General features: G+C 40.0%; 2 protein-coding genes and 1 non-coding gene across 6 annotated transcripts; 1 reads left to right on the top strand and 2 right to left on the bottom strand.

Annotated features, from left to right (window-relative positions):
- Positions 1 to 58,796: 58,796 nt before the first annotated feature.
- On the bottom strand, positions 58,797 to 58,870 carry Trnaa-ugc (transfer RNA alanine (anticodon UGC)). The gene has a single exon. It is a non-coding gene; the product is annotated as a tRNA-Ala (tRNA).
- A 1,442-nt stretch (positions 58,871 to 60,312) lies between these two features.
- Positions 60,313 to 96,158, bottom strand: Riok1 (RIO kinase 1). 4 transcript variants are annotated; one of them, XM_005327486.5, is made up of 17 exons: positions 95,643 to 95,974; positions 91,697 to 91,904; positions 86,382 to 86,472; positions 85,168 to 85,237; positions 84,050 to 84,092; positions 82,433 to 82,525; positions 81,141 to 81,253; positions 80,956 to 81,036; positions 79,310 to 79,396; positions 78,812 to 78,949; positions 78,220 to 78,323; positions 77,900 to 78,006; positions 75,424 to 75,489; positions 73,002 to 73,121; positions 72,122 to 72,175; positions 67,014 to 67,166; positions 60,313 to 66,528 (listed from the first exon to the last, which is right to left on the bottom strand). In XM_005327486.5, exons 1-17 carry the CDS (start codon positions 95,711 to 95,713, stop codon positions 66,418 to 66,420), a joined length of 1,710 nt encoding a protein of 569 aa, XP_005327543.2. In that variant the 5' UTR covers positions 95,714 to 95,974; the 3' UTR covers positions 60,313 to 66,417. The 4 variants fall into 4 exon arrangements, 3 of the variants coding, with proteins under 3 accessions (XP_005327543.2, XP_077876638.1, XP_077876639.1); XR_013425408.1 differs by lacking the exon at positions 60,313 to 66,528 and adding an exon at positions 71,387 to 71,493 and having other exon boundaries at positions 67,013 to 67,166; positions 95,643 to 96,157; XM_078020512.1 differs by lacking the exon at positions 60,313 to 66,528 and adding an exon at positions 67,491 to 67,512 and having other exon boundaries at positions 67,013 to 67,166; positions 95,643 to 96,158.
- Positions 96,159 to 96,162: 4 nt separating this feature from the next.
- On the top strand, positions 96,163 to 135,021 carry Cage1 (cancer antigen 1). The gene is made up of 13 exons (XM_078020514.1): positions 96,163 to 96,603; positions 97,967 to 98,221; positions 101,477 to 101,561; positions 104,308 to 104,831; positions 108,119 to 109,159; positions 111,500 to 111,646; positions 112,174 to 112,284; positions 115,593 to 115,673; positions 115,909 to 116,016; positions 117,937 to 118,041; positions 119,133 to 119,203; positions 128,854 to 128,922; positions 133,650 to 135,021. The coding sequence occupies exons 2-13, from the start codon at positions 98,114 to 98,116 to the stop codon at positions 133,750 to 133,752; spliced, it is 2,553 nt and encodes an 850-aa protein (XP_077876640.1). The 5' UTR covers positions 96,163 to 96,603; positions 97,967 to 98,113; the 3' UTR covers positions 133,753 to 135,021.
- Positions 135,022 to 144,179: the final 9,158 nt, after the last annotated feature.

Here is a 144,179-nt window from a genome sequence, read left to right as displayed (position 1 = left end):
GCACTCCGGGGTTCAATCCCTGGTACCAAAAAAAGAAAAAGAAGAATGGGAGTCTTCAAGTCACATGGAAGTCAAAGAGATTGTCCCCGGACCTGTGAAGGCATAAGGAAGACGGTGGGCTGGGAGGCTCCTTCGTGATCTCTATTGCTGATAGTGGGGTGGGGGCAAGTTAGTGGGAAGTGGGACTGGGCATGTAGGACTGAGAGAGAATGAGCAGTCATAGGAGCCGCTGAACCACAGATCCTTTTTCTTTTTCTTTTTTGGTACCAGGGATTGAACTCAGGGCACTCAACCACTGAGCCACATCCTCAGCCCTAGTTTGTGTTTTACTTAGAGACAAGGAGGTCTCTCCAAGTTGCTTAGCGCCTTGCTTTTGCTGAGGCTGGCTTTGAACTTGTGATCCTCCTGCCTCAGCCTCCGGAGCCGCTGGGATTACGGGCGTGCGGCACCGCGCCTGGCATGGTCCCCATTCCTTACGAATGGACACTGCTGGCAATTCTCACTCCATACCTGGCCACTTCCACTGCCTGTGGATCTATTTCTCTTCTGATACCTTCTACCAGGTGTCCGCCGCTCAAGCCCTGAAGTGATGACTTCACATAAAACCGCCTCGTGTGTATCAGGAGCCACGTGGGAGCCCTGCGGCTCATTCCCTGTGTCCTCTCACATCCCCATAATCTCAGACACTCCCTTAAATCAAGGCATGACAGAGTGTGCATCTGCATATTCAACAGATCATTATTTTTGTAAAGTCAATTTCATTTAGTAAATGATCACAGCATCCAATTGGGGAAAAGGATGAGGATGGAAGATGGTGTTTGCAAACTCAAGAGCCGACCCCGTGCTGGGAGCTCGAAATACCTGAACGCATTGAATCCTCCCAGCATCCCCTCCAGGTGGGTGTCAAACCCCAGGGGTTCCTCTGCTTTTCGAGACTGTCGTGAATACCTGAGATTATCGACTTATAAAGTCAAGAGGTTTATTTTGTCTAACATTTAGAGCTTTCAATGCATGATCGATCGGGTGGCTCTATTGCTTTGCAAAACCGCTCACTTCCTGGACAGAAAGAGAAAGGAGGAAAGTAAAAGATAATACCCAGTATTCATTATGTATTTGGTCATCTCAATAGCTGCAGACTCGGGGTCTCACGAGTCCCTTAAGGGCATACATCCATGACTTGGAAACCTCCCGGTAGGTCCCACCTCTCAATGTTTTCACCCCCACATCCCAATAGCTCCAAGCTGAGAAGCAAGCCTTTAACCACAGGAGCCGTGGGGAACATTCCAGATCTAAACCATCGCAACCATGTTCCAGACAGGACGATCACCCCAAAGTCCCCGTGTTACCAGGATGGAACTCTAGCATCCCAGCCTAAGTATCCAGCACACCTGGTGTCTGAAGAGTGACGTGTGGGCTCCAGCTGGATTCGAGCCTCGGATCAAGTTGACCAAGGTTTGCCTAGTTTTTCCTGACCTCTCACTCCTAGTGGGTTTCCAACCCTTGTTTCAGTACTCAAAGTACGTTGTAAAGAACAGGAAGTTCTGCACACTCTTAGGCTCTCCAAAAGGAAAGTCAAAGCCTTGTATGCTTTCACTGAAATCCCACTCTTTCCCACAAGGGATTTTAAGTGATTTATCACAGAATTACATATAATCACAGGACTAAGTGTAAATGAGAATAAAACAATAGAATTATGGATAACCATCATATAAGTGATTAAAATAAAGCTTATATTAGAAGAGAGGGGGAAAAAAAGCATGAACATACAAGCTATAGAACTTACATAGCTACTTAAGTCAGCCTGAATTTTTACTTTTTGCTTACTAGCAACCAATCTGTACAGGAAAACATCCCATACGTATCTTCGATTGTTAGAAAGGAAAAGAAAATTCTCCTCCAGAGAGGCTGAACTTTTCTAAGAATTTACTTTTGACACCTAGAAAACATGCACAGTTTCATACTAGTTCCCACCCTCTGCCCTCATGGTAAAATCGACACTATTCCTATCCCACATTCCTATAGCAAGATGGAGACATAAGGTCAAACCTTCCAGTAAAGGTTAACGGGGGGCTGGGGATACAGCTCAGCGGTAGGGCAACGGCTTAGCACGCAGGAGGTTCCCCAGGTCTGATCCTCAGGACCAAATTGATACAATTGTTCTCACTCTGGGATACACATTTCATAGCAGTTTTCACTTGCTGGGTAACAAGTCACCCAATACTTTAACGTCATTTTATTTGTTTATGATCCGGAGAGCCAGCAAATATAAGAACCGTTGATATATACAGAACCCTAACACACAACTGCTCAACGAAGGCCATTCTTCCCAGGTGAAGTCAAGTTGAAAGGGACTTTAAGAAATAGGAGATCCAGATTCACCAAAGCAATCTTGACAAAGAAGGTCAAAGACAGATGATTTATACTCCCTGATTTCAGAATTTATTACTAATTTGTTACGGTAATCAATACAGTGTTCGGGGTATTGTTGAATAGAAAAAGTAGCTTCTAATTAATGTTCTGTAGCATAATAGGATAATTACAGTTGACAACAATTAATTATATATTTCAAAATAGCTTGTAGAGAGGGGTTTGAATGTTCCCAACACAAAGAAATAATAAGTGTTTGAGAAAAGGGATATATATGCCAAATTACATAGATTTGATCATTACACATAATATTCATGTATTGAAGTGCCATACTGCACCCAATAGATATGTCTAATTACCATGTCAATTAAAAATTTTAAATATATATTTTCAAAAGACAGTGGTCTAAGGAAGACATGTGCATTCTTGGAAGAGAATTGAGAGCCCAGAAATAAACCCTTTAATTTATAGTCAGTTGATTTTCAACAAGAGCACCAATGTCATTCAATGGGGAATGAATAGTCTTTCCAAAAAAATGGTTCTGAGACAACCAAATATCCACATAGAAAGGAATGATCGTGGACCCTTCCTTACTTGTATGTAAAAAGTAATTCAAAATGGATTATAGGTTATGTAAGAGCTAAAACTATATATAGTAACCCGGAAAAAATTCATAGGTACACCATGATCAGGTGGGATTTATCCCAGGAATGTAAGATGGTTTTAATACCCAATATTCATTATGTATTTGGTCATCTCAATAGCTGCAGAAGACTCATCTCTCAAATTCAATTATATTTATGACACAATCAATCAGTCATCTAGGAATAAAAAGAATCTCATTTTGATAGAGGATGTCTATGAACACCTGATAGCTAACATGATACTTAATATGTTCAGTGAAAGGTTGAGCATACAATGGAATATTGCTGAGCCTTGAAAAGGAAATTCTGACACATGCTACAATGTGGATGAAACTTGAAGCCACTATACTAAGTGAAATAAACACAATGATAAAAATTGTCATTCCACTTATATGAGGTGCCTAGAATGGTCTAACGCAGAGAGACAGAAAGAAGAGTGGTTTCTAGGGGCTAAGAGTTGGGTCAATGGGACGTTAGGGTTTTAATGGGTAGAGTTTCAGTTTGGGAACATGAAGAATTCTGGAGTTGAGTGGCGGTGACGGCTGCACAGCAACGTGAATGTACTTAACACCACTGAACTGTGAGCTTAGAAATGGTTAGGATGCTCGAGTTTATGTTATACATACTTTGCCACAATTTTGAAAATTAAAAAAAAAATAAGTAAATAAAATAGCTTTTCCCCACAAAGGGGGGGAAAGCAAAAATATCTGCTCTTACTGCTTCTATTTGGCATTGTATTAGAGACCCTAAACTTTGATACTGCAAGAAAAACAAATTAAAAGAAGATAGATTGGGAAACAAGAAGGAAAACTGCTGCCTTATTAAGAGACAACATAATCCTGTATATACATGATCCTCATGATTGTCTATTACCAGAATTAATAAACCAGATCAGCAAGGTCACAGGACATCAGGCCAATACATGAAAATTAACAGCACTTTGATATACTAACAATGATAATTAAAAATGAGAATAGTGCTGGGGTAGCTCAATAGCAGCATGTGCTTAGTGTTTATGAGTCCCGGGTTTAATCCTATGTCTAGCTCTTTCCTGCCATTCCACCCCGTGCGCACACACACACACACACACACACACACACACACACACACACACACACAAAAGAAGGAACGAAAGAAGGAAGAAAAAAAAAGTTCTTTAAAAAAAAATTCCAATTCCGTTCCACTTACACTAGTGTCAAAAAGCATGAAATATTTGAGAATAAATTTATCAATAAAAAAAAGTGCACTGTCCACTAAAACCACCAAACAGGACTGAGATATTTACCTGAAGGTCTAAATGAACCAAGAAGCACCCCAGGCGTGTTGATCTATTAGAAGCCTCAAGAAGAGAACAGAGCCCCCTACGTCTGCAGATTCCACACATCACGATCAAAGCTTGGCAGACTTCCTTGTAGAATTGGATCAGCAGATCCCACATGTCATATGGAAATTTAAAAAAAAAAAAGCTGGTTGATCCAGATAATTTTGAAAAAGAACCAAGTTAGAGGATTTATATAATCTGATTTCAAAACTCACTTTAAAGCGACAGGAATCAAGGCCGTCTTGCATCCACATAAACACAGGTGTAGGATCAGTGCAATAGAATAGAATGTCCAGAGGTAAGCCTTTACTTTCTGACAAGTGGTATTCAACAAAGATGCCAAAGCAAAAAAAAAAAAGACTAAGTAGCTAAATTTAGGTTAAACACCCGGAATAGCCTTATCTACTATTTTGTTCACCTTGACCAATATTTTTCTCTCTCAGGTTTGTCAGTCCCTTGGGAAAAGCCCATCATAATACCCTGATAGACATTTTATTGGGAAAAATGGGGGTGCAATTTTTAAGGAGACCCTCATGGGAGCTGAAAAATATTAGGAGAGTCCTGAACTTTTTATAGAAGAAAAATTTTGTTTCCCATTTTGGAGAATTTCATTGAGAGCTGTGCCAGTAATTTCTCAAACGCGGCTGTGGTCGTTCATCCTCTTTCATTTGGGCTTTTCACTGCCAGCTCTCTGTGGCCCTAAAGGACTGGGGGGGGGGGTGTCTATAAACTCATGGTCAGCAGCTGCCTAAGTGGGTCTCTCTCCAGCAGCAGCTGCTGTCACAGATCAGGACCCAGCCTGCCCCAGTGACCTGCCTCCGGGGAAGCCAGCCCACAGCTCCTCTCCCCAAGTCTTTGGCAGACCTCAGAAGCGAGCGGACACGCCTCTGTCTCTCTGTGGGTTTGCTCATGTATTTTGGACTGGGTCCAGCTTGGAGGTAGGTTTTCTCTCTGGCAGTTCAGGAATGGGTGTGGACCCCATCAGCTCCCCTGCCCACCAGCGGGGGTGGCATATGAGGTCAGGTGCCTGCCCGGTAGTAACTTGCAGGACCCAGGCTACACTTCTTTTGTTTAGAGATTTGGTATGAAGCAAAATAGGCCCCCTCCCAGGAGGCTCATAAAAGGGAAGTGTCCTTCAAACAAGGATGTATACCCAAACATGCGGCTCCATCCATCTCCTGACCCACAAACACTCATTAAAACTGAATTTTAGAAAAGCCAGAAGACCTCTTTTTTATTTTTTTTAAATGACATTAAGTTCCCTCCTGCCACATGAAATAAACTTGAAAATCTCTATTTTGGTTCGTTGTGAACTTTTATTTCAGAGTCTGTGCATGCTTTTATCAGAGGTATCAAAATATATTCTTTGCATCAATAAAAATGTCACGAAGAAGGAATTATAACTTGATATTTATTTGCTCTCCTACTTTATCAGGGGTCTACTTTCATGCTTTGAGTATAAACCTTGCTACTCGACGTGACTTATTTTTAAAACTGATACATTTCAAGCGGGGTGAGGTGAGACACACCTGTAATCCCAGCTCATCAGGAGGCTGAGGCAGGAGAATCACAAGTTTCAAGCCAACCCGGGCAATCTAGCAAAACCCTGTCTCAAAATTTAAAAAATAAATAAACAAAAAGGACTGGGATGCAGCTCAATGGTAGAGAACCCGTGGGTTCAAGCCCCAGTATATTATAGTAAGTAAATAAATAAATAAAACATATCTTCCCCCTTCACGTTCTCCTTAGCCTCCTTAACCTCAGGGAAAGCAAGATTGTCCTTCTTCTGATCCTGGGCCAAGTTAACTGTCCTTCCTCTCAGGAACCACACAGGAACGAAGGAACCCAGACTTGGGAACTGGTACCAGCAGATCTAAGAAATGTGTATCCCTCAAGGTCAACACTTGAATGTGAATTATGACTCCGTACCATTCTATCCCTCTTTTAAAAGCCGCAGTCCCCCGCTAGCAGTTAGAATCTCAGCCTCGGGGACATGCGTCCACTGTGGGTACTCTTTGCTAGCAAACCAATATGACTTCTTTCCTTTCTATCAAAACCGCGTTGCTGAACGTGGTGGCGTATACCTGTAAACTCAGTGACCCGGGAGACCTGGGCGGGAGGATCTCAAATTCAAGGCCAGCCTCAGCAATTTAGTGAGGCCCTAAGCGACTTAGTCAGATCCTGTCTCAAAATAAGAAATAAAAAGGACTGGGGATGCGGTTCAGTGGTAAAAAAGAAAACCCTCCTAGATTCAATCCCTCATGCCCAAAACAACAACAAACAAACAAACAAACAAACAAAAAACAGAAATCTTGTCCCTGTCACTGGGTGGGCAATGGAGACAAGGACCAAGCTTCTGTATGGACACTCCACTTTTTACCTCAAGGCAGATTACATAACAGGGAATAAAGGAGATAATAACTAAGCAAAGCATTTCATCTTCTAGAGAGAATCCGTGGGGTTAGCAGACATTTCAGATCTGTCATTCCCCAGTTTGACAATGAACAAGTTAAAGGAAATGACAGTACCATCCTCAGTTTGTGACAAGATTAGCCTGGCTCGTGATTCCTCAGTCACACAGGGTGATATCTGAGTACTTCTCCCGCCAGGACTCCAACTTCTACTGTTGGTTTGTTGAATAAAGAAATGTTATAACAGCTCCCTTTTTATATTTTTCTGCATGTTTAAAAAATATTTTTTAGATTTTAAAATTAGTATTATTTGTTGCAAAAATAAAATTAGTATTATTCATGACAGATATTTAAAATATGAAAGGTTATAGAGACAGAATCAAATCCCTCCCACAGAGAGGCAATCACAGGTAATATATGTAGTCTATTTTCTCTTCTGTATTTTTATGTATAAGATCACTGTTTCCTCCCAAAAAATTATAAAACAAATGAATCAGAAATAGTTTCACATAGACCCCGGGTACAGTGCCACAGGCCTGTAATCCCAGTAGCTTGGGAGGCTGATGCTGGAGATGGTGAGTTCAAAGCCAGCCTCAGCAAAAGCGAGGCGCTAAGCAATGCAGTGATCCTGTCTCTAAATAAAATACAAAATAGGGCTGGGGGTGTGGCTCAGTGGTCGAGTGCCCCTGAGTTCAATTCCCAGTACCAAAAAAAAAGAGTAATTTCACATTCTGATTTTGCAGGGGAGGGTTTTATTGTTGTTGTTTTGTGCTGGGGATGGAACCCAGGGCCTCAGACATGCTAAACAAGGGCTCCACCACTGAGGTTCACCTCCAGCCCCACAATTTTCCTGTTCTTAACTGATATGCATTTGGAATAAGCTGTGTTAATTGGGTCTTGAGTGGTCTCAAGAGTCCCAACGGTCTTGCTGTCCGTTTCTTCTCACCCTGACCCCAAGTTCCAGTCACATGGAACTGCAGGTTTGGGTCTTCAGGATCGGCCTTCACTTCTGTTAGACCCTGCTGTGGTGTGCACTCTCCTACCAAATGCAGGTTGAAACGTAACTGCCACTATACAGTGTCAAGAGGTGCGACCTCCAAGGGGTGATTGGGTCTTCAGGGCTTTGCCTGCTGCGTGGATTAATGTCATTATCGCAGGAGTGGGTTCCTGATAAAAAGGTGTCACCTGGTTTTCTGCTTCTCCACTCTCTTGCTATGAGGTGCTTACCAAGGCCCTTGCCAGATGCAGCCTATCTTGGACTTCCAGAACCGTAAGTCAGACAAACTTCTCTCCTCATAGCCTACACGAGATAGTTCCCGTGTGGACTATTGTGTTATAGCAGCAGAAAATGCACTACCCCATGCATCCTTAGGAATATAAAATATAGTGATAAGTTCACACGGCTAATTTTTCACGGCACCCAATATAACTGAAAGCAAGTAAGACTTTATCAAAATCGAAATTCTTTGTTGTTTTTGATGTTTATGAACTAAGCTAGAATTGTACACTGCCTGTTGATTATTTATCCAATGCAGTACTAGGGATTCAATCCAGGGGTACTCTACCACCAAGCTACACCCGCACTCCACCCTACACTTTGATCTTTTAAGACAGGGTCTCACTAAGTTACCAAGGCAGCCTTGAATTTGAGATCCTGTGCGTCAGCTGGCATTACAGGTGTGTACCAACATGCCCAGTTAGGCTGCCTTTTCAAAACACGGAGATATTAAAAAGAGAGAGAGAGAGAGAGAGAGATCCCGAAAGCGCAGATCCCTATTTATATGTATATATTTAGCACAGGTCCCGCAGTACAAAGCTCAAAATTAATAAGAGCTACAGTAATTAATGTGGTTAGTGGCCCAGAACCCTTTACTAGCCAGAGTCACTGACCTTTGACCCCTTAAACATCTCTCCTCTCCTCTGCCTGAACCTTAGATGCTGGGATTCCCCAGGATTCCTCCTCAGCTCCCTTCCGACCCTGAAGACTCACTGCTGTGGTTTAAGTGTGGTTTTTTTTTTTCCTCCCACCAAAACTCATGTTGAAGCTTCATACCCCAGTGGGACGGTCTTTTTATTGTAAAATTTATTCACATCACAGACAACGAGATGAATAAAACAACGGGCAATGACATCTGTCTCTGAATTCGATTGATAAAAATATCAATGACTCAATCTTCCGGGTTTTTTTTTTTTCCATTTCATTTTGGAATTGATGAAGAGTCTTTGGTTCATGGTCATACAACCTCAGACTGCGATATCGTTTTTCGCAACATCATCTGGAAGGCTGCAACTGTTCCGTCAGCGGGGATCGGGGCCCTTCTGGACTTGACCTGTGATAGAAGTTAGGTAAGGGAATACCGTAGAGATCTCTTTTTTCTTCTATAGCCTGTCATTCAAGGCCTAGAGTTTATCTGCAATGTCACTGTCCACTAAAACAGAAAACAGGCAGGAGGTGTCAAGAGGCCAAGCAAAGAGCAAGTATAATTTCTTTCTCCCCCAAGACATGTGGACAATGAGTTTTTGCTGCAAAAAAAAAAAGTCTTCCTCTTGAGTATCTGTGAATCCAACTTGGGCGAATCCAGGAACTGCCAGGGGAAAATGTAATGCAGAAATTCACCATCCATCGCTCTGGAGGCGAATGTGGTGATGGTTGTACAACTGTGGATGTGCCCAACGAAGTGCATACTTAAAAATAGTCTGGATGGTCACTGTTTATGGCAGCTCCATTCACATTAGCTCATACCAGCAAGATGACCAATGAGTCCTTGAGCCTCTCGCTTTCAGATCTTGCAGACTGGCTCACGGGTGGAAGGCTCGGTCCCCAATGCAGCACGGTTCAGAGGTGGACTTTTAGGAAATGATTGGATCGTGGGGCTCTGACCTCATCCATGAATTAATCCATTAACGGGTTCAGGATTGAAGGGACCCCTGGGAGGTGGTGGAGGCTCCAGGAGGTGGGATCTTGTGGAAGAGAGTGGGTCCCTCGGGATGTGCCCTTGGAGACTGCATCTTGTCCCCAGCCTTGACTTGTCTCTCCCCTTTCCAACTTCCACGATGACCAGCTTGGCTGCCCATGGCCCTTCTGCCTCCCCTCTGTCCCGGAGCAATGGAACCAGAGGACCAGGACTGAAAACGCTAAAACCATGAGCCAGAGTCCATCGTTGCTCCTCCGAGTTGATTTTCTCAGATATTTTTTGGTTGCCATGACAAAAGGCTGACGCCCTGGGTGTTCATCGGTGACGTTAACTTGAGTTTCTTTCAATGGCTGCTCCCTTTGGGGTGGACTTCAGATGAGAGCGGAGGCAGCTGTGAAGGGCTCAGCCTTTCCACCATGGGTTTGGCTCCGTCTCCACAACACCAGGGGACGCCTGGACACGCGCTGGTGGCCATGAAGGGTTTGGTGCCGATGGATCTCGAGACACTACGAATCCCCTACTAACTGTGCTCAGTTCCTCTGGGTTCCTGATTCAGATGTAGCCCACAGATATTTTGCGAGTTTCCCTCCTTCCCTGTGCTGCCCGGAGTTGGACTTCCAGAGCCAAAAGCCAAACAAACTTCTGGAGGGAGGGAGTGGGTCCCTCTAAGAGCTCAGCTGACTGGCAGGAAGCCCCCAGCTCCCACCTTGCAGGTGCCTCACTGCCTACAGCAGCGGTCCCCTCCTCACAGCCAGGGGCACCAGGCCTGCAGCCCACCCCAGAGTGGCACAACCAAGGAAACCGTGTGGAGTGAGTCGGGGCTTTGAGGTCAACAATCAGGTCACTCAGCACCATCCTCAGAAGGGATTAATGTAGTTCTTGCAGGGTGGGTTAGACCCCAAAGAGCAGTTTGTTATAAGAGAGCAAGCTTGGTTCCTTTCTTGCTTCATCTGGTGTCCCTTCTGCACATAGCACTTCCCTTGTCACAATAAACCTTGCAACAGTTAACCCCTTTTCTTTATAAATGACCTAGTCTCAAACATTCTGTTATAGCAACACAACATGGACTAAACCATTCACTTGTCTGATCTCAGTCGGTCTCCTGGTTTCTACACCAGGTAGCTTCTACATGCCAATGGCTGCTGTACCTGTGAGTGGAATATGTATTCAACTATCCACAGAATAACTACTCTTAAAGTACCTCAACCCAACAGGAGCAAAAATGAAACATGTCTTCTCTCCCTCACTGTTTCAGACTTTAGGGAATTATTGTTCTTGCCTGCATGACCAGCTTGGCTTCCCATGGCCCTTCTGCCTCCCCTCTGTTCCGAAGCAATGGAACCAGAGGACCAGGACTGAAAACTCTAAAACCATGAGCCAAGTCAATCGTTTGTCCTCCGAGTTGATTTTCTCAGATATTTTTTGCTGAGAAAAAACTTTTTAGTTTGAGTAAGTCCCATTTGTTGATTCTAGTTATTAACTCTTGTGCTATGGGTGTCCTATTGAGGAATTTGGAGCCCAACACCACAGTATGTAGATCGTAGCCAACTTTTTCTTCTATCAGACGCCGTGTCTCTGATTTGATATCAAGCTCCTTGATCCATTTTGAGTTAACTTTTGTGCCTGGCGAGAGAAAGGGATTCAGTTTCATTTTGTTGCATATGGATTTCCAGTTTTCCCAGCACTATTTGTTGAAGATGCTATCCTTCCTCCATTGCATGCTTTTAGCCCCTTTATCAAATATAAGATAGTTGTAGTTTTGTGGATTGGTTTCTGTGTCCTCTATTCTGTACCATTGGTCCACCCGCCTGTTTTGGTACCAGTACCATGCTGTTTTTGTTACTATTGCTCTGTAGTATAGTTTGAAGTCTGGTATCGCTATACCACCTGATTCACACTTCCTGCTTAGCATTGTTTTTGCTATTCTGGGTCTTTTATTTTTCCATATGAATTTCATGATTGCTTTCTCTATTTCTACAAGAAATGCCATTGGGATTTTGATTGGCATTGCATTAAACCTATAGAGAACTTTTGGTAATATCGCCATTTTGATGATGTTAGTTCTGCCTATCCATGAACAGGGTATATTTTTCCATCTTCTAAGATCTTCTTCTATTTCTCTCTTTAGGGTTCTGTAGTTTTCATTGTATAAGTCTTTCACCTCTTTTGTTAGGTTGATTCCCAAGTATTTTATTTTTTTTGAGGATATTGTGAATGGAGTGGTTGTCCTCATTTCCATTTCAGAGGATTTGTCGCTGATATACAGGAATGCCTTTGATTTATGCGTGTTGATTTTATATCCTGCCACTTTGCAGAATTCATTTATTAGCTCTAATAGTTTCTTTGTAGACCCTTTTGGGTCTGCTAGGTATAGAATCATGTCATCTGCAAATAGTGATAATTTAAGTTCTTCTTTTCCTATTTTTATGCCTTTAATTTCTTTCGTCTGTCTAATTGCTCTGGCCAGTGTTTCGAGAACTATGTTGAACAGAAGTGGTGAGAGAGGGCATCCCTGTCTTGTTCCAGATTTTAGAGGGAATGCCTTCAATTTTTCTCCATTCAGAATGATGCTAGCCTGAGGCTTAGCATAGATTGCTTTTACAATATTGAGGTATGTTCCTGTTATTCCTAGTTTTTCTAGAGTTTTGAACATAAAGGGATGCTGTATTTTGTCGAATGCTTTTTCTGCATCTATCGAGATGATCATATGGTTCTTATTTTTAAGTCTATTGATGTGGTGAATAACATTTATTGATTTCCATATACTGAACCAGCCTTGCATCCCAGGGATGAATCCTACTTGATCATGGTGCACAATTTTTTTGATATGTTTTTGTATCCGATTCGCCAGAATTTTATTGAGGATTTTTGCATCTAGGTTCATTAGAGATATTGGTCTGTAGTTTTCTTTCTTTGAAGTGTCTTTGTCTGCTTTAGGAATCAGGGTGATGTTGGCCTCGTAGAATGAATTTGGAAGTTCTCCCTCTTTTTCTGTTTCCTGAAATAGCTTGAAAAGTATTGGTATTAGTTCCTCTTTAAAGGTTTTGTAAAACTCTGCTGTATACCCATCCAGTCCTGGGCTTTTCTTAGTTGGTAGTCTTTTGATGGTTTCTTCTATTTCCTCCATTGATATTGGTCTGTTTAGGTTGTCTATATTGAGTTTCCTTAAGCCAACGATAAGCTGTGCTCCGGGAGCTGCTTGTTTGCAATCACCTTCTCAAGGAGATTCTGAAAGAGTCATTCATTTAAAAAAAAAAAAAAAAAAAGTTCTTCATTTACGTTTATCTCACGCTTGTGTCTAAAAATCACTTTGAGAGTCATAGCCATGTCCTCGGCTCCATCGCTGTGTGTTGTCCCGTCGCAGCTAATCTGCTGTTTCATGATGTCATGCTGTAATTGCCTTTCCCAGGGAGGCTGGGGACTTGGATCCATGCCTCCCCCCACCACACGCATCACAACGGCAACATGAGAAACTCCAGGTCTTTACAGCCATTGGTGGAGGGCGGGGCCCTGGTGAGCCATGGATGTGCCAGTCATAAATTAGGCTTCCTCTGACTCACCCCTGGCCTGAAGAGGCTTTATCTCCTTCTCCTCTGCCCTTGCACCCTCCTATAGAAACCAGGAACTGAGATAAAAATGGGCCAGCTGGCTGCCGAATCAGGAGCCCACCTGGCGGCAGAGCACGGCCCTGAGAACACCTCAAGCCTGGGCCATGACTTTTGTCCCAAGATCCCTCACCCCTTTGGAAGCATTGCTTATGAATCCTCGGACAGGCTCAGGAAGTTATCTATGTCCAAGCCAAGAACACTCAGGCACAATGAGGGCCTTGAACGTGCTGCACATCATACAAAGAGATGCTCCAGAAAGAACGGAGGACTTCCATTATTTCTGTGTTTTTTTTTTTTTTTTTTTTTTTTTGGTTGGTTGGTTTTGGGCTTTGGAGCTGGGTTTGGAACCCAGAGCCTACATGCTACACACCCACTCTACCACCGAGCTACACCCCCGGCCACCCCCTCATCATTTTTAACCTTCCATTCCCATCCTTTTTCTTGCTATTTCCTAGAATCCGGCTCATAGTTTCAATGAATGGGGAAGAGGGAATAATAATTTTGTACAAAAAGTAATCCACAAATAGAGATAGCCCAGAGAATCCACATGTGCGTGAGTTTTTAAAAACTTTCCTTCCCAAACCCTCCCAGAAGTATCTGATCTTTCTTTATTTCTTACCAAATCAGCATCCTTTTCCAACACAGTGACTGGCTCAGGTTGTAAGACTCTGTGTTTCTCAAACTTAAATGTACATGAAAATCGCCTGGGGGTCTTTTGGAGCCGCAGAATCTGATCCAATACTGAGTGGGACCCAAGATTCTGGATTTGTAATATACATTCAGGAATTGCCTCTGATCCACAGGCCACACTTTGAGTAGTGAGTAATCAGGCTGAGAAAGACAAGACCCCACCTTGGAAAATGATGGCTGAAGCCTGCCCATTCCTTCCCTCACCTCCAGCTTTCTGCAAGCTTAATTATTCTGAACCTTTAATCATTCTGCATTTAATTATTCTGACTCTTTGGAGTCTAATTTGCAAACCACGCTAATGTTAGCACATCACAGCACTGTAGGGAGGTAGGAAAGTCGTGATTGTTTAAAAGCCTATGCAAGCTAGGGAGCAGGTATTATCTCTGATTGTACTTGAAGTTAATAGACATGCTTCTTTAAAGAGCAGGACCAGGCATAATTGTTTGCTAAGCAACATTCCAATCAACAGAAAAAAAAATAATAAAATTAATAGGAGGTCATTTGGGGGTGAGAAAAATTACCTTTCAATCCAGTCATTCAGTGTGCTTCAAGTACATAGTCCAGGCACCTAAGAAGTTTTGCAATCTACAGTTATCAGTGTCAGACGTGAACTTTCAACTTGCCATGTTATTCCTGTGCCCCGCGGTTGTCATGGCAACACTGATAGCCAACCCCAGGGCTTTTCTTTGGAATGCCAGACTCATAAAGACCATCTCATTTAAGTCTCCCAGCCTGTCACCCTATAAACTAAAAGGTGGTGAGTCTGAGGCACAATTTCTGAATAATCAGGTGCTTTACAAGATCTGGGTCCTTCCCAGACTGCAGAACTCAACCCAAGGCAGATCCAGAACCAGAGGCCATCACCACACCCAGGAGGAAATTTGCAGGTGGCCAGATGTCAATTATGTGCCCCAACTATGGGAACAAAGTTTGCATCTGGTAGCATGACTGCCCACCAGCACCTGCCCGGATGCATCTCTGTGGTAAGGACAGTGGAAACAGCACTGTCAATCATCCACCATATCTACCCCTGCATGAGTGGAGAGGGAGACCGGCTGGAAGGTGAGTGAGCAGCAACTGCTGTCTCAGACTTCCACTGAACAGCAGATTTTCAATCTCTGCACAAATTCCCAACAGAAAACTACACTTCATTTTCCCTTTAGTATTGGGAAATATTTCAACTGCACAGAAAAGTGCAGCTAATATTGTAAAAATGCCTATACCAGCTTTATCAAACTTCAACATTAATTTTGTTTAAAAGAAACAAACATGAACAGAATATAGTTGATATTCTGGGTTACTCCTTCTATCCTTTCTCTTCCTCTACTTACTGTCTTGACTTCGATGTCTGTCATTCCTATGCATATTTTATGCACCTTATACATTTACATAAAATTAAAATATAATTGTTTATATGTATTTACATAAATGGCGTTCACTTGCAAACTTGATTTCTTTTTTTAAAAAATATTTTTATTTATTCTTTAGTTATAGGTGGACACAATTGCTTTATTTTATTTTATGTGGTGCTGAGGCTCCATCCCAGTGCCTCACGCATGCTAGGTGAGTAGTCTACCTCTGAGCCACAACCCCAGTCTGCAAACTTGATTTCTTTTACACTCAACATTATGTTTGGAAGACATATCCTTGGTGAGACATGCAACTTGAGTTTATTCCTTTTGCTTTGTTTTATTCCAATGTGGGACTTCAAACAGGTTACTTAGGCATGATTTCTTCAGGAGCACTTGGGGCACTTAACACTTTCAGTCTTGCAAAAAAGTTTTTCACGAACGTAGTTGTCAATGTCTTTGTGCACATGCCCCACGATGTTTACCCAGGAGTGGAACTGCTGGGACACAGAGTAGGCATATCTCTAAGTTTATTAGATTCTGCCAATTTATTGGTTTTTCCCAAGTGAACTAACTTACATCTCTACCAGCATTGAGAAGAGTTCCTATCTCTACACATTTTCATCAATGCTTAGAATAGTCAGACTTGAATTTCTGGTCATCTGGTGGGAAGGAAATAATACATATTCTCTCCCTCACTCCCTCCCTTTTCTTCCTTTTTTCTTTTAAAAATTTTCCAGCTCTACCCTGGTACCTTGGCACATACCTGTAATCCCAGTGGTTCAGGAGACTGAGGTAGGAGGATTGCAAGTTCAAAGCCAGACTCAGCAACGTAGCAAAGCCCTAAACAATTTAATGGGACCCTGTCTCAAAACTAAAAAAAAAAAAAAAAAAATTAAGATGGGGATGCTGTGGATGTGGCTCAGTGGTTAAGCTCTCTGGTGCCAAAATCAAAAAAATATTTATTCAGCTTTCTATCTTGTCCAAGTTTACTTGACAAGCAAGAATTGAATACACATTCAAGTTGAACAACACTATTAATATGTAATATATATATGTATATATATAAATGAGTCTCACCATCTAGCTATTTAACATATCCATTGTCTCACATAGTTGCAGTTTTCTTGTATGTGGGGAGAATACTGCACTCTCTTAACAAATTATTAACCATCAAGTAGTACATATAATCTCTATTTCACCCCTTTTTAAAAACAGCTTTATCAAGGGCTGGGGATAATGGCTTAGTGGTAGACACCTTGTCTAGCATGTGTGAGGCCCCGAGTTCCATCCTCAGCACCACAAAACACACACACACACACACACACACACACACACACACGCACATACACACAGCTTTACTGAGATATAATGCATATACTTTCTAGTTCACCCATTTAAAGTGTATAGTCAGCCAGGCATGACACACTCCTGTAATCCCAGTGACTTGGGAGTCTGAGGCAGGACAACCACAAGTTCAAAGCCAGCCTCAGCTATTTGGCAACGTCCTAAGCAACTTAACAAGACCCTGTCTCAAAAAATAAAAAGGGCTGGGGCTGGGGCTCAGTGGTAAAGCACACCTGTGTTCACTCCCCAGGACCAAAAAGAAAAACGATGGATAGCCCAGTGTTTCTTTGTATGTCCACAGTTGTGCACCCATCACTATAGTCCATTGGAGAATATTTTCATTACCCTCAAAAAAAAATCCTACTCAGCTGTCACTTTGCCCTTCTTGCCCAAGTCCCCACCATTTCCTTAGCCCTGGGCAAACACTGATCCACTGTCTGTCTTTATAGATTTGTCTCTTCTTGACATTTCATATAAGTACATCAGGCTGGGGGTACAGCTCAGTTGGTAGAGTGCTTGCCTTGCCTGCACAAGCCCACGCCCCCCCCCAAAAAAAAATCATATAAGTAGATCAAACTTGTAAATCCATTATAAATCCCTACAACCTGACCATGAAAGATTTTATTAGTTTTTTAGTTTGTGGTGGTTGGGATGGAACTCAGGGCCTCAGGCCTGCTAGGCAAGCCCTCCAACACTAAGCTACATCCCCAGCCTCCCAGCCGTATATTTTTTGTAATTTTTAAATTTTAGATAGGCTATTGCTAAGTAGCTCAAATTGGCCTTGAACTTAGGATCCTCCTGCCTCAGTCTCCCAAGTAGCTGGAGCGATGGATGAGAGCTACCACACCCAGCTATTTTTTTTTCTTTAATGTTGGCAAACACTTCAATACATGGTTGATACCTATTTTCATCTGCATTTCCCCGATTAATAGTAAGTCTGGCAATTGTCCAAATGCTTATTGGTCTTTGGGAGTACCTCATTTATAAATTGCCAGTTTACATTCTCTTATTTTAGATAAGATTATTTATCTTCATCTTGTTTGTTCATAAGAGTTTGCTAGAAAAATCACATACTAATCTCTCTCTCTCTCTCTCTCTCTCTCTCTCTCTCTCTCTCTCTCTCTCTCTTTTGGTATAACATGACAAACTTTGTTGGAGATCTATCTTCCCTGAAGCTTTTCTGGACTTTCCAAGCAAGAAATACTGACAGGCTACAAAGATAAAGAAAGCCTCCTCTCCCCCAGAGAGTGGTAAATCCAGAGCCATTTGCCTACATTCCAAAGGCTTGTAAAAACCCAGAGAAGAGAGCTTCTGCCTTTCCTGGCGGACTTGTGTTGACCAGTGTTTACCTTCCATCTCCAGAGCAGAAGGGAGGAGAAGATGTGCCGGAAGCATCTGTCTGCGCTCCACAGTTCTGGAGCTCTTCCCTGTGAAAGAGCATCTACCTGCCTCACCACCCGAGTCTTATTGTTCTGCCCCACGGGAAACTGACGTGTGGGAAATTGGTAACACGACTGCTGTCTGAGGAAAGGGTTCTGTTCCCTGGTCTATGTGCCTGGTGTTTCCAACCAGGATGAATAAATGCATACAGACCCCCAAACGCCAAGGTATCTTTTTCTAGTCTTAGTTTATTGGCAACTGATTTATTTCACTTCGCAAAATGTCCTCAAGTTCCCTCTGTGTAGTAACCTGTATCCGAATTTCTTTTCTTTTTTTAAAAAAAAAAATTGTGCCGAAATATGCATAATGTGAAATTTGCCATTTTGACCATTTTTAAGCATGCAGTTTATCGAGTGCACACGTGGCTGTGCAGCCATCACCCCTCCCATGCACAGATCTCTTTTCATTTGCAAAACTGAAACCCACTGAACCCACTGAACCATAATTCCCCATTCGGCTCTCCCCCAGCACATTCCTTCCTAAGGCTGAATAATGTTAAATCCACTGTATGTACACAGCCCATTTCATGTACATACAATGGATCATTCATCTGTCATAGACACTTGCCTGGCTTCCCCCTTTTAGATATTGTGAAAAATGTTGCTATGAATATGATCTATAGATATCAGTGAGTCCCTGCTTTATTTATGCTACCGTTTGACAGGAAAAAAAAAATTCTCAAACATTTTTTTATTTTGCCATGCTTTCTTTTCCTTAAATACTTAATCCATGCCCATTTTTGCTGCCATAGCCTCTATTTGTATTCCTAACCTTGCTTATTTGTACTTCAGCTCTAGAATTATTACCTAGTAAGCTGCTAGGTCGAAGATCCCTGTGGATTGACACAGCGGACGTGTGTTTTGCTCTTCCAAGTCCCATGTCGATTTCTCAAACATGCAGCTCCCTTAAATGGCATTTCTAGGATACAGATCTTTCTATCGGGTGGTTTCAGTTCCTCCCAGAATCCTTCAGGAATGTGGCGTTCTCCGCAGGGTCATCTGGCCAGAGGTTTCAGAGGTTCAGTTCGTGGTGGGCCAACTCCATAGCTCTGGCCCCGGGGTGGAGCTGAGCATCATGGCAGAAGGGCCTGGAAGATGACATCATCTTAGAACAAAGCCACCAGGAAGCAGAGAGCAGAAGATATATATTTTTTTTTCTTTAAATTTCAGCACATTCACTTTTATCCCCCTTTTCCTTTATGGTCTGTGTTTTTTGGTGTTTTTTTTTAATATCCTATATAACATTGTTTTAAATTTAGTATATGCTTGCTCTGTGGCCCTCCACGCTTCCGGTGTCTGGTTCTTCTGGTTACAAAGCTGCGCTGACTGAGGTTCCAGGCCTACACTGCCTGAGTGGGCAAGCACAGAGCTCACTGGCTGATGCCACTTTAGGGGACAGACATCTCCTCCAGTCCTTATGGGGGGTTCTTGGGGTGGATCTAGAAACCAAATGAATGCAAGAGGAAAGTACATTTTTTTTTAATTTTACATATATGCACGGATCTTTAAAAGTGAATGAAGTCTGAGGACATGAACAGAGCACGATGCTTATACACCTTTTTGTGAGCAACAACTATTTTTTCCTTGAATATATATTTTTAGTACTTTTCAATTATAATTTTAATGCATATTGATTATACAAATCCATGGAATTCATTTTGATGTTTTTATTAAGTAAAGCCCATATTTTACTGGTATGTTCTTCATTTTTACTGAATGTATTTTTTTTTTCTGCCTAGAATCCCCTCTAGCTTACCATGTTATATGTAGTCTTTATTTGTGACAGGTTCTCAGGCATCCCTTGTTTTTTGATGATCTTGACATCCTTCAAAAAAATTATTAAACAGACATGTTGTGCAATGCCCCACACTTTGTATTTGTCTGAGACTTTTATCTGGATTGCACTTGGGTTACAAGTGAGGGGGATGAACACAAAGGTAAAGTCCCATTTTCAACACATCCTGCCGGGCATATCGCTGATATCTTTACACATGCACATGTATTATATATTGATGGCGTCCATCCATCTTCTATTCTTCTACTCTCTCCCTCCCCTAGTCTCCTTCCTGTTCCTTCATAGTCTCTCTATCGATTTTTTTTTTCTTTTTTGGTTCCCACATACGAAAGAAAAAAATTTAAACAAAGAACAATAAATTTGCAAAGGAATGACAGGACAAATAGATATCTGAACTAGGGAAGCAGGTTCTAGGGATGTCACTAAGAGAGGTATGGGAGGTGGTCCAGAAGCTCCTGGGAGATCCCGTTCATTCAGGTTCATTGCAACCCTAATGACCAGTCTGTTTTCCAGCCGCCTCGGTATGTGAAGGACATCTGACCTAAAGAATCTTTATGACTTACTGCGTGGGGGAAAATACAGGGCAAACGGCCCTTCCTGAAGTTACAGTTCCTAAAATGACTTCAACTTGAAATAATCTCTGCACCAGTTTGGCATATTTTGCTTTAGTTCCTTCACACTCAAACCTATGCCACAGGTCCACTCGTGAACAAAGCACGATGCTTATTACACCTTTTTGTAAGCAACAACTATTTTTTTCTTAAATATATATATTTAGAACTTTTCAATCTTAACTGAATGCATATTAATTGTAAAAATTGGTGGAATTCATTTCGATATTTTTATTAAGCATCCCTTGGAGCCAGCCCCAGACTAGGGATGCCAGGTGCCGTGTCTGCCCCCATCAGTCTTTAGCAGGTGGGTCTTGCAGGGAACTCTGACCAGGCTCGGGGCTTGGTTACCTGCTGGCCTGTGCTGTGCACCCCTGCCAGAACTTTCTCCATGTGCTTGCTCCAGGATCTCTCCTAACCTTCCTCCTTGCACCAGGAGGTACAAGTGAGACTTAGATGACCAGAGTCCTGAGGGTCCCAGCCTCTTCCCAGCACTGTGTAGACTATAGCTAGAGTATCCTCGCTCCTCAAGTACACCAAGTGCAATATTGTGAAATATGTATTTGGTCTTCTCACCATTTCCAGGCACGTGACTTTGAATTCCCTGGAATTTTCAAAGTGATAAGTGTCTTTTGGTATGTCATGGAGTTGGCCAAAGGCTGGCGTCCCTGGGTAGCTTTAGAATGGGGTTGTTGATCCTAAAGACCAAGGTGGAGTTGGAGGGTTGGGGACTGCAGCCCCATCCCGTCCCCAACCTCTGAGGAAGGGGAAGTTGGCTGAAGGTTGAGTTGATCACCCATAACCAATGACTTCATTAATTATGCATATATAACGAAGCCTCCATAAAAACCTAAAGGACTGGGTTCCAGAAGCTTCCAGATAGCTGAACGTGTGGAAGTTCATGCAGAGCAGTGCCTCAGACAGGGCTTGGAAACTCCACGCCCCTTCCCACACCTCCCACAACACATTTCTTCATTTGGATCCTTTGTAATGTTCTTTATTAAAAAAAAAAAAAAGGTTGATTCACACTTGTCAGAAGCACAGTTTAAACTAGCTGCCCACTACTCCATGTGAAAACCCAGAGATACCTGATGTCAGGAGTATGTTATCAGCTGAGAGTGGAGAAACTGACTGAGGAGAAACTGATTGAACTTATTTGTTTGTTTGTTTGTTTTTTCCCCTTCTATAATTGTCAGACAACATGATCACAGTCATTCTCCCATTTTACTTACCACCCACTACGTGATATGCATGGATGGCTTGCATGCAGGTAGATGAGACCCTCATGCTGCTTATAACACGGTGCTAAAATAACTCCTTAGGAGGCCATTAACTGGAGCAGCCTCCAGCATCCTGGGAAAAGCAAGTCAATATAAATGGCCATATTCTGGGCCAACTGGAAACTCCCACTCACCTCCAGGAGGGATTTTCCGAAGAGTCATTTCTTTGCCTTGCTTCTACTTTCGCCCTCTGAAAGGCCTCATGCCTGCCCCTTCCCTGAATCCCCCAACTACTTGAGATCTGGCCCTGGCCAGATGCTCAAATGCTCTCTTTAATATTTCAACATGCCTCAGTTGACCTTTTAACCTTGGAGACTGGACCATAAGTAAGTAAACATGGACACACGTGAATCCGTTGCAGTCGGCTCTGAGGAGTGGAAACAGGCCTTACTCGGGACGGGAATGTGGCCGTGGGGCAGCAGGCTCGGAAGTGGTCAGGAAAGGGCCTCCCTGAGGAGGAGGAATGAGACCTGACATGGGGAGGTGAGGAGCTGGGGCAGAGCTTGCTGGGCCAAGGCCGAGTCAGCACGGCCTAGGACTGAACCTCAGCTCCCAGCTGGGCCCCTCATCTCAGCAGCCAGTCCTGCCACCACATACACCCATGGCTCTGCCCCTGTGCCTCATCCAGGACCTCAATATCTCTCCTCGGCCTCCAGAATCTGTCTCCCCGGTGGGTCTCAGCTGAGCTGCTGTGGCCATTCATGTTTCTGAGAGGCTTGTTCAACAATATTTGAAACAAGTTTCACTAAGGAGTTAATGTGTGCCTCCCCTGGAAAATGCTAAGGAACAGAAAGTAGGGGCTCCAAGAGATATTTACACCCTCCTGTTCACAGCAGCCGAGAGGCGAGAACAACTCAAGTGTTCACTGGTAGATGAACAGATAAAGAAAATCTGGTGGATCCGTACAGTGGAAAATTACTCAGTCATGAAAAGGAAAGAAATTCTGACACACGCTGCAACATGATGAACCTTGAGGGCATGGCGGTAAATAAGCCAGTCCTGTATGAGCCTACTTCTGTGAGGTGCCTGGAGTCATCAAATTCATAGATAAAGAAAGGAGAATAGTGGTTGCCAGGGACTGGAGAAGGGAAATAGGGAGTTGGCATTTAATGGGTACAGAATTCCAGTTTGGGAAGATGGGAAAGTTCTGGAGCTGCATGTTGGTGCTGGTTGCCTAACGTGTTCCTACTTAATGCCACCGAAGCCAGACTTAGACAGGCAGTCAGTGTAGATATGTAAATCAAGTCAGGTTGGATCCAGGAGGCCAATTTGGGTCCCGGAAAGTTAGAGACTTCCAGCTTTAAATCCCCTGAGGAATTGAAGTGCTAAAGCATTCAGAGCCCTTCCTCCACCCTGATCAAGATAATCTGCCCTTGCTCCAACCTGTTGCTAAGGTCACCTGTCCCAGGAATGTTCCTTCCCTACAGGAAGTTATAAAAGTTGTTAATCAATGTGTCCTAGGCTGCTCCATTTGCTCCGCCCCCCTTCTCACCCTGTGCACATCCCTGTGAACATCTCCTGGGCCTAGTCACAAATGTAAGCAGGAAGGAGAAAAGATAAGGGGAAGAGAGCAGGAGGACAAAGGAAGCCCAAGACATAAGAAGGCAGACCACCCTCACTTCTCCGGATACCAGGACACCAGCTGTGGTCCCCTTCTCCCTCCTGGGAAAAGTCTATGTCACCCCTTTTTAAATAAACCCTGCTTTCTATGCTTGCCTCTGCGTGCTTCTCTAAGGTTCCAACTTCAACGTGTGAGGGAGCAGGACTCGTCCCTGGTAACCCACCCTGGGAGATCTGAAAATCTCTCCAAACCCTGTCCTAGAGCCTGGGCCAGACTCTCGCATCTCTAGCCCGGCTTCCAGCAGCTGCTTCCAGCAGCCCACAGTTTCAGTGGCTGGGAAAACACAGACCCTCTTGAATTCCCTTCTGGAAACACTCAAGGCTGCCAAACTAACTTACTGTTTATTCCAGACAACACCTACAGATAGGCGGTGACCTCCCCCTTCTTGGTGCATTTACTTAAAAAACAAAAAAGCTGACAATTATAAATCTTTCCCCTGCCCCCTTTGAGGACACCTATAAAATCTGTTGCAACCCAGGGACGCCTTTCCCCATCCCGACCCGACCTGAAAGTCATTTCTTTTCAATGTTATCATCAGGAAGGACAGGGCCTGATCTCCCTCCCCCCCTCTGTGGGAGGGAAGAAACCTAACTCTAAATGCCTTCAGCACCACAGCTGGCCTAATAGCTGACCTGCCCTCCTGCCAGCTGCCTGTAGTGCCTCACTCTAACTCTGCTCCAGCCCCTGCTGGTTCCTGCTTCCCCTCCACCAGGATCCCTCTGAACAGCCCAGTCACTTCTGGAAAATCAAACGGAACTTAGCCCTTTCTCCTGTTTCAGCAGGAGAGGTAAAACGAGATTTTGTGTTTTAATAATGACAGCTTGGCTTATCTTTGATAATTGTACACTTAAAAATGGTCAGAGATACCACGCGTGGTGGTGCACGCCTGTAATGGAAGGTTAAGGAAGGCCAGAGGATCACAAGTTCAAAGGTTACTCTCAGCAATTTAGAAAGGTTCATCTCAAAAGAAAAGGGCCGGGGATGTAGATCAGTGGTAAAGCGCCCCTCTGTTCAATCCCTAGCATACACACACAGAGACACAAAACAAAAACCAAAAAAAATAAATAAACAAAACCACATTAGGATGGCAATCTTTTATTGGCTTTTACCACAATTAATAAAATTGGTTCATAATTTAAAATGTATGAATTACTTATTTCTGGAATTTTCCATTTAATATTTTCGGAACACAGTTGATCTCTGGGGTCTGAGCAAGTACCATTACCTACCATCAACTCTGATTAGAAAATATTAAGTGGAAAATTCCAGAAATAAACAATTCATAAAACTTTCTTTCTTTCTTTCTTTCTTTCTTTCTTTCTTTCTTTCTTTCTTTCTTTCTTTCTTTCTTTCTTTCTCTTTGTGTGTGTGTATTTGTTTGTTTGGTTTTTACTACTGGGAATTGAACCCAGAGCCTCACACACACTAGGCAAGTGCTTAGTGTTAATCTATATTCCCAGCCCTTATCGATCTATCAATCTATCTATCTATCTATCCATTTTTCAGGGGCGCTCTCTAAGTTGCCCAGGCTGGCTTCAAACTTGCCACCATCCTGCCTCAGCCTCCAGAGTAACTAGGATTACAGGCGTGTGCCCCATGCCGGGCTATAATTTATAAATTTTAAATAACTTTTTAATCATATATGGATACAATTATTCCATTTTAATATTAGTTGTTAACCTTTTACTGTTCCTCATTTATAAATTAAACTTTATCCTAGGTTTGTATGAGTTGGAAAAACAGAAGATTCACAGGGTTCGGTAAATCCATGGTTTCAGGCACCCAATAGGAGGCTCGGGACTGATCCCCCAAGGATAGGTTGTCTATGGTACTTTACTCCCGAGAGGACACAGGAGACTTGGGGGTGGGGGGGTGGATGCTGACAGTGCTGAGGGTAGAAGGACAAACAGCACTCAGCCCTCCCTCCAGACCACCAGGCCTATGGCAGAATGATGGCTTAGGCCATGTATGGTCAGGTACCTAGAGCCTTGATCCCAAGTTCAAGAGGGGATCAGAAATAAATTAAGAGGAGGTGCACAGCATAAGGCATTGTGGGACAGGGCTGTTGAACAAGGACACAGTGAAATGCTCCAGGGAGGTTCCCAGAGAGCCAATGTCACAGAATCACAAACACACACAGATTAAATTCTGGTTCAAATGGGAAAATAAAAAGGCAAGAAAGAAATTTGAGGCTGGACATTGTGGGTGCGCTTGTAATGCCAGCTACCCATGAGGCTGAGGTAGAAGTTTTAAACCCAAAGTTCAAGGTCAGCCTGGGCAACATAGTGAGACCCCCCCCCATCTTAAAAAAAAAAATTTTTTTGAGGAAAGCAATAAGGCAAACTAGCTCAACGAGTATTAAAATATATTGTAAAGTTAAAGTACCTTTTAAAAGTGTGGTGCTGGTGTATGATTATACAGATAATGGAAAGAATACAAAAATCCACAAAAAGATCCAATTTCAGGAATTTTGATATCTGCTAACGGTGGCATTTCAGATCTGTGCAGGAAAAATGGAACATTCAACAGATGGTATCAGGGAAACTAGAGAACCATCTGGAAAAAAAATAAAGTGGGATTTCTGCCTCATACCAAAAATAGATGTCTCATCAATCAAAGATTTAAATTTTAAAAGTACAATAAAACCATAAAAGTGCTGTCTAATAATTAGAACAAAACATAAGAAAAAAACATTTTACTATCTTCTAACAGTTATTACCAGGAATGGAACCCAAGGGCACTTAATCACAGAGCCACATCCCCAGTCCTTTTTATAATTTATTTAGAGACAGGGTCTCACTCACTAAGTTGCCGAGGTTGGCTTTGAACTCAGGATCCTCCTGCCTCAGCCTCCTGAGCTGCTGGCGTTACAGGTGTGCGCCACGGTGCCTGGCTCAGTTTTCTTAATCACTATAACTGAGAAAGGGTCCAGTTCTCCTGCTGCTGGGTAAAGCCAAGGAATGGGGAGAAGAGAAAGAGCTCTGAGCAGAAATCTGACCTAAGGGTGAGGTAACAAAGGAGACAGACATGAAGGCACAGGTGCTGAGCCTTCCTAGCTCCTTCCAGTCACCCATAGGACACCTGCAGGCCCAATCCAAGAGTCAGCATTTTCAGCAAAAGTGGCCTTCAAGTCCCTGAAAAGTAACCAAGGCAACTTGACAGGTGATCGCCGTAACCCACATGTCAGAGGTGTTATCGACAGCAAAGCTAGTGGGAGACCAATCCTACATTCCTCCACCTGCATCATCTCCAAAATTAGTGATTTATGAAGTCAACTAAAAGCAAGGGAGCCAGGAACAGTGTCACACGCCTGTGATCCCATTGACGAGGGAGGTCGAGGCAGGAGAATGGCAGATTTGAGGCCAGCCGTGGCAACTCAACAAGAACCTCAGCAACGCTGCAAGACCCCAGCTCAAAAATAAATAAGTAAATAAGCAGAGTGAGTGAGGCTGAAGGGTTTATTTAGGTTTTCCCTCAGTTACAGCACGATTCCCAGAAACTGTAGAAGAAAAGATCAATCAATTCAACCTCATTAAAAAATCCTAATAGTAGGTCCTTGTGGAAATACCTATTGTAACCAAGTGCACTTAAGTTTTCATAAATGTATTAAAATTTAATCTCTATTAATTAATATTAACAGCTATTAATATGCTTATTATGAATGGATCCAAAAGTTAATTTAATAAATTTAAAGTTGACATATATTTAAATATTAAAATAGAATATTTTTTTCTTTTTTCCTGACCCCATGGATTGAACCCAGGAGCATTTTACCACTGAGCTTCAACCCCGGCTTTTTTTACATTTTATTTTGAGACAGGTTCTTGGTAAGTTGCTGAGGCTGGCCTCGAACTTGTGTTTCTCCTGCCTTAGCCTCCTGAATAGCTAGGGTTACAGGCATGCAGCACCGTGCCCTGCTAGTGAAGTACTATTAAAGTACAAACTGGGTAAAAAAATTTTCAACTCATATGGCAGACAAAGATATAAATGAGTGCTCCTGAAGATTAATAAGAAACAAGGCCAGGCATGGTGGCACACATCTGTAATCCCAGCAATTTGGAAGACTAAGCAGGAAAATTACAGATTCAAGAGCAGCCTGGAAAACTTAGGGAGCACCTGTCTCAAGATAAAAAATAAAAAGGACTGGGCATGTGGCTCAGTGGTAGAGCACCCTGGCATTCAATCCCTAATTCTGCCAAAGAAAAATAAATAAACAAAACAAACTCAGTTTTAAAAAAGGGTGGCTGGGCTCAATGGCACACACCTGTAATCCCAGGAGGCTGAGACAGGAGGATCTCAAGTTCAAAGCCAGCCTCAGCAAAAGCAAGGCCCTAAGCAACTCAGCGAGACTCTGTCTCTAAATAAAATACAAAATAGGGCTGGGGATGTGACACAGTGGTTGAGTAACCCTGAGTTCAATCCCTGGGATCCCCCCACCCACCGCCCACCGCCAAAAGGGTAAAGGCAATTCATAGAAAAGGCTCTTCCTATTAGAAAAACGGCCAGCCTCTCTAATTATAAGTAAAAAAAAAAAAAAAAAAAAAAAGCTAAACCCACAGTGAGAGCAGAGCATGGTGGTGCAAGTCTGTAATTGCAGCAATGTGGGAGGCTGAGTCAGGAGGATAGCAAATTCCAAGCCAGCCTCAGCAACTTAGTTAAAAAAAAAAAATTTACATAAAATGGTCAGAGGATATAACTCAGTAATAGAGTGTCCCCCAGGTTCAATCCCTAGTGCTGGGGGAAAAAAAAGAAAGGAAAGAAGGGAGGGGAGAGAGAGAGAGAGAGAGAGAGAGAGAGAGAGAGAGAGAGAGAGAGAGAGAGAGAGAGAGAGAGAGAGAAAGAAAATTTAAACATGGGGAGAGGAGCTGGGTATGTAGCTCAGTGGTAGAGCACTTGCCTAGCATGCATGAGGCCCTGGATTCAATTCCCAATACTGTAAAAGAAAAAAGAAAAAATTCACACTTTGAAACCTTTATTCACCATATAGTTTAATCAGAACAGAACATAGGGAGCACCCGTCTCAAGATAAAAAATAAAAAGTGCTGGGCAGTGTGTTGGCAGTACCCGGGGACAGGCACTTTAACACATTACTAGTGAAAGAATAAACTCATGTCCTTGTAGATGTAGAGATTCTGGATGCTGGGAAATATGTACCTCTCTATTTCTAAGAAACTAATCTACAGATATCCTCCCTGTGGATCACATATAAAGGAAATCATTCACTGAAGTTACAAAGGATCATAAAGGACCAAAGCAGGGACTTGTCATAACCAAGTCAGGTCCTAAGCATAGAGCAGATCCCCCAATGTCAGAATTTATTGAGTAACAATAGAGTCACACACTACAGCACTTTCATTGGCTTTTTTTTTTTTTGTAACAGGGATTGAACCCAGGGGCACTTAACCACTGAGCCCCATTCCCAGCCCTTTTTATATTTTATTTAGATGCAGGGCCTTGCTAAGTTGCTTAGAGTCTCACTACGTTGGTGAGGCTGGCTTTGAACTTATGATCCTCTGGCCTCGGTCTCCCGAGGCACCAGGATCACGGCCACTGTGCCCAGCTTCATCAGCTCTGATTCATTGAAAATACTCACAGTTCACTTGGTGTCCTGATTGAGGCAATCGCGTGATCTTTTCTTCCATTCCAGGCTTAATTATTAATATCTACAACACTCAAAAGTCACACATCACACTTTGCGCAATGGTATATATATATATAAACATATATGTTACAAAAAAGGCTGAGAAAGGGTTAAGGGGCCAAAGGGTTCCCAGAGGCTGTGAGTGATGGTGGAGAGGGGACACAAATGCACAGAGCCACTGCAGGTGGTCACTAAGGAACTGGTTCTGCAGAGTGGAGGCGAGGGTCCAGGGACTGGCAGTTTCGAAGTGACAGCCTGAGGGGCCAGCTTCAAGTGGGCAGTGTTCCTTGTTGTGGGCAGGGAGGAACTGAGCCGCGCTGAACCCCAGAGACAGACTCAGAAGTTCGTCACCCTGGCAGATTTTCCTGGGCAAGGCTCATGATGAGTGACCAGGTGACCAGGTCATTGTACAGCTGTGTTCAGTCGTGGGGTGCTCTTCCTTTTATGGGTTTTAGATGAAGAGTTTACCTCTGCTGACGTTGATAAACTCCAGTGTCGGGTGTTTCTGATATGATTTGAGATGCCCGTGTATTCAGGTGCCCTGATTCAATTTGATAAGTTGGCTCAAACAAATTATGTATGAATCTGTGCCTTATGGCTGTGCTGGGCAGATAGTGGATATCTACTTGTAGAAACAAAGTGTAGAGTCATCCTACCTTGACCCTTAGACTTCAAATGGAATAACTCATGGCTGACAACTGCTTTATAAAATGAAGCAACTCATTCATAGCTAGGCACAGTCTGAAAACTGCTATTCTCTACATCACAGAGTAACTCAGCAGGACAGCGCTGGCTCTCCACAGGCTAAGTAATATTCATACGTCTAGAAGAATGGCAGAGATTTCAATGCACTAATACTGAAGTGGTAATTCCTTTCTCCACTAAAAAATCTTAACTGGGCCTCTCCAGAAATCTTCACCATGGCTGATTTTAGGACTGTCAGCAAAACAGTCTCTGCAAAAGAGTCCATTGTAGACAAACTTCCTATTTTTGTGTCGCCCTGTTTACTTGGCCACTGGCCGAGAAGATACTAGCACTCCAGGTGCTGGACACCCCCTTACTAGTTTTTCACAAATGTATCCAGTATAGTACTTTGAAGAAATGTGCAAACAAGGCCTCTGGCCTTGAGCTGGGCTTCACAGAGATGTCTACATTTTTAAGATAAGTTACAAACTAGGCTCCATGGTAACAGCTGGCAGGGGGAGGAAAGAAAGGGGAGAAGAAGCTCTCCCCTTCTCAGGTGTTGTCCTTGAAGAGTTAACTTGCTCAAAACTTAGTGAAAGAAGAAGCTGCTTTTATGTGAACTTCTGCAGACTGTGAACTTCTGAGCCCCTCCCCTTACATGCTGGGTATAAAATTCTGAAACTCCCTGAACTCGGGGTTCAGGGGATTGATTGATTACAGCAAAAGCTGTGCCCTCTGAACCTGGCTGCAGCCAAATAAAACTGTTTCCTGCTGTCTTTGATGCCTTGCCTCGTCTGTCCCTACAATATTTTAGGCAAGATTTTAACAAATATAGGTTGATGGGGATACTGGGTTGCTAAGTGATTTGGTCATTGTGTGAGCTTCAAACTTAGACAAACTAAGACAGCTACAGCGTTGTCAGGTAATGTACTCTTAAGGGAGGACCATCCTAGTTAGGCCTATTGTTAAATGAAATGTGATGGCGCTGTACATAAATGTGCATTGTGTTGTGAAGTAAGTTCAGAACCATGTGTCACTATTTGTCCTATGGAGGGGGCAGGTGTTTATATCTATTTATTTGCTTATGTACAAAAAATTTATGAACATCACACAAGACACTGGCAGTGTTTCTGACTTTCAGAGTGAGAAACTGAGGAGCTGGAGGATAGAGGAGAGGGAGAGAAAGAATTTTCACTTTATATCCTCTTACATATTTTGACTTTGTAATTTCATTTCTGTTATACTATTTAAGGGTTGGGGTTGTGGTTCAGCAGTAGAGCGCTCACCTAGCACATGTGAGGCACTAGGTTTGATCCTCATCACCACGTAAAAATGAAATAAAGATGTTGTGTGTCCACCTATAACTAAAAAGTAAATATTAAAAAATACTATTTAATACTATTTAATAAAATAAAATGAGGCCCAAGGGCAAGAAGCAGAGTCATAGAAATGCAAATATGTAATTCACATGCCATAATATAATTCACATGCCATAAATGTACCCTTGAAATCTACAGGTCAGTGACTTTTAGTATACACACAAAGTTGTACCGCCATCACCCCAGTTCCAGAACACTTTTATGACCCCAGAGGGAAACCTATTAGCCGTCACTCCCCATCTCCCTTTAGTCCCTGGCAACCACCTATCTGCTTTTCTCTACCTATGGAATTGGCCACTCTAGACATTTCATAAAAATGGAATCACACAATATGTGATGGTTTGTGACTGGCTTCTTTCACTTACTGAAGTGTCCTCGAGATTCATCTATGATGTTGCATGTTGCAAAAGAACATCATGCATGTTTAGGACTGAGTAATATTCTGTTGAGTGGACGTACCACATTTTATTTATCTACTCGCCAGGTGATGGGCATTTGGGGTTGTTTCCACTTTTTGGCTATTGGGAAATAATGCTACAGAAATGCAGATTTTGGATCCCTACTGATTCCAAGATAGCCTAATACTCAAAGCATGCTGAGCCTCTTTGGCACACAGGTGCGAACACATTTAACATGTCTTCTCCAAATGTGAAAAGAATCAAAAATCTCATTAAAGTCACCTTTTCCTTCCCATACCACGCACTTCTCACCCATCTTCATTGTGTCTTCATGATCTTTTCCTTTCTCTTTCGCTTTTCTTGGGGGAGTGGGGAGGGAGCAGGGGATGGAACCCTGGATCTCAGTGAACTCTAAGTGCTTGCCCTGCCTGGGAGCTGCACCCAGGGCCCTCTCCTTTCTACTTTCTCTGCTGTTTTTTCTTGCATTCCTAGTCTGTCTCTCCTCTCCCTCCAATACACCTTTCTTCCTTCCTTCCTTTACTATGTATTTTTTTTTCAGTTTCCCCTATTTGCCAAGCTATATAATCATCATCACCGAATTAACTCACCCTGGAAAAAATTATAAAGCCGGCACACCCAAGCTTTACTTGAACAGTCATTTTTACCATTAGCTCCTTGCCTGCAAGGCAAGAGGTTTGTTAAAACCAGCCCTGCCCCTCCGTCTGGGGTATTTTTCAAATCCAGGCTTACTGAGGCCCCTAGAGACTGTCTTAACAGAGATTATGATCCATCAGGCAGCTACTGGACAATGTTTAGCTCCAGATAAGATCTGGGGAGACAGGGGGTCCGGAGAAGTCGCTGGCGGGCGCGCACACACAAGCACACACGCACGCATACCACGCACATTCCTTTCTGTGTCCCCAGAAATGTCTCTTTGTAGGGAGTCTCCCGAGAGTAAACTAGAGCCGATCATTAACCTGACAGATTAGAGCTCAGCCTCTGCAGACCATCTCCAGAGAGAATTCCACCCACGCTGGACAGCAGGCCTGAGAGCAGCATCCCGAGATGTGAAGGGTCCAAAATACAGACCAATTCTTGTGCAGAAGCCCAGGTCATTCTGCGCTAACCGGAATGAAACTTGTTTGGATTTTTAAATTTTGCATGTCAAAATTTGAACTGGGGTCATGGTGGTACAACTGTGTGTGTATACTAAAAGTCACTGAATTGTAGACTTCCAGGGTACATTTATGGCATGTGAATTATATCTCAATAAAATAAGAAACATATTTGCATTTTTGCATTGCTCTCTCATTTGGCCAGAATGTTCTTTAATGGCATAAAGACTTTCCTGCTTATGTTCCCACTCTGGGATAGCAGCATCAGCCCTCACCTTACCTATTTCCCTCTCTGATCTTGCCCTGGTCCAACCCATGTTCCATGGTGGCACAGCTTGACCTTCTTCCCTCCCTGTCCTGGTAGCCCCTGCTCCATTCCTTTGCAGCAACAGGACAAAGTCTGATTTTTTTTCTTTTTTTTTTTTTTTTTTGGTACTGGGGATTGAATCTGGGGTTGCTCTACCATTGAGCTACATCCCCAGCCCTTTTTATTTTTTTTATTTTGAGATGAGATCTCGCTAAATTGCCAAGGCTGACCTCAAACTTGCGACCCTCCTGTCTCAGCCTCTCAGGTCACTGTGATTACCGGCATGTGCCACCCTACCAGGCTCAAAGTCCGTTCTGAGCCTGGTTTGTGGACATACAGGACGCATCGTGATTGGGTCCTCGTCTGTACCCTCTCAGTTCTCCCACACACTGCTTGACTCCAACCCGGGGAGGCTGACTCACTCTCCTCCAAACACCCCAAGCGCATTTGGTCTCACTCCCTACTCTATGTCTAGAGAGCACTTCATTTCCTCATCCCACAGATTTTTACAAAGTCCAAAGATTTTTACAAAGTGCAAAGAGGTAGGGCTTCACAGAGACACACGAGGGAGGGACATGGACAGGAAAGTTCTAACCCAATACGGGAGTGGTGTGGGGCTGGGGAGCAGAGTTGTGGAGTGGGGGAGCAGAGAGCCAGTGTTCTGGGGACAGGCAGGGACACTTGCTGAGCCAGCAATCCGGAGCCAGCAAGTGCCCCCAGCCACTTTGCTAAATCTTACTCCAAGGTCCCCTCCTCAGCAGAGCCTTTCCAGGTCCCAAGTGACCACTCCTGGGAAACAAGAGCTCTTCTGTTCTGCATTTCATTTTGCAAGCAATGACGTATATATAGCCTGATTCTTTGCAGTGTTTTTAAACTGAGCGTGCATGTTATGTCTTGCCCCCCAGCTCGATACTACGTTCCTGTGGGCAGGGCAGAGTTTCATAGGCACTATTTTGTACCGAGTAGGCAGTCAATAAAAATATCTGCCGAGTGAATAAATGAATGAAACTACTCACAGCACCATGTTATCTAATCCAAAAACCAGCCCTACGACACAGGGCTTTCCCACTTCCCAGGGGTGCTGGATATATGAATTCATTTGTATCCATAATGAGATTTGAACTCTACAGTCGACAAATACTAAATCTTGCTTGTGGGGGGAAGAAAAGGCTTATGGAATATATACCTAGGGATAGGGGTTTCTGTGAACCTCTTTTTAATGTAGGTCTCACATCTCCTGGAAACTCCAATGAAAACAGAGTGGAGAGCATAGAATGAGGGAGAAGGACTTCATTTTCCTCTTAAAACATCTTTTGTCTTTGGGCTGTATCTAGAATGATCTTTGAGCACCGGGTGATTGATGCAAAAAAAAATCAGAAGAAAAACTAGAAGTAATGTACAAGTTCCGCAGAGCTGAGCTGGCCTCTGTCTGGAGGGTGGGGCTGCTGGCTTCTCCAACTGGCTTTCCAGGACACCAAAGCTCCCAGAACCTTCTCACTCAACAATTAGGACTTCAGGAGCCACACCCAGGCCCCAAGCACTCTCCCGCTCTTGTTTCTGCGAGAAAATGCTGCTGAGGTTGGCAAAATCTGCAAGGAGATTAAAAATAATTGAGGGAGACCCACGGTTCTGCTCTCCTCCTCTTTCCCTTCCCAGGCTGCAGCCGCTGCTCCCAGGATGCCTGCTGCTCGGTGGAAGGTGGCCTTTGGGGGAGGCGTTGAGCCTTCTGGACCCCACCTTTCTTCTTCAAGGCTGCTGGGGAGGACACCAGGCTTTCTCTTTTCTCCACCTCTCCCTCTTGCCAGTTTTCTGACTCCTCCACCTTCTGCTCTGTCTGCTCAGGAGCTTGTGCTACCTGTCTGGTGGGTGGATGGGGGAGGTGCTCTTCTCTTCTCTATTGCTGGCCCGCCCTCTCTCTGGGCAACTCACTCCTCCTCAAGCCAGGACCCTCTGATCTTCTCATCTACTCAACACACTTGCTTGCTCACAGATCAGACACTCGATGCCCAAAGGATCACAGTCTCTCTCTCCAAACCTGATCCTTTTTGACTCTCCATTTCGATAGAGGGTGCCACTGTCTACTTTGTGTCCCTGCTAGAAACTGTAGGTCTCCCTCAGTTATTTTTAATCACCTTGAAGATTTTGCGAATGTTCAGCAACATTTTCTCCCAGAAACAAGAACATCAACAAGGGTGTCACCCACCTAGTTCCTCCTCTACAGTGACAGGAGCTGTCAGTCTCATCCTTTGCATCAACCCAAGGACCCTCTGCCTTGGTCCCTGCTCCCACTGTCTGTCTGTCTGTCTGTTTTCTCTCTCTCTCTCTCTCTCTCTCTCTGTCTCCTCCAATCTGTTTCCCAGCATGACTTCCACATTTGGGTTAAAAGGATATTTTTTTAAATGAAAATCTGATCATGTTCTTTCCCTAGATTGTGTTACTGGAACCACGCTGTCCGAAGCAGTGGTTTCTAAACCTGGTCAACATACTCAGGAGCTTTTCAAAAATAGATCTAGGGAGACCCAGAGCTGTGACCATCTCCGGGGAGATGTGCTTAATCCCTCCAGGGAGCTGGTTATGAAAAATCACTTTCCTGAAGAATGATGTCCAGGTTCCTTCAAAGGACCTCATCCCTAGCACACACTCTCCTTTAGCCAAACCGGGTGGTTTCGCTTCCTCACAGGTACTTCTGTTCTTCCTAGAAGTGACTCTGTTGTACCCTCTCCAACACAAGGCTTCAGTTCCATCGTCCTTTAGGCTTGCCGCCAAGGCAACCTCTTCTGTACTATACACCTGTACCTATGCAGTTCTTTCTTTTCCTTTTTCTTTCTTTCTTTCTTTCTTTTTTTTTTTTTTTTTTTGGTGGTGGTGGTGGTGGATACAAACTCAGGTCACCCCACATGCTAGGCAAGTGCTCTACTGCTGAGTTACATGCAGTTTTTTAAAAGATGTCTCTCCACCTGGATGACAGACTGACTTCCTAAGGGCTGTCTTAGATCGTTTTGCATCCCCCCAACTCTTCTCCCAGGTCTGGCACACAATTGGATCTCAATAAACAAATATTAAATGCATGATTAGAGCCAGACATGGTGTCACATGCCTGCAATTCCAGTGACTTGGGAGGTTGTGGCAGGAGGATTCCAAGTTCAAAGCTAGCCTCCACCATGACCCTGTCATCTCAAAAGAAAAAAGAAAAAGGGCCAGGGATGCAGTTCAGTGGTAGGGTGCCCCTGTGTTCAATACCCAATACCAGAAAGAAAAAGAGCATTAAAAAAAAAGAAAATAAAAATGAGTGATCATATAGAGATGAATATCTGTAAATATTTTCAAATATGAAATTTTAGAGAAATGGAATAATATAAAGAGCTAGAAACAATTGTTACAGTTTCTGAAGTTTTTGAAATTTCTGAAACCCCAGAAACTTTGCATTCTCTGCCTGAACTCTGCCCCCATTACCACTATGAGCCTCTTTTCCCTGGGATCCTCAATCCAGTGGAGAGCTAAGGGGAGGGGGAGTGGCTGGACAGGGAGGATGGCTTTGTTTCTAAAGATCTGAAAGACAATAATAGACCCATTAAAACGCCTCTACTTCTATTATCAGGTGTGCTGGCAATTCTATTTCTGTGTTTATTTTGGGTGCTAGCAATTGAACCCAGAGATGATTTGATTGAACCCAGAGATTTGATTGAACCCTGGGCTTTGCCCATGTTAAAGATGCCGCTCTACCACAGGGCTAGGTCCCCGTCTTCATGAGCTGGGAATTCTGAGCAATGTCAGTGACCAGCCTTCTGGTTCTTCTGCCAACAAAGTTACTTGATCATCTTGTGATTCTTTTTTTTTTTTTTAATCATTAGTGAAGATTCATTTGATTTTTAAAGGTTTATCCATGAGAGACAGAAAGAGAAATTGACCTGAAAAAACTACAGAAGATTGAATACTGCCTTCCTTGGCCTGCTTGACAAAATTCTTAAGAGAATAAAGAGATAAAAGAAGAATTTGGCATTTATCTGATTATAATATTTTTAAACTTCGTTTGTTTTCTTCTAGGAACACCCACCAATGAAATAAAAAGATTGCGAAAGGGCTGAGGCTGTAGCTCAGTGACAAAGCACTTGCCTAGAATGTGTGAGGCACCGGGTTTGACCCTTAGCACCACGTAAAAATAAATAAAGGCATTCTGTCCACCTGCAACTACAAAAAATAAAAATAATAAAAAAAAAGATTGCTAGGCCATTTCTGTGGTGCTTGTACATCCTAAACTACAATAAACAGTTGTTAGGAGGTATTTCGGGGTAAAGATAGATAGCACACACATCTCATTTTCTCTCCAGAAATGCTAAAATCATAACCCTCCAGGGACAGGGAAACTGACAGAGAAGATAAACAAAACCTCAAACTGGAAACTGATGAGCACTAATTTGGGGGATTTTGCTGACTTGGAAAGAAGTTGAACACTAAACAAAGAAGGAAAGCATGATGGGATTTCCATTCCAGAATTCTTAAAAGGAAATGGCGGGGTGGGGAATATAGCTCAGTTGGTAGAGTGCTTGCCTCACATGTGCAAGGCCCTGGGTTCAATCCCCAGCACCACGGTGGGGGGGGGGGGTAGGGGGAATGGCAGCATCAGGCACAGCTGGAACCAGGGGTGAAGGGAAGACAGAAAAGCCCCTGGGGAGCAGTTAAGTGGCTGTCCCCAACTGCGCCATGTGATGCTTCCTTACATGGGTACATTGTGTAATGTTCAACTTAGAGTGAACCTATTTACCTGCACAGAGGAAGTCTTGACAAACACTGCAGAAGTGGATTTTAGGATATACCAGGGACACAGGTTTATTTAGGAATGCAGAGACATGCTGAAGGGAGAATGTGGGCTACCTGTACTTGCTTTGGGGTAAATCAAAGAAAACACATTCAAGAGAGAATGCAGGGCATCTTGAGAGTGGGAGGTGCTTTGGGGGTTCTCAGGCTCTTTTAAAGGAAACTTGGTATGAGGTGGACATGGGAAGGTACATGGGATGCCATCCGACTGGTGATCACAGGTCTGGCAGTCCTCAGGATCCTCAGGCTGACATGGTCTCCACTATGGGATCCGTAGACAATGTTGGAAAGTACCCTAGAACACAGATATCTTAAATACCGTAGCTCTCCTTGCTAAATATATTCATTAGTGGGCTCTCTTTGCTTATTATATTCATTAACAGGGCACAAGATAATTTTTGTAAGTGGGTAGATTTATGGTAACTCTCAGATTCATAGATTTCCCAGACATTTGGGAGTAAGAGTTCTGGAAAAAGAAATGTCTTGGGAAGTGACAGGTCTGGGAGAGAAAGCTGGATTGAGAAGGAAAAAATATGTAGCACAAAGCTTTTGGATTAAAGTTATATTTTCCTTGTCCTTCCATTCATCTCCTTTTTGTGTATCTTTATTTATCCTCTTCTACTTCAGGGTCACTATTGATAATGATAATGTGCTGTATATTTTAAAAACATTTTGAAAATTATGTTATAGTGATAGAGAGAAAAGAAAATGTATTCATAAAAGAAGAATGGAATGATATAAAATGAAAAGTAGCATTCAGAGAACAGAAAAAGAGTTTCTGGAAATTTAAGAGACTGAGATACATATATATGTGTGTGTATATATATGGAATATGATATATATGGAATATGATATATATGGAATTTTCCTCAGTCATAAAAAAGAATGATTTTGTCTACTGCCAGTAAATGGAGGTAACTTCAGACTATCATGCTAAATTAAATAAGCCAATTCCCCAAACCCAAAGGCCAAATGTTCTCTCTTCTATGCAAATGCTAACATATAATAAGAGGGGGAAGAGAAGAACAGAAGCTTGGTGAATGAGGCAAAGGGGAATGAAGCGAAGGGAGGGGTGGGTGGAATAGAAAAGACAGTAGAAAGAACCAGACGTGATTTTCCTGTGTTCATACCTGAAACCACCAGCAGTGAAACTCCACACCATGTATAACCACAAGAATGGGGTCCTAATATGAATGAGTTCTGTTCCATGCATGTATAACATGTCAAAATACACTCTACTGTCATGTACACCTAAAAAGAACAAGTAAAAAAAAAAAGTTAAAGAAGGAAAATAAGTCAGGACCAACATAGGAGAGAGGTGAAGGGAGACCCCAGATGACAGCCCTGCCCCTGCACTGGAACAACCAGTCCAGAGAGTTTGCATGAAGATGAAAGAGGTAAGATATTTGATGAAAATGAGCAGGTTGGGAAGGGAACAGAGTTTGGAATTGAATTCGTCACAGCCACACTGAAAAAAAGTGAGTGAGTTAAGGGCCTGAGGGTGTAGATCAGTGGTGGAGTGCTTACCCGGCAGGTCTATGGCTCCATCCCCAGTAACACACACACACACAAATACACACAGAGTCCATTTTAATTTAAGCTACAACTAATGGCTGTAAAATAGATGTAAACTGTAACTTTACAGAGGATGGGGGAGAAGAGTGAAGTTCAAATGTGTGAACGAGAGCTAAATTCTCAACTTTCATAGAAGAAAGAGAATAATCAATGCCTTAAACTGAAAAATAAAGCAACAGCAATACAAGCCTGCATATTAGAGTTTAAAATGTGGCTGGGGGTATAGCTGGGAGCTGGAGTGCTTGCCCAGAATGAGTAAGGCCCTGTGCTCCATCCCCCACATCACACCCACAGAAAAACGGCTACCAAGGAAAATGCCCAGAGGATCAGCCAAAAGAACACAAATGACACTAGCAAAGGAGAAACTGGGGGAATGGGTGCGGCCAAGTGGCCTGGGGCTTTTTTCCCCCTTCAGTCCCAGTGACTGAACCCAAGGTGCTAGCATGGGCCAAGCAGGCACTCCACCACGGAGCCTCGTCTGCAGCTCTTTATATTTTTATCTGAAACAGAGTCTTGCTAAACTGTCCAAGCTGGTCTCTGGCCTCAAACTTGCCATTCTCCAGCCTCAGCCTCCCCAATAACTGAATGTGAGCCACAGAGCCCAGTTTCTAGGGTGCTTATTTTTGGGGTGCTGGGGAATTGAACTCGGGGGTGCTTTCTCACTAATCTACACTCCTGTACTTTTTCCTCTCTCTTTTTTTTTCTTTTCTTTTCTTTTTTTTTTTTTTTTTTTTTGAGACGGTCTCTCTAAATTGCTAAGGGACCTACTATAGCACTGAGTGGGGCTGGGTGGGTTCTTTTTCTCCCAAATTTGAAGAATGAAATCCACAGACACAAGGTGAGGGCAAAGTTACAGGATTTATTAGAGTATCAAACAGAGAGAAAGCAGAGTTCCCAAAAGAGAGGGGTCTCAAGAGCAGGTTGCCAATGGCTGTCTATTGTGTAGGGGTTTATGTGAGTCTTCAGGGTTAAGGAAGTTAGCCCCCTGGCCCAGTCCTGGGTAAGGCGCTCTACTACCACTCAGCTCCCCATGTGCCCTTTGGTCCAATAAGGCTACCTTTTCACAGGGGGTCTGGGCACTAGTCAGCAGAGGGCTGACAGTCAGGTAGTTTCTCTGCTCACACAGGAATCATCCTGACCTTGATGAGTCCCGGCTTCTTGTGTCTGAAGCAGCCCAGCTGCACAGAAAACTGACCTTCACGGGGCCCACGTTTCCTTTCTGCCTATTTTAACTCTTTCTCCTGCCTCATTACTAAGTTTGGCCTCAAATTTATGAGGCTCTTGCCTCAACCTCTCAAATCACTGTGACTACTAGAGCTTTTTTTTTAACTTGATGATTTAATCGAGTTTTAGAGGTAAATGAGTACATACATACATTTGACAAAAGAGTAAAGCAAAGAAATATGGGGTTCATTTGTAAGAGAAAAAAATGGTTATTCTAAACTAAAGAAATGTATTAACATAAAGTTCAGACTCCTTTACTCTATTGCAGCCTCCCATATGTAGGCCAGGACTTTACCACTGAGCTATATCCCAGCCCTTTTTATTTTCTTTTCAGACAGAATCTGGCTAAGTTATCTGGGCTGGTCTTGAACTTTTTTTTTTTTTTTTTTTTTTTTTTAGTTGTAGATGGACATACCTTTATTTTACTTATTTATTTTTACGTGGTGCTAAGGATCAAACCCAGTGCCTCAATGTGCCAGGCAGGCACCATACCACTGTGCTACAACTCCAGCCCTGGTCTTGAACTTTTGTTTTTCCTGCCTCAGCCTCCTGAGTAGCTGGGATTTCAGGTATATACCACTGCATCCAACTCATGACACATTTTGAGAAAATTAATACTTACATAAAATATGCACCATGTAAGTCATATAGAAAAGAAGCATACTTACAATGCTTGTTGCAGAGCTGAAAAACATCTTTCTAAAGGCCAGCTTCTAAGAGCTGGGACTGTGGCTCAGTGGTAGAGTGCTTGCCTAGCATGTGTGAAGCCCTGGGTTCGATTCTCAGCACCACATATCAATAAAGAAATAAAGGCCCCGTTTCCCAGTATGCATATACAATTAGAGTGGTCCTCAGAAGTTTTTTGACTTTGTAAGAAAACTTCTCCTCAAATCTTGTCCTCATCAAGTTAAAAATGAATTTTCAGGATCAGAGCATTAGAAGGCCGAGAAGCACACTCTCCTTTTCAACCCCAAGAATGGACTAGAGACACAAGGTTTAGCAAAAAGTGAGGCTTTACGTACAGTCTTGCAGATCAGATGTCTGGGGTGAGCAGGCACCCGGAGCGGTTACAACAGCATTTTATCCCCGAGAGCACAGGTTCTGATTTAACCCTCTGGTTCCTCACTGCCTGAGGACTGTAGGTTTTACTGTCTCCCACTGGGTTATTTAGAGAAATATTCCTCTAGTTGTTCCACCTCCCTTTGTTCTCCTATGCTGGGAAAGCCATTGAGTGATCCCTCCCAGGTCACTCTGTTGGTCAAGCCCTTCACCTTCACCTGTCTTGACACTCTGCTGTCAACTGCTGGTAACTTTCTCTCCCCTCCATCCAGTTGCCTTTCTTTCACCCCAGTTTGGCATTTAAAGCTAAATCCTGTATTCAGAAAACAGACAATCAGACTTTCTATTTCTCACAGAGGAGCCAGCTTTTCTGACTCATCAAAGTCTCCCGGCCAAGTTTTGGACTTGTAGAAACTCATAGCAAATTTTCCAGCCATGCTATACCACATAGGAAATTAGAGCCTTGGGGTTTTGTTTGTTTGTTTGTTTGTTTTTGTTTTGTTGGGGTTTTTTTTTTGTTGTTTGATTGATTGATTGGGGGTTTGGGGTTTGGGGTATGGAAAATTGAACCCACAGGGGTGCTCTATCCATTGAACTATATTTCTAGCCCTTTTTACTTTTTATTTTGAGGCAGGGTCTCGCTCAGTTGCTAAGGCTGGCCTCAAACTTTCAATCCTCTTGCCTCAGCCTCCTGAGAAGCTGAGATTACAGGTGTGCGCCACCACACCCACCTAAGGCAAAAAACAAAGGATTTGTTGAACCGTTACGGATGCTAGCCAGAAAAAAAGGATGAAGTCCGGAGACAAGTTCTCAATTTGGAAATAGGTCCACTAGACCTGGAGCCATGAGTATTTTTTTCTTGCCAAAATATGGGAAAGGAAAGCATAAGTTATTTCTGCGGAACTTACATGGGCTGCAGATAACAAGGGCAAGAGAAAGCTCTGCAATAGAAGGCTAGCCCCTAGGAGAAGGAATCATGCCTCTGGATGGGTTGAGATTGTAAACTGGTGCTGGTGGCTCCTAGGCAGCAGGATGCTCTCCGAGTTAAGGTTTTAACATGCAGTCAGGACTGTTGAGAGTCTTGTTGAGTTTGACCTCTGGCTGTGGACTTAGTAACCTCCTCCCTCCCTCCTCTGGCACTCATGATTTAATATTGAATATCTTGGAGTTTTTCTCTTCTCTTCTGAGCTTTGGGCTTCTTGCTCCCCATCACTCCTCTTAGCTTAGCAACTGGATCTCCCCTCCCTCGGCCAAGTTCTTAGGTGTTTCTTCACATGCGTCACCGCCATCCGCACGGCCTCCCTCATTTGCAGGCTGCTCTCACTTCCACGGCCCTCAGATGCTTACCCGGGACTTCAGGCTGCCTCTCAGACATGCAGCTCCTGGCGCAGGACCCAGAAACTACAGGGGACTCTTCTCCTCCTTCTCCCCCTGAACCCAAAGCTGCCTCTGGGACGGTAAGAACACAACACCTGTTCTGGGGCTCACCTGGTTCCCCACATGCAGGTCTGATAACTCTCCAGTCTCTTCCAACTTAATGCCCCCTGCACAAATTTACAAGGCAACTGGAATCTCTGAAATGTTGGCATTCAGTACGGGAGTCCAAGGGCTAAGTAGGCTTGTTGTTTCGGGGAATTTCATCATTGGATGATAAGATCTGCTTTCCCTATACACCTCCGTAAGGTAAAAGAATGCCCATGAGGCAGGCATGGTGGCACACACCTGTAATCCCAGCAGCTTGGGAGGCTGAAGAAGGAAGATCACAAGTTCAAAACCAGCCTCATCAACTTAATGAAGGCCTAAGCAACTTAGTGAGACGCTGTCTTTATAAAACATAAAGTGGTCCAGAGACGTGGCTTAGTGGTTAAGCACCCCTGGGTTCAATCCCCCAGTTCCCCTCCCCCCCAAAAAAGAATGCCCCTGAGAACTGGACATGGTGGGGCACCCCTGTAACCCCAGCAGCTCAGGAGGCTGAGGCAGGAAGATCGAAAGTTGGAGGCCAGCCTCCGCAACTTAGTGAGGTCCTAAGCATCAGTGAGACCCTGTCTCAGAATAAAAATAAAATGGGCTGGAGATATAGCTCAGTAGTAAATCACGCCTGGGTTCAATGAGCAGTACCCACAATAAAAACAAAAAACATTTAAAAAAGGGAATTCACGCAAGAGGCAGAAGAGAGCCACCAAAGAATTACACTTTTTTCTGTTGAGAAGATTGAGGAAAAGATGGACACAGTGTGGGAAAAGCGACCAAGTGTACTGTTTAATTAGGAAAAGGGGAAATTTGCACTTTGGAAGCCGACTGGAGATAAGGTAGAAGGCACAGGAGACTATTCAAAGCAGGTCTCTGTGGAAACACCCTTGGGCCTTGGGAATGCACCACTTCAGCACTGGCAGAGACGGGGTGGGCAAGGGGCAAGGCCGAGTCAGGCCCCTGGGCCTGTGGGCTTCTGCAGTGTTTGGCTCGGGTTAATCACTGACTCAGCCAAAATAAAGCAGCTCCTAGAAGTGGAGGAGGGAGGATGTGGGATCCCCGGCTTGGCAGAACTAACCTGCTTCAGTGTGGGGGGTTCTCAGCAATGCCCAGCCAATTGGATTTAAAGGCTGCCTGTCCTGGTCTGCAACAGAATATCTGAGAAGACTGGGAAATTCATGAAGAAGAAAAATTTACAGCCTGATGGTTCTAGAGGCTGGGAAGCCCTAGGTCAAGGTTTCTGCATCTAGAAGGGCCTTCTTGCTGCATTGGAACAGGGAAAAAGGGGGAGAGGTGCTTATCACCACCTCTTATGGGGCCCACCTCTCCGCACTGTCACCTTAGGGGTCATTTCTGACACGTGGTCCTTCGGGGACATATTCAAACCATAGTGCTACCCAAGGTTTCCCCCAAGTGACCGAATCACTGTTTCCATAATGATGGACATCATTACCCCAAAAAAGAGTTCCAAGCAAAGTGTGTTTGAAAAAAAACAATTTTATCCCAAAACTGAAATAATAACCAAACAACAAATTTTTCTTAGAATCCCACTGAGATGAACAGTGGACTACAAACTCCGAGGCACCCCATGAAGGTTGCATGCATCGCGGAGCCCCATCTAGGTGTTACCGTCTAGGGGTGCTGGGTTTGTTGTCTCCATTCAGCAAAGGATTGAAGAACAGGACAGAGAGATAGCAAGCAAAAGAAGCAGGGTTATTCAGAGACACCACGTCTGTTAGAAGAAAAAATAGGCCCAAATCTCCATCATGCTGGGCTACTCCCCAACTTCCTTACTAAGACTCCTATAGCACAAGAATTAATGTCAAGAATCAATAAATGGGATGGATTCAAACTAAAAATGTTTCTTCTCAGCAAAAGAAGCAATCAGTGAGGTGAACAAAGAGCCTACAATTTGGGAACAAATTTTTACCACACGCACATCAGATAGAGCACTAATCTCTACGATATATAAAGAACTCAAAAATCTTAACACCAAAAAAACAAATAACCCAGGGCTGGGATTGTGGCTCAGTGGTAGAGCACTTGCCTCGCATGTGTAAGGAACAGGGTTCAATTCTCAGCACCACATAAAAATAAATAAATAAATATCCATCAACAACTAATAAAATATTTAAAAATAAATAAATAAATAAACCAATCAATAAATGGGCCAAGGAACTGAACAGACACTTCTCAGAAGAAGATACACAATTAATCAACAAATATATGAAAAACTGTTCAACATCTCTAGCAAGTAGAGAAATGCAAATCAAAACTACTCTAAGATTTCATCTCACCCTAGTCAGAATGGCAGCTATTATGAAGACAAACAACGATAAGTGTTGGCAAGGATATGGGGATAACGGCACATTCATACATTGCTGATGGGACTGCAAATTTGTGCAGCCAATATGGAAATCGGTATGGAGACTCCTTGGAAAACTGGGAATGAAACCACTTTTGACCAACTATCCCACTCCTTGCTCTATATCCAAAGGACTTAAAAACAGCATACTGCAGGGACACAGCAATGTTTATAGCAGCACAATTCACAATAGCTAAACTGTGGAAACAAACTTGATGCCCTTCAGTAGATGAATGGATAAAGAAATTGTGGTATATATACACAATGGAATACTACTCAGCAATAAAAGACAATAAAATCATGGTATTTGCAGGATGGAGTTGGAGAATATAATGCTAAGTGAAGTTAACCAGTCCCAAAAACCCAAATACCGAATGTTTTCTCTGATTTAAGGATACTGATTCATAATGTAATGGGGGGAATATGGAAGGATTCAATGATAGGGTAAAGGGGAAAGGGGGAGGGAGGAGAAGGGAGGGGGCATGGGAGTAGGAAAGATGGTGGAATGAGATGGACATCATTACCCTAAGAAGACATGATGGTGTGACTCTACTTTGTGTACAACCAGAGATATGAAAAATTGTGCTCTCTATATGTAGTATGAATTGTAATGTATTCTGCTGTCATATGTAACAAATTAAAATTTTATTTTATTTTTTTATTGGTTGTTCACAACATTACAAAGCTCTTGACATATCATATTTCATATTTTAGATTCAAGTGGGTTATGAACTCCCAATTTTTACCCCAAATGCAGATTGCAGAATCACGTCGGTTACACATCCACAATTTTACATAATGCCCTATTAGTAACTGTTGTATTCTGCTACCTTTCCTATCCCCTACTATCCCCCCACAAATTAAAATTTTAAAAATGAAAAATAAAAAAAGAAGTTGGGTTACTAAAAAGAGAGACAGAGATAGAGAGAGATGGTCTTCTTCAAAGAGAAGGGGCCCCAGAGCTGAGAATTCAGTAGAGAGTTCCAGTTGGTTCTTTTTATGGGCTCTGGAATTTCCTCCTCTCCTCCTCTCCTCGCCAGTCCACATGTTCCTCACTATTATTGATTGGTGCCCCCTCTGTCCTTAAGTCTGTTTTAGTGTCTCTGTTGGATCCCCCACTTAAGAACCTGAGTACAGAGGTGTCTGTCTAATTGGGTCCCCTGCTTAGGTACCCGGACACTTTTGTCAAGCAGGAAGTTGATCTCACCAGAAGACCCTCTCCCTGCTCCTTTGTTCTGGCCCTGCCCCCCACCTCCTCACTCGCCTTCTTGCCCTGAGTGCCTAAGCCCTTCTATTTCCCCCTCAATACGTCTTCTCAGAGGATACCCCAACCACTGTTGGGAGTTGGGGCAACGACCACTCTAGCTAGTTCAGGCTGACAAGGGGCGTCATTGGACTAACTGGGATACCCTTCCGAGAAAGGTCTATGGCAGGCGGGAAGCAGTAGGTTGGTCTAGAGGCCAACACTGGTGACATACATCAGGGGGTCTGTCAAGGGGTCCATGGTAGAAGTCTGGAGGGCTGTCCATTAGGAGTTCCATTTGCAACACCATCTGAAGTTTTGTGGTCTCTATATAAGAGGAAACAAAGCAAAAAAGCAAATCGATAATGCAAGGTCCAAAAATAAGAATAAGCACCAAGTCTGCCAGAGGCCCCAGGAGAGGTTAAAAAACCATAAGGCAGATTTCACAACTTTGGATAATCCGTTGGACTGTGTCCTTCAGGCCTTTTCCTGAAGATGTCTTATGTATTAGAGTATTATCTCTTCCCAAAGGGGAGAGTTTGTGGAAAGACTTTAAATTCTCCCATTGGGATGCTTGGGGAAGTAGTAGGATGCCCTCAGGAGAAACCCGCCATCTTAATCCTCTATGATCACGTTGGTGCCCTTGAGGTACAGCTTGTTGAGCCTCTTCCATTGAGTACTGGGGATGTTCAGAGGACAGAAAAGAGTGTTTCCTTAGGAGTGGGGACCCTGTAAAGCAGCTGCCTTGGCTGCTACATCTTCAGGCCTGTTTCCTTTAGCTACTGTGTCCTTTCCCTTCTAATGTCCAGGAAAATCAATAACTGCTACCTGAGAGGGCAGAAATATCGCCTCTGGGAAGCGAAGAATCTCGTTGGCGTGTTTAACGGAAGTGCTGTGGTAGTAAGCAATCCTCTCTTTCAAGATAGTTGCATGAGCATGAAGTATGGCAAAGGCATATTTAGAATCAGTAGGAAGTGGCCCCAATTCAAGAACCTCAAAATCTGTCACTACTGCAGATCCAGATCTCCAGGTCCCATCAATTACCAATGAATTCCCATCAGTGTCTAGAGTGAGATAGGGATTATCTATAGGATGATCAGACAAATCTGGTCCTGCAGTGTAAGTTTCCATTAAAACTTTCTCACAGGACTGCAGAGGTTTTTCCTCTCTCTCAGGTAAGTGGTTGGATTGGGGTCGTGACAAGCCTTTAAGATAATTTCAGGTCCTTCCAAAAAGAGGGCCTGATATTTGAATACATGGCTGTCTGTTAACCAGAGACTATGCTTAGAATTTAGGGTTCCTCCCATGTTGTGAGAGGTAAGTACAGTTAGGGACCTTCCCGGAGTTAGTTTATTTGCCTCAGGGACCCATAGTCCCACTGCAACCATGCCTCTGGGACTTGCAGGTCACCCACTGGCCACTTTGTCTAACTCCTTACTTAGGTATCCCACCAGCTGTGGGGTGGCCCCTAATGATTGAATAATCATGCCTAGTGCCATTCCATTCCCTTCTGTAACATATAATTGAAAAGTTGACTGAGTGGGCAGGCTGAGAGCTGTTTGGCTTTCCTCACCTCTGCAGTCCCATTAATATCTGCTCACGGAGCCCCTGTGCTTCCTTAAGGTACTCACAGCGGGGTCTTGCCCTCTCAGCCTATCCAGGGACCCACATTCCACAACATCCAGTTGTTCCCAGAAAGGCCCTCAGTTGTTTTACTGTCTGAGGAAGGGGACATCAGAGTGTGGACTGGATTCTTTCTGGGCCAAGTTTTTGAGTTTCTTCTTCCAGTCTCACGCCCAAGTAAGTAACCTGGGGTAGGCACAACTGAGCCTTCTCTTGGGAGAACTTTAAATCCCCCCAGTGGCCAGGAAATTGAGACGAGAGACAGTGCAACCAGACATTATGTCTTCTGAAGGTTCACACAGAAGAAGGTCATGTACAAACTGAAGGAACACTGTATCGGGGTCTGGCCATCCATGAGGTCTTGTTCCAGTGCCCATCCAGTCAGATGGGGATGGTCTCTGAATCCCTGGGGAAGGAATGTCCAGGTAACGGGTCCATCCTTATGGGTAGGATCCTCAAAGGCAAATAGAGGTTTGGGGATCTAAAGGATGCAGAAAAAGGCATCCTTCAAATCTAGGACAGTATAGTAAGCAGTTCCCTTGGGGATTTGGGTAAGGAGAGTATATGGGTTTGGAACAACTGGATGTAAAGGGACCACTGATTCACTGAACACAGAGGTCTTGAACTAATCTCCATTTAATGGGGGCTCTTTGGAACCCCCAATATAGGAGTACTCCAAGAGCTAGAGTACTCTACCAAAAGTCCCTGTTTCAAACTCAGTATAATAGGTATTAGTCCCTTCCTAGCTTCAGGTTTTTAGGGATACTGCTTTTGGTGAGGAAAGTAGGAAGGATCTTTAAGGTGAATTTCAACAGGGTTGTAGTTCAGGCCCTTCCCACTGTATTGTCATCTGACCAACTGCGGGGTCCACCTCTGACTCTATTAAGGGCAGACAGCTACACTCCCCACGTGGCCACCACAATGTGACCCTTAGTTGAGTTATAGGTCTCTTCCTAAGATAGGGGCTGGACATCCCCCCAGGAGCCAACAAGAAGTCCAGTAAAGTGTCACTCACGGGGCCGGCCCAACATGCCCTGAATGGTTCTTGGATCGTGGGACCTAGGTCCAGAAGAGAAGGACAGGACTGAGAATTGTGCTCCCATGTCCAGAGGAAGTTTATCTGGTGCTTGTCCATAAGGAAGGTTACCTGGGGCTCCTCAAGTTGGACCTCAGTCACAGGAGCCACAGAGGAAGGCCCAGGAGCCGTCATTGGGAACTGGTAGGCAATGGCCTTGATCCCCTCAGGTTCCCAGGACATCTAGCCTTCCAGGGCTTCCCCTGACCCAGAGGACAAGGTGTGGGAGGCAGTCTAATGGGTGGTCCACACCTCTGGGGACAATCCTTTTTGAAGTGGCCTTCTTTCCCAGGAGAGAAACAGGAGGTGGAGGAGGACCCCTGGGCACCTGCTCCTATGGCTGCCATCAATTCTCCGTGTCCTTTGTCCCTGTTCTGCTTTTCGGGGTGTCTATTATAAAAGACTATTGTAGCACTCTGGACTAATTGGTCCAAAGTTTTGTTCTGCAGCCAGTTTTTGGAGCTTCCTCCATATTCTGGAGCAGATTGGGTCAAGAATTTACCTTTAAGAATGGTCTCCTCCATCTGTGCCCTGGGCTCAATATCCCTGTGTTGGCTAAGGGCCTCCCGGAGCCTCTGTAGAAAGCTTCCTGGGGGCTCCTTTCCCCTTGAATTACAGTGGCCAGTTGGGCATAATTAAGTGCTTAACGTGGGCCATCCTCAGTCCTTCTAACACCCAGTACATCAAGTGATGTCTGTCCCTTCATCTTTATCTTGCCAGCATCCCAGTTTGGCTCAGTGACTGACTACCCTGGGGAGGTCCCCACTCTTGCCAGCCAGGGCTACTTTCCCTCCCGCTGCTCCTGTTTCAATAGCCTCTCCAACACCCTTTGTTTTCCCAAGGAAGTTAAAGTTTGACTCAAAAGCAACATGACCTCCTTTCCTGCTAAGTCGTGAAGATTTGATAACTGCTGGAAGGTTTGAAGGTGTTGATCTCGGTTTTCAGTGTGGTTCCCTAGGTCTATCTTTATGTCCTTTAATGCAGTTAGTGTAAAAGGGACATGTACCATCTCAGGTGCAAACCCCCCACACCCGCATTGCTCTGAGAGGAAATATGCCCTTTGTAGCACGTTTCCTAGCAACTCTGGGATCATAGGTAAAATTCGTCCCTGGATCAGGAGAACTGGGCTGCAATCCTTTTAAACGTGAACATAAAGGGGAAGCAGTCTCAGGACCTATTTTTCCTTCATTTGGGGCTGAGGGAATTTCCTGTTTAACTGGTAAAGGTCTCTTTTTCCTCTGACAATAAGTTTTTCTGTTCTGGGGACTTGGTGTCTGGCTTAGAGCAACAGAGTGCCGCTAGGGTCTGAGAGTCAAGCTTGCAATCCTTTGCTGATTCAGGATGATCCCTTCTATAAAAGAATAATTCTACATAAGGAACTTCACTCCATTTGCCCTCCCATTGGCAGAAAAGGTCTAATTAATTGCTAAATAGTACTATGATTTAGGGTCCCCTCGGGTGGCCACTTTTCTCCATCTCCTAACGGGTACAGAGGCCAGGCCTCAGTGCAAAACAAGATCAAAGGCTTTTTTCTTTAATTGGGGGGTCCAAATTATCCCAGTTTTTGAGCAGATAGGAGAGGGGTGAGCCTCTTGGGATCCTGGAAGAATTGGATTCCTTATGGGAACAAGAAGAAAGAAGAGAGGTCTTGATGGGGGTCGTCCAATCCTCATCTCACTCTTTTACAAATCCTGAGAGGTGCAGCTCTGGCCTGTCAATTGGGTAGACTGTGTTAGCCCAGAATCTATCGAGGGGGACCGTGTCCAGGAAGGGACTAGCCAAGCTTACCATGGCCTGTGGTCCACGTCCCTGATACTTCTTTTTGTAACCCGGATCTCTCTGATGCTTTCTTTCCCAGAAAGCAACTCCTTCCCGCCTTATTCCTGCCGAAGAGGGATTCAGAATTCTCAGGACCACAAGAATCTGGAGATGCAGCATCTGCCACAAAGATCTATGCTGAAGTCTCTGAGATAAGAGAATCCCCTGACCCGGTAACATGGCCTCTCAGCCCACACTTATAGGTCTTTTTATTTTCTTCCGTGCTGCTATAAATCAACCCTAGGAGACGTCCTGTGGTGGTCATAATAATATCCCCCTTTTCCTTTCTCTTCCTTTTGGAGGGTCCTTAGAGCCACAAGGAAGGGGGGTGGTTATTTCTAAAATGTCTCAAAGGACAAGGAGCCTCTCTATTTTGGGGTCTTTTGATCAGGGACAACGATCCTGACCAAAAAGACAAGGTTTCTGCATAAGGTAAAGATGAATAAGGAGCGACCTAGTCTTAACCCACACACGGTGTTCCCAGAAGAAGGAAAAGAAACATTGCTGATTCTGTCACAGACTATGGGTCCTATGACTCATGTTGTTGCCGAGAGGAGAGAAAGAGAAGAAAACATTCAGTCTGGGAATTCAGCTGTGCCAGTCCTGGCTGGGAGCTCCCTGGCCTCAGAGAGCCACGGAAGTGCCAGACGATCAATAGTCTCTTCCCAGGTCTCAACAGCTGTTTAACATGATGGTTATGAACCTTTGAGTCGATGGTTTCAATCCCGGACGAGCCCCAAATTGTTACCATCTCCGGGTGCTAGGTGGTTGTCTCTGTTCAGCAAAGAATTGAAGAACGGGACACAAAGGTAGTAAGCAAGAAGTAGGTTTATTGAAAAGAGACAGAGAGCCGGGCAGGTACAGTAGCCCACACCTGTAATCCCAGCAGCTCGGGAGGCTGAGGCAGGATTGTGAGTTCAAAGCCAGCCTCAGCAAAAGTGAGGCACTAAGCAACTCAGTGAGCCCCTATCTCTAAATAAAATACAAAATAGGCCTGGGATGTGGCTCAGTGGTCAAGTGCCCCTGAGTTCAATCCCTAGTACCAGAGAGAGAGAGAGAGAGAGAGAGATACAGAGATAGACTTCTGTGAAGAGAAGGGACCTCAGAGCTGGGAATCCAGTGGGGGAGCTTGGGTCTGTTCTTTTTATGGTCTCTGGAATTTCCTCCTTTCCTTATCTCCTCCCCTGTCCAGGAGCCCCTCACTATTCTGTCCAGGTATCTGGTTTTTTGTTTTTTTTCCTATTAGATCCCCTGCTTAGGAGCACGAGTACAGAAGTGTCTGTCTGATTGGGTCCCCCTCTTGTGTCCACAAACACTTTCGTCAAGCAGGAAGTCGATCTCATCAGAAGACCCTCTCCCTGCTCTTTTGTTCTGCCTCTGCCCCAACCGCCTCACTCGCCATCTTGCCCCGACTGCCTAAGCCCTTCTACATCTCCCTCACATGCACTGGGTAGATCCTCAAGGCCAGATCCCACATCTCCAGGTACTGCCTGGCTTGGAACAGGAGCATCTTCAGAGGGCAAAGCTGCACATCCATCCCCACATAAATATGTGCAGTGCGGACAGCACAGTTTCAGACAGAAGCAATGACCGTTGTGTTTAGCATTGATCACCCACCATCAATGAAACTGGAAACTCACACTGAAACTCACACTGACTCTGGGTCAAACACATTTATCAGAGGATTCTATCCAAGTTCCCCTCTTCCAGCTCCAAATGACTGGAACAGTGCCTGAGGCAAAACTTCTAGAGAAACAAGTAAATAAATGGGGGTTTATTTTCTATCACTGTAACAAAATACCTGATATAATCACACTAACAAGAGAAAAGGTTTATCTTGGTTTGTAATTTCAAAGTTTCAGTCCATGGTACTTGGTCCTGTTCCTTTGGGCCTATGGAAGCACAGTACATCATAGTGGGACTTCTTGGGGAGCCTAGGAAGAGAAGATAAAGAAGAAGGGGCTGTGGTCACACTATCCCCCCCTTCAAGGTCACCCCCACCCCCCCACCTGCATGTTCTAATTTTATTTTACTAGGCCCTACCTCTTAAATGTTCCACTCCTTCAAATAGTGGCCTAAGCTGGTGACCAGGACTTTAACATATGAGCCTTTAGGGACATTCAAGATCCAATCTTCATCAGAAAGCACCAATAACATCAAGGACAAGAGCCAACGTCTAACCTTGTATATCTCCCAGTAGCATATCATTGATGGACTTAGAGTAATATTCAATTAACAAAGAGAGAGTTAATGAACTGTCTGGCTTCTGCGGATTTTCACCACTTTTCACTTGCAGGTGTTGGGAGGGGAGCTTGTCTTTATTTTTGGTGGAGGGGTGGAATCTAAGGTTTGCAATCGGCCCCAACCTCTGTTCCCTTCTCTGACCAGGTTCCACGGGGTGAAAGTCTTCTTAAGATTCCTCATGGAGAGCTGGGCGTGTGGCTCAGTGGTCGAGCTCCTTCCCAGCATGCATGAGGCCCTGAGTTGAACCCCAACACCTATTAAAAAGAGGACAAAGAAGGCCTCCTAGGAGGTGGTTCAGAGGATCCTGCGCCACCCCATTCCCGGACTGGGTGGCCTTCTTCATGCCTCAACCTTCGCAGGCATGTAGTTTTCCATGCACAGTTTCCAGGTGAGCACGGCTCTAGCCAGCAGCACCCGGCCTCTGGCAGCCCAGCCAGCCCCACCCACGACTGGTCTCCACCTGCAGTATCCAAAGCCCCTCCTGGTGTGCTGATTTTTTTTCTCCCGAAAATCATGTGGTTCTGGAAAACAAACTCTTGTGCTCACCAGGATATTGATAGTGGCTGATCCAAAGCCCACCTAAGGGGTGAAGACCCAAGGAGATAACAGGACCAGAGAGAGCCTGCTGAGGGTAGACAGGACCTCCCTTTGGCTTAAAGATCAAAGCAACTGAGCTGAACACCTCCGCCACCATACAATCCTGCTGCCGTCTTTTCTGGACTTGCCTTCTCATAAGGGCTTGTTCTTTACCATACAATCCTGCTGCCGTCTTTTCTGGACTTGCCTTCTCATAAGGGCTTGTTCTTTATTACAAATGTTTTCCCATCGTTAAGATCTTTGAAGGATTTCCCCACGCCCACCCTTCCAGGACCATCTTGTCTGCACCAAACCTAGGCAGTCAGAGAACTGGAGTTTGTCTTTGTGACACCTTTAGAAACTTCACCTCTCAGTCCAGACAGCTGTCCCCAGAGAATCTACTGTTGGTTCCCCACCCGCGGCTTCCAGAGGCAGGAGCATTTCAGCCTCTTCTGGGCCAACCAGGAACTCAGAACTGATCCTCAAAGTCAAAGAGATTTTTGTTTTGTGTTGTGTGGTGGTTTTGGTATTGGGGATTGAACTCAGGGGCTCTTTACCACTGAGTCACATCCCCAGTCTTTTATTTTTTATTTTGAGACAGAGTCTTGCTAATTTCTTAAGGCCTTGCTGGGGCTTGTCTAGAACTTTCAATCCTTCTGCCTCAGCCTCCCAAATTGCCAGGATTACAGGTGTGTGCCACTACATTGGGCTCAAAGGCATTTTTTGGAGAAATGATAGGAGGTCAATGTCCCTGGTGGACTCATGGGTTCTTTGGTGAAGAACACTTTCTTCCCTGGAGGACAGAGGTTAAAAGCAGCAAGCATAAGCCATACAATTGGCCCTCCATAGTCACAGATTCTGCAACTACCAATGGGTTCAGATTGAAAATATTCAGAAAGAAAGTTCCAGAAGGCAAAACTTTAATTTGCTGGACTGAGCAAGATGCTGAATCCATGCTGTCTCTCCAGCACTTAGGCGTGACTGTCCTGTACTACATGGTTAGGCCTACAATGGGGTGGCTGGGTCTGCACTGAGCTGTGCTGAACACGGGCACACTTTGTCTTTTGTCATTGTTCCCTAAATACAAGAGTGAAACAACAATTTACATAAGTGATCTAGAGATAATTTAAAGCATGCAGGAGAATGTGTGTAATTTATGTGCAAATACCCTCAGAGAAGGGACTTGAGCATCTGTGGATTTTGACATCCGTGGGGATTCTGGAACAATCCCCCTTGGATACCAAAGGTAGACAGTGGTTCATGAAGTGAAAACGCAGCAATAAAGCTACTGCAGTAGAAAGGGGGACCCCTAACCAGAGCTGGGCTTCTGCATTTCCAGTACTGGGGACTGAACATGGGGGTGCTCTACCACTGAGTGACATCCCCGGGCAGGGGGTGAACAATGTCTCACTAAGTTGCCCAGGTTGGCCTCAAAGTCACGATGGTCATGCCTCAGCCTCCTGAGTGTCTGAGATTGTGGGTGTGGGCTGCTACACCCTGGGTTTTCCAACAGAAGGAGGAGCTCCTATTTTACTTTACACAAAGCCAGGTAACTAGATGCTCCAAAAGGCTGCCACAAACCCAAACCAAATAGAACCAAATATAAATATTCAAGAAAAGTAACAACAACAACACAAATCTCTGGCTCTCCTTTAGAATCCTACGACTTGGCTTCCATAGCAGGGGAACATTGGGGTCTCAAGGTGGGGAGGAGTCAAACGCTTGGCTGACTGGCTCTGCCCCGTGGTCATGCTCTCTGGATGAGCATGCACCCATCACCTAATTGGTAAACTGGGCCTGGAGCTCCCCGTTCCAGCTCCACCGGAGCCTGTAAGCAGTAATGTGGTAGACCTGTGCCCCAAAACAGGGAGTGGCTTCCTAAGAAGATGGCTCTGAACACCAGCCAGCTCCTCCTGCTGTCATGGGCCAGCCCAGGGCTGGGCTGGTCCCAAAGAAAACCGAGCAGTCAGTAAGTTTGGCTGTGGACCTCCCCACCCTCCCCTCTCCACCACACCCCTCCGGGCTCTCAGCTGCCCGGCCCAGGTCAAGATCTGATCAACAGAAATGAGCACTTGACAATTTAGTGTGAATTTATCTCCAATTGAAATGAAAGCCCTCACTTGTTCTTGACAACTCTCCCCAGCAGCAGAGTGTTGAAGTAAAGGGCATTTCTATCTCTTCTTTCTCCAAGCACCGTGCTAAGGACTTAATTGCTGGATCTCTGTTCTCCAGACTAAAGAGCTCAGGGGTCACTCCAGTTGAACTGGGCTAACTGGGCTGCAGGAAATAACCACACAAGAGACACAAATACCTTTTTCTTTAAGGTTGCTGTGACTGCTCCTCTGACCTTAAGGGTCCGCAGGAAGAGAGAGAGAACATGAGCTGATCTCTTTTATTGAGGAGAAGCTTTTCAAATGAGGCAAGGGGTCAGGTTTCAAGGGACTGAGTCTATCTTCATGATGTCCACTGACAGCAGGTTGACTGACATCTGGGTAGGCCACACCCAAGGGCACAGTAAGAGGAGGGGACACACATAAGGCACTTCCATGGAAGATTCTATCCTAAACAGGGCAAGGGCTTATATTACAAAGGAACAGGTGAGCGTAGCTCCACCCATGGTCTATAAGGAAGACAAGCCTGGGCAGGAAGACACAAGTCACTCAAACCCTAGAAGAGTGGGGCAGGCTAGCAGCAGGGTTGCCTGATGCCACATTGCCCAGCAGGGGAGTTAACTTAGTCACGTGCGTGCGAGGTTGGTCTCCCACACTTAATAGCATGTTGGGGGTGGTGGGGATATAGATCAGTTGGTAGAGTGCTTACCTTGCATGTACAACACCCCGAGTTCAAACCCCAGCACTGCCAAAAAAAAACCAACCAAACAAACAAAACCAAGTTGATCAGGGGTGCTGTTTTCAAATTCCAAATCTTGTTCACTAAGGAACACTCATTTTGGAAGAGGGTGACAGCAATAAAATGACATAGCAAATGAAATTGTATTAGAGTCCTAGAATTACTTGGGAAAGCTAACATAATTTTTTTGTACTAGGAACTGAACCTAGTGACATTTATCACTAAGCTACATCTCCGGCACTTTTTTAAAATTTTCATTATTGTTATTACTTTTCATTTTTGAGGCAGGGTCTTGCTAAGTTGCTTAGGGTCTCACTTAATTGCTGAGGCTGGCCTCGAACTTGTGATACTTCTGCCTTGGCCTCTGGAGTCCCTGGAATTCCAGACATGTGCCACGGTGCGGTCCAAATTAAGTACTTTCTAAGTGCCGAGCTTTGAACTTTCTCTGTCATCACATTTGACATTTGCTCCTCATTCCAGATAAAGGAGTAAGTTCAGTGGGTTCAATTCGCCAATGCTCATCCAACTAGTCAATACTGGAGGAGGCCTTACCAATCACCTGGCCAAACCTCCTCATTATGGAGGTGAGCAAAGGCTAGGCAGGCAGTGTCAAATGACTTCCCCAGCTCACCGACCCTCTGCCTACCAGCTCAGGAAACCGAGCCAGGCAATTAATGTACCAGCCTCCGAGGGTTTTGCTATATAGTAATGCCTCCTGTCCTCTAAACAGCTTTGATCTTTTTATTGGTAGCTTTGAATATGTTGCTTAATGAAAACCATTTAAAAACTCTAAAAAGGCAGGTTATACATTATAAAAAAAATAAATAAACAGGAGTGCAGATCCTAGACAAGAATTCAGGTTTTCCTAACTCAAATCTAGCCATGGTGTACACCTGTAATCCCATCTACTTGAGAGGCTGAGGCAGGAGGATCAAAAGTTTGAGGCCAGCCTGAACAACTCAGTGAGACTCTATCTCAAAATAAAAAGGGCTTAGGAATGCAGCTCAGTGGTAAAGCACACCTCTGATCAAACCCCAGAGCTCAAAACAAAACAAAAAAACAGAAACTTATTTAAAATGAAGTGAAATTTTTCCTTTTTCTTCTTCTTCTTTTTTTTTTTTGTAAGCTAAAATAAAGTGACATGGCTAGTAGCCACTACCCTGAAGAGTGTTGCTCTGGACTATCAGAGACTTTATACATTAATTCAACATCTTCACTTATAGATGAAGAAACTTGAGACTCAGAAAGATAAAGTGAATCTCTGCAAGTTTAGAGCATGCCAGACACTCAGTCTATGTCCCTTGCAAAGCTTATTTTTACTGTTGCTGTTCTTTTACTCAAGTGTATGTATTATTTTAAACATCTCTTGCTTAAATGAGGTACAACTTCTGGAAAATGTATGTTGAGAAGTTGCTTCCTTAAAGAGCTCTCTGGTGAGGATTAATCTAAAAACCAACAATTAAACAAGTGCCCACTGTCATCAGGGTCCCTTTCCAACCAGAGAAGTCCTGCCAGGCAGGCTCCTGGAAGGCTTGTCAATAATCGGAACTCAGTGGCATATCTCCCTCTAGAGGAGCAAAAGTTATTGCAAGGACAGTGTCGGTATTCCTATCCCCAAATTAAAACAGGACACAGTAAAATTTGCCTTATGAGATTATGATTCATATAAAAAGCAAACCTGACTTCTGTGGTAACTGGCACCTTAAACCTACTTACTTTATTCATTTTGGTACTAGATACTGATGCCAGGGACTTGCACATGCTGAGCAAGTGCTTTACCACTGAACTACACCCTAGCCCTTTTAAAATTTTTATTTTAGTGCCTTGCTAAATTGCTGAGGCTGGTCTTGAACTTGTGATCCTCCTGCCTCAGTCTCCCAAGTAGCTGGGATTATAGACATGTACCTCCACACCCAGCCATTTTATTTATTTATTTATTGTGATGCTAGGGATTGAACCCAGGGCCTTGTGCATGCAAGGCAAACACTCTACCAACTGAGCTACATCCCCAGCCCTTTATTTTACTTTTAATAAACAATTTCTTTTAAAAGATATAATTCTGGCTGGGCATGGTGGTGCATACCATAAATCCCAGCTACTTGAGAGGAAGGCTGGGGCAGGAGGTTTGCCAGCCTGGGCAATTTAGAGAGACCCTGTCTCAAAATGAAAAATAAAAAGGGTTGAGGACATAAAGAGCCCCTGGGTTCACTTAAAGTAGGGGAGGATGAGGTTGTAGATCAGTGGCAGACTGCTTGCCTAGCTCCTGGGTTCAATCCCCAGCCAGGCAGAGTGGCACATGCCTGTAATCCAAGAGGAGCCTCTTGTAATTCAGGAGGCTGAGGAAAGATAGATTATGAGTTCCAGACCTTTCTAGGAGAATTAAGACACTCAAAAAAAAAAAAAAAGTTAATAATAAAGGTGTTATTTCTAAGTATGAATCTACTGATTGATTGATTATGGTAGTGGATTGACCCCAAGGCCTGTGCATGCTAGGCAAGTGCTCTACTACTGAGTTGTATTCCCCAGTTCTAAATAAGAGAATTTTAAAGAAGACATTGGACCAATTCCTTCAATTTACAGAGGAATAAAATGGCTTACCCAGGCTCCCAGCAATTTACCAGCAACAGCTGAGAAGGACTTGGACAAGTTGCCCTCAGTAAGCCTGGACAGTGTTTACATGCTGAAGTGGCCTGAGACAGCCAGCCAACATTACTGCCAAGTCCTGGTATCACTTAAGGAAAAGCTGGGTTGGGCTGCTCTAAATACCTGCCACACCAACCAAAGCTGGGGCTGGGCTACTGTTCTATACCCAGTTGAAGAAAAGGAGCATCACAGGTGTCACTGTTAAGTTTATCAGCTTTTAAAGTAAGCAGAGGTCTTGTTTAAACTCGGGAACACCTCTCGAAATCATACAACACATTTTTAAAATTGTTACTCTAGCCAGTTGCAGTGGCACAAACCCAAAGTCCCAGCTATTTGAGAGGCTAAATCCAAGAGATCACTTGAGCCCAGGAATTCAAGACCCTGTCCCAAACAACCAAAGTCTAACATTGGTAAGTAAAGAGCAAAATGTGCAAATATTTTTTTAAAACTTTCTCATTTTCTCTTCATCGTGGTACTTCGGGATTGAATAATTCATTAGTAAGCTCATTTTTCTGATTGTTTTGGATGATATTCAAATGGTTTTACAAAGTCAAAATGGAAATGATTGTTACTTCCAACTGTTGAAGATACATCAGTTTCACTGGCTTTGATTCCATCCATGCCACGGGTTCTAATGCGCGGCAGGCTCTGCAACTCCACCAACTCAGGCTGGGCATCTGAAAACATGCACCACTGGTCATGGGGTAGGCTAAAGGGTGCAAACCAACCCATATCACCTAGTTTTCCTTTTGATGAACAGTGGTGCATTCAATTGACTCAAGACCCGTGTTTATTCAGGAAACACACATATTATTCACTTAAATATCTCTGAGAGTTTATTATGTTTCAGGCACCAATCTAGGTGCTGGGATACAAATCAGGCCAAAGACAACAATCCCTGCCCTACGGAGCTTACATTCTGGTCAGAGATTAGAAGCAGACGGAAGATATACAATATACATAAGTAAATTCAATGTTAAATTTCTGTTAGAGCTACAGAAAAGTAATGTAGTGAAAGTATAATAAGCCAAGTGGGGACAGGCACAGTGAAGCACGCCTGTATTCCCAGTAGCCTGGAGGCTGGGGCAGGATGGAGAATTCAAAGCCAGCTTTGGCAACTCAGTAAGACTCTGTCTCAAAGTCTAAAAAAAGGGTTGGGGATGTGGCTTAATGGTAAAGCATGCCTGAGTTCAATTCCCGGTACCAAAAAATAAATAAGTAGAAGTAAATGGGGGCTTTCTGGAAGTGAGCAGACTGCAATTTCAAATGGAATGAGTAGAATAAGTCTCACCAAGAAGGTAACATTGTATTTTAAAATGAGGATCAGATTTGGCATCTATCAGCATCTGTTCAACTTCATCCACTGTGTGATTTGAATTTTTGAACCCAAAGGGCATTATTAGTAAGCCCTGTAATAAAACGCTTGAGATAAAAAACTTAAAAAGAGGCAATGTCAGGGCTGGGGTGTAGCTCACTGGTTGAGTGCCTGCCTACCTGCCTGGGTTAATCCTTAGTACTGGAGGCAAGGAAATGTTTACTTTGGTTCAGTTTCAGAGGTTCAGTCCAGGGTCGCTTGGCTCTGTTATTTTGGGGCCTGTGGGGAGCACATGGCAAGGCCAAGTCATTCACCTTATGGCTGCCAGGAAGCAAAGAAACAGAGGAAGGAGCCAGGGTCCCAATATCCCCTTCAAAAACATGTCCTCAATGACCTGCTTCCTCCCATTATGCAATGCGCCAGCCCCCACAGCTCCATCAGCTGAGGACCAGACCTTCAACACATGGCCTTTGGGAGACATTTAAGGTACAAATCGTTAACACTGAGCTAGGCCAGCACCAGAAGGTATTACCATTCTGCTGACCTACCTTGCTAGCCCATGGGGTTAAATCTTGATACCTGAGCAAAAGAAGTTTAGTTAAAAAGTGAAATAACAAATACACAGACACTGTGTAATGTAGTACTACTTACAAAATCCCTGTTAAGTGCTCATTATGCTTTATCTCTTTTAAATTAATTTTTTCTTACAGGAACTCTTATACACAAAAATCATGAAAACAGTATAATGACTTCCCATATAATCACTACCTAGCTTTAGCAGCTAATGATCTACCAATTTTGTTATCTATCACCACTTTGTTTTAGAAAGAGGGATTTTAAAGTAATTCCAGATATTCACAATTTTAAAAAATAAGACAATTAAAAAAAAATCTAACTACAGTATCATGTATTATACAAAACAAACAATTCCCTACTGTCATAATACCTATTTCATTTTCAATTTTCCTTCTTGTATTAAAAAACCATCCCAATTTTTCATAATTTGGCCAGGATCAAAATAAAGTTTATAGCATTTAGATACATGTGCCTTAGACTTCTGCAGCTTTTAAAATAATAGTTCCTCTTTTTTCTTTTGGTACTGGAGATCGTACCCAGGGGCTCTTTACTACCAAGCTACATCCCCAGTCTCATTTTTAAAATTTTGAGACAAGGTTTTACTAAGTTGCTTAGGATCTCACTAAGTTGCTAAGGCTGGCCTTGAACTTGAGATCCTCAGGCCTCAGTTTTCGGAGTTGCTGGGAATCAGAGGCATGAGCCAACACACCCACCTTTCTTATGGTCTTTCCCTTATTCTGAATTTGGTTGACTGTATCCTCCTAGTAACATGTACCCTGTTCCTGTGTCCTATGGTTACATCTAAGTACAGAGGTACCCCTATCTCCACAGTGGTTACAGCATCCTGAATGGCATTAGGATCTGAGAAATTGATGCACCCAACCCCTCTAAAAGGATCTGCAATTCAAGTTAAGTAAAAAACAGACTTCCTTTCCTATTCTTCTAATCCCTGAAACTACCCCATAATCCTCTTCCAACTCATGGTCAGACACTAACAAAAAGCTTTTTATCCCTGCATTTTCTGATAGTTCCCTTTCCCCTGGCTCTCTAGCAAGTAACCTGTGTCATGTCCTCAGGGGCCACTCACTTCCCTTCTGCACTGCAGGCTTTCATGCTGCCCCTCCCCCACCTACTTCCTCTGACTCCCAGGGTCTTTCAGTGACTCTCACATCATGCCTATGAGAACACAGATGCCCTTTCCAACCCCAGGCCAGGTGTCTGATTCTCTTGCCTTCAATGCGCTTATCTGTTATTCCACCTCAGTCACTTGTTCCTAACCACTCCCAGCAAGGGCGACCCTCTCTTTGTACTTTTGTACAGCAACTTTAAACCCCTATTCTGACCTCCTGCTTCTCTGGCTTAACACTGGCAATCTTGCTTCTCCAGCTTAGCACTGTAGCAATCAGACTCCAACACTGTTTTGGCCCCAGAGGACCTGCCATCACTTTTCACTGCTGAATTATAGGGCTCCAAGAATGTGCACAGGCTAAAGGTTCATCTGAAGATCAGTATTTAAGCAGCACTAAAGACATGGAAACCCTATCTCAGAGAATTGGAAATAGCTCTGCTCATGTCAGAAGACCCCCTTGCCCTCCTGAAAAAAAAGGACTATGTGGCAGTGTGGCTAGTCTCACTTGCACAGGGCTGTCTCATGACCACGACCAACCAGCAACCAAAGCAGAAAGATGTGGAGTGGCACATAAAATTAAAGCAAGCTGGAAACCAAAGTCAATAATACCACAAATGCAGTCCCAGGTTTCCAAATTCTAATCCAGGGCCTTCCACAATCCCACCAACTGGGATTAAAATCTCTGTAGGCACAGATTTAACAACAATCTCTTCCTTAGGAAGCCAGCTTAACTATCTGATACCCAACATTGTAGTTTCCCCTGGATCACTTCTACAAGCCTTCATATTCAAGGAAATACAAACTCAAAAAGTACAAAAATTAAAAACTCCAGCCAAAATGTCATGAATATAATAACCCAATCAATTTGAGGGATAGAAGAAGTGGAGTGATCTGGCTTATGAGCCCCATAAGTGAAAACTTATCCCTTCTATGTGGCCACAAAAAGTCTTCACAGGTAGCTACACTCAAGTAGAACCTGCTCTTGTTGCTGATCCTTACAACTCTTCCATCGTCAACCTCAGAAATCAAAGCAAGTTCTTCTGTTCAAGATCTTTATTAATGTGCATAGACAACTGAAAATTAGAAAACCTGTCAAGGTTTTGCATCTCTTATTTCATCTCTTCATTTTCTGAGCCAAAAGTTTAATGAGATCACAACCATAAAATTGGATAGGCCAAGGAACAATCTCTCTAGTACAGACTTAAACAGAGTACTCATGGAGAGAAGTTCTCAAAGAACTCTTTGTACCACACTATAAAGTTTTCAACATCTTGAGTCCATCTTCATTAAGTCATAAAGCTGAAGAAAACTTGATGTGAGCCAAGAACCACAGAATCATGCTTGACCAGACTTCAGCAAAAAGCTGCTCCATTTCCTCCCCCATCCCCCCTTCACTCAAAGATCACACTCAGAGAACAGAACCTCCAGACTGAGCAAAGTTCTGTCCCCAAACTGCTTTGTTGATGGAAGACTGAGAATGTCAGCAGCATAGGAAAGTTGTGTGACTTCATGCTTCAAAGAAATTAACCAGATTTCTCCTAGGAACTTTTAAAAACATCTGCATTATTTGGAGGAATGAGAAATTAGTAAAATATGAAGAAAAAATCAGATACATCTGCAATTGGCAAAATTATGTCCTTAACATTGCACCCAAAGACCCAAACCTCATCCTTCCAAATGGACAGTATAGCCAACAATCCATTAACACCAAAACCCAATGGCCAAGCAATCAAAATTCAATAGTAATCAAAGTCAACAAGTAGGCTGTATCAGTAGTTTTGTTTGCCTACAAATTAGGTTCCTATACCCAAGCCTTCTGATGAGCACGAACAAGGGAAATTTATCTTCAGACAAGTTTGGCAACACTAATATCACTGCTTATCACTCATAGTCTTCTGGCTCAGAACACAAATGGAAACAGACACCACAGTGACAGGTTATCAGAAAAATGGCTCTCAGGTTGGAAAATCCCTGCGCTTCCAAATCTTAATGTTTTATAAGCCATTTCCTCCCAACAGCAATGTAAGACAATGAATTGCTCCCTCAATCCTATTTACTTTTGGTCAAGTGGAATTAATTCCACTGAGAAAGCACATAAGATTGAGCAAAAGGCAGCCTAAGAAATCACCCACTTGATGTGAACAACCATGTTGGAATCATAAGAACTATAAGATCATGAAGATGAACTTCCCAAATGTATACAGAGTTGCTCAGACTGTTCTTGGATTTTCTTGTTATGTTCACTGTGGACTATTTTAAAGGGGCTACTTTTTTGTTTCACTGAAATTGTGTTTCATATTTTGAACTTTAAGGTCAGGAAGGGAGGATTATTTTGAATATAATAAAATTGGACTTCAATTTTAAGAGCTCCATTGATTCCCCTCAATAATCCACCATCAAACAAACAGGTACAGGTTTAAGGGGAAACTAACTTTTATATAGAAAGTTTCTGAAAGCAATGTTTAAAATAGCCCTTTTTAATTTAAACATGAAGTATGGAAAAATAAATTTTTTGAACCTGATAATTTCAATACTTGCACAGTGTTGAGATATAAGATTTTTTCTTTCTCCTATCCCAAGCTTGCTCCACCTACATTTCTTCCCATCAATTAAGTAGCAACTACAATTAGCTCAGTGGCTTCTTAGGTCATAAACCCCAAAGTCACCCTTCACTCTTTCTCTCCTACTCCTCAACTGTTCCCTTAGCATATCCAACTCCTTCTCTCCATATCCACTGCTACCATCCTAGACCCAGCCATCAGCATCTCTTACCTGGATTACCACAACGAACATACCCAACCACCTCCTACCCTTGCTTCCTGATCTGGCTTCAAGAGGCCAGAGTGATCCTTTTAAGACAGGTGTCAGATCATACCATTCAGCAGCTCAAAACTCTCCTATAGCCTTATACTACCTGAACTCATCTACTACTTTCTCCCTGTATCTTCACTTTGTCTGGAATGCTTTTCCCTCCTGATATGCACCTGATTCAGATTCTTTTAAGTACTTGTTCAAATATCACCTCTCAATAATATAGCCTAAGAAATAACCTGTCCCCACTTCTGTTAGTGCTAGGAATAAAACTCAAGGACTCGCATATACTAGGCGAGCTCTACCTCTGAGCTACACACTCCAGCCCCAAAGACACCCCCCCTCCCTTTCCATGTGGTACTAGACAATGAATCCAGGGGCACTTTACCATTGGGCTATATCCCAGCCCTTTTTATTTTGAAACAGGGTTACTATGTTGTCAAGGCTGGCTTTGAATTTGTGATCCTCCTTCCTCAGTCTCCCAAACTTCTGGGATTACAGGTATGCACCACCACGCATGACCCAAGAAACCTATTTTGAATTGCAAACCCTCACACTTCCACAGGCTTTCTCTCTCCTATCCAAGAACAGTTGCAGTGAACGATTACATCAGTGGCCGACTAAATTTTCTTATGAGCAAAGCTCCCTTTTATATAAACCATGGCCTTATAACCAAATGATTTCAGATGTTTTTGGCAAGTATAAAGAAAGCAAAAATGATTTTCCCAAGTTTGTCTAAAGTGCCTTTATACTGACATAAAGGTCATGGAATATTTAAATATTTTATGATACTTCTAAAAACAGATTTGCAAGAGAAAAAAATATAAAAATAAAAATGTACCAAGTTCTTCATTAAAATAGTAGCTTAGACAAATCCTCTGTCAGTACCAGACAGTGTCAGTGACTGGATCTGGACATGAGAACTTAGGGCTTTTTACATAATTACAGGAAAAACATTCAAATCAGTCTTCACAAATGGTGCCATAATAACTGCTCGGTTAAAATCAAGAAGCTATCTTCCAGCTGCAGCTCCAAGCTCAGGTGAGAAAGCAGCTGAAGGAAAATGACTACACAATAGAGCTCTCTATTTGCCTTTTTTGGTTTTGGCTGTCTTCTCCTTTCTTTTTTTCACGTGTTTAGGGATTTTGTTTTTCCTTTTCTCTCTCTGGGCTTCCTTTACCATCTTTTTTCTTTCCTGTAACAAACAAACAAAAATAAACTTCATTCATTTGGAGTATGCATATTATTATTACAACTAAATAAAAACTCATGTGAAAGGATAAAAGTGAGTATAGCTTAAAAAATGAAAATGATTATAGGTTGGTGGTAGAACTTTGGGTAAAAATTATCTTTGAGCTTTAATAGAAATTTAAGACAACCTAACAAATATGTCTGTGGATGTTACTAAAAGTTTGCAAGGACTTTTCTTTTCAAGCTCCATATTTTAATGGAAATAAACGCTGGAAAGAGATATGTCTTCTTTCTATGCACGGAGCTCTAATAGCAGCCTGGTCTCTCTAACCCTCAAAAGCAAAGTTCACACTTAGCTATTGAAAAGTATCATTAGAGTTACTATCAGTATTTTCAGTCATCATAATCTAGCTATATCCTTAACAAAGAGAAATAAGAGCAGCTGTGCTAACACACTGAAGAAAAGGGGAATTAAAGTTCTTGGCCAACCTTCTTATCAATGTCGGGGTCAGTGGGGTGCTTTTTGCAGTGAGCACGGTCTCCCTCCTCTTCAGAGTCTTCGTCAGAGCATTCAGAGCTTCCAGTATCTTCTGAATCAGAACAAGTCTTCTCCTTAACTTTATTTTCTAGGAGTGCCGGAACCTTGAAATTAATAGATTGATGTAATTCAAAGCCAATTAACATGCTAATACTAGAATTATTTATTTATTTATTATTATTATTAAACATGCTAATGTTAGAATTTGGATTTCAGCTTTGCAAATAGATTATAAAAAATAATATCTTGTACTAAAACATCAAAATCACAGAATCAACATGAAGGAGAAAGAAGAGAGGAAGACATTCCAGTTGGGCTCAAGAAAAGACCAAGTGAAAGCAGTATGGCTTTACTAGAAGACCTAGATCAACAGCAGAACTGTGCTGCTTCCAGCAAATCAATGTAACAATATAATTTGACCAACATACCTCCCCAGCACTGAGCTGAGATCTGGAAGGATGTGGAACAGGGGTCAAAAATAAAGATTTATTTGGATAAATTCAGTTTCTTTTCTATGAAACACATTTCTAATAATAAATTTAAAAATATGAATGACATTTTTTTTTTTTTGTGAGAGAGGGGGACAGAGAGAGAATTTTAACATTTATTTATTTTTTCTTAGTTCTCAGCGGACACAACATCTTCGTTTGTATGTGTTGCTGAGGATGGAACCCGGGCCGCACGCATGCACGCATGCCAGGTGAGCGCACTACCGCTTGAGCCACATCCCCAGCCCTGAATGACATTTTAAACTGAGAGAAAATTTCATTTTCCTTGAAATTTAGCACACTTATTTATTTTCAGTTTTTTTTTTTGTTTTGTTTTGTTTTTGAGATTTTGAGACAATCTTCTTTGTCTAGACTGGTCCCCCAACTCCTGGGTTCAAGTGACTGCCTCAGCCTCCCAAGTAGCTAGGAAATAAGGTATGTGACACCATGTCAAGCTTAGCAGATTTTTAAAGCAGCAGGGAGCAGGGGAGTTCCCCCCCACAATTTTTTATTGGTGCATTATAGTTGCACATAAAGATGGGATCTGCTGTTACATATTCATTCATACATACAAAGTAACAATATAATTTGACCAACATACCTCCCAGCACTTCCCTACTCCCTCACCATCTCCCACTCCGTGGTCCCTTTTCCTCTCCTGATCTCCCCTTTATTTTCAGGAGATCCACTCCCATTTTTCTTTTCCTTTTTCCTCTCTAGCCTCCTCAACCCTTGACCTTCTGAGTTATTGTATTTAATATAATATCTAGTTCCATTCATTTTCCTGCAAATGACATAATTTCATTTTTCTTTATGGATGAATAAAACTCCATAGTGTACATATACCACATTTTCTATTGTGCTCTTATAAACTTGGGTATGCATGTATCACTCTAGTAGGATGGTATCACTGTAGTAGGATGACTTTAATTCTTTAGGATAAATACTGAGTGGTATAGCTGGGTCATAAGCCAAGTCTTTTGAGAAACCTCTGATTTCCATAGTGGATGTACTAATTTACAATTCCACCAACTGTGTGAAAGTGTTCCTTTTCTTCCATATCCTCTTCAACATTTATTGTTATTTGTATTCTTGATGACTGTCATTCAGTCTGATGAGATGAAGTCTTGGTCTAGTTTTGATTGGCATTTCCTAATTGCCAATAATATTGAAAATTTTTTCATATATTTGTTAGCCATCTGTATTTCTTCTTTTGAGAAGCATGTGTTTAATTCATTTGGCCATTTATTAATTGGGTTATTTGTTCTTTTGGTGTGAAGTTTTTGAGTTCTTTATATATTCTAGATACTAATCTAGTCAGAACAGTAGCTGGCAAAGATTTTCTCCCATTCTACAGCTTTTCTCTTTATATTCCTAATTGCTTTCTTTGCTGTACACAAGCCTTTTACTCTGATGCCGTCTCATATATTAACTATTGTGGCATTATTTCCTGAGCTTTAGGGGTCCTATTAAGCAACTGTCTGTGCCTATATGTTGGAGTGTTGACCCTACATTTTTTTTCTAGGAGTTGAATAGTTTCTGGTTTAATTCTAAGGTCTTTGATCCATTTTAAGTGGTTTTTGCACAAGGTGAAATTTCATTCTTCTACATAAGGATAACCAATTGTCCCACCACCACTTGTTAAAAAGGCTCTTTATGGGCTGGGGATGTGGCTCAAGCGGTAGTGCGCTCGCCTGGCATGCGTGCGGCCCAGGATCGATCCTCAGCACCACATATAAAGATGTTGTGTCCGCTGAAAACTAAACAATAAATATTAAAAATAAATAAATAAATAAATAATTTTTAAAAAAGGCTCTTTACTCCAATGTTTGTCTTTGTGTCTTCTGTACCACTGTTCTATGTGTCAGTTTTTTTGCTAATACCATTCAGTTTTTGTTACTCTAGCTCTGTAGTGTAACTAGAAGCCAGACATTGTGACCCCTCCAACACTGCTTTTTTGGCTTAGAACTGCTTTGGCTAGAGCGGGGGTTGTGGCTCAGTGGGAGAGTGCTTGCCTACCATGTGTGAGGTACTGGGTTGGATCCCAGGCACCACATAAAAATAAATAAATAAGGGTATTGTGTCTATTTACAACTAAAAATAATATTAAAAAAAAAATAATTGCTTTGGTTATTCTGGGTCTTTTATTCTTCCAAATAAATTTTAAGACTGTTTTTCCTACTTCTATGAAGAATGATATTGGTATTTTGATGGGGCTTGCATTGATTCTGTATACTGCTTTTGTTTTAACAGTATTAACTCTGCCTACTCATGAACATGGTAGGTCCTTCCACCTTCTGAGGTCCTGAATTTCCTCCTTCAATGTTCTATAGTTTTCATTGTAGAGGACTTTCACCTCCTTGCCTAAATTTATCCCCCCCCCTTTTTCTTTTTGAGGCTATTATGAATGGATTTTTTTCCTGATTTCTTTCTCAACAGATTTGTTTTGATAAATAAAAAATCTATTGATTTTTATATGTTGATTTTCTAACCTTCTACTTTGCCAAACTTGTTTATTAACTACATCAAAACTTTCTGAATCTTCTAGGTATAGAATAACATTATCTGCCAACAGTGATAATTTGACTTCATCTTTTCCTATCTTTATTACTTTTATGTTCTTCTTTTGCCTAATTGCTCTGGCTAGAATTTCCAGCACCATATTAAATAGAACTGGTAAGAGTAGATACCCTTGTATTGTCGAAGATTTTAAAGAAAATGTTTTCAGTTTTTTCCTACTTACTATGAGGCTGGCCTTTGAGTTTTCCCATATATAGCCTTTATGATGTTTAGGTAGGTTCTATCCCTGGTTTTTTCAATGTTTTTAACATGAATGGATGCTGAATTTTGTCAAAGGCCTCTGCATCTATTGAGATAACTAAGTGATTTTTGTATTTAATTCTATTTATATGATGAATTACGTTTATTGATTTGTGTATGTTAAACCATCCTTCTATCTCTAGAGTAAAACCAACTTGGTCATGGTGTACAATCTTTTTAATATGCTGTTGAATGAGATTTGGTAATATCTGATTAAGTTATCGGTCTACAGATTCTTTTTTCCCTTGATGTATCTTTATATGGTTTTGGTATGAGTGTGATAGTGCCTTCATAAAATGAATTTGAAAGTGTTCCATTCCCTAATGTTTCACGGAATAATTTGAGGCATACTGGCATTAATTCTTCTTTAAAGGTTTGGTAGAATTCAGTTGAGAATCCATCTGGTCCTGGGATTTTCTTTGTTGGAAGGTTTTTAATTACTGCTCCTATCTCATTACAAGTTATTGGGTTGTTCAGGTTTTCTATGTCCTCTCGATTCAGTTTTGGCAGACTGTATTTATCTGGAAATGTATTGTTTCCTCTAGATTTTCCAATTAATTATGAGTATTCAAAAATAGTACCTAATGATCTGTTGGATTTCTGTGATGTCTGTGGTTATTTCTCCTTTATCAACTCTAGTTTTATTATTTTGGTTTTTTTTCTCTTTCTCTAATAGGGAGCAATTTTTAAGAGTGAGGTTTTTGCCAGGTATCCTGACACAATCCCAGCAACTTGGAGGCTGGGGCAGGAGAATTCAAAATTCAAGGCCAGCTTCAGCAATTTAGTGAGGTCCTAAGCAACTTAGTGAGACCCTATCTCAAAAATTAAAACAAATAATAAGGGCTGGGGATGTAGCTCAGTGGTAAAGTATCCTGGGCTTAATCCCATTACCACCCGCTCCCAAAAGAGCAAGGTTTCCTTTATCAAAAGGTAATCATACAAAAAGATTTTTTAGCAAGTTTTATCAAGCAAAATCTTCATGCTTTGGAATTTAAAATACAACTTTCCCATAGCACCTGGTACATTTATCTCAGAAACAGAAAATACTGGAATTCCTCCAATTCAATTCTTCTCATAGGACAGTCAATTTTCAAAAAGTGCACTATGATCCTTCCACTGAAGTCTTTATGTAAGGAAATGGGGGGCAGAGGGGACAGGGTCAAGACCAGTGTGAGCAACTCAATGAGACCCTGTCTAAAAAATAAAAACACCAAAAGGCCTCAGAATGCAGCTCAGTGCTTAAGCACCCATGGGCTCAATCCCCAATATTAGAAAACAAATCCCTGCCTTTATTACTCTCTAAATTAGAATTACTTAATCCCTACCCTTCGAAAATGCAAAATAAAAAGAGCACTACAGTAATCCAGCACAATAAGCCTGCTGAACTCATGAGACTGCTCTTCAGCAAAATTACATACTTATAAACACTTTCCACAGTTTTTTAAGTTACTGTAAAAAATATCCAGAAGCATTTGGCTATCATTAATAACCTCGCAAAAGAAGAACAGGATAAAAAAAGATAAATGCTTCTCCTAGAACAACAAAACAATTTAAGGAGAATGAACATATAAAAAATTTCCAAATTTTAGTATTACGATTATAAATATCACAAAAAAATCATTTCTGAAAATGTCTACAGACGAAAATTATTTCATTAAATAGGCCATTTTAAAAGTTTTGATATTACTTTAAGTTTTATATCCTTTAAAAGATTTTTCACAAAAACAAACAGTAACATATGTTCTCCATACCTTCTGAACTCCTGACAAATCTTTCTTCAATCCAGTGACAGTTTGATATAGAATCTTACAACCAAAAAGAATAAAAAAAATGAATCAACATAAAACTAGACAGTGATTTTTATATATATATATATATATATATATATATTTATACACACACACACACATATTGCCCTACTAAACACAACACCATGGACTAAATGGTATCTTTTGTGATAATAAAAAAGTACTTAAAATTTACCTCATAGCAACACAGAAAGTTTATTACATGAGTAACATGGGTAATATTCTTATCCACCAGGTATCTCAAGCCCAGAGGTCAAATCCAACCAGTTATCTGGTGGTTATGAGAGATAAATATTTGCAATCAACCTGACAACAGCAAATACTAACTTTGATTTGAACCCCAGTAAGTGAAATGTTATCTTTTCCCCTGAATTCCATTCTTCTTTCATTAGTAGATCTATAGTAAAAAAAAGCTGGATTTAATTCTTATTAAAGTGTTTTTAATATCACAAATAAAAACCTGGGGACCATTTATTTTCCCTTGTTATAAAAAGACCTACATATATTTTGCTTCTTAGATGGCAAAACTTAAAATATTTACTATTTTGATTCTTTAGTAAAAAATTTTTCTAAAATATGTTAAGGAAATATATATGTTAATGATCTAATAACCTTTCATAGCCTAGACTTCTATATGATTCTTTTTTTTCTAATTATAATCTGTTGGGCTCATTCAAAAGTGTCACTCCTTCAATCAAATTCCCTTTATATCCAATATGTAGAGAAGACATGTTCAAAAACATTCAAGATTAGAGGAACTCAATCTGTTTGGGATAGTCCCCTTCTTTAGACCTGCTTGCTATATACAAACCACACTGCTCACATTGTCCTGTTGAGCATTCATGGCCATGTCCTCTTCCTTCAGCTTCATCATTATATCCATATCCCTCTCATAATTTTTTACTTCATTCAAGGTTCTAGGAATATATGCTCGCTTGAACACCTAAGAGAGGAGATAAGCAAAATAGAAACTATTATTCATATACTTTTCACATTCACTCAGCATCCTTATCACCATCAAGTCATGTGATGTGCCAAAATTTGTTACTAATGAAAAAACACTACATTTTGCATATGATTTATCTTAAGGAAGAATTATAGCTGATTCAAAGTTATCCTTCAAATAACATTTCTCTTGTTGCATCCCAAACAGCTCTTCTGAGTAGGAAGGAAAGGGTTGAACTACAGTTAGAAGCACTACCTGGCTGTGCCTTACAAAGGAACATGTTCTTACATGGGAAGATCACCTACCCAGCTTCTACAGTGAAAACAGGTTTAGAACTGCTGAAGAGAGGATACCTCATATTCAACTATCACATTAAGACCTGCAAGAATTAGGCCTCAGGATGTGACACAAGTGGGAATTCCTTTAGCCAATGCTCTAGCCTCATTCACCACCAAAAATGTCATGAAGGGGCCTCATGAAAGCAATAAACATAGAGAAGTCTTCAGCTCAAGGTTCAACAACTCCTGAAAGTCCACACTTGATAAAGGCCTTAGACCTGTACGGAATGTCCTCTTTTTCAGAGAGGCTTTGTGAAGGAACCATCTGCCTACAGTTAAACATCATACTTCCTAACACCCACTGGCAAGATGGTGAGATGCCATGTGTTCAGACATGGGTGAGGCTTTACAGGAGCTGCCATGCACACTCAAGACTGACCGGGGTCTGATTTCTCTGGTAGAAGGGATCTTCCTCTACCACCATGCACAATGCTTACTCCCTGGAGGAAGTCAAATAATGTGGCCTTTCAAAGAGAATTCTTTTCCTTTTCTGACTAATTAAAGCATTCGTATAACCTCCTCTGCAGTCTGCTGGAGGCTTCCAGGAATGACTTACTTTCTTCATGGAGAAGTTGTCTCATCAGTCTCACATGACAGTTGGGTTAATTTTTCCAGCCTTCTGAACACCAACTGGTAACTGCCTGCCTTGCATTGTTCTTGATTGTGTGCTAATACATACCTTATTGTTAAAGCTACCTTTAATCTTCAGGTTTAGCTTACTATGTGGGGAGGCCAGAAAACACTGCACTATTTATCTGAAAGGATGGATAGCTTTCATGGGTGTGCCAACTTTGTATGCCTCTTCAAGGACAGTAAAATGAGTTCTCATTTCAATTCTGATCTGATTTTTATTGCTGTCCAAGACAACAAGAAAAACAATGCAGGGATTTTGCCTTGATTTGTGGCTTGGATGCTCACACTTTTCTATGAGACTTTAAGTCATCCTGAGGAGAGGCCAGCTGTTAGGACAAGTTTCTATGACTGGGTGAATGGAATTAAAATCTGCTCTATTGTTCCCAGAGGATGTCACTTTATAATACCCAGCATGTAGAGTAGAAAATGTTCACAGGGCTTTACAAAAAGCCATGTGCCCTGACACCAATCATGACTGGAGCCACCAGTGAACCATAATTGGTTTAGAAACCAGAAAATACTGTACTGTAGTTTTAATTGCATGTTTCTGATATCTCATAATATTGGGCATGTATTGTTTTGTTTGCCACCTATGTATCCTCTTTGAAAAAACATTTGCTTTTTTTGGGGGGGGGCTATTTTTAATGGGGGTTGGTGAAGTGATTTTCATTAACAAATAGAGATGTATAACAAAAGAAAAAATATCCTGACTTCCTAGACTAAAATAATTTTTATCATAAATATTTAAAATTTATAGTATTTATGAAATTAATATTTAAGTCAATTAAAAATTTATATTTGCAAACTAAAAACAGACTTTTACTTCAAAAAGTTTTCTCCACCTAAGAGAACGATCTAATAACATAGGTTGTCAAGTGGAACAATATAATGTAATATAAATTATAAGACTCAGTTCAGCTGAATTATGTGCCATGTATCTATTAAAACCATGTTCATTCCTGGGTTCAATACCCAGAACAACAATAAAAGAGTGGACACTAAAATCAAGTTCATGGTTGGCCAGGCTTTAATCTCAGAGAGTTGAAAGGATGAGGCAGGAGGATCACAAGTCCAAGTTGTGATCACAAGTCCTCCTTTTGTTAGAATCTGTCTCAAAATGAATAAAAAAATCAAAAAGACTGGGGATATAGCTCAATGGTAGATCATCTCTGGGTTTAATTTCCTATTGCCACAAAAAGTAAAAAGAAAAAATCAAGTTGATTAAAAAACAAAACAAAATACATATGCCTCCTACAAAAACAAACAAACAAAAAAAACCCTCAAAATACAAGAATTTCCTAACGCTATTAACATAAAATAAGTCCTACCTCTTCATCCACATGATCTTGGTTAGACCTTTCTTCCTTGGTCCTTTGAGATGCTACTTCCATGGCCTTTGAAAGAAAACAAAAATAATTTTTCTTTACATTCAACCTAGAGACAATGCATCCATTTCTATGGGGGATTTGTTTTTGTGTTTGGTGGTGTTGAAGACTAAACTCAGGGGTGCTCAGAGTTGGGAGCCACATTCCCAGCTCTTCTTAAAAAGTTTTTAGAGCTAGGGTCTCAATAAATTACCAAGGCTACCTTCAAACTTGTCATCCTTCTGCTTTAGCCTCTCAAGTCACTGGCATTACAGCTGTGCACTACCAAGTTTGGCTATTTCTGATTTAGTAAAAACTTGTTCTGATCTTTATAGGTGTTACCTGTCTACCACAGTTATCAAAGTGTTTAGTGACCTAATGGTGCAGGCTCTCTCTCTACCACCGACACTAAAATAGTTGTCATCAACCCTCAAAGAAACAGAATATACTCTCCTAGCTTTAGAGAATCCCTAAATCCTCTTCTTCAAAAGTAATACTAATCTGGGGTGGGGTTGTATCTTGGGTGTAGTGCACTTGTTTAGCATGCATGAAGCCTTAGGCTACATCCCCAGCACTGTAAAAAAACAAAAGCAAAAGGACTACTACTTGTAATATAATTTTTGAGTAGCAAAAATATTTACTACAGGAAAACTGAAACCTAAGAATGAAAGAACCAGCTGGGTACAGTGGCAGGCTACTCAGGAGGCAAGGCAGGAGAGTATCTTGAGTCCAGTAGCAAGGCCAGAATGGGTAACACAGCACCCCCCGCCCCCGAAAAAAAAGAAAAGAAAAAAAAGGAATCATTCCTTAGTTCTGGAGAAGTCTGTCATACAAGAAAGCTGCAATATGGCTCAAAATGATGCTGTAGTATAGCCACCAAAGAAAGCTCTTTGAGCAAACAACTGCTGAAACTAAGGTGATAAAGATGCTATAAGGTTCTTGGCTTATAAAACTAAAGATCTATTCTCAGATTCTCACCATGGCAGTATGATTTTCTTTTTCTTTTTTTTTTTTAAGTACAGACACTAAAATCAGTATTGAATTAAAGAATTTAAGAATAAAAATGTGATAAGTTATTTATTCAATTAATATATGTGGTCACCTACTGTGTGTCATGTACCGATCTGGTGCTGGAAATACACAAATAAAACTCCTGTTTTATGAATGAATAGACATTTCTCCAAAGAAGATAAACAAATGGGCAACAAACACATGAAAAGATGTGCAACATCACTAATCATTAGGGAAATGTAATCCAAAACAATCCTGATACCATTTCACATCCATTTGGATAGCTACTACCAAAAAAGTAAAAAAATAATAAGTGTTGGTGAGGATGTAGAGAAACTGGGACCTCTACACTCTTGGTGGAAAGGCAAAACAGTACCATTGCTACAGTAAAAAAGTATGGTTGTTCCCTAAAAACTTAAAAAATAAAATTATCATAAAAATCTAGAAATTCTACTTGTGCCTATGCGTACACAAGAATGAAAAGCACAGTCTTTTGTGTGTGTGTCTTCCAGGGACTGAACTCAGGGGCACTTGACCACTGAGCCACATCCCCAGCCCTACTTTGTATTTTATTTAGAAACAGGGTCTCACTGAGTTGCTTAGTGCCCTTGCTTTTGCTGAGGCTAGCTTTGAACTCACAATCCTCCTGCTTCAGCCTTCTCAGCCCCTGGCATTACAGGCTTGAGTCACCAGACCTGGGAAAAAGCAGGGTCTTGAAGACATATTTGTATACTCATGTTCACAGCAGCATATTCAGAAATAGCCAAAAGGTGGAAGCAACTCAAGACGGATGAATAGATATACAAAATTTGATGTACCTTCACAGGGAAAGAAACCCTGTCATATGCTACAATGTAGATGAATCTGAAGGACACTATGCTAAGTTAAATAAACTAGTCACAGGAAGACAAACATCTTATGATTTTACAAAAGCAGCCAAAAGTCACAAGACAAGAAGCAGAATGGTAGCTGCTAGAAGCAGGAGAATTGTTTGTGGATAAAAAAGTTCTGAAGATGGATGGCAACATCTGCACAATGATATGTATACAGTTAATGCCACTGAAATCTACACTTAAAAGTGGCTAAAATAGTAAACTTTATGTGTACCTTATTACAATTTTAAATAATTCTAAGATTCAGAAAGGTCTTTCAGAAATAATGGAAAAAGTATCAATGACAAAAAACCTAACAAGTTTCTTACTAACTACTCAAGAAGGCTGATAATCTATGTAATCCTGTCAGATAATTAGAGTCAAGAAACTTGAATTTACCATTGGGTGTTTTGCTATGTTTTTAATTCCCAATCTGGGAAGTCAGGAGGCCGTCAAAATGAATAAATTATACTTAGTGGATAGTTCCTCAAAAGTGTCATACAAATGTAAATTACTACTGCTATTTTCAACTTTTCCCCTTTCTCACCCCAGTTTACCTTTGAGAGATAATCATCCATATTCTCAGGTGTAATGGAAGGGTCAGTGATAAATCCAAAGAGCTCCCGCACAGTCATGATAGCAACAGCATGCTTCAAAAAGAAATCTGTTGGAAGGAAAAATGCTAATGACAGACGTATAAGGGAAGTTATCAAATCCAACTACTGTATAGAGAAACAAAGATTAAAAAAAAACCTACTGTCTCTCAGCAAATTGTTTACATATCACTGCAATGAACAAGATTTTATGCCACCAGTTCAAGTACAAAACATACACACACACACACACACACAAAAAAAAAATTACCCTTTCTACTCACCATTGACATTGGCACAGTCTTTCCTCAAGAACTCCAAGGCATGTGGGTGGTCATGCTCCACAGACTGAGAAACATCAATGATGTACACATCTCCACCATGGTACCTTGTGGGCCAGAGATACAGCAGCTCTGAGGTACTACTACTTAACTATTTTCTGTTTTAATAATTCTGTTCTTGGGGCTGGGGCTCAGTGGTAGCGCACGTGCCTGATATGTGTGAGGCACCGGGTTCAATTCTCGGCACCACGTATTAAAAAATAAAGATCTATCAGCAACTAAAAAATATTTTTTAAAAAATTCTATTCTTAAGAGTAAGGGAAATCATTCATAAAATAATCAAGATAGATAAGAAGGGACTTGAGTAACGAGAGAGAAAACAGAAAATTTCCGAAGCCCATTAACTCTAAAATGATCTGGTTCTGTGACTAAGGCCACTGAAGGCAGGACAACATGGTAACTGTTACCACGTGAAAGCCAACTTTACAACTTTATAATTCAGTATGACTTCTGGGATTGGGCTTTGTCTATTGTTTCAAAGAACATGAAATGACTTGGGATGGGGGGGTGGTCCTAAGAGACAAAACATACTCACAGCATGTTAAATTCACTGAGATCTGCATGGACAAGCCTGGCATCCTGATACATTCTTCTCATGTATTGAATAACCTGCAGATACAACTCCCGAGCCTTAGATTCTGATAACTGGACATTTTTCAAGAGTGGTGCAGGCCTCAGATAAAAATAAAATGAACAAAGATAAATGACCAAGACTAAAATATCCTGCTTCACATTACATTGATACTTCTCTACAACTCATCATGTGAATTGTACATGGAACAGTTAGTCTCACTACAAATATTCCACTCCAAAGATACTTTTCCCATGCACTAAATAAAACATCCCTCAAAAACAAGTTAACTTTGTTCTTCTGAAGCATCTTCAGACTTCAAAAGGTAAACTGGTAACACATATGCCTAACACAGTGAAAAGGATTCAGGAAAGAACTATTCAAATGGAAAATATTCATATTCTATATAATTTAAAGCATTTTAAAAAATACAGTTCTGGGTATAAAATTCTGTATACTTACATATCATCTTTACCAATGAAACTCATGACAAGAACATGACTTCTTAGCATTATTGGTTCTGGACATGGTATCTCTGCTGTGTTTAACCTGTGACATTGTAACAAGAAAAATGTAAACTGAAAAACTGAAAAGGCATCTAAACAAACTACAACAGCTATAGTCTACAATATCAATACTGCTGTTGGGAAATAACATCCAGACCTCAGAACTGTATTTCATAAACTCTAAGATAGCAATGATTTTAAGTAGCACCATTATGTACCACAAAAAACAACAAAACTCTGACAACTAAACGATTATATCCTATAGACTTAAAATTGATGAAATATATTAGAGAAGTCTATATTTGTCTTTTTAATTGATCAGCCTAAAAAATGTTTAATACGGGGCTGGGGTTGTGGCTCAGTGAGAGAGTACTAGTCTAGCACAGGTGAGACACTGGGTTCAAATCTCAGCTCATTTAAAAAAAAATGAAATAAAGACATTGTGTCCACCTACAACTAAAAATTAAATATTTAAAAAATGTTTAAAAATGTTTAATATAAATCATTAGATTCTCACCTAAGAGCTAGTTAAACACAAGAAGATTACAGGACTTTCAAAACCAAATAGTACATGTTTAAATTTTCCAATGTATAATATCTTTATATAGCATATAGAAAGTTAAAAGACATTGGAAAAGAAAGGGGGGAAATTTTTCAAAATTTGCCTGTGGTCCCAAAATGGATTGTTACCTAGTGATTTCAGTTATGTGCTATTTCCTTATCTTCATTAATGCAAACAAAGAATATAAAAGCTGGGCAAGATGGTACATACCTATATCCCAGCTACCTGGAAACTGAGGAATAGGACTACTTTAACTAGGAGACAGATCACCTTGGGCTAAATAGTGAGAACTTGTCTCAAAAACAAACCAAAAAAACAAAGACTATGTAAATGTGTCCAAAATTGGAACAAAATCAAAAAAGGAAACAGATACATAGTTGAGAACTTCACAAGATTTGTTAAAACACCAATAACTTGGGCTGGGGATGTGGCTCAAGCGGTAGCGCGCTCGCCTAGCATGCGTGCGGCCCGGGTTCGATCCTCAGCAGCACCACATACCAACAAAGATGTTGTGTCCGCCGAGAACTAAGAAAAAATAAATAAATGTTAAAATTCTCTCTCTCTCTGTCCCCCTCTCTCTCTCATTCTCTCTTTAAAAAAAAAAAAAAAAAACACCAATAACTTATTAAGGAGAACACATTATCATCCCCAACTATGTCACTTCCCTGTTTAAAATCCTGTAACAACTCTTTTGTCTTCCTTTGTACAAATTCTAATTGCTTTCATAAAGCTTACAAGGCTCTTCAAGCAGGGTGTGGTGGCGCATGCCTGTAATCCCAGTGGCTCAGGAGGCTGAGGCAGAAGGATCTCAAGGCTTTTCAAATGATTAGCTTTGATAAATAAATATGAACTGTGGTAGAATGCTTCTTCAACCCATTCTTAGAATACATAACAGGTAATTGCTATTTGTCCAGAAATCTGTTTCTTTTGCTTAGTTCAGCAGACCTAATAAAACTAAACAGCCTCAATGAGTCCTTCCCTTTGGGGAGAACCACACTGAGACCTGCTGGCAGAAAGGCTGACACGCACATCCCAGTTACCTGATTAAGTTCCTCATTTCTTTTTCTGCCCATGTTTTCACCATTTTCCTAGGGTTTCCTTTACAATAGCCACGACGAAATCTTGAGGGAAAAAACTATTGGTTATTTCAATCATTCCATTATTCTGTTTCAACATTTTAAAAACCAGAAATTAAAGAAACTGGGGAAAAAAAATTTAAGCTCACCTGAATTCCCCGCTTACATACTTATCTCGATCTTTAAACACCAAGATAGAAGTTTTATAAATCTTGATTGCTCTACTTTCCCCATTTATTGTGCTAGCATGGTATACATTGGCCTATATTAAAGTCAAAAACAAAAACAAAAAAGTGTAAAATAACTACTGTGTTTTACTTTTCCAATCTATTTGACTCTAACCTCAAAAGTCAAGTGAAATAACATGCACAAGAAAGATGTGAATTAAAACATGAAACATCATAAATCTCCTATGTACAGTGACATACCACATTAAAAATTTAGTCAACACCAGGCTACATATGCCTCAGTGGTCCCAAAATAGATTGTTACCTAGTGACGTCATGGCTGTCTTAGTTTTATACCTCACACTCTACAAAGTTCTCACACCACCACATTTCTCAGAACATATCTCACTGTTAAGTGGCTAATAACTATGTACACAGTAAAATCCAATTTAAATATATGTGAGAAATTATTTCACAATTTTAAGTCTCAAGTATGAAAAATATTAAAAGATATTCTTGCCACTAGTAATTCCCACACAATGAGTTGCTAATTGAAAAACACCATGTTTATCTTTTTTGATGTACATATATAAAGAAAATAATGAGAACAAGTGACTCATTGAAATGAGACTATAAGCCCCTATCTCTATTAGCAATTTATTGGGGCTGAGTAGGTAACCAGGGATTGAACCCAGAGGCATTTAATCACTAAACCACATCCCCAGCCTTTTTTATTTTTTATTTTGAGATAGGTTCTTACTAAGTTGCCTAGTGCCTAGCCAAGTGGCTGAGGCTGGCTTTGAATTTGTAATCCTCCAGCCCCCCCTTCTCAAGCACCTAGGATTACAGGCATGTACCACCACACCCAGTTCCCTATTAGCAATTTTTAAATTAAGACTCAGGATATCACAATAATATGATCATCTAAACTGCTGGGCACAACTAGATTGAAAGATAAAATATAGCAATTATAGTGAGAAAACAGTTTCATATACAATTTCCTTTTTAGCCATAACTACCAATAAAGCCAGTTTCAGAAATATTTATATTAAACTATCCTAACCCTTTTTTCTTTCTTTTTCCCCACCAGTGTTTGTGTTCAAATCCAGGGCCTTCTACATGCTAGGCATGCACTCTACCACTGAGTTACACCTCCAGCCCCCTTTTCCTTTCTTTTTAAAGGCACAATTAACATATTAAGTGCCAAAGTTTCATTGTTATTTAAAATAAGAAAACTAACATGAAAATATTCAGTGATCCAAAGAAAAGCTCACTTCTTTTCCTGTGCTAATGCAGCCATTTATCTCTGATATGATTCCTCTAGTCAACATCTTGAATAAAATCATTCTTGTTCTGGGATCCAAAACCTAAAAAGAAATGCAAAAAACACAAAATCTAGAAAGATGGTTCCAAATCTTCCTCATTAACACATGTGAGAACAAACAGAAGGGCCAGGTTATTCTGACTAAGTAAAGGAGAGTCACTATCATGGGATTTTAATTCACTTTGATTTTTAGTCATTTATATATGAAAAGTGAGGTTAATATTAAAATCACAACCTTGGAAGACTATATGACTAAATGCAACCATTATAACTGACAGAAGAGTGAAAGGGAAGAAGTGAAGACAACTAATTTCCATTCTTTCTCTATTGCACAGGTAAAGACAAAAAGGGAAAAACTGCCTGTATATAGGAATCTAAATGAGACCTGCAAAATTAGTAGGTTGACAAGGGATACAGGAAGGAAGGAGCAATACACCAAATGGCTCATGAAACAAACAAAAAAAATAAGAAAAAAGACAAATTAAGACTCAAGCTATATACTCCACCATTGAAAATTAATTTCGAAAGAAAAAAAGCAAAAGATTTTCTAAGTTATTTTACAGTCTTTGAAAATTAAGCCTGCCTTACCTCTCTGAGCTGGACTATACTTTGCTTTTAAATACAAACACAAATCACACATAATAAACCAGAGGTCAATGAAGACATAGACCCAGACCCTGTTCCCTCCCAATGGTGGAATTATTTGATTGAACAAATGGTTCTGGATCTCAGAATCATCAGGAGAGGTGCTACTCTCCTGGGGGTTGATGTGCATGATGGGAGGGATGCAATGTCTTAAACCAAGCCTGGAGGGCAAAGAGACTTCCATTCTAAAATCTATTTGTGTATGGATGGAGAGGGGCGGGAAGGTGGTAATAATAGCAATGTTTTGGTCCTTTTTGGTTTTTTTTTTTTTGAGAGAGAGAGAGTTTTAATATTTATTTTTTAGTTCTCGGCAGACACAACATCTTTGTAATGTGGTGCTGAGGATTGAACCCGGGCCGCATGCATGCCAGGTGAGCGCGCTATCGCTTGAGCCACATCCCCAGCCTGTTTGGGTCCTTTTTATCACTTATTTCTTATTGAAAGCATAGGCCAATACTAACATGCAATCATATCCCTCTGCATATGGGAAAGTTAGAGGTTAATTTTCCTCCCTTCTTAATTTCTAATCAAAGAAAAAGATTTTTAATGAGAATTTGAAAGCGTTACCTCTCTTTCTTTCTCCACACAAGCACAGTTGCACTCACACACACACATATGCCCCTAGCTCTGTGGCAGATAATCAATCTATTTGCTAGGAAAAGTTCATAAAATTCCTATACATAGATAACTAGAGTCTGATAATTCATTTCTGAGAAAGGGAAAACATCACATGGTGGCTTCACAAGGCCACAGCAGGATGACTCTAATGGTCCTATTGTAAAGCGAAATGTCAATCTCAAAACTATAAAGAGAGTAATTTTAGGTAACATTAGTATTAAGCAAGAAGGATGAAAGCAAACTATAATTCAAAGAGGAAAGAAAGGCTTTTTAAAAAAGAGCTTGCAACACATTTAAATTATACCTGTTCTACAGTTGCTCTGTCTGCCTTATCTTTGATGCGATACCTATGGAAAACAAAAAAGAACAGTTGATACACTCAAAATTCTGTGAAAGAAGCCAAAATAAAGATTTTAAATGTATGTACATCATTTTGTGAAAATTCTTAAGTTTTTCTCATAAGAGATTTCAGATAAAGTTCATTGCAGATTTTTCACTCAGAGAAACTTCCTTTATTTTCCTAAATGTGGGATTCAATACTCGAGGGCAGTATATATATGCAGTATGAAAAAGAATCCCCGTGATACAGAAGCATGAAATAAAAGAGCAGCTGGATTAAGATATAAAGTGACAAAACACAGAGTACACTATCTTTCAAATTCTGAATTAGAACAGTACAGAATTAAGTCTTTTATTTATAAGGTTTTCTCTTTAGAGACATCTTTTTACAAAGCCACAAGATCTTTCCATTTCAAGATAGTCTTCAAATGCAGACTGATTTTGTTTCAACTCATATATTAAATAACTCAGCCAAGAACACTAACCCACACTAATAAAGAGTCAAATAGAGTCATGATGGTGAAATAATAGGTTAAAACTACAGCGGCTCTCAAAAAAGCTGAGACCTTTTGGTTGAAGCAATAAATCACAGGAATATGGGGTTTTAAGTTCAGTTCTAACATTGCTAGTTGTAATAGATCAGTTATTTCCCATAACAGTGATCGTATTAGAGTTATCAACAGAGATAGAGCTTAAACAATTAATTGACTTTGAGAACAAAAGTGCAAACCAAAATAGTTCTCAATTATATTATAATTTTGTTTTTAATCTTCCCTTGGATTTTTAAAATTACTTCATGGAAGGAAACAATTTTTAATAAATTCTAAAAAGGGAACATTTTTACACATTTATTCTCAAACTGTTATCCTCGAGAGAGTCCATTTGTGAATTTCACAAGATTATAGATTTACCATGTATTTCTTAAGACTCATTTGATATTTTCAATTTACAAAGGTATAGGCTACCCTTATTTATGCCAGAGATAAAAAAGGATATAATTTAATATCCTTTGCAAAATAATTGTTTTACTTAATCTAGAATCTCTCCCTATCACCCGTTTTTTATAATTAAAATACTACTTACATATCTGCTTCCTTTTGTCTAGATTTTTCGGTGACTTTATTTATGACAGAATCAGTAACATTTAGCTTATCTAAAAATACAAAAAAGCCATAATGTAAACAATATGTAAGAGGAAAAGACATCAATCAGAGAATCTCTGAATAAGAGATTTCTTTTCCTTCTCTTCTGTTTTCTAAATATTTTATTATAGTTAGGATCTTAGATCTACACAATGAAAAAAAATGTAATGTCTTTAAACAACATTACATTTAATGTTAAAATTTTAAAGACTTCAAGAATATATAATGTCTTCAAAAGTAAACTATTTCTTGTATAATAAGCATTGTCACTTTTATCACAATAGCTAGTTTTTGAGACAGAATTCTATAGAATTCTAAATATAGAAATACTTCAAAAATACTGTATCTGCATATTAAATTCCAGACATTTGTTAATATTTTTGCATATTATAGATAATATAACTGCCACAATTCCAAGTTTAATTCTAAAAAACTTTTTCTCCTGCCTCAGCCTCCCGAGCCTCTGGGATTACAGGCATGCAATACTACGCCCAGAAAGTTATAGGTTCTTGATGGTGATGAGGATCCTTTAATATTCATATTCACTGATTCAGCATTTATTGAATTTATAGGAGAGATACCATGTTATATGTTTTTAAAGAGTCAAGGATCTACAAGAGGAGAAAAATGCTGGGTTTGGTGGCGCATGTCCGTAATCCCAGCCATTCAGCAAGTAAGACAAGAGGTTCGCAAGTTTGAGGCCAGACTAAACAATTTACTGAGACTCTGTCTCAAAAATAAAATAAAAAATAGCCAGGGATGTAGCTCAGAGGTAGGGCAACCCTGGGTTTAATCCCCAGCAACCAATCCCCTGAGCACACAAAGAAGTGGTAGTTCAAATCAGCACTGATTCCTTGCATTCACCAACTTAATAATTAACTCTTTCATAAAAACTGTAGTAAAACAAAATGGTACTACTATGAGATGATCCTACTACAAAATCTAACACAGAACACACAAGAACTTCATATTCCCACAACGAAACTAAAAAAGTAGAAAGTCATGACTTCAAATCCCTAACATGTTTTGATTTTAAGTAGTGTTATTGAATTAGCAACACTTGAATATGTTCATTTCAATAAGACTGCAAAATACTTTATGGTTTTTGAAGAATTTCCTCACAGTCCAGTGAGGTAATGTATTTTATTAACTCACCTAGATTAATTTTATTTTCAAATTTCCGTAAGACTTTGTCAGCTGGAGTAGACATTCTGGCTGAATTGTAGTTGGAAATCTGTCGATTTGCCTATAATAAAGAAATGTAGAGTCTAGGACACAAGTTGTAAATACAAACCTAAGATTCATCAACACATGCTGTTTTCCTTTGTTCATAGTTAACTATTAGACCATTAATAAGGAAATACATTTAGGAAAAGAAAATATCACCCTTGGGGCCACCACAGATTAATGTGGAGCAGGACCCAATGGCTCCATGAGTGCTCCATAAAACTTAGTGATGTAACAGGGTTTACAACAATATTTTGTCTTGGCTTGGGGAAATCCCAGGACTAGTTTACCTGCTACAGAAGCATCTCCTAGCAACACTCCCCACAGAAAGCCAAAGAAAATGGAGAATATCATGCTAAGTGAAATAAGCCAAACTCATAAAGCCAAGGACCACACACTTTGGCTTATATGTGAAGACAGGAAAAAGTGAATGAGGGGAAGGTGGGAGTTTCTCCCGAAAATAAAGGGAGACCAGTAGACTAGAGAAAGAGGGAGAGGGGAGGGAAAAAGGAAGTATTGTGAAGAAACTGACCATATTAGACTATTATATTGTGTGCTTGTACAAATATGTAACAACACATCCTACTACTATATTTAATTATAATGCACTAATAAAAAATAAAGTACATAATTATAGGGAGGAAATAATTTTAAAAAGAATTAAAAATTTAAAAAATATCAATCAAATCTGCTCAAGACTTTTTTTCAATACTGGAGATTGAATCCAGAATAGCTCTACCACTGAGTACATCCCCAACTCTTTTTGAATTTAATTGTGGGGCTGGGGATACAGCTCAACTGGTAGAGGGCTTGCCTCACATTCACAAGGCCCTGGGTTTAATCCCCAGCGTGCACGCGCGTGCACACACACACACACACAAAATCTGAATTTAATTGTGAGACAGAATCTCATTAAGTTGTCCAGGCTGGCCTTGAATCTGTAATCCTGCTTCAGCCTCCTGAACCACTGGGATTATGAGCAAGTGCCCCTAAAACCAGTTTAAAACTATTTTTTAAAAAAAGACATTTGAAATAGGTCAAGTTACTGCCTAGAACAAAGTCCACATAATCTTGTTATTTATATCACTATAATGTATTCTTCATGATTATAAATAGTTAATTAAAATGAATGTTTCTAACTTGACCGGTTGGTTTGCAGGTTTAAAACTTGAGATTGTACATTTATCCACAAACTGTTTCTAAGAATTTCATTTCGGGCCTGATATCTCTTTTTATTTTTTAAAATTATGTTTTATTTTAAAACAGGATCTTGCTAAATTGCTGAGGCTGGCCTCAAACTTGTGATCCTCCTGTTTAAGCCTGCGGAGTCCCTGGGATTATAGGAGTGTGCCGCCACACTCGGCCCTAGGCCCAATACATTAAGAGAGGGGAAAAACCAATTACACGGCTTGGCTTGACTGGTGCTGCACACAAACTTCACTAATGGCAAAGAGAGAGGTAGAGACAACATCTAAAACTCATAAATAAGAGAATGTAGCAAAGATAAAAAGGGCCTAATAATTACTGATTCAATAATGTTAGACGAAATGGGAGACTGGGTGGTTTCTAACTTGATTAAAACTTAAAAAATAATTTTCTATTAAACTTTAAAAACATATTTTTTGATACTGGATATTCAGTCCAAGGACAATTTATCATTGAGTTACACCCCCAATCCTTTTATTTTTTTAATCTATCCATCTATCTGTTTTTGAGACTAAGATGCTTAGGGCCTTGCTAAATTGCTAAGGCTAGCCTTGAACTTTCGATTCTCTTGAATCAGCCTCCAATCTCCTCACTGAGATTACAGATGTGCCCCGCCACATCCAGCTAAAAATAAATTTTAATTAAAATAATACATGTAGATACATGATAACACCGTAATACATGGCAGAAAACACAAGTAAACTATTTTTGCAGAGCTAGGGATTGAACTGAGGGGCCTCATGCATGTTAGGCACTACACTGAGTGACACCCCTAGGACAAATAGATAAAATTCTAATTGCTATAATCTCAGCAATAAAAGACAACCGTTTACATTTAAGCATTTATACTTCAAATCTTTTTTTTTTAGCTTTCTTTTTTTTTTTACATATTCATCCTTTATCTTTACAAAAAATATTGAATAGGTTAATGTCTTCGTTTGTTACATATATAATATATAATTTGAATTGCCCTTAGTTGAACTCATTACAATAATCCCATAGTATTTGACTTCTATTGAAAGCATATATTTTAAAAATAAATTTTATTTAATTCACTCTTTATTCTTCATATCCTTCCAAAGTTTGTTACTAGTACAACTGAGCTATTTGCATGATAAAATCATAGAAGAAAAGTTAAGTGACCTGTCCAAGAACAAATGATGCTTCAAAGATAGAATAAGAAAAAACAATTTTTAAATGTTTATATCTGTGAGACTATAAGACTTCCTCTTCATCTCAAATCTACTAATATTTTATATAGCCTTTTAAGTCATTACAGGAATTATCCTGCTGTTGTCTTTCTTTAAACTGCTCTAAACATGAAAGGTAAAAGTTAAAAGGGATGAAAGAACTCAGGATTTGAAATACAAGAAATAGGCTTTGTTTTTTTAAAGTGTCCTGGTATTTTTCCACATGGAAATATTATTGCCCAACTGTGAGGTTGTTTATCATGAAGTTTGAAAAGGTTACTACATGACCACTCAAAGGAGTGTAAAACACTTAAACCTGTGCTCGAATTTAGAAACAGAAAGCAATTCATTATATTTCACATTCTCTCTCTCCAGTTGTCTTCAAACACAATAATCTTGATGGATCCAGCATCAACAGTATTCTATGAATATTTCTCATGGGTGCCACTTCAAAAACAGAAATTGAAATTTGTTTATGGGCATTTCAGAAGATGAACAAATCAATGACATTCCATATGCATGTATCCTCAGAGTTACTGTTTTCCAATAATGTCTTCTTCTTAATGATTTCATTGTAAGTTCTGGAGGCTAGGAATTTCAAGATCAAGGTGTTTGAAGAGGGCTCTCCTCTGATTCCAATATGGTAATTTCTTGCTATGTCACTAGAGAAGATAAATGCAGTGTTGTTCTCCGCCCCCAGTGTCCCGGGGCTCCCATTACGGGCCAACATCTGCCGCAGTCCAGCCGCAGCAAAATGGGGGGAGGGGGGAGGATGGCACGACTTGCGTAGATTGATACAGCAGGAGTGGGAGCCCTAGCTTTCTTTTTTTTTAACTTATTTATTAATGTAATTTTTAATTTATATATGACAGCAAAATGTATTACAATTCTTATTAGACATATAGAGCACAATTTTTCATATCTGGTTGTATACATTGTAATGATCATCACATTCCACCATCATTAATTAACCCATGCCCCCTCCCTTCCCCTCCCACCCCCCCCCCCCCCCCCCGCCCTATCTAGAGTTGTCTATTCCTCCCATGCTCCCACTCCCTATCCCACTATGAACTAGCCTCCTTATATCAAAGGAAACATTCGACATTTGGTTTTCTGGGATTGGCTAACTTCATTTAGCATTATCTTCTCTAACTACATTATCTTCTCTAACTCCATCCATTTACCTGCAACTGCCATGATTTTATTCTCTTTTATTGTTGAGTAGTTTTCCATTGTGTATATATACCACATTTTTTTTTTATCCATTCATCTATTGAAGGGCATCTAGGTTGGTACCACAGTTTAGCTATTGTGAATTGTGCTGCTATAAACATTGATGTGGCTGTGTCCCTGTAGTATGCTGTTTTTAAGTCCTTTGGGTATAGACTGCTTTTTTAGCTTTCTTAAAAAAGATTGTTATTAAAAAAAAAAAAAGGCATCACAGTCAATGTTCAAACTGCTTAAGGACTCATCAATGAATCAATAGAAGATTACCAAGACAAGAACACAGTAAGTATAAAATTTCTTCAGTTATTTTAAAAATGAATGCAATCTGATATATGAACTATTTTAACAGCCAAAGGAATAATGTTGAGTCTTTTCCCCTTCATCTCTTTCAGTAACCTTAATACACCATTTTAATCTATGGCTCTGAAAACTCCTAACATATTCATTTAGTACTTTCAAGTTGAGAAGTCAGCTCTACATGCCTCAGTAACTTGTTTTTTGCACATGTAGATCATGAATATATTTCAACCTCATTAATATAATCTTCCATTGCAATATGTTATGGCTGCATAATATCCCAGAGTAAACTTAATCGAGGTTGTTTCTAATGTTCCTGTCCCCAAGCAACCTTGGAGACTCTGACTTCTAAATAAGTTTGGGCACATCCCTAGAAGAACTGCTGCTCAAAACATTTGTAAGCTTTTAAAGTTTTTATCATATACTAGTTAATTATACCTATTAACTGATCATCAATTATGTATTTTGTGTCTTTGTCAGTTTCATAGGTGAGAAGTTGGTATCTCTACTTATTTAATCCACATTTCTTAATTTACTAAGAAGTTTGAACATTATTTCTTAATAATTACTGCCTATTCATGTGCTTTTTATGCACATTTTTAAGCTTACAATCTTATGATACTACATATTTATTTATTTACTTATTTAAGTACTGGAGATAGAGCCCAGGGACTCACACATGCTGCAAATGCTTTACACTGAGCTATATCCCAACACTTTTTATTTTTTATTTTGGGACAAGGTCTCACTAAGTTGTGCCCTGTTCTGGAACTTAAAATCACCCAGCTCTTATGACACTTTAATAATTTAACATTTTCTGATTATGGAAATAATCCAAACTCAGGAAACTATGAGAAATATGAAAAGATACAGAAAGAGAAATCAAGGCTGGGGCTACAGGACAATATAACTTGAAAAAACTCCTTCAGTTATTCAATTCCAGAACCACAAAAAGTCTTTTTAAAAAATACAAACAGGCTGTGGATATAGCTCAATTGGTAAAGTGCTTGCCTCGTATGCATAAGGCCCTGAATTCAATTCCAAGCAACACACACACACACACCCATGACAAACAGAAGCCAGGCATGGTATCCCATGTCTGTAATCCCAGTGACTTGGGAGACTGCAGCAGGAGGATCTTAAATTCAAAGCCAGCCTCAATAAGGTAGTGAGGCCCTAAGCAACTTAATGAGACTCTGTCTCAAAATAAAAATAAGAAGGGCTGGGAATATGTCTCAGTTTTTAAGCATCTCTGGGTTCACTTCCTAGTTACCTGCCCCAATTAAAAAACAAAAACAAAGTTATACAGAATCATTTAAATACCTGTGGGTTACTCCCTCCATTCCAGACATAACCCTTGGTGAGTTTTCCAACTCCATCATCCCAATCCCAATCACTGTCATCATCATAGTCCTCCTCTTCTTCCTCTTCAACTTTTATCTCACTTTCACTCTTCTTAGCCACATTGTTTTGAAAGTCTTCAAACAGAATGCCATCTTCCGCTTTGATTATCTTCAAATTTACATTTTCACTAGAAATAACAATGTTTTAGCATGTTTACAAATCCTCTACCTGGATTCACATATGTATTTATTTATAACAGACTAAATAATGCTGATAAATCTGAAACATTCCTCACAACATATCTCCAATAAGTTCCATCTTCCCCAAACTGACTTCTCCTGTGTCTCAGTTCTTTGCAATTGCTTATTCTCCACACCCAAGTCCCACTAGGGAAGGAGTATAGCATGTGATAAACCTGCTCCTGCCTTGGTGAGATTAGAATTTACATTACCTTCTCTTTTAAAATAACTTACTCTGATCAGTGCACCAGACCTGACTATAAAATCATTCATGGAGCTGCTCCAAGATTAGAAAAAAAATCTTTCTAGCAAAATTTGGGAATAAGTCTAAAGCAGTCTTACTTTGAACTCAATACCACTTTGCAACACAAGGAGCTATATTAAAGACTAGTGAGACACAAAGAACTTCAAATCACTCTTGTTTATGAAGGGAAAGAATGGGGACTATGTGTGAGTCAAGTTGGCTGAATATAAGACAACAGAAGTAGGGACTGTCAAAAGAGAGAGTCTAGGGGTAAAAGCAGCACAACTAATAGGGTCATCTTTAGCCATGTGAGAATTCAGAACCTGTGTTATTAGATTGTTTTGGTTTTTCAAGAGAAGCCAGAAATATAGATTCTGTAAATCTTTCATGTCACATTCAATTTTACAATGCATACCAAACAAAACATGTCTATAGGCCTGAAATTCAATACAGGTATTGCCAGTTTTGACCTTTCATGTAGAGAATAAAGACAGAAATCATATGGACAAACTAGTAATATGCACTATTTAAAAATAGTCACACATGAATTTAAGTAAATTCAGATACCAATTCCAATTTATTAAGTAGCTATGGCTCTGACAGCTCCAAATCCCCATGGGCTTGGGTAGGAACAGAATCCTTCAACACCTATAATTTAGTAGAACTTCATAAATATGATCTACTAATCTATAAATTAATCCTTCAGTTACCAATAACCTAAAGAGGCATGTCAAAGTTAAACTTTGCTCCAGGGCTTCTCAACCTCAGTCAGTAATTCTTTGCCATGACACACTGTCTTGTACATGGCGGGGTATTTAGCAGCATCAATGTCCTCTACTTACCACTTGCCATTAATGCATACCCCCACCCCCACCCATCCTTGACAGACAAAAATTTCTCTAGAGATTGCGAAAAGTCCCCTGGGAGTAGCAAAATCATCCCCAGTAAAAGAACCCCTGGTTTTATCCTCACAATACCCCATGTGGGTGGTAATTTTTATTTTTTTTTTTTAATGGTACTGGGGATTGAACCCAAAGCTGCTCAACCACTGAGCTACATTCTCAGCTTTATTAATTCTGATAATGAGGACTGAAGCCAAGGACACTTTACCACTGACCTACATCCCCAGGGTTTTTTTGTTTGTTTGTTTTTTTGAGGCAGAGTCTCACTAAATTGCTGAGGGACTCACTAATCTGCTGAGTCTGGCCTTGAACTTGCCATTATCCTGCCTCCATCTCCCAAATTGCTAAAATTACAGGCACATACAGAAGCACACAACTGCCCTTTTTATTTTCTGAGACAGAATCTTGCTGAGTTGCTGAGGATGGCCTTGAACTTGTGATCCTCCTGCCTCAGTTTCCTGAGTAGCTGGGATTATAAGCATGCACTATCGCCTGGTTTGGTCAGTAAACTAGTGCATTCTCATTACTATCATCTATTCACCAGCAAGCTGCTTTGCTTCTTCTTCCCACTTAAATTCTTCCAAAAGGTCTTCTGTATGTTGATCTGTAATCATAAGACTGAAAAGCCCTTTTCATTTTTTTAATTCATCCTTCCCATATCAGCTTGCTATCTATCACTTGCCCAAAGAAGCCTTCCTTATCGTTCACCCATTTTTCCTCCATACTAGTAAATCAATTCTAATATAAATAATTTGTCTAATTATTTAATACCAGTTTTCCTTGCCAGAATACAAGGTCTACATCAATTAGGATAGTGTTTACCAACACATCCCTGCTGAGGGCCACTGCCAAGTAGGAATGACGCATCGAAATTTCCTTGCCAGTATACCCCATGTTGCTTAGAGGAAGGACTCGTGGAAATGGACTTGCCTTGGACATTCGCTGTGTTGCATGTATGTTTGAGAAAGGTGACCCTGCTCAAGGACCAGGGTGGATCCAGGTTTAGGGAAGATCCTACTGGATTAGGGCAGATCCAGGTTTAGGGTGTACCCTGCAGGTTTTAGGGAGTATCCGGCTCCTTGGGTTTAGGGCATTCCCAGTTTAGAACAATCCGGGTTTAAGGCGGTTCTAGGTTTAAGGTTATTCCTGCTGGGAATAGGACCTATCCTGCTGCCTGAGTTCCGTTGAGTTCTCCTGGAATTCAGAAAGTATTTGGGATTCAAAGCCTGGTAGAGTACGTGAATTTTGCGGGCAGAACCTGAATTTCCCCAGAACGTGTTTGTAGAGGGCCAGTGTGAGTTCGGGAATAAAGAATTGCTGTTTGAATCTACAAAGCTGTGAGTGGCTCTTGATCTTGTGCCCAGCCAGTCTGCGGCACATCCCTATCACTCAACATAACACTAGATCTGACACACAGAAAATAGTATAAGTTTATTTATTGAAAAATGCCTCAGTTGGGCTGGGATCGTGGCTCAGTGGCAGATCACTTGCCTCGAAAATTCAATCCTAGCACCACATGAAAATATATTGTGTCCATCTACAACTAAAAAAAAATTTTTTTAAAGTCCCAATTAATAATTAAAACCTACATTGTAACAAATCCTTATCATAAAAAAAAGGAATCCTTTTCTTGAATTTCAAAATAACAGTTTCATTTTCCTTCTGAGTAGGAGTGATTCTTCACTGCTCCTTCCCTAGAACCCACATCCAATTTATCAATAAACCTGTCATTTCTATCTCCAAATCATATCTCTAAAACTCTAGCTCTAGTGCCCATCTTATTTGAACCTGATTTTTCAAACTGGTCTCTGTTCCATTCTTATTCCCCATGACCACATTCTACACAGCAAAATGACTTCCTTCAAATCATAAATCAAATTACATCATTCCCCTGCAAAAATCCCTCCTCTGGCCTTCTAAAGAGTTTCAAAGATATCTTAACTCCTTGTCATAACTTGTAAGACTCTACATGATCTGGTCCCTTCCCGTTTCTCTTTCTCAACCACTTCCACTGCCTTTCACAACCAAGAGGGTTTCCACCCGTGAGAACTATGCACTTGTTCTCTCTGCCTGGAATGATATCCCCTTGTCATTTAAATGTGGACTGTAATCGTTCTCTGACCATTAATTAGCGTATTAACCTATTTCAATAACTTGTATGATACATATCATCATCTTATTGTTTACAAATGGTCTGTTCTCCTCTCCACGTCAAGTTCCATCACAGTGGACCTGGGTTTGTCTTGTTCATGACAATTTCCAGCCAAGGATAAAAACCTGGCCCACAGGAAGTGCTCAATAAATACCTGAGGATGTAGTTACAGTACAAACACCTACGTCTGCCAGTTGCTATCCCCATTCTGTTTTTCGGCTATGCTGACCGTCCAGGGAACCAGTCTTTGACAAATGCCTCATTGAACTCTGCCCTAAAGTAGGAAGACTCGGAGGGATGCAGACGAAGCCGGCTGAAACACCCTATGAACTACAAGCAAGGAGAGAGCAGAATCTGAACAGAGTGGGAGTATTCTACGGCCGCTCACCTGTCGGAGGAATCGGCGTCGTCGAACTGCCCGGGGACCACCCGGCTCATCAGGAGCCGCCGGTAGTCCATGATGGAGGCACCGAGCCCTCGACACCCGCGGAGGCCTTCCGCTCTGCGCCGGGGCGGAAACGGCACAGAAACGGTTTTACCTGCGGCGAATCCAACGGCCTCTCCGCGAACCCCGCCTCGCAAACGGTTCAGAAGCCCTCGCACACACTCGGCTCCGACCACGAGGACCCAGAGCTCAGGCACCCTGGGCCAGAAGCCGAACGGGAAACCCCGCCCCCGGCGGAAGTCCGATCTCACAGGAAGTCCCGCCCCTGTGCCGTACGGAGATCCGGGAGCTCGCTAGGGACGGTGCGCTAGAGGGACAAACTGCATGGTCGGGGGAGGAGGTTGATTCCGCTTTGCGGCTTTCAGCCTGGGGCTTTTCGTTTCTTCCCGCTACTTTGTGGTTATTCTCGTAGAAGGACGCTCCAGTTAGCTCACAGGCTGTTTCCGTGGGAGTCCACGCTCATTCTGGAACTGAGTGGGGCCTACCCCGCGCCGAAGGCGTCGAGCGCGCCGGTGCCCTTCCCCTCCGAGAGTGGCTGGCGCGGGCGGACGTCACACTGGGACGTTCCAGCGCGCCGGGAGCCCGCTGCCTGTTTGCAGAAGCCCTCGGTGGGAAAAGGTGGACGGGGGTTCTTCCTCCCTCAGGGCCAGTGTGGGGTAGGAAGATCGCAGTTCTTAGCGTGGGTTCCAGAAGTTCTCTGGATCATGGAATTGAGCACACTTAGGTGTCTCACAAAGTTTGGTGCATGGTTTTGAGGTGAAAATGAAATACGTGCTTTTAAAAGTTGAGGTTTGTCACACTACTGAAAAATATTAAAAAGAGTTTTATGATAAGAGTTTCTTGACATCTCATCTACTTTTAAACTGCTTTAGCGTGTCTGCGAAATAGCTCTCCAAACAGTTGAGTAAGTATTTTAAAAATCTAATATAACTATGCTCAGGACAGATGTGGAAGATGGAAAAAGTAGGCCTGACTTTAAAAAAAATAAACTGGCAGATTGTGCAGCGACCTAGGGGGCATGAACAAAGTTATGTATTTGAAAGTTACCGACTCACCAAGAAAAGAAAAGAGGCCTTTATGGGTTTGGGAATTTGGAAAACAGCAAGATAGGTTTTTCAGATCCCCCTCACCACAGCGCAGGCGGTATCTATTTGTTTGGAAGTGAGGATAAAGTTGGACCTTTCACAAGTCCTATGTGACCTTCCTGGCTTACTGTTTTTATATTTTACTAAGTGAAAGCATAAGTTTGAACAGAATTTTCATTAAATTGATCATTAATTCACCAATTCATCAAAATAATTCATCCAGGCAAATAAGTAGTGACTGCATATTGAGAGGATTTAGTAGAAATAAGTCACTAGAATGCAGGATTTATTCCATCAATATTTACTGTGCAGAAAACAGTGGTCTGCCTATAGTAGGTTGTACATAAAGGCATAAGTTGACTTCCCAAAAGGCAATTGTAATCTATAAATAAAAAACACGAACACCCTTGGAACAATGGTGAAGACTAAGGCAGTAGGATGAATTGTGAGAGAGTTGCAGACTTAAAACATAGTAAAGATTTTTAAAAACATGAAGGTTTTAAGAGAAGTGAATGCCAGGGCCAGTTGCCAAAGTGGTAGAAAGCATTATCTATTTGCAGGAAAATGAGCCTGATGTGACTAGATTTGGAGGGAATATTGGGAAGGTGATGTCAGTACAGGCTGTGAAAAGCCATGAAAGTCAAGTAGAAGAGTCAGGACTCAGTGATTTAATATCTTTCCTCCTCCCATCTTCTGGCAGATGAGTATGTCAGGATATGGATCAAAGTGATGGCATAGGGGATGGAATGAAAACATGGGTGATGGAAAAACAGTTTTAAAGCAAAAACAGACAGGACTTGGTAACAGTTCAGCTGTGGATAATGAGGTGGATGCCAAGATGCCTCCAAATCTTCAATCACAGATGCCTGAGAGAATCCATGTGACATAGGGAAGTGAGGAGGACTTAGTGTTGGTCTTTAAAGTAACAGAGATCCCTTCACTTTCTAGGTCATAGCCTTTAGGGAATTACGGGAAAGTAGCAAACAAAGTTATTATGGTATACTTAGACTAAATTTTTAAATTTTCTAATAACTTAAATGGCACTTTTATAACATTTAGGGCAGTGAACTTTGCTGCAAGTATGAGGAAGAGTAGGGAAAACCCTTCTTTATTTGCATATATTAATAGATACTAAAATTATATGTGTTCATGTTTTTTATTTGTTTGCTTTTGTTTTTTGAGGAGGCTTTCCATCATTCAGCACAAAGGAACAAGGACTCTGAAAATTTTTGGACATCATCCCTGGCATTACAAAAAAACAAGTTTTGGTCATTACCACCAGATCCTGTACATTTTGGAGTGGAGACGCCTCATGAAAAATTAGAAAGCATGTCAGAATCAGATGCCTTGAATTTCAGTGGTCTTTCTGAAGATTTAACTCACTCAGATTTTCCCTGCTGTATGGAAACAAGCCTCAGTGTTTCAGACTTGCCTCAGGTGTGCATTGCTTATAGGTTCTGGAGGTTCAGCTTTGTTCAGCATTTGCACTGTCATCCAGATGAACATATCTTCAAAAATATGAAAAAATAATAGGAGAATTTCTGGTGGACGCACAAAGGAGGGGAATGCAGCCTGGTTTTCTTAGTCCCTTTAGTGTTTGAAGAGAAAATTTTACACATAAAAGTGTCAGAACTGCTACTTTCTATCCCGCTCATGGAGGCCCAAAAGTGCAGTTAGGGGACAAAGCCACAATTCAGTCACAGAGGCAGGGCATGTGTCTCCCACCGTGTCAGTATGCAGATTTAGTTGTCATTCATAATGACATTGACAGTACCCTCCATGTTCATGGCTCCCATCCTTTATCTTCATGAAAATTCCTAGCGCCCTTTCTCATAAAATATCCCAAGATCTTCAGAAGTGTTGTTCTAAGGGTTTGATAATTGCTAACATGAGTATAGAGAAATAATAGGAATTTATTAAGTTAGGCCATATAAAATTGCCTTTTATAGTTCAAAAATGAACAAATATTGAAAATTTCATGTGTTTTCAGTTTATAAATTGGCAAAGCCTTTCTAAAGGGATATTTAGAGATATGAAATTGAGTTCAACCATTTTAAAATTCTGTCTACAACTCCAGGCACCATGACTCACACCTGTAATCCCAGCAGCTCAGGAGACTGAGGCAGTAGGATCAAAAGTTCAAAGCCAGCCTCAGCAACTTAGCAAGGCCCTAATTAGCTTACTGGGACCCTGTCTGTAAATATAAAAATGTCTGGGGATGTGGCTCTGTTTAAGTTCCTCTGGGTTCGATCCCTGCTACAAAAATTAAAATTCTCTCTAGAAAATATTCAGATGTTTATATAATTATCTATAGTAGTTAAATATTGGAAACTAAATTTTCATCAATGGGGGGCTAGTTAAGTTATCTGCACAGATGTAGAGTTGACCTGTAGCTTTATGTATTATGGTGAGCTTTCGAATACTTTGTGTCTTCAATGACCAGCATTTTTAAAATAATTATTAAAAACTTTCTCATTTTGAAAAAATAGATCATAGTATTTTAGTGTTGATCAAGGTCTAAGATACTATATTCTACATTTGGAAAAACAGATATCTTAAATTACATAAGGAGATCCTCCTTGGATTTCACTGGACATTTTATTCTTTTTAATAAATTTATACACAAAAGGCACATTTTTTTTTTCAGTTAACTGGCCATTTTAATAATGTTTATACCTGGATCAAATAGTGGTTCCATTCCATGTTTTCTGAGGAATCTCCATATACTGCTTTCCAGAGTGGTTGCACCAATTTACAGTCCCATCAGCAATGTATTATTCTACCTTTTCCCCCACATTCTCGCCAAAACCTATTATTGCTTATATTCTTGACAATTGCCATTCTGACTAGAGTGAGATGAAATCTTAGTTTGCATTTCTCTAATTACTAGAGATGTTAAACATTTTTTTCATGTTTGTCAATTGTACTTCTTTTTTTTTCATCAGAAATTTATTAGTTGCTCAAAATATTACATTGATCTTGACATATATCATACTTGATATATGTCATAACCCTTATGAATTCTTATTATTTCCACGTGTACAGATTGAAGGATCACATTGGTTATACAGCCACGTTTATACATACTGCCATACTAGTGTCTGTTGTATTCTGCTGCCCTTCCTATCCCCCCTCTCCCCCTCCCCTCTTCTCCCCTTCCCCTCTTCTCCCCTCCACCCTCCTCTCCCCTCCCCCCCACCTCTCTCTACCCCATCAACCATAATTTATTTCTCTCTCTCTTTTTTTCCCCTTCCCCTCACATCCTCTTATATGTATTTTAAAAAGCACATTTTAGTTAAAAATAGTACTATCAGAGATGACTAGGATTGAAAGTTATCTGAAATTCTATGAGAAGTAGAATCATAAGAAGATTTGTGAAATATAAACGCAAGTGAATCATGCTTATTTTTTAAATATATTCTTAATACTTTTAAAATGTAATTAGGAGGAATGGTCTAAATTAGTAACAAGTCTAAAAAACAGATTTTAATAAGCTGTATCTGTTTTTATTGTAACTTCCAAGTACATTCAACACATGGGACAATTCTTAAAAAGTATTACTGAAGGGGCTGGGGTGGTGGCTCGGAGGTAGAGTGCTCACCTGGCACACACAAGGCGCTGGGTTCCATCCTCAGCATCACATAAATGTAAAATAAAGATATTGTGTCCACCTAGAACTTAATAATAAATATAAGAGAAAAAGTATTACTGAATAGAAGTTTGTAGTCAACTGACTGTTTTTGGTAGTGCTGAGGTGCTCTACCACTAAGTTACATCTCCAGTTCTTTTTGAGACAGGGTCTTGCTAAGTTGCTTAGAGCCTTGCAATTTGAGGCTGGTTTCTAACTTGAGACCCTACTGCCTTGGCCTCCTGAGTCACTGGGTTAATAAGCACGCACCACCACACCCAGCTAGCTAACTGACTTTAATAAAAGATAAGTGGATGTTTTTTAGGGTACAGTTTATATCCACACACTTGATATACTATTTATTTATTTTGGTCTTGGAGACTGAATAGAGGTGCTCTACCATTAAGCTACATCCCGAATTCTTTTTTATTTTATTTTTGAGATAGGATCTTGCTAAGTTGCTGAGTCTGGCCTTGAACTTGGGATCATCTTGCCTCAGCCTGTCATGTCACTGGAATTATAAGCCACCATGCCTACCATTTGAATACACTATGATTAAACCAATATTTTCCTCAAAAATTTAAAATAGTTTCTTTTTTATTTTATTTATATTAATTAGTAAACCCTTTCTTAGATAATATTGAAATAACGGAATAATCCTTTGAATTTCAAAAATTACCATTTAATGGAATCAGATGTCAGCTCATTACTAGAGCTCTGATTTATATATTTTTAATGTTAAAAAAACTAGACTAACAACTACTCTAATGCTATTTAGACAAGATTTAACATCAAAGAATTATCAGTAATATGCATATATATGTACTCTCAAGTATTCTTATGTTTATAGTTACATGATCTGACTTATAAAAACACCAAAATATTGAAATAATAGTAGGCTATTTGTCAGTGTTGTGACTCAGGAAAGATACTAGTGCAAAAAAAAAATTCACCTGTGCAAAAAAAGCTCATATAATAAGAAAATTATGTAGCAATGAATGTATATCTTTAGAAGTTTACAATGTTTGAAGTGTTAATATTAATGCCCTTTACTTTGAATGCAGAATGAAACAAAAAATGCAAAGAGGGAAAATGAGTCTAAACCCACACTTTCTGAAGATATTTATAGCACACAAGATAGTTTAGGTGGTAAGTATCTCTTTGTTGGCAACATACAAAACAAAAACAATTTTTGTACCTATGATAATAATAGGTACTATGCTAAGCAGTTTATATACATTTATTCACTTTATATATATTCATTACATTTAATTTATAAACCTATGAAATAGGAATTTTAAAAAATTCAAACAAGGGCTGTTTTTATTCTCCATTTTACAGAGGAAGAGAGTAAGATTCAGTAACTTGCCTAAGGTCATGTAGCTTCAATTAAGCTATGATTCAAGTCTATTCTGACCCTAGAATTATAGACTGTACAAGTATCTTAAAAGATATATGTTGATATAACTAAAAATCTCTTATTCTAGCCTTAAGTTGATAGATGAAAGCTACAGAGTTAATCATATAATGAGGAACATAGATCATATTTAGTAAAGCAAACCCGAATGCTGTATAGAAAGGTCTTTTTATTTTTAAAAATTATGACTAATACTAAAAAGATTTGATTTGTCTCTTTATTTTTAATAATTTTGCATTTTTTTTACATTTTTTTAAAGAGAGAGTGAGAGAGGAGAGAGAGTGAGAGAGAGAGAATTTTTTTTAATATTTTTTTTTTAGTTCTCGGCGGACACAACATCTTTGTTGGTATGTGGTGCTGAGGCTCGAACCCGGGCCGCACGCATGCCAGGCGAGCGCGCTACCGCTTGAGCCACATCCCCAGCCCCAATTTTGCATTATTTAAATTATAGAATTCAGTAAGTGCAGTTGTAAGAATAAGAATTAGGAAGGAAAAGAAATTTTTTGTAAATATGTGATTTTTCTACAGAGAAAATTAATAAGAATCTATGAATATTGGAATCAATACAAAAGTTTAGAAAATTGATGTAAAAGAATAAATGTAAAACAATAAGCAATACAGTGTACCAGCATCAACTTATTTAAAAAATAATTTTTAAAAAACTTGCTAGTAGCAGCTCAAACTCTGAGGTACCTAAGAATAAATCTAAAAAAATGTATAAAGATTTCTCTAGAAGTTATAAAACTTTCCTGGAAGACAAAATATAAATGTTTCATGTTCAGTTTTATGAAGATAAAATTTTACATTTTCCTCAAATATATGAATTAATGCCATTTCATTTTTTTCTAAGTTGGTCCTAACATTCCCATTTAGAAGTGAAAAAGTTTTTAAAAAATAAAAATAATCACAATTTTGGAAAAGAAGATGTAGGAGACTTGTCCTGCCATATAACGAGATTTATTATAGAAGTTTTAGTAAATTTAAAAATATGTTATAGGCAGACAAGCAACACAACAATGAAATAATAAAAAGTCCAAAAATAGATCCGATTATGAAAAATGGACACTTGGTATCTGATAGAGGTATTATTATAAATCAGGGAAAGAATAGATTAGATCATCAATGGATTAGATAATTCAGTTCTCCTCAAACAATGACACTTTAAAAAATGTAGGAAATGATTAGAACCTTAACTCACACCAAATACAAAAATAAATTCCACATAGATAAAGACCTACATGTGAACTAAAAAGTTCTAACATCTTTAAAAAAATTAGAAAATGCCATTATGACAATAAGAAAAGAAAATATTTCTTTCTTATTTATTGTTATTATTTTTGTGGTACTGGGGATCAAACCCACGGCTTTGCACATGCTAGGTACTGTACCACTAAACTATATATTCCCAGCCTTTTTTTTTTTTTTTTTTTGGTTCTGGGGATTGAATTCAGGGGCACTTTACCACTGAGCCACATCCCCAGCCCTTGTTTGTATTTTATTTAAAGACAGGGTCTCACTGGTTATTTAGGCCTTGCTAAATTGCTGAAGCTAGCCTTGAACTTGATATCCTCCTGCCTCAGCCTCCTGAGCTGCTGGTATTACAGGCATGCACCACTGTGCCTGGCTCCCAGCCCTTTTTAAAATTTTATTTTGAGACAAAAACTTCCCTAAGTTGCTGAGGCTAGCCTTGAACTTGCAGTCCTTCCCCTTCAGTCTCCCACCTTGCTAGAATTACAGGTGTATGCCACTACACCCAGCTTCTTTCTAATTTTTTTAGACATGTATTAAAAATTGGCAGTATGTCCCACTGAAAAACAGTATAGCATTTCATTTAGAAGTAGTATTCTAGAATCTGAGCTCTGTGAACTTAGGCAAGTGACAACATCTCTTGCAACTTCATTTCTTATTATTGTTTGATCTTATTTACAAATAATATTTAAGTTTCTGGGCTGGGGATGTGGCTCAGTGGTAGAGTGCTCACCTAGCATGCATGAGGCACTGGGTTCGATCCTCAGCACCCCGTAAATGTAAAATAAAGATGTTATGTCCACCTAAAACTTAAGAATAAATATTTTAAAAAGAAGATTGAGTTATAAATAAGATCAAACAAGTTTTTTAAAATATATTTGCTGTTATTGCTACTCCATGTGATTTTGCATCCTTTTGAATTATTTTGTAATTAAAATATTTTAAAATTATAACAGAGACTTTTGAAGATATCTTGTAATTTTTTGTAATGGTGTTTAACCAAAATGATAAAAAATAAAAATCATGCTTTTTCTGTGGCATTTAAGGACTTCTTTCCCCCATGTAAAAAGTTACTGTGTTTAGTTTGCTAGCACAGTCATGCTTGAAATCCATGCAATTGAATAAGGTTGAAAGATATGTAATTTCTAAAAGGCTTCAACAATTTATTTGTTAAGTATAACATTTATCACATGAATTTATGGTCAATCATTCTTCTTTCTTTCTAATGAGATATCAACATTGGAAGTTACTCACAGAAGATTCAAATTGAGCCTATTAACACCTGCATTTCTTCGTTGAGACAATTTGAACCCATTTGCAAATTTCATCAGCTAGAAGCATTTAATGATGAAATGACAACATTTCAAAATCTAACAGAAGGCTTTTCTTACATGGAGAAGCCAGAATTGCAAAGCCATGTGTATAATTATGCAAAAGATACCAATATAAAGCAAGATTTATGTAAGGAAGAAAATCCAATGGAAACTAGCATTTCTGCAAATAAAGACCAGCTTGCTCAAGAATGTGTCAGACAGTCTTCTCAAAGTCCACATCTACTCCAGTGCAATGGAGAGACACTGCAGTTTGTGGAAAAGTCACTGGCTAAAAGCACGGCTATGGAGTCTGCCCTCAACCCTAGTCAACCTCAGAGCTTTTTGTATAAAGAAGGTGTCCTCAGAAATTATGAAAACCCATTTTTTAAGGAGAATAGCTTTAGGCTGCTTGATCAGAGAGTTAATTATAAAACAGAAGAGGTAAGATTGTTAAAGATAGTAAAGACTGTGGAACATTCAAGGATGTTCAGGTTTTGGTCTGTTTTTAAAAACATATAATTTAGGCTTTTCCAAGTAGCATTAAATATTAAATCAAAGAATTACATAGAGCCTATAGCATTTCATAGGGAAATGAATGTAATATATTTTTATATCATTTGAAACAAACTAGTTGAAACTCATAGTTTGCATTGAGGGAAAAGTTGAGAAAAGGCAGGCATGCAGAAGTATTGACTAAATTATTTGACAAGAAAAGCTTAAGATTTTTCTATATGTTGAACTTTTGTGGAAAAGCAAAGAATACTAACTTCTACCAGAGTGAAAACATTATCTTTGGTTTATTGATTCTGGCACACATGTAGTACCCCCAAAACACTGAAGATACCAGGAGTATAAATTCTACATACTGTCTGAAGAAAAAATAAGAGTTGCAAGAACTTGTGTGGGTAAATAGAATCCAAGCATAATATTAATACATAGTATTAATAGCCCTCCTTTCAGTATGAGTTTGATAAGAAAAGCTGTGACTGTTGTTTCATTTATAAGTATGAACGGTGTTTTGTTTTTCATTTATTTGGAAGTAGATGGCTACATTTGAAAAAGGACTTTCCTGGGCTGGGGTTGTAGCTCAGTGGTAGAGTACTTGTCCAGCAAGCTTGATCCCCAGCCTTCCCACAATTTTCCCATATTGATTTCTGGATAATAACATTTAAAAAGTCTGCTTAATTAGGGTTTTTCAAGATTGCTCCTTCCTCTTTCTGTTGCATTGTCATTTCTCAACCATTCAACAGATACTCGGGCATCTTTTTTGTACCAGGCCCTGGCCTAGATCCTAGTTATGTCCTGGTTACAAACAAACAAGAAATATATTTGGTTCTTGTCCTCATGAAAATAATGTCTTAGAAAGGGCTAGGATTGTGGCTCAGCAGTAGAGCGCTTACCTAGCATGTGCGGGGCCCTGGGTTCGATCCTCAGCACTACTTATAAATCAATAAAATAAAGGTATAAAAAAAATCTTAGTAGAAGAGATAGTCATTAAGCAAATAATCACACAAATAAAGGTATTTTTATCGATGATAAAGAGCTGTATTGAAGTAGAACAATAGGACACTGACGTGGTCAGGGAGTCCAAAAGGTGTACCTGAAGAAGTGGTCATTAAGTTCTAGAGAGTGAGAGGTGGGGTCCATTAGCCTACCATGGGTGGAGAAACAGTCACATTCAGGTAACAACATCTACAGAACCCCTGTGGCTGCAGGGAGCCGGGTACTTGCTAGGACTTGAAGGAAGCCCAGTCCAGGAAACCCAGGGTTGCAAGGGCAGGAAGGGTATGGTGGATACGGACAGAAATTATGAAAACCCATTTTTTAAGGAGAGGAGTGGCAGGTCAGGTGTCCAGGTCATTTAGGTCTCAAAAAGTTACTTGTCTTTATCCCAAGTAATGAAAATTCACTGAGTCAGGGGTCCAGTTGGCCTAATACCACTTGACAGGTATCTTACTGAGTTTTTAATGTCATATTCATTTTAGTGTTTTTTTTTAACCACAATTTACTGACCATTAACCTCTTCCCTAAAACCTGGGTTGTGGCCATAAAGTCAGTCATGAGGTTTGTTTGCCTACCATTCTCATGGTCACAGAGTTGTAGCATAGTGAGGTGTAATGGTCTATATGAGGAATTTTAAAATCTATTCAAAAAGGACTTTGTGTTCTTTAGGGAAATTGATACACTTCTTTGTTTTATTCATTTAAAGTCAAAGCATATTATATGTGTTAAGAGAAGTTTGCATGATGGAAAATGGTGAAAGTTTCAAAGTATAATTTTTTGTTTTGTCAAAATAAACACAATATATATCTGTACCATACAACTACTGCTTGTGTTCTGTTGTGCTTTAGGTGCAATACATACATTCAGCAATTCATATTTAGGAGTTAACTTTGTTAAGTAGATATTATTGGAAGTAGGTATTATTATTGTTATTTTATAGTTGAGGAACCAAACTAGTCATTAAGAATTCAAGGCCTGCACATCGATGTTCATAGCAGCACAATTCACAATAGCTAGACTGTGGAACCAACCCAGATGCCCTTCAATAGATGAATGGATTAAAAAAATGTGTCATTTATACACAATGGAGTACTATGCAGCACTAAAAAATGACAAAATCATGGAATTTGCAGGAAATGGATGGCATTAGAGCAGAATGCTAAGTGAAGCTAGCCAATCCTAAAAAACAAATGCCAAATGTCTTCTTTGATATAATGAGAGCAACTAAGAACAGAGCAGGGAGGAAGAGCAGGAGGAAAAGATTAACATTAAACAGAGACATGAGGTGGGAGGGAAAGGGAGAGAAAAGGGAAATTGCATGGAAATGGAAAGAGACCCTCATTGTTATACAAAATTACATATAAGAGATTGTGAGGGGAATGGGAAAAAAAAAACAAGGAGAGAAATGAATTACAGTAGATGGGGTAGAGAGAGAAGATGGGAGGGGAGGGGAGGGGGGATAGTAGAGGGTAGGAAAGGTAGCAGAATACAACAGTTACTAATATGGCATTATGTAAAAATGTGGATGTGTAACCCATGTGATTCTGCAATCTTTGTTATGTTTTGAACAACCAATTAAAAAAATAACTTAATTAAATTAAAAAAAAAAAAGAATTCAAGGCCTGGGCTGGGGATGTGGCTCAAGCGGTAGCATGCTCGCCTGGCATGCGCGGGGCGCTGGGTTTGATCCTCAGCACCACATAAAAATAAAGATGTTGTGTCCACTGAAAACTAAAAAATAAATATTAAAAAATTCTCTCTCTCTCTCTTTCTCTCTCTCTCTCTCTAAAAAAAAAAAAAAAAAAAAAAAAAAAGAATTCAAGGCCTGCTCTGACTCCGAAGCTTGGCTGATACAATGACTGAATGCAATGGAAAGAGGGGGAAGACTCAATCTTGAGAAACTCTAACGTTGAGTAAATTTTTAAAATGCTGTTTTCCAGAAATCAACGTGGGAAAATAAAATTTCCCCCCACTCTCCCAGTCCTGGGTATCAAATCCAGGGCCTCAAGCAAATGCTCTACCACTGAACTATATCCCTAACCCAATAAAGTTCTTTTTCAAATGATGCCATCTACTTCCAAATAAATCAACAGCAACAAAACCCTCTCATACTTGTAAATGAAATAAAATAGCCATAGCTTCTCTTGTCAAACTCATGCTTAAAAGGTGATTTATTGGGATATTTGTACTTTTTTCATATTTATTTTATTTACTATAATTTACAGACTGAAGTTTCTTCAAAAGAAATACAAAATCCTGAGGAGAGTCCTGAGATGTCAGTCAGTCAGCAGGAAGAAGCCATAGCAGGAAATGCGGAAAGCCCAGGGATTGCCTTAAGTTGGTCTCCAGGCATCTCCAAGAGTGGGGGAAATTCTTGGGAGAACCGCCTGACACCTGACACAGAGCAAAGCTTGGAAGGCTTACAGCCTTTAGAAGAGGACATGGCTTTAAACGAAGCCTTAAGGAAATTGAAATACACAAACAAAACACAGCAGGTGCAGATCCAGGACTTCCAGTGTAAGAACCTGCATTTAGAGAAGAAAGTTAAAGAACTAGAGATGAAGATTACCAAACAGCAGGTGTTCATTGACATCATAAATAAGCTGAAGGAAAACATTGAAGAATTAATTGAAGACAAATACAACATAATCCTAGAAAGGAACGATATTAAGAAGAAATTACAGAATTTGCAAGAGATTTTAGCTAACACCAAAAAACGACTTCAGGAATCTAGGAAAGAGAAGGAAATCTTACAGCTAGAAGTTAAAAAAGTCAAGGTCGGTTATATTCGTTTACAGGAAAGGTGCATTACTGAAATGCAACAAAAAAATAGATCTGTAAATCAGTGTATAGAGATGGACAAAACGTTAAGCAAGAAAGAAGAGGAAGTAAGAAGGCTGCAGCAACTTAAAGGAGAAATGGAGAAAGCTACCACTTCTGCTTTGGACTTGTTGAAAAGGGAAAAAGAGACCCGAGAACAACAGTTCTTGTCTTTACAGGAGGAATTCCAGAAACATGAAAAGGAAAACCTGAAAGAAAAACAGAAATTGAAATTGAGAATTGAGAAATTGATTCCTCAAGTTAAAAATTTGCTATTCACATGTGAAAAAGAAAAGGCCAAGAATTCACAACTCCAGCAGCAGATCAGTGGAGTAAAAAATGAAAATGCAAAACTTCAGCTGCAGGTTTCAAAGAGTGTCCCTAAATTTGAGAGAGCTCAGCTAATGGAGTCATTAGAGGAAATAATGGAGCCAGTTGTTACCAAGGTACTGATGCAGATTCAGAATCTCCTAACATAAAATTCCAAAAGTCTCTAGTGGTATATTGATTGATGTACATGTAGACATGGTATTATTTATATATAGTATTTGTTTGCAGAAACAGTTATTAACGAAAAAGAGAAACAGGAAAATGCACCACAGGTTTGAAGAAGGTTTTTTTGGCTTATAGGTACTCGCCTTAAAGAGTAGCCATTCTTGTCTTCTTCTGAGTATTTTGGTAGAGGTGACATCCTGAAAATTTTGCAGGTACCCATAACCAATCATCACCTGAAGCATCTCTCAGAAGTTACCTTTGAGAAAGGATTTTCTAAATATGCTCTCCATCCTAAACAGCTATAAAATGAAATAATTGCATATTTGGTACAAGGTAAAACAAATGTTCTAATTAAAACATCACATAATTATTTTTTAAAATTATAAGGCATTTAAAAATACCATCAGAACCTCATATTAATATGTGTAGAGATGTAGTTTTTTTAATATCTGCAGTTAAAAAGACTTTTTAAATAGCCAAGAACCTGAAAGCACATCCAAGGAAAAGATTATTTTCACCAACTGGAGCAAATCATAGGCCTACCTTAAAGTATACGAATCTTTACTAAGTGTAGTAAAATCTTAGTAATTCTAACTTCTTAAAGAGCTAATTAAACTAGGGAAATGTATTTTTAAAAATTTGTTATAACAAAGATAACTTAGCTGAGCTGATATGTTGCCTTGAAGATGTCCTCAGCTCACTTTCTCATATGAATCTGTAATCAGTCTAAGTGTTTGCAAATAAATATATTTTTTTTAATGGTGGTGGAGATTGAACCAAGGGCCTCACATACATGAAGCAAGTACTTTACTACTGAGCTACTACCCAGTCCCAAATAATTCTATTTTTAAGAATTCTTGTGTTTTAAAAATTCTAAGATTATCTAAATCAGTGGTTCCAAACTTGAATACATGTCCAGGAAGACTTATTAACAGACTGCTGGTCCTTGCCACAAGAGTTTCTGATTCAGAAGGCCTGGGATGGGGCTTGAGAATGTGCACTTCCAGCAAGATCCCAAGTCTTAATGCTGCTATCCAGGAATCCCATTTTGAGAACCACTGACATAACAAGATGACCTTAACTTTAGCTCCTAACCAAATCATGATACCTTTTGGATTTATAAACTCTGAATTAGTTTAACTATATAGAGGTTTAACATTGTATACAATTTTTTCTTAAGCTTCCTCTAAAAAAAAAAATCAAGTACCTTTTGTTATCTTCACTAGTGAATTTATTTAATATCCGAAATTTCATACTGGGCTTTCAGTTTTGCTTCTCACTAACACTAGGTTCGTTTTTTCAAAGTATAGTTTGGGATCATCTATGACAGCAAAAATATTTTGTTAATAATATTAAGACATTATTGCCTTTTTCATTCACTTTTTCAGTATAGGTTTTTCCAGAAGCTATGTGACATGGTATTGTATTTGTTCTCAGGGCTGATTGGGTATGTGAAGCAAATATGGGAATCCTGCTGTCTTATTAATATAACATTAATATATATACATATACTTGCAGAATGGGCTAAGGTTGTAGCTCAGTGGTAAAGAGATTGCCTAGCATGTTCAAAGCCCTGGGTTCCATCCCAAGGACCACACTCACACAGAGAAAATTGGCAAAAATGTAAAATAACGCCATTCTTTTCAATATTTGTTTTTAATTTTGAAAATATAATTTTATTAAATATTTATGTTGGTACACATGAAGTGTTATTAGTTAAATCACCAAACAAATATTCTAAAATATTCTTAATTATAATTTCTAATACACTAAATATTTTTTTAAAGAGAGAGAGAGAGAGAGAGAATTTTCAATATTTATTTTTCAGTTTTCAGCAGACACAACATCTTTATTTTATTTTTATGTGGTGCTGAGGATCGAACCCAGTGCCCCGCACATGCCAGGCGAGCGCGTTACCCCTTGAGCCACATCCCCAGCCCCTACACTAAATATTGATAGCCAGAAACTATACGATCAAAAGGTTTGGGGGGTCTTCAATAATTTTTAAGAGTACACAAATGCCCCAAGGAAAAAGAGTTTAAGAACATCGCTCAAAGTTTTTAAGAGTGCTATTTTATTTAGCATTTTACTGGGGCTGGGGTTGTGGCTCAGTAGTAGAGTGCTTGCCTAACACGTGTGAGACACTAGGTTTGATCCTAAGCACCACATAAAAATAAAGATACTGTATTCACCTAAAACTAAAAACAAAAATATATTTTTTAAAATTTTACTTAAAAGGTAATTCAGATTCTTTGTCTTTCTTGTGACATATCTGAATTGTGTACATGTAGGATGCTGAGATGATACCTTGTAATTTGTTACTGAATTGCTCACCTTGTGAAGAAGAGGGCTTGAATACTGCAGATCTGAAAACTCCTCAGCTGACCTCCAAAATTCATAGTCTTCTGACTTTGATGGTAGGACTTCTCACATGTCAGGTAATTTTAAAAATCAGATTTTAGTTGGAAAGAAGTATTGGGGTTGGACTATACAAAGAGAGACAATAAAATAAATAAGTTTAGCTCATAATGGACTCTCAACAAGTAGTAGTAAATACTCAACAAGTATTTACTAACTTCCTGACATGTCCTTGGAGATAATTATATTTATTGTCCTTGATTTTTATGGATTGACTCATTCAATCCTTATGCCAATCCTTATTAGGCTTTTTCATGAATGTGTAAACATGCACACGTATTATAATGAACATTAACAGCTTGGCAGTTATATTAATCTGTCCCAGTTACAATGTATGTACAAGTGTGAATCAATATAGGTCCTTCCATATTAACTCTTTATGAGATTTTGTGAGGAGTATTTGAAGAATGGAGTTCAAAATGATTTTATCTCCTTTGGTTTGGCCACTTATTTTGGAAGGGAGAGTTGTTTCATTTGCTTAATTTTTTCCTCCTTTTAAGTTGATAAAAAATACTTTAATCTGTTTCTCAAACTCTACTGCCCTTAGGACATCACCAATCCTGATGCAGACCATTGCAAAGAAAGTGAGAAAGTTAATGACATAATGCTGCAAAAATTGGAGAGCCTTCATCTTAGGAAGATAGATTTAGATAAAGAGGTATTATATTTATTCTTCATTCTAATACTGTATTAATTTAATGGAAAAAAATGAGGGTCACAGAGAAGTCACTCCTAAAATTCATTTAAGAATTGTTTTAGGGGCTGGGGATGTGGCTCAAGCGGTAGCGCGCTCACCTGGCATGCGTGCAGCCAGGGTTTGATCCTCAGCACCACATACCAACAAAGATGTTGTGTCCACCAAGAACTAAAAAATAAATATTAAAAATTCTCTCTCTCACTCTCTCTTTAAAAAAAAAAAACAATTGTTTTAGGAGACCAAATTAGCTTTACAAATTAACTAAATAGATAAAATGTTCAATATTTGACTTGTTTCTTAAATTTAGTTTCTATTAGAAAATATTCATCTACAAAAATATTTGGTATGATTATTTTTTCAGTTTTACATGGTACTATTAATTACTGAAGAATAGTTTATTTTGATATGGTTGTGGTTTTAAACTTAATCACTTGGAATAATGGAAACATTAAAAAGAAATAATTTTATTTCTCAGGTGGGAATAAGAGTAAGAGCAGAGGTTTTGGAGTTTCTTCAATTCTCTTGGTATGGTACAATGATTGGGGGATAAGAATAAGAGAGTGAGTTAAACAGGGAAGATGATAACAGGATGTTAAATTGTGCCATTTTTAATCTGAAAGGAATAAAGAAATGACAGTTTTATCTGGCTAAGGGAGTAAAACATTCAGATATGAATTTTGGTTAGCAACAAAGTTTTGCACTTCTTCTCTAAATTAATATGGTAGAAAATATGCTATAGGTATTCTGTGGAATCTCTGTCTTCTAGCTAATCTGTAGAAAAAAGGATCAAAGAATAGCACAGCCCTGCAGAGGAAATACTAGCCTCCAATTCTGTACACCAGGTCTTCAAAAACCTTAGTTTTGAATTAAGAATGTTATGAAAATACAATCTCAGATATTTATTTTCTTTTGGTGAATTTCTGTGTAACTACTGAAATACTGACAGGTGTCATGATATAATGTCTACAGTTTGATTCAGACAAAGGTGGAAGGAGAAAGAAAGAGGACTGGCTGGAGATAAAAATGATGCATGATTGACCATTAGCTATTAATTGGTTTGTTTTTGGTTTTGAAGGACAATTTTTATTATTTTTAGGTACAGAAACTCAGCAGTCTAATGTAGTTTCTTTAGCTTCTGCCTTGTCCAGTTGGCAATGTGAGCCGCAGATTTTGGATCCAGGATGTTGCCTCTCCAGAGATGGTAGATCTTTTTTTTTTTTTTTTTTAAGAGAGAGAGAGAGAGAGAGAATTTTTAATATTTATTTTTTAGCTTTCAGCGGACACAACATCTTTCTTTGTATGTGGTGCTGAGGATCGAACCTGGGCCGAACGCATGCCAGGCGAGCGAGCTACCGCTTAAGCCACATCCCCAGCCCGAGATGGTAGATCTTATCACATATTATTGTAATTCCACCAGCTTAGCCAGAGCTCTTTGTTTACCTGTGTGAAAGCAACAATGGTTGGTGCCCATCTTCCTGTGGGCTCCGTGTCCCAGCTTGGCCTTCCTCTTGATGCAGTTAGGGAACTCCTAACTTGTAACACAGGGCAGACAGGAAGAAACCAGCTGGACAGCATCCATGGCCATGTGCAGTCACCACCAGCTGAGCCTTCCTGTTCTTCCCCAGTGCTGTGGTGAAAGGATTAATCACTGCTAGAAGGACTACAAGTTGTCTTTTTAGTGGAAACATCCCTTTTGCCAGTAGCTTTCTTCTCAGCCCAGGCCAACAGTCTGCTTCTTCTTTTGCTTTGTGTCTGGTCTGCATTTGTGGGCAGCCTAAGCAACTGTGCAGCAGGTTGGCAGTTCAAGGCCTGGTGAGCTAGTTAATTGCAGGAGGCACTATGAGCTGCATATAAAGGAGGGCCCTTTGCTGTTACAGCTAGATGTAGTGGGCCATTTGACAAAGTGGGAAAGTGGGTGAGATCCTTTTTTGAGCTGGATGTCTGTCCAATGCCAAAGTTCTTAGGACTTTTCTCAAATAAGATTTACCACCTTCTTGGTTCCCTGCTTTTTTCTGATATCAGGAGTTGGGGCCATTTTCTTCCCCTTGACCTTTTTTTGGCATCCTAAATGGTTGGAGGAGAGAGCCAGTGGCCATTGTTAGTTACATAGGGGCTCACTAAAGTTTTTTCTCTATTTGTTGTAAATAATGGAAATATTTAATAATAAAAAATGAAAATTTGGACAGCTCTACTCACTGATATTTGAAGAGTTTGAATATTGAATATTAAGATTTATTATTGTTATACTGAAGGAACAAATGAACAATTAATAACCATCAATTACAATCCAGACAAAATTTTTTTTTTCTTTTCTTTTCTTTTTTTTCTTGGGCACCAGGGATTGAACCAGAATCTTGCACATGCTAAGCAGATGTTGTATCACTAAGCTACACTCCAGTCCCACTTCCTTTTGCTTTAAAAATTTTAATGAGGGAGGGAGAGGGGATGTGTTGGGGACTGATAATAGCTAAATTATATTGTTATATTGTGTGCAGGAACATTTTGTGCAACTATAATGCACCAATAAAAATGTGGAAAGAGAAGAATGAATGGATGAATGTCTCTTAATGGCCAGATGTTAATAACAATTGAATATTAGAATGAGTCGTCCATGACCACCCCTAGATTTAATGATTTGCCAAAGATCTCTCAGGACACAGTGTCCAGTCATACCCACAGCTGTGATTTATTAGGGCGGGAGGCTGCAAAGCAAAATCAGCTAACAGAAAGCCCTCTATGGGAGAGCATAATGTAGGGAATAGACTAAAGCTTCCCAGAGTCCTCAGGAGTCACCAGGAAGCCCCAACAATGAATTGTGACTACAGGTGTAAAGTGTTATCTACCAAAGAATCTCATTATAAAGAGCCAGCCCTGGGATTGTTGTTTATTTTCTTTTTCTTGTGGGAGCTGTTCACATGGGCACCCTCTGACTAGCACATACCGAAGTTTCAGCTCCCAGCTAGAAAGCAAGTATTCAGTTTAAACCACAAGCTTTGGACAAATAGGTTAGACACAGTGAGCCATTCACATCAGGAAATGGTGGAATCTCCCACACTCCAAGATCCCAGATGCCTTGCTGACAGGCCTACATACACCTAGCAGTTTTTAGGCCTAAGTGTGAACTCTTTTCCTCTGAAGAGCTGTAAAAACCGCTTATTTTTTCGAGACCAAAAGTTAAACTGTGCAAGGTTTGATGATTTTATCACAAATACTATAGAATGCAGTTTTGTTTTCTCTCCTCTGAAATATAAAATGCTTTTTTTTCTTAGCTACTGAAACATAAAGACAGAATTACAACCTTTAGAGAGTTAATTGCTAATGAAAAAGCATTTCAAGATCACCTTATTGAGGTGAGTTTAACACTTACTATGCATTTACTTTAACATACAAAAGTATAATTTCAGATATTTGTGTTCTCTTGGTAAATTTGTTGAATTGAAATCTTCTTGCTTTAAGTTCTGTGCTCTATGATTCCAGCCATTCATCAGTCATCTTTTTGAATTTTAAATTACTAAAGCACATATTGTTAAATGTTCCAAGTATTGTGTAAGTTTTGAAAATGAACACAAATACATTAAATCCCAGGTCACAGATTTTGATTCTGATGAAGCCAAGAATATCCAAGATGTACCTCTCTTATTGGGAGTCAAACTGGATAAGTACCACAGTCTAAATGAGGAGCTTGACTTCTTGGTAAGAAAGACCTTTTGTTGCTTTGCTATCATTTTTATATCCAACACTGCTTTATTCCTAAGTTTAAAAAATTATTAACCTTCAAAAATTTGCTTGTTAAAATGGTCATGTATTGGCACTGTGACAGTATTATTCACCCATAGAATTAATGAATTTTCATGTTCTAGTTTTAAAAGTCCAACTTGGTTTCTGTTTAGACTTATCAGATTTACATAAAATGCAAAAAACAAAAAATATATGGATGAGGCATATTTATGTTGGTGTATATGCTACCATAATAGCTGTGTACAATAATCATAATTAGGAAACAATTTTCATAGTTTACTTCAGGTTGCATGAAAAAAATAAAAGGAAAAAAAACAGGGAAATATGTTAGGAGAAAATGAAAATATGACCTTGGTATCTAGAACTATACTGGGTATTAGATGACACTGTGATGACAAATCTAGAATGTGGAGGATTTTAATAAATAAAAATTAGCATGAGAAAAGAGGAAGGGAATAACTGTTACCAACTAAAAGAGACTAGAGAGTTGAAGGACAAATCCACCCAAATGCAATGTGTGAAACCCAACAAAGTAGCTATAAAGATATTTGTAAGATAATAGCAGAAAATAAAATTGAACTCAGTCTGGGTATTAGATGATTAAGATGTTATTGGGGCCAGGTTTGGTGGTACAAAACTGTAATACCAGCAACTCTGGAGGCTGAGGTAAGAGGACTGCAGAAAGCACTGGGCACTGGAGGTGTAGCTGAGTGGTAGAGCACTTGCCTTGCATGTGCAAAGCTCTTATTCATTCCTCAGTGCTAGGGAAAAGAAAAAAAGAATCATAGGCCAGAACATGAAATATATTAACTTTTTTTTTTCTTTCAGTATGGGGATTGAACCCAGTGGTGCTCTACCACTAAGTTATATCCCCAGTCTTTTTTATTTTATTTTGAGACAGGGTCTTGCTAGGTTGCCCAGGCTGGCGTCAAACTTTCTATCCTCCTGCCTCTGCCTCCCAAGTAACTGGGACTATAGGTGTGCACCACTGTGCCTAGCTAAGCTAAACCTTTTTTAAAAATTGCAGTTCTTTATACAAGGGAGAATATTTCTGAACATGGAATCATCAAGAACAACTTACTTCATACAGAAATCAAATATGTCAATGTATTGATTATACATGGAAAAGGAAGGGAAGACTTAGGGCTGATAAATATTTGTATGTACTAAGGTGTTCATTTACTTGCAAAGCTGTTTCATGGTGTAAGATCAGTGAAAAAATAAAACCCCATTATAATTCCTGCTCATCTGTTCTATGTGTAATATAATCAGGATCTGATTCATGATTCACTTCATGGTATAACTCGGTTTAACCCATTAAGTCTCAAGTTTTCAATTCTGCAAATATTTCAACAAAGTTGACACAGGTGCCATAAAATAGGTTAGAAATAGTAATCTAGACTTTATATATCCTTTATATGCATATTTTAAACATTCTAATGACTTCCCTGTTACTTTGCTCAAAAAAATAAAACTCTAGGGCTGGGGATGTGGCTCAAGCGGTAGCGCGCTCGCCTAGCATGCGTGCGGCCCGGGTTCAATCCTCAGCAGCACCACATACCAACAAAGATGTTGTGTCCGCCGAGAACTAAGAAAAAATAAATAAATGTTAAAATTCTCTCTCTCTCTCTCTCTGTCTCACTCTCTCTTTAAAAAAATAAAAAATAAAAATAAAATAAAACTCTAAAAATATTTATTTTAAAAGTTAACATAAGTAGTATATTGGTTGCTTAATTTAGGTTTTTATAGCTGTCCCATCTAGGACCATGGGACTTATTGAGTTAAGAAAATATTGGAATAAAGTAAAGCTCACTGTCCCCATTAGTTCTTCATGGTAGTTTCCAAGTTAGTATTTTTACTGGTGTTTTTTCTTAGATCACAAAATTGGGAGGTCTTCTGGAGTCAAAAGAAGTTCACTGCAACCGACTCATTGAAGAGAATGATAATTATCAGAAATATTTAGGCAACTTAATAAATAAGGTACAGATTTTCTTATAGAAATATTTGTCTTTAAAAATTATATGAGATGGGAGTTCATAACCCACTTGAATCTAATGTATGAAATATGATATGTCAAGAGCTTTGTAATGTTTTGAACAACCAATAAAAAATAAATAAATAAATAAATTATATGAGGCCCTGAATTTGATCCCCAGGACCACAATAAACAAATAAACAAACATGACAGATATTCAAATAATAGAATTTTGGAACTAAAAAGGACCTGAGATTTGAGGTAACCCAATAATATTCATCCCGTTTACTTCATAATGGCATTATAAAATGCTGCCATTAGCCTTTCAGCAGGAATCTAGCATGTGTATATCCTGCTGAGGGCAAGTTAAAGTTTTTGTATTGGTACTTTGTTTTCAGAATAATTATGAATCTTGCCAACTTAGTGTTTTAGTTTACTTTTTAAAAACTGCATTAACTTTAACCACATAGACTGTGATTCTGGCATGTATGAAACTTGTGTGGAAGACAAGTGGGTCGTAGTCAGTTCACTATAGCTGTCCACATTTTGGTACTTCTCTTTTTTGGCATGATGAATAGGCGTGATATAATTCCATTGTTATTCATAGATCTCAAAATATGAGATGTTTTGTCTATTGTAAAATTTTCATCCAACAATTGAACTTCAACTGGTAGAAATTTAAAAATGAGTAAAGAAAATTAAAACCAGGCATAGTGGTACATACCTGTAATCCCAGTGACTTGGGAGGCTAAGGTAGGGCAACTTTTGAGGCTAGCCTGGGCAACCTAACAAGATTGTCAGCAACTTTTAGTGAGACCTTGTCTCAAAATTAAAAAAAGAAAAGAAAAGAAAAGAACTAGGGCTGGAGTTGTGGCTCAGTGGTAGAGTGCTTGCCTAGCACGTGTGAGACACTGGGTTCGGTTATCAGCACCGCATATAAATAAATAAAGATTCACCAAAAACTAATAAAGTTTTTAAAAAATTGTTAAAAAAATAAAAGGACTAGAAATCTATCTCAGTGGTTCAATCCCTGGTACTAAATAAATAAATAAAACAGAATTTATCAAAGAATAACTGCTTACCTTATTTTTTCAAGGTTACTTCATATGAAGAAATTATCAAATGTGCTGATCAAAGGCTTGAGATATCCCACTTCCAAATAGCACAGTAAGTTTATAAAACTCAATTTTTAATTTTATGAATATTTACTAATATCTAAATTAATTTTCCTTGACTACTATAAAGAGGAAACATGCAATTTTATAAATCAGACCATTCTTCATTAATATAGCTAATCTGCTTAACCTGTATTCCATCATCCTATATATAGGACACCTATAAAATTTTAGTTGAGCAATTTTATATGTGTCCCATAAAATTTTATAGGTTTTTATACATGCTCTTATATCAAACAACGGGACAAAATGGGTTTTAACATTCAGACTATTTGAACAAGGTTGAATAGCCAGATTTTCATTTTCCTGTCTTAGAACTGCTTTTGGTTTTAAGGGAATTAGTGAGAAACATCTAGCAATTTTAGAGTATATATTATCATAGTATTCAAATAAAATAACTTCCAATGCTTAGCATTTATTCACAAAAAGATATTGAATGCAAACCAATAGTACCAAATCAACTCATCAGAACTAATTTAGCATAAAAGTCTCCAAAACTAATATTCTTAAATTTTGCAGCTTTCCACTGACTTATTATTCTTACTTCTAATATGCTTCTCCCTCTGTCCTTCCCCCAATTTCATTTATCTCGACATAACAAAAGGTCTATTCTTAGATAGAAAACACTCCCCCTACCCCCAAATTATGAGCTTCCTATTGGAGTTTTCCCCATAAGATAACAGAAAATGTGGGTACTGGTAGCTTGGAAAGTTAGCTTTTGTTTTTCACTGTTGTTTCTAAGCAGAGTGAATAGTAAACAATTTTCCCGTTTTTTTTCCACACTAATACAGGTAAGTTTTAAGAATGGAAAGAATATTTTATACTCAAGAAATAAAGTTAAGGGGCTGGGGCTGTGGCTCAAGCGGTAGCGTGCTCGCCTGGCATGTGTGCGGCTCTGGTTTGATCCTCAGCACCACATACAAAGATGTTGTGTCCGCCAAAAACTAAAAAATAAATATTAAAATTCTCTCTCTCTCTCTCTCTTTAAAAAAAAAGAAAAAAGAAATAAAGTTAAACTCTTCCTCAGCTTATAACCAAGAAAATAATGAAATATCAAAATAAAAAATAAGATTTAAAAAACAGCATCAAACTAGCCGTGGTAGTGCATGTCTGTAATCCCAGTGATTCAGGAAGCTACGTCAGGAGGATTGCAAGTTAGACATCAGCCTCAGCAACTTAGCTAGGCCCTAAGTAATTTAGTGAGACCTTGTCTCAAAATAAAGAATAAAAAGGGCTAGGCTTGTGGCTCAGTACCTGGGTTCAATACCTGGTACCAAAACAAAACAAACCACCAAACAGTATCAAACTATCATTTTGGCCATGTTGCTTTACCCACTCCCTAGTTTTTTGTTTTGTTTTGTTTTTATGGGGGTGGTACCAGGGATTGAATTCAGGAGCTCTTAACCTCTAAGAAACACATCCCCACCCCCCCCGCTTTTTTTTTTTTGAGACAGGGTTGTGCTAAGTTGCTTATGGTTTCACTGAGTTGCTAAGGCTGGCTTTGAACTTGTAGTCCTCTTGCCTCAGCCTCCCAAGTGCTGGGATTACAAGCATGTGCCACTGTGCCCAGCTACCCTAGTTACTTTTAAAATTAAAAAAAAAAATTAAATGTATGTTTCAGTTGAGTGATTAACTCAGTTTGTGTTGATGAAGAAACGTGGCATCTGAGTTCTACAAGCTTTATTAAAAGAAGGGTCAAGTATGACTATTTATTAGGAACCTCTTGAATGTGTTTAAAAAATAACAGTGTCTAGGCCCTAACCTAAAACTCCATTGCACTAAAATGAAACATGGGCATTAATATATTTCACAAGCTGTCCAAATAATTCTAGTGTCTGGACAGATTGATTACTACTGCCCGATATCATATGAGTCGATTTGCTTAAATGATCACTGTTGTAATACATTTTTTAAACCAAATATGTCCATGATGATATATTTTGTTTTAGTGAATTTGCTTTGGTATCATTAAAAAGCATATGCTGCTTCAAAAATTATGAAATATATAATCAGAGCAGTGTTCTTTAACTTGGCTTTAGTTTGTTAATTCTGTTAAACTTTAGCAGTATTTGAGGTATTATTCTCCAAATACATTCATTGACTATGCTGTAATTTTTCAATTCACATGCCTTGGACTTTTTTTTTTTTTTAAAAGAGAGTGAGAGAGAGGGAGAGAGAGAGAGAGGATTTTTTTAATATTTATTTTTTAGTATTTGGCGGACACAATATCTTTGTCTGTATGTGGTGCTGAGGATTGAACCTGGGCCGCACGCATGCCAAGTGAGCGCGCTACCACATCCCCAGCCCACATGCCTTGGACTTTAGATATGGCTGTTACCTACAAAATCCACTAATGAATTTGATTTCCCCCCCCCCCCCCCAGTGCTAGGAATTGAACCCAGGAGCACTCTGCCACTGAGCCATCATCCCCAGGCCTTTTTTTTTTTTTTTTAACTTTTTTAATATTTATTTTTTAGTTTTCGGCAGACACAACATCTTTGTTTGTATGTGGTGCTGAGGATTGAACCCGGGTCGAATGCATGCCAGGCGAGCACGCTACCGTTTGAGCCACATCCCCAGCCCCATCCCCAGGCCTTTTTAAATAGCAAGGTAGCTAAGTTGCTCAGATTGGCCTTGAACTTGTGATCCTCCTACCTCAACCTCCCAAGTAGCTGGTGAAAGTGGAGTGACTCCCCCAAGACAGAAATTCATCCAAGAGATCTTATTGGGGGGCTGCCTGAAGGGGAAGAAAGGAAAGGAGAAGAAGCTTGCGTGAGACTGCAAGCTTCAGCTTAAGAATGGTTGCTTTGAGGATATGGCGGATGCTAATGGGCAGGGTGACTCAGGAACAGGCTAGTGGACACTGTGTCCTGAGAGGATTGGTCGAGAAAACTTTTGACTTTGGTGTCCTTTGGCTTTGTGCCCTTAGGCTTGGCGCCCTTTGGAGAGGAGGGGGAGGGGTAATGGATTATGTGATGTTCTTCTCCAGAGATGGAAACTTAACTTCAGTGGGAGTTAAGTTTCGATGGGGGAAATAAAACCAAAAGGCAAGGTCTCCCACACACCCAACAGCTAGGATTACAAGAGTGTACCTCTGTGCCCAACTGAAATTTGATTTTTCTTTTTTAGTTGTCAATGGACCTTTATTATTTATTTATTTATATGTAGTGCTGAGAATTAAACCCAGTGCCTCACACATGCAAGCGCTCTACCACTGAGCTACAACTCCAGACCCTGAAATTTGATTTTTTAAAAAAGACTAATATATATGTATATTATGTATGTGTATGTACACACACACACACACACACACAGTAAAGTTTATTTATTTATTTATTTATTTATTTAGTGTTAGGGATTGAACCCATGGGTACTTTACTACTGAATCACATCCCTAGTCCTTTTTATTTTTTCAGTTTTTATTTTGAGACAGGGTCTTAGTATGTAGCTGATGATCTGATGTTCACTAAAGTTTACTTTGTATATGTAACCACACTGATCTTTCTGATGTTAAATCTGATCCTGCCAGTTTACATCTTAAAACACTTTGATTTGACAGTAAGTTTCCATCATTTTTAGGTGAAAACAAAAATCCTTTACATGGCCTACAAGTTCCTTCATTATCAGGCTCCTGCCTACCTTTCCAGTCTCATCTCACTAACCCCTAGCTTACTGTTAACCATACTGACGTTAGCATGTGTTGTTCTGCTTAAAGTGGTCAGGCTCACCACCTCAGTTCTTTCTCTGCTATCCTTTAGATCTCTGCTCAAATATCATTTCCTTAGAGGTGCATTCACTATTGTGAGTCTGAGTCAGGTAGTTTTTCCACAATACTACTAAAGTTCAAGTGGCCATGCTTTCTCTGTTAACACCTGTGGTCAGGTCTCTTTCACGTGTAGAAATCTGCTCCATACCTTCATGTTTCTAGAACCTCTCCCTATGAAATTGGAGACTTATTCACTTCCCATTACAACTATCCTGGTGAGAGGTGGATCCTCTAACAAAAATGTCCCAGCTCCAGCATGATTCCTCACTCCTCAATACTTTAGAATGTATCTCTGAAGAACAAGGACCTTTTCTCACACAACCATAATGCAATGATTAAATGCAGATCATTTAACAATCATTTGATATCATTTACTATAAGAATAACAATTGAGGGGCTGGGGATGTGGCTCAGGTGGTAGCGTGCTCACCTGGCATGCATGGGGCGCTGAGTTCGATCCTTAGCACCACATAAAAGTAAAATAAAGTTGTTGTGTTCACTGAAAACTAAAAAATAAATATTAAAAAATTCTCTCTCTCTCTCTCAAAAAAAGAATAACAATTGATATGTTAAAACTCAACTATATAAAATGTAATTATAAGTTGGTTATAAGTTTATATTCAAATTTCACTCATTGTTCCAATCATCTCCTTTCTAGCAGTTTTTTTCCTAAGTCCTAGAGCAAATCCAAGATCCTTTGTTGCATTTAGTTGTTGTGTCTGACTCTGATCTGAAATATTTCCTTAGCCTTTTTGTTTCTTTTCTTGGCATTGGCAGTCTTAAAGATCTCACATCATTTGTTTTATAGAATGTTCAAGTGAGGTGTGTTCCTTAAGTAACTGATCAGTTAATACCACAAAGAAAGCACTTTTTTTTTTTTTTTGTACCAGGAATTAAACCCAGAGGTGCTTAACCACTGAGTTGTATTCCTAGCCCTTTTTATATTTTATTTAGAGACAGGGTCTCACTAAGTTGCTTAGGGCCTTAATAAGTTGCTGAGGCTGGCTTTGCACTTGTGATCTTCCGGCCTCAGCCTCCTGGGCTTCTGGGATTACAGGTGTGCGCCATTACACCTGGCTTAAGAGAGCACATATTGACACCAGTGTCCTCTGGTGTGGTACGGTGGGTGATACAAACATTGCTTACATTAACTTGCTACCCAAATTGCATAACCTGAATAGACTCTTGAAGAAACTACCAGACTTTCTTCACTTTCAGAATAAAGTCCCCATTGGGTCACAGGTGATCAAGAGCTCTCATGACCTTTGTTTCTCATCACATCTGCTGTATGGCAGACATTGTGGCTATCCACACACCATCTTTCCCCCTTGGCTTCCCTACTTTTGTATAGGTGGCTCTTGGGGAAGCTGAGCCCTCCCCAGCTCAGGGAGTGAGCCACAGTTAGTCCATGTCTCATGTGGCAGCACTATTCTACTTGCTGCTCATTGGTGTTGGGATGGATATGTGACCCATTTCTGTCGGTCAAGACTCAATAATAAGTTTTGTGGGGAGCTTTTGGGGAAAAGTATGCTCCTTGATTAAAAAAAAAAAAAAAAAAGGATGTCTACATCGTTTTACTACATTGAAGATGGTTGTAGGAAGACATGATTAATGCTATGGCAACTGTCTTCCACAAGGCCAAAGACAAAAGGAGCCCGGGAAGGTAGAGACCTGGGTCTTCCACACTGTACTAATTCTGAAACCATCTATTACTGCAGGGGGTGGTGTGGGGTGCAGGATTGTTAGATGTCACTGTTTGAGACAACTGTCACCTGCAGCCAAGCACACTTGTCTGATGCATCCTGCCTATTTCCTCCCTTACTCCCACTTTCCATTCCTATGTGCTCTCTCTCCCCTCTGAGCCTAACTCCTATTTATTCTTAGGCTTCAGAAAAGACATAACTTCCTCCAGACACCTTCATTTACCTTCCAGGACTGGACTGGGTGCCTCTCCTGTAGTATTCTCCACCTACCCCCACAGTAGCCTTTATAGTCACCACCAAAACAATTCTCTCCTTGGATTAATTGTTTTATTGTGCCTGTGTTTAGCAGTTGGGTTTTTTTTTTTTTTTTGGCGGGGGGGAGGGTACCAGGGATTGAATTCAGGGGCACTCAACCACTCGCTTTTGCTGAGGCTGGCTTTGAACTCGAAATCCTCCTGCCTCAGCCTCCCAAACCACTGGGATTACAGGCATGTGCCACCATGCCCAGCTAGAAGTTGGTTTTAAATCTTCTGTATAGGAAAGGTTTATAGAACTATTGATGTAATAGTTCTATAGAACACATTTTTTTTAATAAGCCTAATTCAGGAAACAGGAAGAAGTGGAAAGAATAGTTCCTTATAATAGCCAACATCATCCCATCCAGCCTTTGATTCAACCCTAACTCAAGGTTGACCTTTTTATAATAAATCTCCAGACTTGATTCCTGGTAGCTTGAGGGTGGGTGGATTGGTATGATGATTTCTTTCTTGGATCCTGGAAACATCCATGGGTTTTGCTCCTTGAAAAAGACTCAGAATCTTTTGATTTCCCTACAAGGACTCCCCATCCCCATTCTCAAAAAAAAAAAAAAAAAAAAAAAGCAGCAGAAGAAGAAAAAGACAATTGATGATGTAAATAGCAGCCTTGAAACCTAATTCAACATATTTAACAAAGCCATTTAAGTAATCTTTGGTCCATTTTCTCTGCAGAACATGGTTTCAGTGCCCTGGTTTTGATGATTGTGAATACCAATTAACTTTATTATTTTTCAAGGTCACACATTATATCTTTATATCAAACTATTCTGAAAATAAACATCCTTAAAAAAGAAAATAAATAACATCCCAGCTCATTTCCTGTCCTGGCCTCCCACCTTATTCAGCCATACTACCTTACTGTTTAAGGTGGTCAAACATTTCATTGCCAATCTATCATTTGATCTGGGATTACAATCTATATTTATGAAGACTCTTATCAGACTTCTCTAATTCTTATTTACTAATCACCATCCAAAGAATACCAATGAGGTTCCAGAAGAATATCTCCAATGCTGTATCTCTAACAGATAACCTAAATTCACGATAACAGTTCCCCACCTTTTTTTTTGGGGGGGGGTGGCAGGGGAAGTGGGGACTGATGATTGAACTCAGGGGCACTTTAGCACTGAGCTACATCCCTATCCGTTTTAAGGTTTTATTTTGAGACAGGGTCTTGTTAAAATGCTTAGGGTCTAATTTGTGATCCTTCTGCCTCAGTCTCCCAGATTGCTGGGATTACAGGCGTGCACCACTATACCTGACTTCTATCCACCTGAAATGCCTGTAAATTATTTTCCATACAAAATAAAATCAGAAATCATAGAAAAATTCAAAATGCAAATCTATAACTTTCTATGTTCTATTGATAGTCTAAAGTGATCAAATATTTTAATTGATTGAACATGCTATTAAAAAGCCATGTGATGGTATAACTTGGTCACAGACAATAAGGTGAACATTTGTTAATTCTAAAGCTTGTAAATGCCACAAAATAGCTACATTTAACTATATAGGAAATTAAAATAACACCAATACTGCCCTATTTAGAGTCACCATACTCTTCTATTGCTTTGATTTTTTTTCTTCTTTCTATATTTTTAATTAAAAAGTGTATTGACATAAGAAAAAGGCTGAGGATGCTGTGGCAGGAGGATTTCAAGTTCAAAGCCAGGGTCAGCAACTTCATGAGGTCCTAAGCAACTTTAGACCCTGTCTCTAAATAAAACATTTTTAAAAGGCCTGGGGATGTGTCTCAGAGGTTAAGTGACCCTGGATTCAATCCCTGGTACCCCCCCCCCCCAAAAAAAAATGGTGGTAAAAGTAAATGGCTGATTTCTATCCTAATCACTGCAATCTCTGAATGCTACTTTTTTGGGAAAAGTGTCAGCTTTATCTCTAATAACAACTGTATCCATATATTTAGAAAACTAAAAGGGAAAGAGCATACGGTAATCTAAATAGACACAGGAAAAGCATTTGGCAAATTTCAAAATCATTCTTTTTTTTTCTTTGTTAAAATATTTTGTTTAGTTGTTAATGGACCTTTATTTCATTTATTTGCTTATATGTGATTCTGAGAATTGAACCCAGGGCCTCACACATTCTAGGCAAGTACTTTACCACTGAGCCACAACCCCAGCCCACTCAACACCATTCTTTTTTTTTTCTCTTTTTTTTTATTGGTTGTTCAAAACATTACAAAGCTCTTGACATATCATATTTCATACATTAGATTCAAGTGGGTTATGAACTCCCATTTTTACCCCAAATACAGATTGCCAAATCACATCGGAACACCATTCTTAATTAAAAAATAAAAAAAGTGGGGCGGGTGGTGGGGGGGAACTAAACAAATTAATCACAGGAGGGAACTTCTACAGCAGTGATAAACAGCACCTACAGAAAGCCTGTTGCTGGGCTGAGGGTATAGCTCAGTGGTAGAGCACCTGTCTGTCACGTCTGAGGCACTAAATTTCTTTACCTAGCACTGAGGGAAAGAAAAAAAAAAGCAGCCTACTGCATCATACTTAATAAAGAAGAAATGGAAGGTTGGGGTTGTGGCTCAGTGGTAGAGTGCTCGCTTCGTACGTGAGAGACCCTGGGTTCGATCCTCAGCACCACATAAAAATAAATAAACAAAATAAAGATATATTTAAAAAAAAAAAAGAACAAATGGGGGCTGGGGTGTAGCTCAGTGGTACAGTGCTTAGCTAGCACTGTACTTGTGAGGCACTGTGTTCAATCCTCAGCACCACATAAAAATAAATAAAACAAAGATATTATGTACATCTACAACTAAAAAAATTTAAAAAAAAGAGAGAACAAAATGGCTGGGGTTGTGGCTCAGTGGTGGAGCTATTGCCTAGCATGTGTGAGGCACTGGGTTCAATCCTCAGCACCACATAAATAATAAACAAATAAAATAAATCTATAAGTAAAAATATATTAAAAAAAAGAAAAAGTGACTATTTTCTCAAGGTCGATAAAAAGATTTCTATTTATGTTGTCCTGGAAGTTCTGCTCAGGGCAATCAAATAAGGAAAAGAAATAAAACATATCCAAATTGGGAATAAAAAAAAATAGAAGCAAAAATGAATTTATTTGTAGGCAACATAATAATCTGTCTAGAAAATCTGATTCTACAAAAAAAATACTAAAATTGTTTAGGTGAGATTAGCAAGGTTGCAAGGTATGAGATAAAAGTCAATTGCATTTTTGTATACTAGTAATGGACAATCAAATTAAATCTTTAAAAACATTTCTCTAAAACCAAAAATATGAACTGCACAGGGATAAGTTTGAAAAAATATGTGAAAAACACTTGAGTACAAAACACTGATGAGAGAAAACAAAGATTTAAATAGAGAGGCATATAGATTTTTTGTGGATCTGAAGACTCAATATTGTTAAGATTCTCCCCAAGTAAATCTACAGATTCAGTGCAGATCTAATCAGAATACCAGAAGGTTGGTTGGTTTGCTTGTTTAGAAGTTGACAAGCTGATTCTAAATTCACGTGCTAATTCAAAAGACATAGAAGAGGCAAAAGAACTCTGATCAAGAAAAACAAGGGGCTGGGGTTGTGGCTCAGCAGTAGAGCGCTTGCCTAGCATGTGTGAGGCCCTGGGGTCGATCCTCAGCACCACATAAAAATAAATTAATAATAAATTAAAAAAGGTATTGTGTCCTACTGCAACAATAACAACAACAGAACAAAATGGGTGGGCAAACTTGATTTTGAGACCTTTTTATAAAGGTACAATAATCAAAATGTTGTGTCTTAGAATAGAAAAAAATAATAGAAAAAGATCAACAAAACAAAACAAAACAAAAAATTCAATTGTTTCTTCTTTCAGTTTAGAAGAGAGAAATAAACATCTGGAAGATTTAATGAGAAGGCCCAGAGAGAGAGCCAGAAAACCGAGGTAAGTTTTCCATTCTTTAAAAATCAATAGTAATGTCTCGTCCCCACCCCACCCCCCCACTCCCCCACCCCCCCCACCCCCACCCAACTTTGGTACCAGGTATTGCACTCCAGAGTACTCAACTACTGAGCCTCATTCCCAGCCCTTTATTGTATTTTATTTAGAGGCAGGGTTTCTCTGAATTGCTTAGGGCCTCACTAAAAAATTTGCTGAGGCTGACTTTGAACTTGCAATCCTCCCACCTCATCCTCCTGAGCCACAGGCATGCACTACCACACCGAACTAATAATAATGTCTTTAGCGGGCTGGGGATGTGGCTCAAGCGGTAGTGCGCTTGCCTGGCATGTGTGAGGCCCGGGTTCGATCCTCAGCACCACATACAAACAAAGATGTTGTGTCCGCCGAAAGCTAAAAAGTAAATATTAAAATTAAAAGAATAAAATAATGTCTTTAGCTTTAAAAAAGTGTGTGTGTGTATTTATACACATGTATATAATACATTTCTAAAAACTTTTCCATGTCTCAATTTAAGATAAATTATAGGAAAATTCTTAATATTTTGCAATGATTTTAAAATAATCACCTGATAAATTGTTTAGCATTTTTTAATTTATATGTGACAGTGGAATGCATTATAATTCTTATTACACATATAGAGCACAATTTTTTATATCTCTGGTTATATACAAAGTATATTCACACCAATTCATGTCTTCATACATGTACTTTGGATAATATGTCCATCACATTCCACCATCACTTCTAACCCCATGCCCCCTCCCTTCCCTTCCCACCCCTCTGCCCTATCTAGAGTTTGTATAGTCCTCCCATGCTCCCTCTCCCTACCCCACTATGAATCAGCCTCCTTATATCAGAGGAAACTCATTCAGCATTTGGTTTTTTGGGATTAGCTAACTTCTCTTAGTATTATCTTCTCTAATTCCATCCATTTACCTGCAAATGCCATGATTTTATTCTCTTTTTGCTGAGTAATATTCCATTGTATGTGATATATATATATATATATATATATATATATATATATATATATATATATATATATATATAAAACTTTTTTTGTCCACTCATCTATTGAAGGGCATCTATATTGGTTCCACAGTTTAGCTATTGTGAATTGTGCTGCTATAAACATTGATGTGGCTGTGTCCCTGTAAAATATTCTGTTTTTAAGTCCTTTAGCTATAGACCAAGGAGTGGGATAGTTGGGTCAAATGGTGGTTCCATTCCCAATTTTCCAAGAAATCTTCATACTGCTTTCCATATTGGCTGCACCAATTTGCAGTCCCACCTGCAGTGTTTCAATGTACCTTTTCCCCCATATTCTCGCCAACACTTATTGTTGTTTGTCTTCATAATAGCTGCCATTCTGACTGGACTGAGATGAAATCTTAGAGTAGTTTTGATTTGCATTTCTCTAATTGCTAGCAATGATGAACATTTTTTTCATATATTTGTTGATTGATTGTATATTATCTTCTGAGAAGTGTCTATTCAGATCCTTGGACAACTTATTGATTTATTTATTTTTTGGTGTTTAGCTTTTTGAGCTCTTTATGTGATAAATATTTTTTTATAGAACCTGAATTGGAAAGAGATTTCCTGCTCTCAAGAATATATGTTTGCCTCTTAGGAATGTACTAACATTTTGCCTGCAAAAAAAAAATTGCTTAAAAGCAAGGCGTGGTGGCATACACCTGTAATCCCAGCAACTCTAGAGGCTGAGGCTGGGGGATGTTGAGTTCAAAGCCAGCCTTAGCAAAAGCGAAGTACTAAGCAACTCAGTGAGACCCTGTCTCTAAATAACATACAAGATAGGGCTGGGGATGTGGCTCAGTGGTTGAGGAGTGCCCCTGAGTTCAATCCCTTGTACAAAAAAAAAAAAAAAAAAAACCTGTTTATTTTGCTATATATTTTATGGCTAGATATTTTCTTACACTAACATTAAATCTTATGATCTGTTATTTTATTATTATTTAGACTTCAAGGGGATTTACCATTGAGCTACATCCCCCAGTCCTTTTTATTTCGTTAAAGGATCTCACTAAATATTGCCAAGACTGGCCTCCAGTTTGCAATCCTGTTGCCTCAGCTTTCGGAATGGCTGGAATTACAGGCGTGCAACACTGCACCCAGCTATAATCTGTTATTTTAGACTTGTTTCAGAATCTGATGCTATAAGTTATATGCAGAAACCCATTCGGGGTTGATTAAGAACATAGTGAGATGTTAAAAATGGACTAATCCTGGCCCAGTTCCTTGGGTGCTAATAAAACAATTGCAGACTCCCAAAGTCAGAGTAGGTTTTCCACATGTGCAGAGTTTCCAAAGGAAATTATTTTGAAGAACCCATTGGGCTTGCTGTGTATCCATTCCATATAAATGACAAGTTTCCCTGAGTGAAAAAGCTTAGGGTAGAAGTAGGAGACAAAAATTAAAGTTGCATTAGAATTTTTAAATTTAAATTTATTTTTTAGCTGGTTCATAAAAACTTAACAATTGTACATATTTATGGGGTACTATGAGATGTATTGATACATGTGCATGTCATGTAATATTTTTAAATCAGGGTAAGCTTATCTACCTCCTCAAACATTTGTCATTGCTTTATAGTGAACTCCTATATGATCTAGCAGTATCACAGTTGGTGTTAAACAAAATCCTTCTTTCTAGCTTTCTGAAATACATAGTACTTTGTTGTGTGTAGTCACCCTACTATGTAATACTAGCACACCACAGCTACTTACTCCTGTCCAACTATAATTTAGTATCCATTGATCAACCTTTCCCGTTGCCTTCTCCCACTTACTCCTCCTAGCCTCTGGTAATCGCATTCTACTTTCAACTGCCATGAAATCAACTTTTTTAGATTCCGCATGTAAGTGAGATCATGCAGTACTTGTAACCTAATGATCTCCAGTTCCATCCCTGTTGTCACAAATGACAGGATTTTATTCTTTTATTTGGCAAAATGGTATTCTGTTGTATGTATACCACATTTTCTTTATCCATTCATCAGTTGAGGGACATTTAGATTGTTTTCTTTCTTTTTTTCTTTTTTGGTACAAGGGATTGAAGCAGGGGTCTTTAACCACTGAGAAACATCCCTACCTAACCCCCCTTTTTTTTTGTATTGAATTAGAGATATGGTCTAACTGAGTTGCTAACTGCCTTGCTAAGTTACTGAGACTGGCTTTGAACTCTCAGTCCTCCTGCCTCAGCCTCCCGAATCCTGGGATTATAGGAGTGGACTACTGCTCCCAGCTTCTTTTCTTGATTGTTGTGAATAGCACTGCAGTGAACTTGGGTGTGCAAATGTCTCTTCGACACACTGATTGCATTTCCTCTGGATGTTTACCGAGTGGTGGTATTGCTAGATCATATGGTAGTTCACTTTTAACTTTTTGAGGAACTTTCCATACTGTTTTCCACTAACAGTGTGCAAGGGTTCCCTTTTCCTCTGACCAGCACTTGTTTTCTTTTGTTTTTTGGATAATAACTAAAGTTGTGTTTTGATTATGTCCTGAGACATGTTTGCTCAGCATACCATGTGTAAATACAACTGTTCTAAAAATCAAAACCTCTGAGCAGATTTAGACTAGCTGTTTGCAAAGTGCTAAGTATGATTTTTTTTTTTTTTTTTACCCACTGCATTGCTGGGAATCAAACCTGGCCCTTGGGCATACTAGACAAGTACTCTACCACTGAATTACACTCCCAGCCTAATATGAAAGAATGTGATCTGATGCTAAATCACAAATGCTTAGTAAATGCTAATTTAAACAGAATATGGGTCTTCTATGAATTGTAGAGAGAAACTATGGAATTTTTTCTAAAACTTTTAAAATAATAAAATTTGCATATAAACTCACATTTTTTACCAGTCAAGGTATTTGTTTATGTGCTGGGGTTGTAGCTCAGTGGTAGAGTGCTTGCTTAGCATGTGAGGCACTGGGTTTGATCCTCAGCACCACATAAAAATAAATTTTTTTAAAAAGGTATTGCATTCATCTATTTAAAAAATTTTTTAAAAATATATTTGTTTACTTATGGTCTATTTTCACAATGGATTAAAGGCCCATATGCATGGGTATAAACTGGCCTTGAATCAAGGGGGTGACATGGGGCAAAAGAGCTCTCTAGCCTTTTCTAACTTGTCAGGCCATGTGTTTTAAAAAACCTCAGATCTTGGCAGCCTTCAGCCATCACCATTTCCATTGGCTCTTATTGACTGATTGACCTCAGTACACTTAGCATGCAAAGGAGCTTTAGACTTTCTCTGCGTCATCTCAAAATTATGATGCTACTCTTGCTAATTGTACTGAGAATGGTGGGAAATCAAGATATGAAAAGGAGTACTTTAATAGTCTCAATGTCTAATTTTTGCCTCTAGTTCATCACTTTCAAAGAAATTCATTAGGTTTGCAAATCATGGCAGGAACCTTTTCCTAAATAAATCTATGGGAATGTTAAATGTAATTGAGACTCTGATTTAATATTTCTATTCAAGTTTATTAAGAATGATCTATGACAATTCAATATTATATATTGAAAAATTTTAATCTTTTAGGGTCTCATAGTTCTGTCCTAAATGGCATATTTTCCTTGCAAGTGAGTAAGAAAATATGCTACATAGAGAACATAGTGAAAAAATGTCATTATTTTTGTCCTTCCCTATTTTTTAAATTCTCTTCTTTTCTTTCCTACAGAACAAGATTAGAAAATCATCCAAAGTCCATGACCTTGGTAGGTCATCTTGATAGTCATTTTAAAAAAAACTACATTTGGCCGGGTGTGTTGGTGCACATCTAATCCTAGCAACTCAGGAGGCTGAGGCTGGGGGATATCAAGTTCAAAGCCAGCCTCAGCAAAAGCGAGGCACTAAGCAACTCAGTGAGACCCTGTCTCTAAATAAAATACAAAATAGAGATGAGGGTGTGGCTTAGTGGTCGAGTGTCCCTGAGTTCCATCCCCCATACAAAAAAAAAAAAAAACCCAAAATATGATCAAGACCCTCCCCTACCTAAAGCCCTTGGATGGTTTCCAACTGCACATCTCAGGTCCTCTGCAACCTAGCTCTCACCTTCCTCTCCAATTTTACCATGCATTGCTTTCTCCTCATCATCATTTATATACACCATATCTAACTACCTGCAGTTTTATAAACATGCTGTTATTTCTGTGCCTTCCTGTTACTGACCATGCTGCTTTTCCCCACTTGGTATGTTCTTCTCCAGCTACTTTTCTTCTGCTTTTTTCAGTTCTCTCCTTATGAGCATCTGCCAGCTCACGCTCCATCTTCTCTAAGAAGCCATTTCTTCTCTGTCTATCACATGGAACTGGCTAGCTTCCTCCCAGGTGCCCACACCATACCTATTGGCACAATAGCTCCTATAGCATAATATTACTGTTCTCTGCTTACATGACCGTTGACTTGACTAGAACTTTTTTAGTGCAGGAATTGTCTCATATTTGTTTCGGTACTCCCCAAGCATCTGTCACTTAGTAGGTTCCTAACTAGGAGTGAGTGAGAATTAAATTTGGGACCCAGACCAAAGCTACACTTGCTAGAATCATGCCTAATACTCCGCTGCTGCCCCTGTCCTGCCCCAGGCCATGGGCATGTTTCATGAATACTGTGACCTCTTTGTGACATAGCTTTGTGGAAGAGGGAAATGATCAATAGGTCACGTCTCTCATTGCAACACAGCTTTTCTAATAGTTGAATTATGAGGGCACCAATAAATACCATTAATTCTGCAGCACTGTGCTGTAAGTCACTTCATCAGTTATTCAGACTAATGCTTCTGTTCCTTTTCTACATTCTCTGCCACTGGCAACCAAATCAAGAAAGATGAAACTCCACCCACCTTGTTTTTCATAGTGTTCCTCAGTGGGAGAAGGATTGAAATAAAACCAAAAGTATTAATTAAAATATAGCCTGGGTACTTTTTGTGGAGTTCATCTGTAGGCTTTCTTCACAGCCCTCTCTCCTAGGTAACCAAGAATTTGCTGTTCAGAAGTCCTGTCACTAAATGCCTTTCCCCAAAGCTTATAAAACATTTTTTCTTTTCACTTTTAGATGCCAAATATTTTTAAAGGAAATAGAAATGATTTATTTTAAACAAGATTAAGCACTAGTCATTTTCATCAGCTACTCCAGGAAGAATTATTACTAAGTACACTACTCCAGCTAATCATACATATGATGTGTTAAAATCTGTATACACAATGAAATTTTACATTCCGAAAAAATGTGATTACTTTTCTTCTAATTTCTTCTTGTGACCAATCAAACACATTCTACTTCAACACAGATGAATGCAGTGGCTCTTTTGCCAAATATTCTCACAGAATACCCTTCCATGTTATCAGGGGCTTAGTGAGGCACAAAGATTTACTAACAGGTTTCACATCAGCTGTTTATTGTGCCAAAGACGTCTCTCCCTCTTGGCTGGAAGGCTCTTCTACCACAAACTTGATTTAAAAGGACACTGCTCTAAGATCATTTGGAATTAAGTCTCAGATAAAAAGAAAACTGGTCCCTAAGGCCTAGCCTTTATAATTTCTACCTTAACACAGTTTTGAGGAATTGGTTCTGAATTTCAACAAAGGAGCCAGAGACAACTGATTTTGTGAAATGTACCAGAAATAAAAAAAAAACAAAAAAAACATGTATTATCCTTTTTTTTTTAAAGAGAGAGTGAGAGAGGAGAGAGAGAGAGAGAGAGAGAATTTTTAATATTTATTTTTTAGCTCTCAGCGGACACAACATCTTTGTTTGTATGTGGTGCTGAGGATCGAACCCGGGCCGCACGCATGCCAGGCGAGCACGCTACCGCTTGAACCACATTATTATCCTTTTGATAAAACCCAGAACCAGGCTGAAATTATTGCTATTAATCAAAATATACCTTGAATGGAAAGGAAGAAATTATTTTATCTCACAAAAGTTAGTGTTATGCTTAAATTATGTACAAAAGGAAAATATATGTAGAGTATAAAACCAATTCTGAGAGAAATACTGTATAAATAAAAGCTATTATTGTTGTTTTTGTTAAGGAATTGTATGAGATAGGTCTTATATGAATTTGGACACAGAATGTTTGATAATTTCTCAAATTCAAAAAGTTGGAACACTTGGGTAGGGAGATGGCATGCTAGGGCCTCACATGGGAACCCAGACCCCTGCAGTCACATGGCCCTGCATGGTGGGTGGAACTGACCCAGGGTTTGGAGGGCTCTGGGCCCTGAGGTGAAAGAGGAGGGGAGGCCCAGGCAGTGCTGGGTCAACTAGGAATGGCATATTCAGCAATTGAATTAATTTATTTTAAGGAAATATGTGTCTTATTTTTTAGTTTTCGGTGGACACAACATCTTTATTTTATTTTTATGTGGTGCTGAGGATTGAACCCAACGCCCCTCGCATGCCAGGGAAGTGCGATACCGCTTGAGCCACATCCCCAGCCCATGAAATATGAGTCCTAATGGTTGAACCATAAACTGATTAAATTTGACTTTTTAAAAAAAGCATATAAAAAGTTGGAACATAACTAGTAACAAATTAAACCATGAGAAATATACAATGAATTGAGCAATATGTAGCAGTAACTGTTTGATTTCAGAAAATTAAACATTGAAAACTTTGAAGTGATTCAAGCTGTGAAAAGAGACATTTCTTATTATTCATCGGTTTCATGGGATCCTGTAGGGAAAACTAAAATATGATAGGAGAAAGGCAACTATTAAGATAAAGATAATTAAGTCTAGTTGGGCACAGTGGCATACACGTCTAATTTCAGCAACTTGGGAGGCTGAGGTAGGAGAATTGCAAGTTCGAGGCAGCCTTCACAATTTAGCGAGGCCCTAAGCAACTTAGCAATACTCTGTCTCAAATTAAACAGTTAAAAGGGCTGGGGATGTAGCTGAGTGATAAAGTGCTTCTGGGATAAATCCCCAATACCCACAGAAAAATAAAATAAAACAGTTCAGCAGCTGGGATGTTGCTCAGTGGTAGAATATCCCAGTATTGTGGTGGGGAGGGGGATAGCTAAGTCTGGAATCTGCACACAAGTGGGATGAAATAGGTGGAAAGAAAGCAGTAACCCAGATTGTCTACAAATAGAGCTCTGTGAACAAGTACTGATTTAATGTGTATTATGAAACATCTATGTTCTCTTACCTACAGGTTATTTCAAAATGAACGGGCCTCCCTTGCACGGCTTAAGGATGCAAAGTCTACGTCAGTCTTTCAATAAACGCTTAATGACTTTCAAAAACTATGTCACAGGCTCTATGTCAGCTGCCAAGGACACGACAAAAAATGATGTGAACTTTACAAGTAGTATCTAACCTATTGGGGAGATAAGTGAACTGTTCTAGAACCATGTCTAAAACCCAAGTTCTTCATAGGGCAAGAGATGAGGATAGGATCATGAAGATCATTAAATGTCAAGCTAAGAAACTAAACTTGATCTGGATGAGAAGCACTGAGAGATTTTAAGTGGAGAAGTGATATGCTCAGGTATGCATTTTTAAAAGATCACCCCAACACAGTGACATGACATGAAGGGGTAGGTTGATGGTGGAGATATGGGATCAGGAGCATCCGTGAGGCTGCTGATATAGTGATCCAGGCAAGGCACAAACTGAGCCAAGAATTAAGACTGCCATGGACATAAAGTGGGAGATACGGGTACAATGTGATTTCAGAGGTAAAATGAAAAGGATTTAGCGATTGGTTAGCTATGGAAATAAGGAGATCAGGATCCAGGAAGTCTATCAGAGTTCTGGGTGGATGGTAGCCACTTTAAAGGGTAAAGACAAGGGATAGCGGGTTTGCAGGGAGAGGTCTGAAGAGTTCGAGGTTGCTTCAAACATTCATATGGAGATATTAAATAAGCAGATATTTTCTAAGAAGGTTCCAATGGTGGGGGATGAGACTGAGGTAAAGGAGAGAGCAGGGATGGATGAATTAAGGTCTCAGAGAAGAAAAGGGATCAGGTTCTACAGCAAAGCCTAAGGACAGGGACATCTCTGAGGTTGGAAGATAGGAACTCAAGATGGGCATGTTCAGGGTAACTGTGAGCTGTGGTAAGTTGAAGGAGCCCATGGCTGAAAGCTTCACTCCATTCTTGTAGTAAGGAGGCTCACAGGAGAGGGGAGATTGGAAATGGATGCTGCTTCTGCCTTCACAGAGCAAAGCATTGGCTCTCACTGTGGATTACAAGAGGGCATGATTTCTTTTCCCTTTGAGGTTCCAGTGTGCTTCTCAGCTTTCTGGCCCTTCTGTCTAGTCTCTTGTCCCCTTGATTCTGACTCATCACCTCTATGTCCATAATGACTTGCTCCGTGAAATAGTTTTACCCTCTCGCACCTTTACTTTATAAATCTTATACGTTAGTCAGCTTTCCATCACTGTGACCAAATACCTGACAAAAACAACTTGAGGAAAGATTTATTTTGGCTTACAGTTCCAGAGATTTAGTCTGTGGTTGGCCAACTCCATTGCTCTGGGCCTCAGGACAGACAGACATCATGCCCGCCGAAGGCCACGGTGGAGGAACGCTGTTAGCTCATGCAGCCAGGAAGCACAGAGGGAGAAAGGGGCCAAGAAGAAGACAAACCCCCAGAGTAGGCCCCTGTGACCTGCTTCCTCTAATTAGGTCCCATTTCTCAGAGCCCTTGTGATCCAGTCACTTCCCAAACATCCTACCTCTGAACCTTCCTGCATGGGGGATCATGCTTTAAATACATGAGCTTTGGGGGGACATAATAAACCATAATACCTTTTTTTAAAAAAAATTCCTCTTGCAAACCTCTATTCTTCCAGAGATCATGGATCTTCTCTTTTCCCTCCCCATTATACTGAAAGAGTTTACAAAGCCCTCAGACACATTGTCTTAATAGGCTATCTGAGCTCAGTGTGCTTCAAGATAACCATTGTCCTATAACTGAGTTACATCTGTCTTCATAACTTTTATCTTAAAGGCTGAATAATAATTCATGGAAAAATTATCATGCACACCGAGGTGTGTAGTCCATCATTCATTCATTGCCTTCCATGCTCTGGCTCCTAATGACTTGTGTGCCTTTTCCCAACTTGCTTCCTTTTTCCTTGTTTCCTTCCTGCCTATTAAATGTCCTTCTCCACCTCCATCACCCAGTTCTTCATTTTAAAACTATTTATATCCTTTAAGGCTTAGTTTAAATATTATCTGAGCTGGACATAATGGCATTGGCCTGAAATACTATGGATTTGGGAGACTGAGGCAGGAGGATTACAAGTTTGAATCCATCTTGGCAATTTAGCAAGACCCTCAGCAGCTTAGACACTGTCTCAAAATTAACACTAAAAAGTACTAAGGAGGTAGCACTAAAAAAAAAAAAAATCTGAAAATAACATCTCTCTTTTATTTTTTGTCTTAACTTTCTAATGGCACTTAGCACTTTCTCCCCTAAAGTATAGTATGCGGGAAATAGTATGGAATAGGAAAAGAACCACTTGACATGGAATTATAAGAAATGGAGACCACTACCCTTTTGAGGGTGACACATAGCCCTACCATTCCCTAGAAATACATTTCCTCTTCTCCTCCTGGGACCCTTGTACCTACTTTTTTTCAGATGGCCTCCATACCCAGTTCTTAACAGCATCTAGTCTGGCCTCTGGAACATATGGACCACATTGGCCCCTCTCACCAGTGCACTCTTTCTCATTGTGGTAAAGGAATGTCCTTCAGGGACTTAGCAGAACACGTGCAGGTGGGCTTTCCAGCTTTACGTGTGTATCCATTCTAGCAGGCCTACCCTGAGCAGCCAGGCAGAGCGGGCCCATTGAGATGGAAGGGAAACCAACTGAAGGTAGCTGTCGTTGAGCCTAGAGAGGTGTTAGAGGAGGCAGGGGTAAGAAAGGTTTACATGAGGATCATTAGATTTAGCAAGTCTTATTGGAGGGTTAAAAATAAAAGCTCAGTTGGAGTAGGCTGAGAAGAAAATTGAGAGGTAGGAGTGAGGTTTTACTGTGTTAGGGAGCTAAGAAATGAGAATGAAATGAGAAGCCAAGGAGAGTTTTATTTTTTCATGACAGGCAATATTATAGTATATTTGTATGTTGATGGAAGTGATGAAGTAGAAAACTAGAATTTATTGTGAGGTAAAGAAGAGAAGGCTATTTTCAGAATCACTTGTCTTTGAGCAGGAAATGGGATCCAAACCGCAAATGGTTGCTGGACTTTGATAGGCCAATAAACAATATTTTATTGTAACAGAAAGAAAGGCAGAGCCTGCGGGTACAGAGGCAGGTAGGTGGTGAGTTTTGTGGTGAGTGATCTGGTGGTTGTGACTTCCCCTATTCTTTTCAGTGAAGTTTGAGCTGGGGAAAGAATGAAGGACCTCCTTCTAAATGGGAAGCAACCTGGAGAACCAGCACCCTACTTTTTTTTTTTTAACCAACACTCCCTTAAAAGTTATCCTTATTTTCTGTTTCCTTTTCCCCTTTACATAAGGATTATAGAAGAATATTTCCCTCAATGATATAGTACAAAAAAATAAATAAATAAAAGAACGAAAATTCTTTTTTAAGCCCTTGCTAGGTGAAAGGACATATAACTCTTTTCTTGAACATGGTAAACATAACATTTTTTTTTTTGCTATTTTTCATTTCTCACTAGGTGTGTTAGTTTAACTTTCTGTCACTCTAACAAAATACCTGAGATAAACAACTTAAAAGGAAGAAAGGTTAATTTTGGCTCACAGTTTCAGAGGTTTCCGGCCATGGTGGCTTGGCTCCATCACTCTGGGCCTTGTTGACATGGCTTCCTGGCTGCCAAGCTGTGCAGCCAGCCTACTGGTGGTCCCTGCCAAGGAGCAGCAGCAGAACAGGGCAGCAGCGAAGCAGCAGAGTGGCATCCAGGCGGCTTGGAGTGAGAGAGGCAAGCACAGCCTGTGGCCAAGTGGACCTGCCTAGCCAGCCAGCACTGAGGCGAGCTGAGGAGCACCAACCTGTCATCCTTTAGCAGCCAGGCCTGGCACTATACAGGATGCCTGTGCAGAAACCTGCTCCAGGCAGCACTGCAGCTCCATCCGATGACTCAACCTCCCACTTCCTGATCTGCCATGAGAAAATGGAGGTGAGGCAGACTTGAATGAAAATTGGGACTTAAAAATTGACTAATAGCATTAGTGAGCTTCCAAGCCCTAATCAGCATAAATTTGGACCAATAGCAGTGAATTACGTGCTATATAAACCCCTAGACTAGCACACTTGGAGGGAGAAAACCTGCTATCAGGTACCCTTCTGCACTGCAAGAGTTCTGCTCCTGTTTCTGTTCTTCAACAGTCTTATATCCACTCATCCTGGTCTATGGATTTCATTCTTCAAATTCATGAGACAAGAACCTAGAAAGAAGAAGAAATTGACTAGTGAGCTGCTGTGGTCTGCTGCAACACTGCAGGCATAGCCCACCAATAAGAGCTGTAACGTTTCTTGGCTACAGAGGCCTGCAGCCTTACACAGACCCCACCCACCAGCAGAAGCAGAGAATTCAGTTCATCTCAAAATTCTAGTTTCATTGTGGTAAGGAGAATATCATGGCAGGGAGTGTGTAGTGGAACAAGCTGCTCACCTAACAGCAGTCAGGAAGCAGAGAAAGATAGGCAAAGACTGGGGATCCCAATATCCCCTCGCAGGCCACACCCTCAATGACCTAAGTTCCGAAAGTCCTCAGGCCCCACCTCCTAAAGTTTCCAGGACCTCCCAGTATCTCCACAGGCTGGCAACCAAAATCCTGTAGCATATAGGCGGTAGGGACACTTCAGATCCAAACCATATTATTAGGTTTACAATAAAAACTGGGTTGTAAATTTATGGAGGAAAGATGTGATTATATTAATGCCCCACCTTCACTGACTAAACAAGAATTTTCTGAGTTCCCATTGGGTGTCAGGCACTCATTTTTATAACAATAAGAGACATGAAGCCTCTTGGTTGCCAAATGTTTGCAGGCAGAAGACAGAAAAGAGACACTGTGAACTAGAAACTGTGTGGGAGGATAACGAGCTATGAAAAGGGGGCACAGTGGGGGATTGAGAGTGTGGGACCTGGGAGACTTATAATTTTAAAGCAGGAGGTCAGGGTAGCCTCAGTAAGAAAATGACAACTGAGTAAAGATTTGAAGGTCAGGCAGTTACCTGGGGAGAATACAAAGAACAAAACTATGCTCAATAAACACATTTGCTAATAATCCTCTGCTCTTACAAATTTGGAAAGAATAAAATTATGAAAGTGGAGAATCAACGATGGATTTGACTGAAATGTGAAATATTCTTAGAAAACAGATACCATTGCAGAGATAGGTGCACAGGGGAGACAGAGAACACAAGGGGAAATATTCAGTAGGACATAAATTAGTAGGTGTAATTCTTAATTCCAATTCCTCTTGGAATTCTCCAACAGCAGGGAAGAGTTCTAGGTGGGCACTGATGCAAAGTGCTTATATGGGGACAGTGTAGATCATAATTACGTAGAATTTGTGAGCACTCAGATCTGGGTGACTATTTTACTTCCCTGAAATATATGTTCTGCTTTTTATACTGACTGAACAGTCACACAGATCTTTTTGTTTTCGTTTGTATATTTTGTTTTCCCTAAGTTCATCACATCAGTAACATCCAGAGTAGAAAACACTTTATTGGTTGCTGCATCTTTTGTAGCTGGCAATCTAAAATTCAAGTCCCAAGTTAGGCATGATTCATACCTGTGACTCGGGAGGCTAAGGTAGGAGGTTCACAAGTTTGATGCCAGCCTCTGCAACTTAGCAAGACCCTGACTCAAAAAGGGGTGGGGATATAGCTCAGTGGTAGAGCAACTCTGGGTCCAATTCTCAATACCACAACAACAAAATAATAGTATAAAAAGTCAAGTCCCAAATAAAATCCACAAGGAATCATTGATAAAATCACGGGAATGAAGTCACGGGTTAGGCCTAAACTGAATTCACCTTGCAGGTTCAGGGTATGTCTAAACATGTCTTGAGAAAAAGTCAGGAGACACTGTTGGTGCAGTAATGGAGTGCAGAGGTGCCTTTGAATACAGCATTATGTTTTCAACTTTAGCTTTTAGTATAGTCCCCATTAGTTTCTTTCTGGTGCTAATACAAAACAGCAAGTTAAATAGAAGAATGTATTTATCAAATATGAAAAAACAGGGGCTAGGATTGTGGCTCAGTGGCAGAGTGCTTGCCTTGCATATATGAGGCACTGGGTTTGATCCCCAGCACCACATCAAAAAATTTTAAAAATAAAAAAAAAACCTAAATAAACAAAACTAACAAGAACAAAACTGTCAAACCTTCCTAGCACAGGCAGATCTGAACATAAACAAAACAGAAAGCGGGGAGGGAGATTCTTCCTGTCAGTGGAGAATTCAGCAAGATAGTGCACCACAACAAACTGGGTCAGCAGTCTTGGGGGCCTTGGCACTGAGTGGCAGCTTTGTTACCTGTGCAAAGAGGCAAAATGGGGGATACCCTTGTAATAGCACTACCACAAGTAGCCAGTTGCACTGGTGTCTGGGCAGAGCGGCTGAGTTGATTCATCCCAGCACTATCAGGTTGACTTTAGCAGTTGGAAATAGTAGCAGCAGTCACAAGCTGCCTTTACAAGGACCTCAGAACTGTGAGATATTAAGCTGAGACAATACAGGAGTACAACAGCAGATGCCCTGTAAAAGCTTGCATCTGCCACTTGCTAGCTTTGTGTGTGTGTGTGTGTGTGTGTGTGTGTGTGTGTGTGTGTGTGTGTGGGCGCGCTGAGGAGTGACCCCAGGAATACCACTGAGATACATCCCCAGCCCTTTGAACGTTTGATTTTGAGACAGAGTCTTGCCAAGTTGCTCAGGAATTCACTGAATTGCTGACACTGTCCTGGAATTTGTGATTCTCCTGCCTCAGCCTCCCAAATCACTGGGATTACAAGTGTGTGCCACCATGCCCAGCCCAGTTGCTAGCTTTTTGAAGACCCAGTACGTTATTAATTTCTCTATTTTCTCCTCAGTAAATAATAATATGCAGCTCATGGAAATGTTCAGAAGATTAATGAATTCATGGATGAAAGCATAGGTCTAAGGAAAAGTAACTGACAATATAATAAAAACCAAGAGCTAACTTACTCTCTTCATCATCTATATGACATCTCACATTGGTCCAGTCCAAAATACCTGGTATTTTGATCCAATGCAA

This window comes from Ictidomys tridecemlineatus, chromosome 8, assembly GCF_052094955.1.
Source record: "Ictidomys tridecemlineatus isolate mIctTri1 chromosome 8, mIctTri1.hap1, whole genome shotgun sequence".
NCBI lineage: Eukaryota > Metazoa > Chordata > Mammalia > Rodentia > Sciuridae > Ictidomys > Ictidomys tridecemlineatus.
The sequence above is the reverse complement of the archived record's forward strand: the minus strand, read 5'-3'. Positions and strand labels throughout refer to the sequence as shown.

Excerpts from the sequence above, each read along its gene's own strand:
- Riok1 (XM_005327486.5), bottom strand. The coding sequence starts at position 95,713 with ATGGACTACCGGCGGCTCCTGATGAGCCGGGTGGTCCCCGGGCAGTTC. Across the intron at positions 86,473-91,696 it reads ATGGAGGGAGTAACCCACAG|GCAAATCGACAGATTTCCAA; the intron begins GTATTTAAATGA and ends TCTTTATTATAG. Across the intron at positions 78,324-78,811 it reads CTCAGTGAATTTAACATGCT|GTACCATGGTGGAGATGTGT; the intron begins GTGAGTATGTTT and ends CTGGCCCACAAG.
- Cage1 (XM_078020514.1), top strand. The coding sequence starts at position 98,114 with ATGTCAGAATCAGATGCCTTGAATTTCAGTGGTCTTTCTGAAGATTTA. Across the intron at positions 109,160-111,499 it reads TGGAGCCAGTTGTTACCAAG|GATGCTGAGATGATACCTTG; the intron begins GTACTGATGCAG and ends GTGTACATGTAG. Across the intron at positions 119,204-128,853 it reads TCCCACTTCCAAATAGCACA|TTTAGAAGAGAGAAATAAAC; the intron begins GTAAGTTTATAA and ends TTCTTCTTTCAG.